The sequence below is a fragment of the Netta rufina genome (genome assembly GCF_964035555.1).
Source record: "Netta rufina genome assembly, chromosome: 11".
In the NCBI taxonomy this organism is placed as follows: domain Eukaryota; kingdom Metazoa; phylum Chordata; class Aves; order Anseriformes; family Anatidae; genus Netta; species Netta rufina.
Window position 1 is genome coordinate 5,937,154 of NC_140134.1, and position 144,179 is coordinate 6,081,332.

General features: G+C 37.5%; 5 protein-coding genes across 8 annotated transcripts; 1 reads left to right on the forward strand and 4 right to left on the reverse strand.

Moving 5' to 3' along the window:
• Positions 1 to 13,393: 13,393 nt before the first annotated feature.
• Positions 13,394 to 56,116, reverse strand: LRRC49 (leucine rich repeat containing 49; the record flags this gene model as incomplete). Its single annotated transcript, XM_084293291.1, has 17 exons — positions 56,048 to 56,116; positions 55,487 to 55,549; positions 54,835 to 54,922; positions 53,958 to 54,149; positions 52,348 to 52,447; positions 51,432 to 51,635; positions 50,068 to 50,134; positions 42,687 to 42,830; positions 40,653 to 40,714; positions 34,502 to 34,649; positions 27,218 to 27,301; positions 23,934 to 24,085; positions 20,349 to 20,586; positions 18,971 to 19,156; positions 16,697 to 16,806; positions 15,509 to 15,662; positions 13,394 to 13,600 (listed from the first exon to the last, which is right to left on the reverse strand). Exons 1-17 carry the CDS (start codon positions 56,099 to 56,101, stop codon positions 13,394 to 13,396), a joined length of 2,253 nt encoding a protein of 750 aa, XP_084149417.1. The 5' UTR covers positions 56,102 to 56,116.
• A 5,501-nt stretch (positions 56,117 to 61,617) lies between these two features.
• LARP6 (La ribonucleoprotein 6, translational regulator) lies at positions 61,618 to 63,239 on the forward strand (the record flags this gene model as incomplete). Its single annotated transcript, XM_084293183.1, has 2 exons — positions 61,618 to 61,766; positions 62,166 to 63,239. The coding sequence occupies exons 1-2, from the start codon at positions 61,725 to 61,727 to the stop codon at positions 63,237 to 63,239; spliced, it is 1,116 nt and encodes a 371-aa protein (XP_084149309.1). The 5' UTR covers positions 61,618 to 61,724.
• A 2,070-nt stretch (positions 63,240 to 65,309) lies between these two features.
• On the reverse strand, positions 65,310 to 73,958 carry MAPDA (N6-Methyl-AMP deaminase). 3 transcript variants are annotated; one of them, XM_084293704.1, is made up of 10 exons: positions 73,897 to 73,958; positions 72,125 to 72,255; positions 71,628 to 71,688; positions 70,765 to 70,852; positions 70,113 to 70,194; positions 69,104 to 69,230; positions 68,309 to 68,389; positions 67,248 to 67,386; positions 66,804 to 66,904; positions 65,310 to 66,269 (listed from the first exon to the last, which is right to left on the reverse strand). In XM_084293704.1, the coding sequence occupies exons 2-10, from the start codon at positions 72,211 to 72,213 to the stop codon at positions 66,078 to 66,080; spliced, it is 960 nt and encodes a 319-aa protein (XP_084149830.1). In that variant the 5' UTR covers positions 72,214 to 72,255; positions 73,897 to 73,958; the 3' UTR covers positions 65,310 to 66,077. The 3 variants fall into 3 exon arrangements, with proteins under 3 accessions (XP_084149830.1, XP_084149829.1, XP_084149828.1); XM_084293703.1 differs by having other exon boundaries at positions 73,830 to 73,949; XM_084293702.1 differs by lacking the exon at positions 73,897 to 73,958 and adding an exon at positions 73,210 to 73,373.
• A 13-nt stretch (positions 73,959 to 73,971) lies between these two features.
• Positions 73,972 to 78,535, reverse strand: TM2D3 (TM2 domain containing 3; the record flags this gene model as incomplete). Of its 2 annotated transcripts, none has more annotated exons than XM_084293318.1 (6): positions 73,972 to 74,365; positions 75,538 to 75,613; positions 76,185 to 76,359; positions 76,946 to 77,103; positions 77,872 to 77,970; positions 78,432 to 78,535. In XM_084293318.1, 6 exons carry the CDS (start codon positions 78,514 to 78,516, stop codon positions 74,200 to 74,202), a joined length of 759 nt encoding a protein of 252 aa, XP_084149444.1. In that variant the 3' UTR covers positions 73,972 to 74,199. The 2 variants fall into 2 exon arrangements, with proteins under 2 accessions (XP_084149444.1, XP_084149445.1); XM_084293319.1 differs by having other exon boundaries at positions 77,872 to 77,967; positions 78,432 to 78,516.
• Positions 78,536 to 79,792: 1,257 nt separating this feature from the next.
• TARS3 (threonyl-tRNA synthetase 3) lies at positions 79,793 to 92,496 on the reverse strand. Its single transcript, XM_084293655.1, has 19 exons — positions 92,244 to 92,496; positions 91,853 to 91,942; positions 90,834 to 91,018; positions 90,377 to 90,500; positions 89,105 to 89,226; positions 88,129 to 88,246; positions 87,414 to 87,478; positions 86,986 to 87,064; positions 85,961 to 86,107; positions 85,690 to 85,788; positions 85,169 to 85,335; positions 84,488 to 84,650; positions 83,689 to 83,826; positions 83,381 to 83,458; positions 83,179 to 83,279; positions 82,574 to 82,678; positions 81,723 to 81,795; positions 80,896 to 81,010; positions 79,793 to 80,772 (listed from the first exon to the last, which is right to left on the reverse strand). Exons 1-19 carry the CDS (start codon positions 92,487 to 92,489, stop codon positions 80,624 to 80,626), a joined length of 2,364 nt encoding a protein of 787 aa, XP_084149781.1. The 5' UTR covers positions 92,490 to 92,496; the 3' UTR covers positions 79,793 to 80,623.
• Positions 92,497 to 144,179: the final 51,683 nt, after the last annotated feature.

Genomic DNA, 144,179 nt, shown 5'->3' on the forward strand with positions numbered 1-144,179 from the left:
AGACGAGTGATTTTTGAACTAGAACTGGGGGGGTATATTATCTTAGATGACATCCTGTAGCTTTTTAGAAATGATCTGCCACCTTTCCAACAAAGGCAGCAAATGGGAATAAGCTGCTGTCCCAACAGAACAATTCATGTAGCTTGAATTTCTCTCAAGCTTATCTGCTCTAACACAGAATAGTTCTGTGAAAAAGTTATTCAAGAAACATATTAACCTTTTGATGGCAGTGAGCAAATAACTGCTCCCTCTAGAAAAAATAAAAAAATAAAAGATGACTAGCACCACAGAAATGTATGAACATTTGCACTACTACTGGCTTTCATAAGACTTGATGTTGGGAATGTTTCTGGCAGAGTAGGAAGACAGACATCGTACAAAAAAGATTATCAACACTGCTCAGAAAGTATCTGTAAAGGGTTCTCTTAGGTTTGAAGCTCAGGCCTACCTTTTCTGCACTGAGACAGGAATTTGTATGATTCAGCAACACTTTACAATTTCATAAAGTGATTACTAATAGTTCTTCGAGTGAATAAAGTAGTAGAAAATACTCACAAGAGACCTAAATCACTAACCCGACACACGGCAGAGGCATCCTGTTTTAATACAGTCTGCAAAAAGCCGCCTTCTGGAATGAATTGGGAGAGCAACCAAAGAGAACAGTTAAAGAATGTTATGAGAAAAAGATGAACATTCATTGAGGTTGGGGTGCACATATTTCCCACTGAAAATTACGGAGACCTGCCAAGCTGTACAGGTCTGAAATCAAAATTGCAGCCCTTGCTCACAACTCACTCTTTCTTGTGTCTAGCCCACTATTTCACTCAATTGCAGTGCCACAGGCATTCCCCAGGTTCACAGCCCGATGTACCAGAAGCAGCTGATTTGCCTAATATCCCACATCCAAGGAGGCCTTCTAAAAAGCTTATTTCTTAACTTCAGATTATTGTCATGGTCCCTCCCAGTTTCATAGCTTGCACTCCTCCACTTTTGCCACTCTTCCAATCTTCTTCCCCTTCCCAAAACAATATCAAAGAGGTGAAACCAGGTAGACCTAAACTACAGATTTTGAGCTGGTTTGCTCCTGATCTCCATTCCAGGAAAAAATAAATAAATCCCTAGTTCCTTCATCTGCATGTGATCAAAGGTGAGCATAACCTTCCAGATGCACTGCAAGCATCCAAGGCCTTTCCAAGTACCTCTTGGGAACAATGATAATATTTGCTACTAATGCAGGTACTTTGATCTGGAAGCAGATGCAAATTCTCCATGAATCCCAGTAATTTAAGGTGTATTTCACTTCTGTTTGCTTTGTCCTGGTCAAGTAAAAGAGAGCAAACACATACCCACAGCATACAGCTACAGCCCCACATCCAGCCTTTGATTTGTGACAACATTATAGTACAGGAATCAACAGTTCAACTGTCCTAAAATAAGACTTCAGTTAAGCCAAGTAAAACCACTAAAAATTTCCAAAAAGCAGCTTGAATTTTCTGAACACTATTTGTGAAATTTCTGCCACCCAATTCACAGCTTAAGGTTACATACACTTAACTTCAACACACTTCAGTTCAAAGCTTCCCTCCTTCAAAAAAACAAACAAACAAAACCAAACCAAACCAAAACAAAAAATCTTATTGGCCTGCGGTAAACAAACTACACACAAGAGATATATCTGCTCAGTTCTGCTGTGTACAATTAAATGGTATTCTTGGCTTGTAGTAGATCACCCTCGTAAGACACAGTTTGATGTAGCCAAATTATGATCCCAATATTCCTGGCAGATTCCTGCCAGACAGATGTCATACCTTCAAGCTCTAATGTGAAGAGAGATTTCACACAATGCTAGAATGAAGGAAAGCCAAAAAGCATCTGAGATTATGATAGTTTAGCCTAAAACTAAAAAAAAAATAAAATAATAATAATAAAAAAAAAAAGATAAACAGTTACACTCACTGAGTTAATCTCCAGAATGATCTGTACATCCTTATGAAAAAAGTACACCTTACAGAAGACCTAGCCTTGACCATATAACAAAACTGTCTTTTGAATGGTAAAGGAAATAATTCCTTTAGAGCTTTGTCCTAAATAGGTGAAAATTCTTGGATGAAATTTTGAAATAATTTTTAATTGAGCTGGTGAAGGCAACATTCCAAGAACATAAAGTTTTCCAAGATTTTTAGCTACATTGTAAACTGCCATAAAAAATAAAATACTGCACGACCAAAAGCCAAGCACTTGGCAATCCTGTTCTAGATTTCCAAATGCTTCTGATTAGGAATCACTGAACTGATTGCATTTTGAAACAAAAGTGGGATAAAAATGAAAATCCCAAATGTGTATGAAAGAACACAAAGCCAAGGACTCCTCTACATCAGCAAACATTTCAAATAAATGTTAAATATTCAGCACATAAGCACACAAATACCTACTTACAGTGCATTTTATTTATTGTAAATTCCTCTCATTCTATAGACACAGTGAGCAATAAGGAAAGAGGCATGAATCCTCCCTAGAACATAAAACAGACTAATTTAAAAATGAATGTACAAAATCCAGGCAATCCTTGACCTGTGACTGTTACAGGTGAAAGTGCTAGTTAATTAAGTTTTCATTCGTGGCTGCCAAGTACACCTCCCTTTGCAAGGGGACAGTGCCAGGAGGAAAAGAATAAAGAAAAAATCAATCCAATTGAACCTACATGTGCTAGAACTATTTCACTTCACATTGTTAGGTGTCCCTACCCCAAGGCTTTATTCTTCTTGGCCACTAGAGTCCCTCTGTATGATAGGGAAAAGGAAAAAAGTTGCATGTGCCTGCCTTCTGTTGGACAAAGCACTGAAGTTACAAGCAGCACTGACAATATTTCCCTTAAATAACAGAATACACTGGAGCTTGAAAATAAAGCATAGGGAATGTGAAAGCCCCCAAAGGGGAGGATAGCAAGTGAAATAAATAATCTGGCTTCCCATAACAATTCTCACACCTCTAGAAATACATGAGGCTGCCTTGCTCTCCATAGCTGCCTAACACTTAACATACACTGCAGATGAGATGCACAACACCTGTCTGCCTTAACACCTTTGTTAGCTCATTACTAGATATCTAATACAAGCATTTTTATTGTGCTTTGCTGTTGCTAAGATTTAGGCCATCAGGGATGATCCTCTCCAAAGCACTGCTTTTTATCTTATGACCTTATTTAAATATCATTTTGGATAAGTTTGATGAACACCTTTTATGATTCCAGGTATCTCAGGAATAAAAAATGAGAGCAAGTCAGTAGTGAGTCAACACATATATCTCAATATTCCTTAATATGAGAAGCTTCACAACTGAAACTCATCTGTTATGCTGGAAGACCTCAAATACATTCATGAATCCCATACTGAGATAGCATTGTTGGAATATCACTTTGTTCCTGCACCACAACAACACTTGTCAAAGTGAGGAATTAGTGGAAGATGGGAAAATAAATGATTAATTATAGATAGACAACATATGTTGATCAAATCCAGAAACTGCCCTGAGCACACCTACATCAATTAAATTATTTCTCTGGTACAGCTACTCAGGCCTCTAATCCCTGAGAGTAAGCCTACAGCTGGCATCATCAAGCAAAGGAAAAATTCAGTACCAACAAAGAAAAAGCAAATCATCAATACAATTTTCTCAGAATACCTTTTGTTGTGGTTCCTTTTTTCATCTCTTCTCCACCCAGCAATGACATCAAGACTCACACAAGTTAAAAATTTGGAACAACAAAGCTGAAGTCTCCTAAGCATCTCTGAAGTCATTTTTAACCAATGTAACCCCTGTGTCTACAGATGCAGAACACTTAATTTTTCTTTCATTTCAAACTTAAAATAATGTGAATAGCACTCTGGAGAATATACAAAAAAATCTTTTCAATAATTTGGAAAATACCGGTACTGGTATTATCTGCAAATGACTTACTTCCTTTGTAGTTGCCCAGCAACAATTATGTATGAGAGAGCAGCTGCCTTGCAACCTATCAGCTCACCACCAGAGAGATGGGGCAACTTCAGAAAGAAATTTATGGCAAAACAGCGAATACAACACAGGCGTTCCTACCTTGTCACCCAGCACTTTTAATATACTTTGGAACACACTTTTTTATTCCCATCTGTATATTCTTGTAGTGACCCAAGTGAAGAAACAGTTAGCTACTACCTATATGTACCCTAATTCACATTCTCCTCCTTGATCCACCAGGAAAGTGACCATGCCATTGTGCTTTCTTTGGCAATATATGTATTCCAAAATCACAAAGGACAGAACCTGTGTGCCAGACCTTGGGGCCATTTCCAAGTGACAAAAGTACCTACTGGTCTAGATTTCACTGAAGTCTAGCATGATTCGAAATATACACCTCATGTTAAAAATCCGGAACACCGAAATTTTAACCAAAATCAAAGTCAGCAGATGCTTGTTAATTACGAGGTGAGCTGTTACCACCATGTAAGAAAACATTGGTTTTATTTGTACAAAAGGGATGCATACAACAGCTGGTAGTGACACAACACTTCTGCAGGCATTGACATCTGGATGAACACCTAAATTACCTTTGTAGAAGAGGCAAAAAAATAACAAAGTGCTTTACAGAGAAGGACACCTAAAACAAATCAAATGTTTCACACTGCAGAATTGTCTGTTTTCTTTCAACTACTGCAGAATCTGTCTGACTAACTGAGGCATGGATGTTATCATCATAGATATAAAATATTAGGTTAGAATAACTCACACCTTGCATACAAGGCCACGAGAGAAAATCCAGTCTCTCAAATCAGTGGGAATGTTGCAACAACTTCAACAGAATCATGATTTCCTCTCACACTAGTTAACCAGTTTAGATACTGCTGTTTTGATTATGGACCCTAAATAAGAATATAAGTCAGTTGAAATACCTTTTAGGATCTCCAGGAGCCTGCCAGCTTGCATTTAAATCCTGCATCTGAAAAAGACGTATGAAAATGTCATATGAAAACATTCAGTGTATGAAAACACTGAAATAATACAAAATAATTAAAACTTCATAAACAACTCCATGGATCACGGAAACTGCTAGTCCTCTATAAATTCAATCTACAAATATAATGAATAGAGTTTGGATTCTACTCACAGCATCTTTAATATTAAGTGTAGTTCACAGCTGCAGCGGAGGACAGAAAGGTGGAGACCTACATCACTCACTTTTCCATTAGGAAACAAAACACATCTTCGTTAACCAATCAATTTCCATTTTTATTTCCACCCTTATTTCGCCTGCTTGTGACTTCGGGTGCTTACTAATGTTTAGGAATGTTCTAGTACTCAAAAAAGTACTCCACTTTGCATTTCATCATCAAGGATTAATTAGCATATTTCAGAGACATTCGTTATAAGTAGGAGATTCAATTGCTCACGTTAAGAGCATATCATAATTTACAGTAATAAATGAAAACAATTTATCAGTAAGAATGCCTTTGACTTCAAATGCTTGGAACAATTCAAGTGTAACTCTGGTTACATCACAATTTGTCTTGGACAATACACTCATTACAATTAAACCCACAAGTATGGGTTTCAAAATAAGATTAAAAAAGGATCCGATTCAAAGTAATAAACTTAAGCTTAATTAATATAGTCTTTAACCTTATGCCTCTTGTTTCAGGCCAAAAATGAAAGGTGTTTCTAGCTATCGTGAGTCCTAGTCTAGGAAAATCCTAATGAAAAACGGAACTATTCACATACGCGATTAAGAACTAAGCATGTTCTTAAGTGCTTAGCTGTATAATGGCAATATGCAATAGATGGAGTTCAACATCAATAATTATATTTTGACAATTCACATAGGAAAATGGCTATAAATTTCCAGATTTATGCACAATAGTAAATACTGAGTATCTTGTTTTAAAAAGCAAGAGGGAATAAAAATAAGCATTTTGCTTTGCTGATTACTTCTTAATCTAGACACATATCCTCAGGATAATGAAGGACTCAGCTGTAGTAAACCAATTAGCATTTTTATAACTGTGGAATGCACAGTATACATTTCTGCTCATGTAGTCATCATTTAGATAATTACTCATGACAAAAAAAAAAAAAAAAAAAAAAAAAGAAATTAAACCTCTGAAGACATGTTGAAAAAAATGAAATATAGCCTTTTAGTTGTTCAGCGCTGTCTTGGTTTTGACTGGAATAGAGTTAATGTTCTCTGTAGAGGCTCCTATAATGGTGTTTTGGATTTTTGATGAAAACAGTGGTAACAACACACCAACATTTCAGTTGTTGCTGAGCAGCGAGCCAAGGCCTTTCCTGCTCCTGGGGCTGCCCTGCCAGCGAGGGCCCTGGGGGTGCCCCAGCAGCCAAGAGGGGACAGATCCAGGACAAACCCAAAGGGATGGCCCACAGCACACAGCATCCTGCTCTGCAATACAACAGAGATGGGAAAGAAGGGGGGACACTCGGAGGGATGGTGTTTGTCTTCCCAAACACGTGTAACTATTACACCTGGTGGACCCTGCTTTCCTGGAAATGGTTAAACACCTGCCTGCTGTTGGCATGTAGCGAATGAATTCTGATTTTGTTCTGCTTGCACACACAGCTTTTGCTTTACCTAGTAAACTGTCTCCATCTCAACCCACAAATTTTCTCACTTTTACTTGTCTGATTCTCTCCCCCATGGCACACGGGGAGAGTGAGTGAGCAGCTGTGTGGGGCTGAGCTGCCTGCTAGGGTTAAACCACAACAATTGCACTGTCAAAAAATTATTAGGTTTGGTCATTTGGTTGTTTTAAACCAAGAGACTGACACAACATCACATAGAAACTTTCATGTTCATGTCTTCAAGGGAATGGTTATGTCTGTTGCTATGTCTTTATATATTCCAACTGCTATGTGTTCATGCAGTCTCCAACACACAAAAATCTTTTTAACAAGTGTTCTCCACACTACTTGTATTTGGTCTTTAATCCAACTGCATTTATCACAACGTGCCTTTCCCTTCAATATTTTCTCAGATGTTCTCTTCTCTAAACTGAGAAGTCAGCCCACACTCTCTTAGATTGTAAAACTTAATGTTTACATTTTATTACAGTTAACATCTTCGGAATTTAAGTAACATTTCACTACACTTGCACAAAAGCTTCACAGTCAAATGACACTGACACCTTTAACATACTTTATTCAGGATATGACAGTTGGAGGAAAACTAATATTGCATTTTCAGCACTGAGTTAGGAAGTGGAAGAAAGCTATTCTCTATGCTCTCTGTTTCTTTCATAACTCTTCAGTGTTATTTCTTTACTTCATTAGAAAAAATAGGTCACTGGAACCTAATGCAAACAGCCTGCAAACGTGCTACACACCCATATACAACACAAACTGCATGCACTGTCTCCCAATTTAATTTCTAAGTGTACCGTACTAGCTAATCAATTTTTTATTACTGGAAAGTAATGGCTTCCCTACATACAGCTATGATTTCCTTCACTAAGTGTAAATTATTTCAATACCACCGCTCCTCGCAAAACTGCGTAAGGTGTCTAGACGATGTGTGCTAGTAATGCAAATGTCAAATTCACAGTCCCCATTTCTCCACCACTGTAGTTTGAATTAACTTTACAATCTCTTGTCTAATGGTATACTATAAACAGATGGAAACCATATGTGATTCCAGGCTATCTTCTCCCATGCTTAAGCATTAAATGTTCAATACTATATATAAATGCATCAAGTTTTTGTCACCTTGATTCTTTAGTTATCATTCTCACTCCTTTGAAAAGGTTAGTGCTGCTTGTGTTATCCATGTCTAGTATTCCAGAAAGAATAAACTTGTCTGTGGTCTGGTTCATGTAAAATTCTAGACCTGTTAGGTATAAAATGAAATACTGCTAACAGCAGCATTTCAACTTTTGATTGTCTAATGTGGGCATCCCAAAGTGAAAGGAATAGCTTGTTTCAAACCAGAAGTGACACATTTATGGATGTAGCATTATACTAGATAATAAAACTTCCAATAATACATTATAACCATGTATTAGACAGACTGACACACATGCCTGATATAGTGAGAATAAAGATCACATACAAGATTTTCCCTTAGTATGGAGGCATCTGCCTCATGAGGGAGACGGCAACTAGAGGTGGGATTAAGCATTGCAATCCTGTTAACCAACAGTTTGTAGCACCAAGAAACCTCAACTTGCTAGCTTTGTCACAATATTTTATACTGTTAAATCAACGAGCAATCACGAAGCCATTGGTTTATATCTTCCAAAAAGTTGGAAAAAAAAAAATGTATAAAGTCTTCCTCAAAGTCTGGAATATAGGGGCTGCTTTTTACAAACACATTTAATAGGGATGTGGATATTTCACAGAATCACAGAATTTCTAGGTTGGAAGAGACCTCAAGGTCATCGAGTCCAACCTCCAACCTAACGCTAACAGCCCTCCACTAAACCATATCCCTAAGCTCTACATCTAAACGTCTTTTGAAGACCTCCAGGGATGGTGACTCCACCACTTCCCTGGGCAGCCTGTTCCAATGTCTAACAACCCTTTCAGTGAAGAAGTTCTTCCTAACATCTAACCTAAAACTCCCCTGGTTCAACTTAAGCCCATTCCCCCTCGTCCTGTCACCAGGCACGTGGGAGAACAGACCAACCCCCACCTCGCTAATTTCTAACAGTGGATTTGGTATAAATATTCTAACCTGCAGTTTTCTGCTTTCCTATGCTCAGTGTACTTTTGTCAATCAAGTATGTTTCCGCTTGCAACACAGCCATCCATCTATAACTGAAAAAAAAAAAGTACAATACATACACAAGTATGGCATATGAAGTCCAGTACACAGCTTGTAGACAAAGGCTGTTTTCAGCACAGTAAGAGAGAAGAGTTTCTCCAGATAAGCTTATCTTTTTTCCCCCCGATAGTAGAAGCCTAGCAAAGCTGGCCAACAACACTGAATCCTCAGATTGTATAAACAGCCCTATAGATTTCATTTTAGCTCAGGAACAAGACAATTCAGCCCTGAAGTGATGTCTGTAGTTATATGTAAGCAAATACTAACTAGTCTTTTGTAAGAATGCCTCAGGTGTGTGTAACCTACACTCTCCATGTTCTAGTGTACAAAACCAGCTTATATTCACTTCTGAATAAAAACAATTTTATCACACCATAGAGCAAAGTGATAGCTATTCTCCTCTTTTCCCACTCCTTGCGTGTAACAAAGCACCAAGTCTTACAAATCCCCAGAAGACTGATGGCACCACTTTGAACTAAAGAGGAAATTTCACTGAAATTGAACTTCAAGTTTGTGTGATTTGGGAACAGACATATTCATGTAGCCTGTAGAACCTCAACAAATTGCAGTCACTGTGATTTTGAATATGACTGCCAACCTCTCAATCTACATTACATCTTTGTGCATGTTGCTTAATATGAAATAGCAAGCATTTGCTTCAGCTTCTTTAAATAAACTAGATAAACAAAAGCAGTTAATTGTGTTGTTACTATGATAAATAACAGTACCAGAAAGCATCAATGTTAGTCATTTTTACAGCTGACAGCTCTGATAAGAAAAAAATCGTCCTAAATTTACAGACTGTAAGCATAAAATTGTGGACTCACTAATGCTTGCGCAACTGCCTAACTTAATTTGCAGATGATCAGTGTTTAAACAGGTTAATCTTATTATCACTGATATTATTAGAGGTTACATGATAAAAGTATGGCTCTTTGTAGCAGTGTAACAAGATGATTGACTTTTTTTTTTTTTTTTTTTAATCACAGATCTACCCAGACCAGAAAACAAAGTTTTCAGTTATTCTAGGACTCATGTTTAACGCTTGGCCCTAGCCAGTAAAGCAGTTCTACTTTACTGGGATCTGAGAAAATCTCTTCTCAGCACCTTTTCTTCCACAAAACTGACAGGATCAGTTTTTGTTTTGCACCAAGTGAATGACATCTGCCTTTGTTCCACTGTGGCGGCTTATCTGCAGCTACGTTACTTTTTCAGACCCTATACCAAAAAAAAGTGTATGAAATATATCTCTTCATCACTCTACTTACTAAAGGCCAAATTTCAGCTGCAGAACAAAAAATGACTCAGGATGACATAATGGGGCCTTCACACATGACAAAGCTAAGCCAAAACTGAGTAAAAGAATGATACATCATTATCTGCCCTTGGTTGAAAACAGAGGAAATTTGTCTTAGAAAAAAAAAGAAAGTTTATAAATAATCCAAAACATAAAGGAAAAGTTTTCAAAAAGATTTATAAGTCAGAATTGTATCTTTTCAACCCTTAAGATGATTTCTAATTAACATGAGTAGTTTTTACAATTATTCCTCCTGGCTTGTACACGAAGTCAGGTCACGTGAGGGGATCACAAGGATCCATTTTCAATGTGATATCCATGAAATATTGAAGACATCCACATTTGGATTTATGCAGTATTTAGAGGCTTTGGAAGCAAGAAAACAGCTGTTCTCATGCTGGAAATTTTTATTAAAAGGTCACCAGCTTTTAAGTCAATGGCTATTTTACCTCCTCAGTTTGTACCTGTTACCATGGCAAGTTTATATATGTGGTATTTAAGTTTCAGATTCTGTAGAAATCTGCTGATCACACCATCTTTGTAGGTATTCTGAAATTCTCTAATAAGCAACTACAGTTATCGCACAAATCTGTATGAATAAGTTTGATACACAAACTATATATAGCATGCTACAAATTTTAAAATCACCTGCTGTTTAGAATTCTATGTACTCTTAGGTCTAATACCACTTCAGCCCCTCATTCACTTCTTTCCTTAAAAAATTCAGAAAAATTGTGAAGATTTTTGTCCCTACTGGTTCTATGCAACAGAAAGTATGCAGCCCAATATTATTTTCTTCATTTATAATAGTTGCCAACCTACCCTCCATTGATTTAAACAATCCTGTCACAAAAAAAAGCTGCTAGTAGAGAAAAAAGTCCCAACTGGCAGCATTCACACTCTACTGTGAACACCGAGTGCTCTAAGGAGATGTTCATACAATTCACAGTTGATACCCTCTTACTTATTTCACTCAGTTGTTTTCATGATCCTACCTAAAAGCCTCCAATCAGGATTATACTTCTAAAGGCTCAGTATCAAGTCTGGCTTTACTCTGGATTTTCCCATGGACAACTTCCTGTTCTTCTAGACCTATCCACCCTTCTTAAAACATTTTTCCAGCGTTTTATTGCTGCTGAATGTGATTCAAAAGGGGCCCATCTGCTCTGGCTACATCAGGAGAGTTTTGCACTTTCACACAGCTGCTGAGGTTTTTGTCCCCATGTAGAAGCTGGAATTGCTCTACCCGCCCCCTTGCACAGAAATGATGTAAAGGAACTGATGGATCCAAAAAACTATTGCAAGATCATCTGTATACTGACTGTATTACTATACTGCAAACTCTCTCACATATGCGCCATTTTTTGTGGAGACTTAATGTGCTCCCTTAATAAAATGCAGCATAAAACTTGACAGAGCTATTTTCCAATGGAAAAAAATAAAGCAATCCTATCAAATGCATTCATCTTATTAGAAATTCCATTAAACTGCTCAAAAAGCCTGGAGGGGTGATTGTTTCTATTAAATTCTATCGGCTGCCTGCTGGACCAGTTTCTTTAGGACTTTCAACATTTCATTAAATTTAAGTGATTTAACCTCCATTCAATTCTGTAAATACTGAAAAACAGTTATCTGCAAGTATGCTTTTGAAGATTACATTTACCATAAGCCAAACCAAGAGTATTTGAAAGTTACGTTTAACAGTATGCATGCCATTGTTAACCTGTAACATGCTCTGCAAATGGATTCCTTCTGACAAATTAGATACAGCAGCTTGACCCAAATGCAAATTGAACATATTCCAAGATAGCTGTGACCTGACTCCTGCTATTGACTCTAGGCTCCTTTCAGGACATAGAAGCCTATAGAACTGAATTTACTCCTCTGCTTTGCCAGGCAGTCTTATCCACATGGAATGGAAAAATAACATTCATTTTGAGCTATATAAATCCTTACAACATGTTTGCTTTGGTTTATGAACACTTATTTTCTATAAATGAGCTTCAGTCAATTTAGACCAATTTGAATCGAGTAAAAGAATAACGAAGGTTTTGGATTCTTTTACTTAAGAAACAATGAAACTCAAAGCTTCCATTTAAATGGAACGACTTTCTACCCACATTTAAACACTAGCTACGGGAATTGGCTGGACTTCCCAATAGTTTCTAAATTCAATTTCTGGGCAGAAGCTAGTAAGGTGTTTCTAGTATACTTCACTGGACTACAGAATGTTTATATCCATTTACTGTTGATTTTGAGGGCAGGCTGAGTCTCATCTCTTCATGCAGCATTAAGGAGAAGACTTTTCTTTGCATATAGTACTTCTTTAAAGTATCTGTGAAGGGCAAAAGTGAAGAATTTGTTTTTATTGATAACAGTCTAATTCTCACAGCCACAGAAACAAAACAGGTGCCAGTGATTACAAATAACATTCATCAGTTTCCTTACCAAATTGAATGCATACATTTTAGCTCATTTGACCTTAATTCAAACCCACCCACCCCATTAAGCACTTAATATTCAATAAACAAGTACTATTAATAAATTATAAAAGAATAAAAATAAAGCTTAAATAGGTATACCCTAAAATCCTTTTTTTTGTATAACAATTCACACAAACTAACAGCAATAAAAGTAATGAAAAAAAACTCAAATCAAGTTTGGGCAATTTGTTCAATTGAGAAATAGGTTCGTTAAATGTTGATGTACTGAGAACTGTCATGGAATTGATCTGAAAATGTGTTCCATCATCTGACAAATTAAATCATATAAAATATTCATCAAGCTCAGGGTATAAAAACAATAATTTATTACTTTTTGATCATAAAAAATCTGCTACTATTCGTGTTTTGTTTTGTGTTTTTTTCTTAAACAGCAGGAAATAGTCAAAAAGTTGACAATCAGGAAGTGTTCAATAAAAAAAGGCAAACAAATTGTAAATTTATTCCTTATCAATGGTATAGCACTACAGAAGCAAGGGTAGCAGGAAAAAAAAAAAAAACACAAACTTAGTGACACATGGCATAATCACCAAGTTATTTCTATTCAGTCTCTTCATTGTAGCCAGGAAATCACTGTTAAAGTTTTATGCAGGTCAACTTTTAATTGAACACTATCAAGAAAGCTAAGATGACAGAGTTAATTAAGATTTAAAGATAACACTTTTGGGGGCTAAAAAAAAATAAATTATTCCATACAGACAGTAATTTTATATTCTATCATTTTAAATTTGTGAAATATCATACAATAAATACTGAAACCAAAAGCCTGCACAACAACAGGCCTTGACTCTATTGTTTTTGATCAGCAATCCTCTGTAAGCAGAGTTTCATGTAGGAATTTTTATTGCGTATTTCTATCACTGCATCTCTGACAAGTTCAATGAACATTTGAGGCCAGAGCTTCTGCAAGGACTCATTTTTCATATGGATGTCCGCAGCTTCTTTCACTAAGTTCTCCACATATGTTTGGCAAAATGTTTTTCTTTCCTTGATTTCCTGCATGGGAGAAATCATTTATTACAAGTTGTATAAGAGAAAGGAAGAAAAGGTTAAACAAGATCAAACACAAAAAACATCCACAGAAGCTTAATGAATTAAAAAAAAAACAAAAATAAACAAAACAAACAAAAAAAACGGTGATTAACTTGGGAAGAGCAACACTGTTCTCTGATTGTTTTATACTGCACAACAACCCAGGGTCTCCTTAAGCTTATGTGACAATCTTATTGTATTAATAATATTCATACTACTGTTGATTAATTAATTTATCCAAAAATCAACTTTTAAGTAGTTGTATAAGTACCTTTTAGCAGCATTACAATTTTATGCATTTTTGCCTTCTGGGACAGCAGTGAAAAGTTTACAGAAGTTTCTAAGCACCAGACTTCCTTTCCCTTCCCAACTTTTATTGATTACATCACAATAGTTGGAAAGCATATATTTATCCACCTGACCTAATCAGAACCAAGCATATTGTCACACAGAAAAGTAAGCCAGTATGTAGCATCCCTTTCATAGTTTTCCTGATGGGCTCTGGCAAGTGCATTATTCCTAAAATGTACTAAATATTAGGTACTGAAGTAACCCAAAGCTTTAAAAATAATTTCATAATAAAAATAAATGAAACACACTTCATGAAACTACTGGCTCTGCGTTTTAGTCAATATGCATTAATCCCTGTTTCTGTAGTGTTTCTATAAAGTGCCCTAATAAGCTTAAACAGATATATTGCTGCTAAATATCGAGCTACTTTAATTTATGGGACTAGTAAAATGTTAGGTCATGCTTTGGGCCATCAAAATAGTGTGGTTTTTTTTTGTTTGTTTGTTTTAAATGAGTGATAAAGCAAAAAAATAAAAAAAAAAAAAAAAGCTTTCCGGCTGTTTTACCAGAAACAAAACAAAACAAACAAACAAAATATTTATCAATGAACATAACCTGTCATATTTAGCAAGAAAATGATTCAACCACATTTACTACGTCAGTTTACTGGTAACTTAAGTTTGCTAAGTTTACTTACCTGGCAGCATTTATCAAATTAGTTTACTGCTAATTTACACACACACTGACACTCTTTTCAATGTTATGTATCCGAGATAATAAAACTACAATGCAATAACTGAATTCAGTGTTTACTAAACTTGATTAAATTTCTGGCACCAGAGGCTTTATATATTTAAATTAAAAAAAAAAAGAGCAAATGATGGGACAAATATGAGAAGCAGGATGCACACAACTATAACTCATGATTGCTCAGAAAGGAGATAGTGGTTGAAAGAAGCATGATCTCCCTGGAAACAATTTCCCTCTGACCAAGCAGAAGATGTAGATTAGGAACATAAATTGAAACAAGAGTGACTGATGCACTTGTCTGAAACAAACCAGCTTGCACATTAATTAAAGTGAATACATTTTCTATATATTTCCCTCCCTGTAACTCATTTAAAAGCTAGGGAACTTCTTTATTGCTAGACGCTGTGCTCTTTCAAGTCTTGTCTGAAGGCATTTTTCACCAATTCATTTTGGGACATACTTTCCAACTTCCATAAAAAAGTTCCTAACGTGCAATTCTTTGAAAAACAAATACGTGTCCACTTCTGATATTTCACTAAGGTATGCACATTTCATTACCAATGTAATGCTTTCAGGTAAGAATGTATTTTTATCAGATTGTGGTAATGCTCAGGAACCACTTCTTTAAAGACACAAACCGACCATTTTATAGTTCTCTAGAAGAGATTAGTTAAATGAAATGTTTGATCATACATGTAAATATGGTAAGCAGTGTTATTTTAAAACCATCATTCTAAATAGCACAACTGAAATTTGATATACAAATTCCATGAGTAGTAGTCAAATACATATATAATAGAGGAAGGAATTATTTTATAATGACATACTTACCTCAAGCTTTTCCATATGAACATTCTTTGCTGTATAATTCAACATTGCTCGAGCTGTGCTTTCTCCTCCAGCTCTTCTGTTATCACTACTTTCCTCAATTCCAACTCCAGATTTCTTTCCCTTTCCCTCCAGCAGATCATTGAATTGCTTCATCCTGTAGAAAGAAAATAGAGATTTACAGTTTTAATCATTGGATTTATTATTGTTTTTAAGTGCAGATGTTTCTAGTGACGATGAGATTTTTTTTTCCCCCTCTTCTCCCTTTGATCCTATCATTTATGAGCTTTCAAGTTTATTGCATCCTCAAGTTACTCAAAATATACAGATGACTCTAAAAAGTCCTCAGTTAATTCACTTCCATACAACTGACATTTTGACATGTATCATATTTCACATCCTAAATAGGAATCCTTGCAGCTTAATTTTTAGTAAGTACCTATAGAAAACTAAAAAGTTTTTAAGCAACTTTTTTCTTCCAGCATCAACCCATAAATCTGTTAACTGTTATAGTCATCCACTTTGAAATAACCGCAAAAAAAAGCGTCTTCGTTGCGAAACCACATAAATCCTCACCAATATCAGCACAACTGGAGAATTAAACATGCAGTGAATTTGTGTGCATGTTCCTATCATCTTTCTTTGGAGACTTCATACAACCTCTTGAAACATCTGTCTTCATGAATCAGGAAGTGCAGTACTCAGGACACCTATCTTTCCTAAGTTATTTGTGGAATTTGTGTCTTTTTACCTACAAAGAATTTATCATGACAGTGTGGAAAAGAATTAAAACAATACATTCCAGACAAATTCCAGTTCAGTTCATTTTGCTTACGTACAGTTTCTCTGAAATTGCAACAGGATAGTACTTAGAACAAAACGAAGTTGTATCTGCTATAAGAGCATATTACTGAAGTGACAAGGTTTCATTCAGAGAGAAATCACATTTCAGTCTTAAGAAATCTATAGTTTAACAGAGCTCTTCAAGCTGAAGCAACAGAACTAGACTTTCTGGAAAGAAAAAAAAAGGAACTCAATGTTCAGAAATTTTAACAGAGAAATAAAACAAGCTAAACAAGAAAGCTTCATTCTCTTAGAAATACCTTTTGCCATTTCAGTCAGTGACTGTATTATTCAAAAAAAATAACAAAGCCTCTGTATTCCTTCCTATATCTTAAGAACTAATTTTACCTAGATTCTCCAAAGAATGAGAGCATACGATAATGCGGCAGCTCAGAAGATGCTACATATGCCAGAATGCCAAAGAGTCTTTCCGCCATTACAGTATCATTCTGAGTAACCTGTGAGGAAAAATAAAATTGAGAGAAAAAGAGAAGTTAGAGAATTGGCACATTCGTATTTCATACATGCATTCAGAATTAACTGCAATGTTATACAAGGCACCACATGAAGATACATGCCAGGCATACCTTCAAAACTAGATTTGCTTCTACTAATACTTTAAATATACTGAAATTTATGGTCTTTGATTTTGGCAGCATCACAGAAAAGATTTATTTTTAAAAAGTATGTATATATTTATATATATAAAAATAATAGCAAATAAAAGAGATAAATGGCAGCGTTTCTCAAGCCCACAAAGTTTACCTTACTCCACTGTACTTCTCTAAGTGTGATCCATATTGTTGTGTCAGAATTACACCAAAGACGTCCCTTTAACATACTTTCAATGGCTGAAAGCTTTTCATAATTAATTTTACACATTTCTGTTTGGATAAAGCATGTTGAAGGTTTTGTTGTTTGGTTGATTTTTGTTACTGCTTTTTGTTTGCCTTACCTAGTAAATTCTAGAGACCATAGCCTGTGTTTCTTCTGTCCTGAGGGCCAAATTATAAACTAATTGAACTGCCAAAAGTTTGTTGGCAAAATTTCTAGATCCCTGGATTTCCATTGACTACTCAAGGAATCTTTATGATCACTTAAATCTGACATGGACACCACAGTCCAACTAAATTCATTCAATGATTTATTCACTTCTGGATCAAATTTAATTTCTGTACATCTTAAGATATTTTTGGCAAGCAACCCATTTTCAAATAAGCTTCAATAATCACAATACTTACTAAGAATTTTCAAATATTTGCATAATACAGAACAAAAAAAAATGTGAATAAAATGAAATTGATTCAAATTAATGTAATGTTATCATATTCCTGTTTAAAGTTTATAGATGATAAAACAAATCCTTGGCCTGACATATACTGCAACACCAAAAGGCAAGGAGAAATTCAATACAGAAAACATAGTTCAGGAAATCAGACATTAATTCAGTTTTGTTTTCACAGTGATTAGTTTTGCTCATTGTCACTTAAAATTAAATAAATCTTATTCAGTTGTCTAAGAGTAGAAGACCTTGCTAAACAGTCTACTAACAGTAGCAAGGTCTAAAACAGAGTGCAGAACACAGTGAGGGAATCAAAGGGCATTACAGACAGAAACATGTCTGCCAGAGAAATACGTGATTTTTATTTATTTAAGTTAGGAGAAGCACAAAGTCAAGGTCAACAGAAACGCTAATACTAAATTCACTCTTGAGCTCATAGAAATTTATGTTCTCTATCTTACTGCAGTACATGCTTTACTCCACTACTCACAAAAAGATTGTAACAGTAATACCACATCACTGTCAGCCCATTACACATGCCTCTTTCCAAGTTCAATATGGTAGGAAAACAGGCATCAACTCAATCACTGTAATGTATCTGTTAACACTGCATGCCGTAGCACTTGGTATAGAGAATTTTGTGAAGTTTAGTAACTTCAAACCTTGACAGCTTTTTTTTTTGATTACTCCAAGATTACTACCACTAGGAAAACTTCAAACAGCACGTCTCAGAGAACTCTTCTTAAAAACTAATGGTCTTGTATAAAGCAAAAGGGAAAAAAAATCTGTTTGGCAGACACTTTTCTTCAGTATACTTAAAGAAAAGTTGATTTTTGCTATATTACATAACACTGGAAAAATAGAAGTAATACACCATAAGCTACTAGATAGTCTGTCAAAAGCACATTTCTGCACTTGTATTCAATGTTAACACTGTAATCCTTTTGAATATAGCATAATAGAATAGTGCTTCTTAAAAATCAAAAGTAAAACCTAACAGTTCTTTAATTTTTTGAAAGCATATTCCAAAATCATAATAAAAAGTTTTCCCCTTAGGTGTATCTGTCACTCAGGTGGAAGTTTGAACTACTGTTTGCTATTGAAAGCATCTGAAACAATACCACATTTTAATGAAAAACAAAGCATTTTCTCTGCTTTTCTGATTGTAACACAGTGCAGTTACTTAACTGTACAATATGTGATAGTGCACTTTTTTCCGTAATATTGAAATGACCCTGTCATCATTCTGCTCATTCTACTAGTGACTCACTTGCATTTTTAAAAACAATGCTAACTTATCTTGTAAGACCAGTAGTAAGAAAGAAGCAACAATGCCTTACCTCAATTCCATTTATCTTCTGCAGATTAAGATGGTTCAGCCTAAACAGAACGTAGTATTTCCACAAAGTAAAATTGACGACTGGATTTCCCTGAGGATCAACTGTTAACTGTTCCATGCGATGCACCTGGGCTAATGCATTGAATTGCTGCAGTGTCACAAGATTTGTCTCCTTAAACTTCAGGTGCTTTAAAAAAAAAAAAGTCCAAAGCACAGTAAATTTAGTAAGGAAATCACTAATGAGTGAACATAATGATTCCTACTCTGTTCAACACAAATCACTTTCAAACTTTAAGTCTTCAGGTCTGACTACACAATTGAGCTCACTTCATTTATAGTCTGTGGGGAGAAAAACCATCAATGTATCAACTAAACCATGTATTACATATATTTTAAAATGTCAACTTTACAACCCCCCAAGCAATTTATAAACCCTTTAGTAACAGCGCTATCATTTTCATGTTACAATAAGAGCGGTACTGCTTGAGAAAGATTTATTTCAATTCTGCAAACAAATGCAACGTTCATGCAAAAATCAGTACAGTATTTTAAATATTCCGTTTCTGACTGTGACAAGCTGGCATTAAAGTCTGCTGTTTCTTTGAACAGTGCCATATAGCAGTGTCCCTATGAGCATGGTAAATTCATGTACACAGCAGCACACTGGGGGTAAGAGGAAAAATTGATGGTGAAGATAAAGAAATCTAGCTGAGATTCTGCTATCCCTAACAAGTTTCTGAATGAAACAATAAGTTCCCCACAAACTCATTTATCTCAATGAAACCATTATATAGTATTATACTTAAAAAGAAGTAGGGAGCTAAGCAGGCATATCATCTGACTGACAAGTTCATTTATGTATGCCATCATTACTTTATTATTTGCTTCAAAGCTAAAGATTTACTTGTCCAAGAAAAAAAATGAACTAAAAGGTTCTCATTATGTTGTTTTGCTTCATCAGGAAGTGAAAAATTCCAAGAGTTGTACTGATTTAACCAGCCTTTGAATTTTACCTCTCTCTTCTACCCTATCAGCTATTTGTTCTTTGAACTCACAATACAAACAAAAGTCTCCTGATACTATTGATCTCTAATATTGTAGAAAAACAATACCGTGTTTCTACATCAGTTTTTCTTAAAGAATCAGATAGGTCAACTATGGGAAATAATTACTAGTCTGAAAAGAAAACAACCATTCTGTTCGAGAATCTGTCTTGTATTTAAGAAGTGTCAAATTAAACAAAACATTATAGGATAAAACTCATGTAGTTCACGGAAGTATCTATTTACAAACAGTTGAGGGTGACTGCCAAACTAAGGTTCTGTTGCAAAATAAATAGTCCACAGCTGTTCACACAGATGACATTGAGCCATTCTTACCACGGAATTAGGAAATTTTAACTTCAGTTTTGTTAACACTTGAACTATTTCATCAAATTCCATGAACATAAAAGAGACTGTGACAACAGATCCAGCTGTTTGAACACTCCAGTTTCGATCCAGGCACTCCAGTGCTCCAGAACCATACAAGTAAAGAGTGTCTCCTTCCACTTCCACCAAATGAGAATCAAGAACAGACAAGCCTTGTACAGCACTGCTTAATATTGTATCAAGAGACCTGTGGAGGACATAAAAATGCAGTAATGTAAGTTAGATTATTTCACAGCAGTAAAACCATTTCTACTGAACGATGGTCCTTTCATTTACTAAAATCTGACCTGTCAAATATGGTTGCCAGCATTCATTCATTTTCACTACCCAGTCTGGTTCAAAAATGTTAAGGGCTAGAAAACCCTCTTTTCATCAAGTAATATTACAGCAGCTCTACTGCTTCAGCAGAAAGATTTGGTGTGATAGGGTTGGAGAGCTCAAAAAATGTCATTCATTTTTAATAACATGCTTAAAGATTTTACCTCAGAATGTTAACTTGTTTTAGCTATCTAAAATCAACTTCAACCTATGTTACTTATCTAAGCAAAGTCACCTTCAGATTCTGTTCTCTATATAAACTGTAAAAGTTACAACATGATGAAGCACAGCAGGATCCAGCCCGTTAAGATCAGGCAGTTATTAAAACCAACCAAGGATAAAGCTATTCACAGCGCTGAACAATTACTTGCATTCTTAACAACAGCATCACTTCTTAGTTAAAACCTTTATGTCACACTACCAGGATTCATTAGTCTGCTTAGAGATGAAAATAATCTTGTTATCCTTGTTTAATCTTTAATTAATAAGGATTATTATACATTTATTTTAAAATAACGTTAGCATCCCGATTCAGAAGATTGCTTTTTAATTTAAACAATAGATGCAGGTATTCTCAGCTCTCATCTCATTGTATCTGACTTCCACAGAATACATTCAGATGAGCAGACCAGCTGAAAGAATGCGCACAAAGAATTCAAGATGAGCACAAACTACTGGTTTAGAAAGCTGTGTAGTGATTTTATTACAGTTTATTGTAGTGTTTTATTTTATTAATACATATATTTATGTATTTTGCTTTTTTTGACTATTAGTGATCACTCAGCAAATGTTTTCTTGACAATACCTTCCAGAAATTCACCCTTGACTGGAAATGGTTATTTGGGAGCCCATTAATTCACACATGATGATATAATTACTTATCCATGCTGACTTTCACCTGTCATTGTATTGTTTAGTTGCTCATGTTCTAAGTGTTCCAAAATTCTTTACTACTATATAGCACATTAGTAGATCCATGTCAATTTTAACCTACCAGGAGTAAAACAGCATCATGGGCTACATGGCAAAAAGACAACAATGTTGTCTAAGCCTTCTTTACTTTAACACTCATTGCTATGTCTTCATTTATCTCTTTAAACTAATCTCAATCGTTGATAAAGGTTAGTATCACACTTTTATTTCTCTATGCTTTCATGAAAAAGAAAAAATTCCAAACCTACCTCTCCAATTCAGAACACAGAATGTACTGCAAATTGCATAAGAGTATTATATGTGCAAATAAAACACATTGTTTATGTTGTTAAAAATTTGTGGGGGTTGATTTTATTTTATTTTTTTTAATTTTCAAAAGTAACTACTTTGACTTCCAAAATGCATTCTACAAATCAAACTACAAAAGCTTCCACAAGAACCTAGAAACTGATGTTATGCATTATGTTTTATTACTAAGGAACCTGCTTTGGCAGGGGACCTAGACCCGATGATCTTTCAAGGTCCCTTCCAACTCCTTCAATTCTGTGATTTTAGATTTGACAGAAGTCATAACATTCAGTCAGGAAACTACTTGGAATATACCAACTTTAGTCACTGTATCCAGCATAAGCAAAGACAGCTTTGCAGCAAGATCTGTCCTATAACTCCATGGAAAGAGCCTTAATATTTTACTTTAAAGCATGATTTCTCAAGCAATGAAAATCTGTTCATTAACAGATTAATGCTCCAGCTACCGTAGTTATATTGTCTTAATCAGAGGAAATGATTACTAACTGTGTAATTAAACTGTGAAGAAGGCAAAAAAGCAGAGACTCTGCATATGGCTGGGGGGAAAGCTTCAGAAACAAAAAGAACAGGAAGGACTATAGCAGTTTAAAAATGTCAAGAAAAAAAGTTTCTGAAAGATGCTGCACTTGAGCGTAGATAAAAGCCAGATCTAGTCAATAGTAGATTGAACCTCAGATTGATTCTGTCTGTGAAAGAGAGACTTCCTGCCTGCACTTGATGTTTCCCATTTTGATCAGACACGGCAGGAATCTGTACTTGATATTAAGTTTCTGCAGACTATTTTTCAGACTTTCGCCTGAGCTTACCAAGTTGAAAATGTGTTAGTTCAGTTTTAGCAAATGCAAGATAAACTTAATCCACTAAGTTCTGCATTTAGTTTTTCAATTATGTGGAGTGCCAGATAGCTAGCTACCTTTCAGATGCAAAGTAGTAAACCAATGAGTGTATCACAAAAATAATACAATTAGAACACTGACCGTATTGATAAACACATTAGATAGTCAGTGCATTTAAGGGTTTTAAGTAACTGAAGAAAAAAAATTTAAAAATTATCATCTAGACTGAAGATTCAGACGGATTAATTTAACCTTTGTCAAAGACCAAATTATTATACTTTTAATAGAAATCAAACAGCAATCATAAATTGGGGTAACCAGTGTCAATTTGAAATTTCATTTAAATATACATACCTATTGATATCATTAGATGTATCTCTATCTCAAACAGATATACTTATTGATTTCAAGTGTGAATTATACATGCATACAGTTTTCCAGAGGTCTAGTTAGACAAAAATCCCCCCATGGTAAGGATTTAATTCCTTAAATAGAAACTTAAAGAAACACCAATGTTACTTTGAAACTTCTAAGTTTAAGAAGTAAAAATAAAATGTAACTTTTTTTTTTTTAAGCTAACAATACAGATATCATCTCAGGCAACATCAAGGGAAAAATAAAACTAAGCCTATGTTAAAGCACTGTTTTCGCTAAAATAGCAAGGGTATTTGAAGAAAGCAGTCCAGGAGATCTTGCTGTTCAAACTGAGAACATAAATTCAAGACTCAGTTTACAAAACCTCTTCATATACACTGAAATTACAATTGTTGGCAATAAAGGTAAAAGTCTAAACTATCAAGGGAATGGATGGCCTTAAGCAGGCTCAAGAATTCATACTAAAGATTTCTTGTAAACATGAAAACCTCCCTTATTTAGCAAAATCACAAAAATTTAGTGCTAACTTCTTTAGTAACGTGTAGCTAGCTAAGTCTATATTACTTACTATGGTGAAACCTGTTGACTATTAATAAACTAAAAATCATTTCAGGATGATTTTGCATATATTAATTTTGTAATTACTTTACAAAATTCATGCTGCAAAAGATGTTTTACTTTTTGATCATGAAACAGCAAGATCTCAGAGCTGATAACATGAACGTAAGACACGAACTGAAAGAATTATTTCTGAATAAAATACCTGCTTTCTTCAGGAAACACATATGCAGTACTGCCATTGATCTGACAGGGTTCATTATCTTTATCTTGGTTTAAAGAAGCCTCAAGAGCTGTTCGATTCTGCTGTATCTCCCACTGGCGAGCAATATTGCAAATTGTTAACCGTTTCTTTTCCTGAAACAAAAGTCATAGTAAATTATGACACCGCAGTATCAACTCACTTGTTTGATCCGACAGAAATATGTTGCTTAATCGAAACGTAGTTAATATTTTAAACTGAAGAAAGAAGTACTGGTTCACATTAAAACCAACGTGTCAGTCTAGCACTATTCTGTGTAACTGCAAGGGAATAACATTTTCACAAAATTTGCAGTAACAGAAACAAGTAACAATAAAGACGTAAGTTGTATAAGAGTAAGTTTTAACTAGTTGATTTGATTAACCACACAAGTCTGTTTTTGACTATCTGGAGCTGCTTGTACTACACCTCCACAGAACAGGGTAAATTGATGCAAAACACGCAGCTGTATTACAGTCTCCTTTTTCAAATAGAAAAAAAGGATACTTATTTGATATGCCTATGGAGAAAGGCAGCAGACGAGAGTAAGTCTGATTTTATGGTTTGAAATTAACACCTTCTGATATATTAAGCTTGACCTATACTCTCTAAGCTCCTAAATTTAATCTATAAAAGCAACATGGGACTGGTAACATCATGCTGTTACGTAATTCCTTTCACATTAGGCAAATTGTAGACATCGCTGTACTTGAATTCACTAAGAACATTCCTCACAATGCTGGCCTATGTTAGAGGTGGGAAGTGTAAAGCTTTACAAATGAACATCTTCCTTTAAAAAAGGGAAAAATTAACGAAATACAAGTGAGCATTTTATAATCTGTGACCACGCAGCCTAGGTATTTCCTTAAAATTAATATTAAGATTTGCAAATTAAGAGCAACTAAACAGAAATGTTTGACAATAAAATACTTAATACAAACATGTAAATCTTTCATGCTGTAAACTACTGTACTCATTAAAGAATAAATATCAAGATCTGTTTCAGTGATTGATAATGCAGAGACAAATCCACTAGACTTCCAATTATGATAAAAAATCATGTCCATAATAGCTTGTAACAATGACACAAAATACATGGAAACTGCTTTAACATTTTTCTTCTTCTAAAAGTATTTTATTTTAAAGAGTTAAAAATTCTGCTGTTTCATAATCAGTTTGCCTAAAGAGTCATTATGTTATCTGGTTATGTAACACCATGTGTCCCACAAAAATACACGTCAGTAACGGAAAGGTTCCCTACCACAAGAAGAGGAAGTTGAAATGTCAGGATTTTCTTTTAGTCACATTAGGTAAATTCTGTATAAGAGGGTGAGGGTCTCCTAATGAAGTCAACCACTGTACAGCTAATTACTTGCTAGAAAATGAATGCTTATGATGTCATCTACACTGCAGATAGTTACAAAAGTTTGGAGGAAAGTGACAACCACTGACATTCCAGAATAAGATTCTCTAGATATTTTCTTCAGAAATAACTACGATTAAAATCCTATACCTGGAGATTTTTGCCACTGGATATTATATCTATTATCAGATCTGTTCCATTCACTTCAAATGTGTGAAACAGGGAAGAAAAAAGAAAACAAACAAAAAAAAAAACACACACGAACACATGAACATATTTACTACGAAAAAAGATAAATGACCTCACTGAATCACGCAAAATATACTGCCATTTGACATTTATGCCACTTAACTATTTGAAGATGAGAAGAAACCTCAATTAAACAACAAAACCTTCATTTTAAAGTTGAAAACAGAGTAAAGGCACTGTAAGTGATTTTGTTTTTTCCCTGTAAAGGAAGTTTCCATTGGCAAAATGCACTGAGTAATCTATGCCACCAAGGCAAACAATCCCTTTACTACAAGGAAACATTACATCAGTGGTTAAGAACATGAACTACAAACACACACAAACTTTCTTTCAGTCCAGTTAGTTTTTCAAAAGCGTAAAGCAACATCATGTATAAATATTATTTACTCGTTTCCCATTTCTTTGTGTTACTGAGACCTGGCACCAAAACTTCAAACCCAAGTAGACTTTAAATTTATCAGTATCTTACATTAAAAGCACTGCTTTTAAAAAAAAAAAAAAAAAAAAAAAAAAAGTATTTCTAAGACTGTTTTGTTGCATTTTTAGTTTTTGTTTTTTCTTTCGTAAAGCAAAAGAATCAAAATATTCTTGAATGCAAACATACATTCTTGTGCAGTACACATGGAATTCTTTTTTCCATTCATACATTTGGCTCTTTTTAACAAACAGCCTTTGATCTGTCATTAACATTCTGTTTGTACCTAATTCTGAAAATTAAAAGGTACATTTGCTACACTTCTTCATACAGCCTCTTGCAACTGCTTTCAGTCTAACTCACTTGATGAAATATGCTTTTACCTAGACTATTTAGTAATATGGATACATGATTTATTTTTTTTCAGTTTGCCAAATTAGAAGAGATTTTTTTATAATCATTACTGGACGACAAAGAAGTTTAAAAAGGCACTCCTATTAAATGAAAAAAATGATTTGGAAAAACACATTCACAGAATAAAGAGAATGTTGATATTCTTATATCCTTGAACGCTGGTCTCCTACTAGCAGTGTTGGTCATTTAGTCACTGGCCTGTAAGAGTATTCTGGAGTGTGCCTCTGTCTCCCCTGTTGGAGCTATTCCATCTCATACGTAAAGGCATTAACCAGGCCTGTCAGTACGGTACAGAAGTGTTCCTCTGAAAAAAGAAGACAGCTGGAGTCTAGCTGTTGCTCTGATAACTGCTTAGCTCTTTCCACAGAGAGGAATAACTTCAACAGGACAGAATGAAGGAAACACTACTTCAGAAAACCCTTTATGTCAGCACTCACCTGCTGGAGAAGACCAAGTTCAAGGAATCTGAAATAACTGCAAAGTCTCTTGGTTTTACTTTACCTCTAGATTTGAGAAAATGAAGTTTGCCATCCTTTTACATACGTTAGCACATGCACGTGCAATTGTGGTTTTTTTGTTTGTTTGTTTTTAGTTTTGTTTTTGGTAAAGGGTAACTTGAATAGTTCACTGAAGAGTTTCAGATGTAGAGTGAACTGTTTAAGCTGTAAAAAAAGTTTTAAGAGATACAGATACATTGGGAGAACTAAGAAATACGGCAAAAATATTAAGTTATAGAATATTAATGTAAACTAGTTTACAGTAGATTTATCTAATTTTAGTTAGGCTTAGAACAGCCATAGAAAATACCTTAATCAAGCTTTGTTTATGACTTTCACGTTTCCTTTCTTCTTCTTTCCTTGCTGCAACAGATGCCATGCGTCTTTCTTCTTCCTGGAAGAAAAAAATTGATAAATTTATAAATGTATGAATTTACCAGGTTCTGAAAAGCATTATTAATTAATACTAATTATTAATGTATGTCTTTGTGTTGGTGATTTGAATACAAATTTAATGTTTATATTATTGTACTATTTTAATATTAAATGTTTTAATATTTAAATAATAAAAATCATATTTACAAATAAATCAAGAAATATAAAAGAAATTACTCAAATAGAAACGTTGAACACAAAGCTATTTAAAAAAATATTTTACAGGTCTTTGAAAAACGTAAAGCACATGATCTGTAAAACAAGTAAAACATTTTAAAACATGACAATCCATTATATTCTTTGTATTTTTTGAGTAGTTCCTCTAATTAGTAGGTTTTTTCACATAAGAAAATAAACAGAGATAGTGAGCTGATTTCCATTTATACCTAAATCATGATCTAAAATTGTTCTCAAGTTCTGTTAAAGACTGAGGAAAAGTTATCCTTTGGAAGCAGAATGCAATGATAAAAGATACAAAGTTAGTTAGCTACAGTATACAAATGTTATTTCTTGTCAAAATTATTACCTATTCATGTTCAAGAAGAAAGCCATTTATTCCTAAATAATGACAGTCAAGTAAGTGAAGATGTTTAGTTCTCCTGGTATAGCAATTTACTTCTGCAATATAGCCATATTAGGTTGAATGCTCCCTGTTTACAGCAGTTGAAACATTCTCACAGCACAGTATTTTTAGAACATGTTTTTTCCAAGTAACAAAAGAAATGTTCACTATGAAGTAAAAAGCGTAGAGTTCTTCCAACACAAATATTTAGGAAGCATACTTGAACTTATTTTGATTTACTTCATATGCCATCTGGGTGTTTGTATTAAAGTACCTTCCAAGAACATACACAAAGTGTTTTGGTTTCCCTCAAAATAGAAAGCTCCTATCCTAGACTTTTCACTTCCACTTTCCAGAAAGTTATGTGTTAAGAGCTTGAACAAACAAAAGTGAACAGAAAACATCATAAACCATTAAGACATATTGATATTGATACAAATAAAACATACTATGCTTACAGAACTGTAAGAACCCCTAAGCACAGGGATAAAAGCCTACTAGAAGATTCAAAAGGGAACCTGACACTTAGCATTACTACTACATTTTAAGAAAATAATTTCCAAAGTGTAACTAGTCAGGGAAATATAGCAGGTGTACACTTATCTGCATACAACCTCCTGAAGACCAATGATGCACCACAAATTTCAACATCAATCATAAAGGTAACTAAAAAACTGCACAACTGTTGGCAGCCAAGGGTCTGGTGCCATAGAATTATCAAATAATTCAAGGAAGAAGGGACCTTGGGAATTCACTCCTCTGTGTTCCTACTTAAATAACGATCAACAATAATTTAAAAAAAATACACCTGTGCAGATATACAAGGCTTTATAGACCCCAGTACAACAGAATATCACATAACAAAGCCCAATACCTGAAAAGGAAGGTTTAGGGTGAGGCTGAGAAAATCATTAATAAAAATCATGTAGGCATATGCCACGAGCATGCATGTATAATTAATAGCACACAATAAAAATACTGCGTCAAGATATGAGGCAGAATGTTAAGAATGATAAACATGATTCTCATGACAGCTATTTATCTCATTTATGCATTAAAGTAAGTTAGCATTTACTTCAAAAAAATTTAAAAAAAATCTTAAGTCTTAACAGGCTTAAGTCTTAAAGGTCTTATTTATTAGTGATACTATTCAGTAGAAAAGTGGGTTAAAGTTGATTTTTAGCTTTCTATTTAAGCATCTTCATTTGATGTTGCATTTTCGCTTTTAACATGGCTTCCTAAAGACAAGTTTGTTTTTTTTCCCTCTCACCAAACTCAGTGTCTTCATTTTCTCTAACAGCTTTTGAACACACTGAACACATTAAAATACCTTAAAGTACGTTTAGAGGTCTCAAATTATGCTGGTTTCGTTGTTGTTTTTGTTGTTTTTTCCCTGAAAGGTTGATTATATAAAAGTGGTATATAGAAAGAACAGAAATGTAAACTAGTTTTCTCACCTAGGGAGAGAGCGCAGAAGTTATCTGTTCTATTTGGCAGAAAGCAGGTGGCCAGGCTTCATATCCTCAGCTCCAAACTAAGGGAAATATTGTTCTTTCACACTAAAGAATGTGAGAGTTACCAAATAAAGTGATACTGATCTGTAAGAAATGAGCCTGTCTCCTTTCAGGACAACTTTTTTCCTTCAGGTTCTCAGAAAAACATCCACAAACTTCCCTACTACAGTTTTCTCACAGCCTCCACAAATATTCCTTCTCACCCTACCTTCCATCTCAAAGTCTCTGCCTAACCCAGCCCGAAATCAATACGTTATGACACTATCTGCCTTACATGGGGATCTACTGACAACATTCAAGTGGGTCCCGTACTTTTCCTTACACACTGCCTCAATGCAAAGAAAGAAATGAACTAACACAAACGCTGTTCCAACAGGAGTCAGACTTTTTGCCTTGATCAAGAGTTGATCCTATCACAGGCCTTTAAAAAATACTACTTCTGTCACATACTTTTACAAAAGAAATGAGCTTTGTCTAAAACAACAACAGCAAGAACAACCCAGTTCTACTAAGGATTCATAAAGGCCGAATGACAGAGGAAACGTGAAGGTCAAGGGTCAAATCCACTTTTTAGCCGAATTAAGTCTGTATACATTTCTTGATTCCCTGTGCACAATATGTGCAACTAAGGTTGAAGAAACAAACAAAACACAGAAAACCAAACAAACCCCAGAAAGCTGTAAAACAAAGCCTTTAATAATGCCACAATGCAGATCTATCATCCTCTCTTCTCTTTTAGCTCCAGCATTTGAGATTCTTTCCATCTCCATTTTTGTCTCTCCTCATTATTCTGCCACTATTGCCCACAACTTTGTGAACTTTCAACAATCCCAGATGAACTAAAGCGATTTTAAATCCTATCTTCCATGTCTTCTCTTTTTTCAGTGTTCAAAAGAAATGGTTAGGCTAACAATAAAGGATATCGTGAAATTGTTAAAGGGCTGCTGACAGGTCTGTCATCCACTCAAAATGGTCCAAAATCATTTTGCACTCTTTGCTAAATTAAATACTAATTCCAGATTGTTAGGAACCACTACTGATACAGGATTTCCAGTACACCTTTGATAAACATAAATCCCAGCTGGAGGGGTGCAAATAAGCATACTGGGCATTTGTGGAAGAAGTCAAGTTTCCTGCTGTAGTAGCCTGCCAGGAAAGGGTCATCACACCAAGGAGTCTGCTGATACTATGGCCATGGAAGAAAACAAACCTCTAAGCTCCACAGTGGACAAGGGAGGATGCTTTTCCTGAAGGCCAGAGTGCCAGACCATTACAAACAGACATGGATGTTCTCTTTCACACTGCAATCTTCTCCATTTATTAGTTCTCCACTTGCCATTAAAGAACTTACTAAATGGCTAGGAAGATGGCTTCTTCCTTCTTCATCCACACACCCAGCTAGTCCCTAAGCAGAAGTCTCACTTTCTGCAGTGCATAAACATTAACGAGATTCTGAGACTGCAGGTTTACATTTTCAGAGCGAAGCTACAGCAGTGACAGAACGAGCAAATAAAAAGGCACATTAAAGCTATTATTACCCTCATAGCATTTTCCATCAGAGCTGTAAGTCTGTAGCTTTGGCATAGTGAGAGCTCCCCCTGCTGCCACATGAGCTCTACCACAAGTATAACACAGATTTTGGCCAAACTTCTCATTGTGCAACCAGGCTTTCAAGAGGTAACATCCAGCAAGACCTGAGACAGATCCTGAACAGAGTACACGTTCTTCCTCACTACTGTTTTGCTATTATCCGAACAAGTTCATCCCACCAAATGATGCCATTTAAGTCACAGGAGAGAAAGGTACATTAGCACACAATGAATGCAGGATTATATTGCTACTCTACAGCTACTTTGAAATTATTCTAATAATTTTACTATAGATTAGAAGTAGTTGTAGTATACATGATATAAACTACTGTAGCTAATTAAAAAAAGAGAGAGAAAATATGAAGAGTGGTCTGGAACACACGTTTAAGCTTTCAGGGCAGAAAAAAAAACAAACTACTACACTTAAAAAAAAATCTGCTTATACTCACAGTAGGCAGACTTTTTTTGTTGTTGTTACATATACCACATAGTTTATTTTTAAAAGAAGAACAAAGAGTACGAATGTAAGTTATATTTCTACCAGAAACTTCCTACAGAAAAAAACACAAAATTTCTGACTATTCTTTAAGTGATATATGACAATGAAATATATGTTGTTTTATTATTATTATTATTTTTAGTATTAGGTTCTCATATTTTCCTCAAGACCTTACTTAAAGGATAGGATTACAATCCACAAAAACGAATAAGAAACAACAAGTTACAGAAGCATCTTGTTTTAAAAGGAAAGAAATTCAATTTTTAGGTGGATACTGATTTATCAAAGTTTGCAAAAGCTAAAGATTCCCATTAAGTTGATGTTTTAGATATCTAATATAAAGTGGATACACTTTTTCAGCTGGAAATCATCTTCTATTGTAGACAACAGATACGTATTTACAGTTTTACAGTAAGTTTTTTCATATATATGCAAAGCCCAAACTTGTTACAGGTGACTAAGCCCCACTGATATCAGTAACAATGATTCTTTGGGTTCATGCCTCAGTGGTTTAATAGCTTAAAATTTGTGTTTAGTAACAAGATAGCAAGCGAAAACACCAATTTCCTCATGGGAAGATTAATAAGATGTCATAATATGATACAATCCCCTGAATAAAAGCAAATCTGCTCCAATTTAATAAATACTATAACAATTACAATCCAAAAATATTGTGTTGCAAGTACAGAGTCTTTGATATTTGCAGCAGCTATGTGCATCTTAACAGCTCCTATGGCAGTTAACACCAGACTTTTTCCTCTGATGTATCCCTTTCTCCAGAGAATCTCTAAAAAACGCCTGGCACCAAAGAGTGTGCATCTTCCAGAAAACCAGTACGAATAAAGCTTCAAAGTCTTTTACAAACTTTAGAATAAACCATAAAGGATATTTTCTTCATTAAAATAGTTTTCTTAGCCCAGTGAAGCCAGCAAGTAAAAGAAAAGTTAAAGCTAAAAGCAGAATAACAATTGCATAAACCTATTTTCTCAACTGGAAGAGCTTCTGAAACCATTAGTGAAGAATCCCAGTCAGACAGAACACACATCCTAGTCCAGCTCCCAGTTCTTTGCAAAACAAAGCAATGAATGCTCAAGTTAGAAATGGTCTGGATGCACTTCAGGCTAATGGATAAGAGATCCTCTACATGTATTTGCTTAGGTATATTAAGCAAGTAAAAGCATATACCCAATACTGTACTTCTACTTCCCCATCAAGTTACATTTGTCCCTATGGCTGACATTACTAGACAGAATAGCTGGATTTGGCATTGCCAACTCTCTAATTTTATCACAAACCTCATGATACTTGTTAGTTTTCTTAAAAAAAAAAACGTTTCTTAAGTCATATGATTATCTGGGTAACACAGTTTTTATGGGAAAAAATCATACAGACCCCTCTACAAGAAGGAAAGGTTTAAAAACAGGTTTTCAAGGCTCAAAAACCAGAAGGCAAATAAAAAGAATGCAAAACACATTCTTTTTACAACTAGTTTTATGAGCAGCACAACTAGTGAAGCCTGGTTTTCTATGGCTTTTTGTCTTGTGGGTTGATCCTCTTATGTTTAATAAGGTGTGAACTCAGATTAAGCTTTTCCCAAGGCTGTGCATTTCAAATAAATTTTTCCCCTACAGATCCCATAGTGTCTAAAAAGGGATTAGAGCTCTTTCTACAGTTTTTCCATCACAGAGTTCTACCAGGATCTGTCTCTTCTCAATAAGGAAGAGAAGAAGAAAAGACATTTTCTTTACGTGACTCAAGTTGCTGGAATAATACTGCAAAAACACTCTTTTGAAAAGCAAAGCAATTAGGCAGTATAAACTCACAAAAGAGAAAAACTACCCACAGAATACCTGGGAACAAATAGTATTTTAGATACTGATAGTAAAATTCTAATAGCCCAACGTACTTTATTACTAAAATTCATGTTTTCCTCATACATGTGATATTTTACATCTTAATTGACTCTCTTCTATACTCGGTGGATTGGCTGCAGGACAACAGGATAGATGCCAAAACAATAGGTGCAATTTATAATGCAGTACAGCCTTCGTACAAAGCAAATAAGCATTTAAAACAAGGAATATTAACAGCACTTGGTCAAGAAAAACAACACTAATACTGTTACTTGGTAAGTATGGTACATTTGTTATAGAATCAGAGTCATTTGGGTTGGAAAAGATCATCAAGTCCAACCATCAATCTGACCCTGCAGAGTCCCATCACTAAACCACGTGCCTTAGTGACATTATCTTCCTGTTGTTCAGATTTATCCCGTAAGATGACTGTGGTACATATCACTTAAGTAGACACAGAAAAATTAGCATTACTATTCCCAGATGAAGAAACAACATAGATGACTTAATGGCATGGCCTTCCTGACAATTTCCCTTCATCCTCTACCTTGCTGCATATTTTCCAGAAGTCTGTAATAAGTTGCCTGCACGGCCTCTCTTCCTTATCAGTGTTACTTGAAATGGACCACCAGATTCAGACATTAAAGGAGAGAGTAGGTTAGGCAAAGAATGCAGAAATGCAGACAAACACAGAAACAGTGTGATCACCAAGTTTCCTTAGGGTAGCAGACCAAAAATAATAGAAATAATGTCAGTTTTAGCGTAAACAGACTCATGCTTTGGAAGGAACACCCTGTTCCTCCTCAGCTATACAGCAAACCAGTTAAGAACCTGTTGAGAGAGTGCTAACAAAAAGCTTTGCAGTTTCTCATGTCACTCAGCACCTGTATCACATGGTTTTTACTAAGTAAAAGAGTTTGATTATTTAAAAATAAATATCTTTTAAACGAAATAAAGGAGTGGACCCTTATATAATAGTGCACGAAAGGAAAAAGGTTAAAGTTTTAAATATTAGCATGTCTATGTACAATTCAATTCCATACTAAATAAGTAACTTTTTTCCTCCATAGACACATAAAACCCTACATTATACTCCTAAATTTGAGGAACTAGCAAGTCTGATGAAAATAGAAATTTCTTACTGTGATTCTCTTCATATCTAGCTGTCGAAGCTGCATCATATGATGGAGAACAGTGTGTTTGTACCATGACTCCTGAGCTATTGGATTGCCATCAAGGGTGATATCTGACAAAGATGAGGAATCAGCAAGGCACAGAATATCCTCAAAACTGTAACCAAAAAAGTTTAAAGTTTTAATGCCATACAGTATGAATAACAAAGAGATGGAATATTTTATTTAAGGATAGAATACTAATGTCTACCTGTACTAAAAAAAAACACACATCATATTGCACATAAATCAAATTAAAAGTAGCAACAGGTGCTGCTGTTTTAATCTCTCCACATACAGATAAGAAGAGATTCAGAATAAGCACTTGTTAGCTAAAAGAATATAGGTTCAGCTAAAAATAATAAAATAGGATGTCTATCAACTCATATTCCAAAAATAATACACATATTAGTCACCAAAACCAGCATGAAGACCACAGAAAATGTAAGATGAAAAAAAAAAAATTAAAAAAAAAAAAAAAAGATTCTGGGTGTTTGTGGCATCATCAAATACTGGAAGAAAAACTATAAAACCATCATATCATCTTTAAAATAGATCTATTCTTCTGAGTTCAGTATACAAATATGAGTGAGTTGGATTTTAAGACATTTGATTTGGTTTCCTGACAAAAATAACTGGCCTGTGCAAAATGTATTTAGAGACATACAGCTTGTATCCTGTTCCCTTTACTGAAGATGAAAGGTGTGAAGAAGGCATCTGACCCAGATAAACAGTGCTGTTAAACAACAGATAATTACTGAACTTGCAAGAGAAACTAAACAGTCATACAAGTATTAATCCCCAACACCTTTTAGCAAAATGATTACAGTGCACAAATAACTGTAAACAGAAAGTACAAAGCAGTTGTGCTCAGCACTTCTGAGTATGACATTTAAAAAAATCTGAGAATGACAAATCAATGATGATTACAAAATACGCACTAAGATCATTTTACTAGATGAACAAATGTTTTAAGTTCTGAATTAATAAACTGTTTCTGAACTGGAAAATACAGAATTAGCATCCAAGTATTTTTTAAAAAGCTATCTTACTGATTGCATCAACTGATTATAGTTCTCACCACTCTTGGTAGCAGGAAAATTCCTCCACTAATACTTGGAAGTGCACCAAACCTTAAGAATACCCTGAATTCAGACTCAGAAATATATGCAGTAAAAATTTTCATATTAGGGACTGCTGATGAATAAAATGTCAACTGTCATTGGTATCACTCAACTTTCCAACAAACGCCCATACAATAATTTGCTGAGGACTAATATTCAGCCACAAAGGGCTTGAGATTTACAAAAATACCAGATTTTAAGTGACATGTCCCTAAAAGTTTCTAGGGGTTAGATAAAACATATATATTTTTAATGTGGAAACAAAGTGGGAAAATAATTTAGAAAACAAAACCAAAAAAGCCACCCAACTATCAAATGCCAATCAGTCTCAAGCTGCTGAAATAAAGGCCTGGATGTTTTAAGGACCTGGACACCAACAGAAGCTCGCATGAGTAAATAAAACAACCCAATAAATGTTTCAAAAACAAACAAAACCCCAAACATGGTACAGCATACAAGTAACTTCTACATGATGTATTCAATGGATGAAAGAGAAAAATGGCAATGAAGCCTAAAGTACTACTATCATTCTGTTTGGTGTGTTAAAACAACATGAAGACTAATGGAAAATGAACTATGCGCAGCTTCTGGTGAAGGCACTTAGCAAATCTGAACAATTGGCTGTTTTGTACCTGGGGTTTAAAAGAAAAGTCTGATTATCATCTTTCATTTTTTATTTTTGTGTGATCTTATTTCCTTTCCATAAAACAGCTTGTTTAACCACTTTTTTGGAGGATCGTGCTGACATACTATTTAAAATACCTATTCAATACACCAAAGCTAGATGATGATTTTCCCAACTGACACATCACAGTAGTTAGTAAAGCTAACTCAGACATCTTAGAAGAAAGAATAACTGAATTCCTGTTGGAATTCATCTACCCAACTGCAGCAACCACCTCTCCTTTCCCTTTCCTTCTTCCTTCCTGGAAGGATTTACCTCTGGAATAATGGCAGTTTCAGCAACAGAAGATAAAAGAGAATTTAGGCTACCTTAGTAAAGTGTTTTTAAAGTGTTTTTTTGGTGTTTTCAGTTTCACCAAATGGATCAGCTTGAGCATGCACACAAGATATGAGAGTACCACAGCCAGTTCTCCCCTCTGTCAGAGAGGACACGTGCCCATTCTCCCAGCCCCATGTTAGAACGTGGCTTGGACTAAGCAGCAGGGTCTTCTGCTGTATGCTGCTGTGTGCTCAACCTCCCCCAGTGTGTGTTCATGTCCACACATTTAGTAGGCATGAATAGGACAGAAACACTGGCCTCCTGGTAGAGCTTGCTTACTGAGGAAGACAGATGCTCTGTACATTTACATCAATGACTTCTTCAAACCACGTTCTGCAAAGTGGAACAGCTCTGGAGAAGGAAGGCAACGTGCTCACTGCGGTCCGGGAGAACTCTCGGAGGAAACTGCATGTTCAAAAACATTCAGTCAAAGAGAAACTGGGCTGTCCCATGTTTCTAATCACTAAGCTACTGATGAAAACAGACATCACCACGGTTAACCTTTCCTTCCTGTATTGCTTTCATTCACATGTATAACAACCTATTTAGAAATTTTCATTCCACTGAGGAAAATATTTTTTTCTTGTTTTGATTAGACTAAGAACATTCCTTCTCCCAGGTTTCCAATTCAGTAACCGATTGAAGAAAAACAATTACATGTCCTTTGAGCTGGTACCTAACTTGTTCCATATGGCTAGACAACCTTCTTTACTAAATTAAAAAAACAACAGAACACTGACGTGGAGAGCTGTGTGACAGTGAAAACATGTTTTGTTTCTAAGATTTCAAAAAATAGCCTTTTCTAGCTTCACATTTAAGAAATGTGAGCAGTAACAACTCTTTCTGAATCTCAGTGGCACACTTTCCCTGAAGTATACAGCTTCTGTATTCTCGTCCCAGTACCACAGGAGAAATTCAAAGGGTTTTCTCTCTTCTTCATAACTAGTTCCAGAGATATGTATTATCATCACACAAAGTATGAAAGCCTTGAATTGTAACAACTAAATTCTTTTGTGATGAAGACAGAAATGGGACGGCTTTTGTTTCAGGTCTGATTCAACTTCTGCAGCATTTTGTCTGGAGAACAAGCCTTACAAAGAGCGGCTCAAGGAGCTGGGCTTGTTCAGCCTGGAGAAAAGGAGGCTCAGGGGCGACCTTATTGCTCTCTACAGGTACCTTAAAGGAGGCTGTAGCGAGGTGGGGGTTGGTCTGTTCTCCCACGTGCCTGGTGACAGGACGAGGGGGAATGGGCTAAAGTTGCACCAGGGGAGGCTTAGGTTGGATGTAAGGAAGAACTTCTTTACTGAAAGGGTTGTGAGGCACTGGAACAGGCTGCCCAGGGAAGTGGTGGAGTCACCATCCCTGGAGGTCTTCAAAAGACGTTTAGATGTAGAGCTTAGGGATATGGTTTAGTGGAGGACTGGTTAGTGTTAGGTCAGAGGCTGGACTAGATGATCTTGGAGGTCTCTTCCAGCATGGGTGATTCTATGATTACCCTACTAACACATCCATTATTAACTAAAAGCTCAGCAGCATTCTGAGGCCTCGTCTGAAGCAGGATAGGGGAAAAAGTGACAAAACTCATGACAGACACAGGACTTTAATACTGAAATTTTTAAGAAGGCATTTCTGAATCGTTTATTGCAATTTTAATTCATGTCAGTATGTACTGATGTAAGACTCAAGAATTCTTCCTACCAAAAACAGGAAGCAGTAAACCTTTATATAAGAGCATTACCTAAAAAATGCTACTTTTAATATTTTAATGAACCAGTAATATAAACATATACAGGTTTTGGCAATGTACTCTGCTACGTTTCAATTTGCAGATTTCCTCTACATACCAATATACAAATCAGAATTTGTATAACTAATTGATTGCCTAAAAGAAAGAAAAATATAAGAAAATATATGCATTATATATAAATATAAAAAATAATTGTAAAATTACTATATGGTCTATGGTAAATGCAGGTGAGTGAGTAAAAAAAAAAAAATACCCTAAACCATTTTAAAAGTGGTGTAGTAAGGGTCAGATGTAGCACAGCCATTTACTAGTATTATGGTTGCACGTAACATCTTCAGTCTGTTCAAACAGTGCATCAAGCCAAGTATCACACACAGATGGGTCAAGAACGTACTACCATGTTTAAACATTTACCTGTTAGGAGACATATCTACTGCATAACTAAAATTGAGGGAGCAATGAGATTTTTTGGGTTTTGCTACTGCCGAATTTGATGGAATGTCATTTCTACGAAAACATAAGCCAAATCTAGTAATTTTTTTTATTATTTTAATAATAAAATAATGATAATGACTGGTAAATAAGAAGTTAAGCTGATCCATTCACCTAGCTACTTACACATGTATGTAGATTTTATAACCATGTCTTCATTGGACATTAAGATTTTTATACCTATTCTAACTACAAATTAAAACCAAATTAGATATTTGCACAAGTGTTTGAGTTAAGTGTTTCTACGTTACCTGAAAGCTAAAACTAGATCTATCAACAGTTCAATTGAAGCGCCAGTGAATAAATGATAGGATACTAGCAAGATACTGATGACATGAATTTAAAGAAATCTAATTTAAAAATGAACAAAAAGAGTAAAACATTTTTCCTTCCTTGAATACTGCAAAAATACCAGTGTGAGAAAGCTACACAAATTAAACCAAGTATATGAAAATATACAGAAATTCCACTGACTGCAGTGATGCTCCCAGATGGCAAAGGAGCCAACTACTGCAGTCCCCTTGTTGTTCTTGCCAGGCTAAGACATATTTATTTATTTATTTAAAAAAAAAAAAAAAAAAAAAAAAACAAACAGAAACAGAAGGCATGTTCCTAGTCCAGAAATTATATAAGTGAAGCAAAATACCAACCCCTTTACTTTATATTTCATGTTCGAAATTGCCATAATAAAGAGTAGCAGATAGATTAAGGGAAGAGTATATTAACCATTTCTGCAGTTCATCTCCAGGTTTTTTTTTGAATGCTTAATACCCATGAGCATTCAGGGAGATCCACTGCATTGGTACTTTAAGGAACATAGACAAGTAGGTTGGAATTGTCTGCAAAATGCACCATACAGGTCAGTTTAAAATATTCAAATAGCTATTACAATTAAAGCTTATATTAAGTCTAACATCTTACAGAGAAAATAGGTACCACAAGAACGTTATTTTCAGTAATGAGAATGCCAGGCATCTTTCCTGATCTCAAATTAAATTGATTCTAAGCAACAAAGAAAGATGAAGATGATTAAGGAATAAAGGTAAACACATGATAAACTGAAGATAATGTAGGCACATTTGATTTTATTATTTTTAATATTGGCACCAGTAGAAACGCTGACTTCAAAAACAAACAAACAAATATAAAAATAAACATTGTAGACTAACTTGCTTATTTATACCAAAATGCACTTAGTTACTAGAAATAACAGAAACCCTGCATTGAAAGTTGAGCTGTTCTGTTTCTGCCTTCTGGTTTGAAAAGTGAACAGACAGGAATGTACCTTTCACACTCAATTAATATATGTACAAGTAAAATACAAGCATGATATAATCTTATCCTCACAAGCAGAATCTGACCCAGCCATTTGTGTAACTCCATAAATACAGTGATTTTATGATATATATAATATGCCTTGTGCAACACCATGCCTTCTGCCTTATCAAAAATTTAGTTAAGCAGTAAAACAACATATTAAAAAATCTATTTTTAGTTTTCAGCATCATCAGGAAGAATACAATCATTTTTGAATTAAAAATGCAAGTTTTGTGGTAGAATCCCCATAGCGCAACATTTAAATGCAAAGGGTTAAAAGAATTTATGCTTAAAGTAGAAAATACATAATGGCTTGATTATGCTATCTGATATGTTTAAAAACAGCATCTGCATTCATAGCGTTTAAATTTTAATGAAATACAGCTATAAGAGGATACTTTAATTTACTGATAAGAAATGAACTGCTCTTCCCCTTACCTAGATATATTGTTGAAGCTGAGGAACAGACGCTGGAGATGGGGCAAAGTATCCACATCTTTCTAGAAGGAAAGACAGAGGCATAAATTCAGCAGCTGAAGGATAACATCTTTTGAACCTTTCTACTTTGCCTGATGAAACACTTTCATTTCTATCTACTATAACCTTGCTGCAACATTGATTTCTGTTGAACGTGCAGATCCATTTCTCCCTAATGCAGACTGCAAGGGAGTGTTTCAGTGCAGATATATACCCTGCAGAACAAGCTGCATCACTTGCAAAGCAAATGATGTTAAAGGAAAGAGGATGAGGCTGCTGCTGGTTTCTGAACAGGCTTTTGGGAAAGAAGCCAAGGTGCTGTCTCAGCATTTAACTGCAGGATAAATACACTTAAAAAAAAGAAGTGGCCATGTTGTAGTGAGGTTTTTGAAGTGCAAAACTGCAGTGCAATCAGCACCACCTAACAACAGCAGCTGCTCTGGCAGAGAATGATCTGAAGGACTGTCACATTTGCAATTGAATTTTATAAGAAGGAACAAGTTTTCAGGAAGAGTTACTGAATTCAATGTATGCCACAACAGAACTTAGTAGAAAACCTTCAAATACTTCAAGATATTAGTAAGATGAAACTTCAAAGTAATATCACAATTTATTTTTGAAATAAAAACCCGTAATAGCCAGACAGCACAGTTTGTAGTGATCCATGCAAATTCCAACTGCGCACCAAACCCTTCGGTTTTAAATGTGCATCTCCTTATCCTACTAAGGAGTATGCTCCAGCTTGCAACTAGTGGACATAAAACCATTACTTAAGGCACACGGGAATGGCATGGGGCTCACTCACTACCTTGATTTTAGCCACAAATAAAATCGACAGCCCTCCCTTTAACTTGTGAAATGTCTACATAGCATTCCATCCAATTAAAAAGAAAAAACAAAAGCAAAACAGAAACAACCACCCACAAACCACAACACACAACCAAAACACCATTCTATTACAATTTATCCCAGGTAACAAACAATTTTACATTATACACAAAACAAAGTACATCCCTGAACAGAACATCTTCTGAAACACTGTCTCCAGCCAGGAAAGAATAAAACACTGAGATATAAGAACACAGTCCAAGCCTGTAACCCACTAATTTCACTGTCAGGGAGAGCTAACTCTGCATTTGTGAGAGAGGAGGTAAGTAGAAAACATGAACTACACATTAGAGAGGGTGAGAAGGCAGCAGCTACGAGCAAGGAAGAATATCTCAGTAATATAAATGGTGTGGGAGGGAGGTACAGTGGGTGAGTTAGAAATTAGCAGAAATTTCTCGTTCTGGAAGTGTAAAAAAAATAAATAAATTTAACATATGTATGGCAAGTAGCAAAAATTTGAGCAAGTGTTAGCTCAGCAGCAATAGAAGACCAAGTACTTATATAATTGAGGGCCTGAAAAAATGCATCTAGTTAAATGTAGAAAATCTACTTAAAAAGTGCTTGTTGAAATAATCTAATTGCCATACCTGAACTATACATCATAAAATGCTGAATGAAAAACTTTATCCTTTAAAGCATAAAGGATTTTATAACGCTAACTTGGAGCTTTACTTGGGACATTTTACTTCAGTATTTTCTCTACTTTTGACACAGACATATACATAAAGAGATGAAGTTTCAGATGGTCTGACTGCTTAGCTGAGCTACAGAAATTATGAACAGAGGATATGTTTCTGGGGGCAAACTTGTATGGAAGAGTCTCTAAATGTTTATGTTAGAACCACAAAGCATCAGAAGCTTTTGCCCCGGGAAACTATTGTGGGCTACCAAGATTTCTACCAATACAAGCCAAATTTACACAAAGTAACATAAAAACAAAGTATTTTTACCTTCATGTTGTAAAATTGAGTACTGAGGAAAAAATAACAAAAAGAGTATGGGAAAATGCAAGACTTGACAAATCTGAAATGCTGATGTTTTCAACAAGTTCTAGTAATAATGCACTCCTGGAAGGGATGAAAGAAGATAAGAGGTTTTGTTCCTTACTATGGCAGAGACTTGATTATGACGAAGGTTGAGCTCTGTGAGAGAATCCAGTCCATTAAGATTTTCTACAATGGAGAGTAGGTTTCTGGCAAGGTTTAATACTCTCAGTTCACTCAAATGGTTGATGTTTTCTATTTTAGTAATCTGTAAAAGAAGTATAATTATAAACATGCATACTGCGTTTTATATAAATATAAAATGGATATATGTAGTGCATACATTTTTAAACATATACAGACAAAACCAAGCAACTTAATAACGTGCTTATGTATTTTTCTAAACCTTGATAATAACGTCACAAATTATTGAAAACAAGCTACAGTCTGCTGGCGCTTGACTACTAGTATTCACAACAGTAGTATCTTTCTAACCATACAGCCCTGCTGGACTCAGCAAAGCATGTTAAAAAAAATTAGACAAGAAAGCAGCGGCATCCTTCATTTAGATATATGGCATGTTTGTCTGACAGTCCCCAACAGTTTTTGCCAACTCATGGCTTCAAACAAACAGACTGAACTACAAAGAACAGGCAGCTGGCCTGTTTTTATTCTTAACAACTTATTTTGAAGATACAGGTGCCATCAAATAAGAGAAAACACACATCAAATAACAGTGGCTACTACCCTTTACTTTTAATTTTGGCTTCTGGAGATGCAAGTGTGTTTTACAAAGACATTAATTATTGTTCTGTTTATACAAGCTGACTTTTTTTCCTGCTGCTTGTATTTCTCAGAGTAATCGACTTAGAGATAAATATCTGGATCGAGATGACTAAGTTATCTGGGATCTGTTGTCCTGAACCTATCCATTCATTTATGCAGGACTTGCATACAGTAATGCATCATGGAGATGATAAACCATTGCCACTGCACAGGAGGATACTCACATCATCTTCCTATTGTAACCCACGTTATAAGGCAGGAAGAAGGCAGCAGGTTTCCTGTGGAAAAGACTCTGGCCTTCCACAAGGTGTGGCAGTGCATCTAAGGGTAGAGTACATAAAGCTACCAACAGTGGTGAATTCCCTTTTGATTACAACGATCAGCTGCTCTACCTGCAGGACCACCAGAAGCTGCTTTCAGCAACACCCAGTACTCAGGCATGCTATTCTTCTGCAAAGCTGCCAACAGCTATTAGGTGCAGGCAAGCAGGAGAGAGCCTGGTGGCATACCCCTTCCCAGTGATAATGGGCCTCCTGAGGATATGGACCACCACAGCTCTGCCATGCCAGCTTCCTGAAAATGCATAGCAGCTCCTGGAATGGGAGAATAGCTAACACAACTGTTATCTAACAGTTTCAAAACACAATGCTGCTGACAATTTTCATACACGTATGTGTGCATGTATGTATACACACACACACGAGTATGACTTGAATATGTTGCTATATAACGTATTAACACAATTTTTCCCATAATAAGTATGTAAAAGTAGATAGGAAAAACAATGAAATACCAGTAAATCACTTTTTGATTGAACTGCTAATTTAACTATTAGGCATTGTTTGTGTATATTACATGCAGAAAATAAAAATGAGCAGAACACAAAAATACTAAACCTAAAGGAACAAAAGACATTATTGTCTGGAACAATGTATTTAGTATGAAAGACTTGTAAAAGCAAAGCCAAGAGCAGATGGTTAGCATGAAGAGCACAGACCTCTGCAGATGTCTGTTTAGCTACAATTGCAGCATGTCAGTATGCAGAATATTAATCTTGGCATTTTGCTATTACAAAGAATGATTTCATCAGCAACTTAGAGAGATAATGTTAATCACTTCATTCAGTTTTAAAACTAACTCTATAGGATTTTCTCTATTTTTAATCACACATGCGTGCATGAAAACACACCCCGTGTCATTACACTGTATGTATTGGGTAGCAAGCATCATCACCTCTTTTTAGATGTGATTATTATTAAAAATTTGTTTTTAAAATATATGAAAAATCCTTTTTGGTAAATAGTTTTCTATTAATTATAACTGAGGACTATTATTAGCTATTTTAGTTGCTTTTTCAATTATGTAAACTTCAAAGAGTTGTAAACATTGAACACTATTCCGTTTGTTCTCATTTGCTTGTATGCTTGAATACTTAGCTATGAAATGCATTCATTTCAGAAGAGATTGTTATGCAGCACATAATTACTCATCAGTAACTGCACAAGTTTCATCTTTTAATGTGTATTTTTGAGGATTATTCAGAGCAAGCCTATTTCTGGGGAAAAAAAAAATAAAAAAATCAAGTTGCCTTTTTTCCCCGTCCCCTTTTTCCTTAACTTATATCCTTGAACTTTTGGCAATTAAAATAATTAAAAAAGAAAAACAAATTTATTTATTTATTTATTAAGTATTAAAGAACAAATATTCTAGATACATTTAGTCAAGCTCTGACTTCATTACAACTTAGAAAATTTTAATCAGAGTAACTTAATGGAAGACAGCATAAAGTCCATGTTAAATCTACCTAAAATAAAGGTTTTAAAAGCATTTCCATGGAACGCATACCATTCATACTATTCACCTCGACAGAAATGATCACTAGCCACCAGTGTTCTTTCCAAAGACTATTTATAGTACTTGGAAACACAGTATTTTAAAATTAAATGTTTATTTAGAAATCACATAGTAGTAGTGTCTTCAGCATACCGTGCCTACAACTGCGGGCAGCCTCTGAATCACGCATGTATACACGAACACCATGATACCATAGAGTTCACATTAGTGTGTTGATAATCAAAGTAATGGAGTATCTGTACAGAAATTTAAGAAGACTCTAAGATACTGCATCTTAGTTTTTACCAGGCAGTATAAAAATTAATAGCCTTATTAAATCATGTAAGAAAATTGGCAGAGAACAATAATATGATATTCACATTTTGTCCTTTTTGTAAGGCGTAGAGACAATAAATGCAATGTTTCATTACACACTACCCTGATTTTAATTTTTTTTTTTTTTTATTTTAGGACTTTATTTCAGATATTTATTATGTGAAAGGATTTTCTTATAGAAGCAATGCCTTTAAAGACTAGATTTGAGAAATAAGTCACACAAGGTAAAGCATTAAGCATTGTGGAATGCTTCATCTCAGAGTTTTAAAGCACATCCAGTTCTCATTGAATTTCTCACTTGGCAGCAGCACAGCCTTGAAGTTCAGACCAAACCTATTAGCCAAAATATCCTGCACACAAATAAATCAAAGTATTTTCCAAGACGTTTTCCTCTTTCTGCTTCTCCTCACCTCTAATCTCCTGAAGACACTGCAGTCTTAGAAGTTTAACGATCTGCATTCCATCTATGGGATTGACTTAACATCCAAAAAGAGGGAGAGGAGAAGTGGACTAAGAATAAAACAAAAATCTGGCTTCCCTCTTAACTGTTACTACTCCGTAAATATCAACAAGAAATCTTGTCTAGATAGACTCTAACACCTTCTGAAGAGCCTGTCTCTCTCCCATTGTCTATAAAAAAGCTGCTGCTATTACAATCACTGACTTTGTTAATTTATCTCAAATACTCTGTATGCAAGCAACATTCAGCTAATACTCTAATGTGATGAAGACTGCTCAGCAGATATCCCCTTAACAGAACTGTCTTCAGTTCAGCAAAAACTGTTGTGCCCCCATCTTCTGTTAACTTACACACGGCAACCTCAAAAGGCAAAAACCCAGTCAAGGTAGAGCTACTATATATATATTAATACATAGACAAAAACGCTGTAAAACAGACTACCATTTGAGTACCTATATAAACATGACCCTCAGATGACAACGGTGTAAAAATAAAAGACAAATCAACAAACTTGAAGAAAACTCAACCATGTTACTTCTCAAAAAATGAATCACAAATACTTGTTCTAAAAAAATGATTTGTGAAGAACTTTTACTGTCCAGCAGTAGCATAACAGAAGAATAGAAGCAATCAGAGAATACTGCACAGGAAATGCTCTGAAGGCCAACAGATTTGCTGCCTAGTTCCATCCAACGTGTGGGATTTATGAATATCAAAACCACAAAAACACTTCTATCCTAACCTCGAACACTGAGTGCCTTTCAATGAGGACAGTAATGGGATGTTGATTCAACGCACTGCATCATAGTTCCATGGCAGTTTTCATTCATACAACAGAGAGGCTTTTTGTGGCTTTACAGGGAATAGTTTTACAATACGTAATTATCTGTAACTTTACTAGCATCCTCAAAAGAGTTCCTCTTCTTTCTTTTTTTTTTTTTTTTTCCTTCTTCCATTTCCCCTATCACTACAAAGGGAAAACAGAAAACAAAGATAGCGAATTCAGCCTGAAGTAACACTAGCCACAGAATCAGAGAAGTCAGCTGAGGTCAGAAGCAACCCGTGGTGCCAGCCTGCCCGACACAAGAACCACCACAGCAGGATGTGCAGGACCACCCCCAGTCAGGTTTAGGCTGACTTCACAGATGGAGATGCCACGAACTGTCTGGGCAACCTTCTCCTCTGTTTGGCCCCGATGGAAATATTTTTCTTAAAGTTTGAGCAAATTTCCTGTCCTTCAGTTTGTGACCTATGACTCGTCCTTTTGCTGGACACCACCGAGATAGGTCTGGCTCCACCTTGCTCCCCCCCTCGCAGCAGGTGATTATACACATGGCCACAGAACTCCCTGGGCCTTCTTTTCTCCAGGTACAGCCATCTCGGCTCTCTCAGCCTCTCCTCAGATGCTCCAGTCCCCTCAAAACATTTGCAACTCTTTGCTAGAACCACTCCATCAAGTGCACACCTGTCTTGCACCGGGTAGCCCAGCAGCTCAGAGATGCCTCACCAGCTCCGTGCAGAAAGGAAGGATCAGGATGAGGAAGGCTCAGGATCACCTCCCTCAGCCTGCTGCCAATACTCTTCCGAATAAGGCCCATGGTGCTGCTGGTCCCCCGGGTTCCCTGCTACAGAGCTGCCTCTCAGCTTGTGAGCCGCCAGCATGTACTGGTGCAGGGGTTTAGGACTCCCCAAGTGCAGGACTTTGCATTTCCCTTTCTTGAATTTCATAGGACTTCTCTCAGCCCATTTCTCCGGCTTGTCGAGATCCCACTGAATGCTGGCACAATCATCTCCTGTATAAAGCTCTCCTTCCAGGTTTGTATCATCTTCAAATTTGCACTCTGTGCCACTTCACCCATGTCATCAAGGAAGGTGTTAAAAATCTTCGCCCAGTATCAACCTCTAGAGTTGACTGCATCTCACCGTCCATCCATCTAGCCCAAAATATCATCATTTTGTCTGTCAACATGTGATGGGAGACACTGTCAAATGTCATCATGCTGATCAGGCATCATCTCCCCTAGGTGAATCCATGCTGACTACTTCTTGTCACTTGCTCTCCCTTAGCACATTTTGTAAACGGTTTCCAGAACTACTTTTTCCATCCCTTTCCTAGGAATAGAGATGAGGCTGACTCATTTCATAGCGTCTAACATATCCCATTTGCATTTAATCTCCTTTCAGGACAATTACAATCTACACAACAATTTTCTCATTACATAGACAACATTTAGGAATAAAAACACATCCAAATTTTAGTTTATTGATAGCTTTCTTAAAAAAATATATATATATATATTTCTTCCTGGAGAGTTCAGCATCAAAATTCCCTTTACATATTAACTACAATGACAGTTCTTATAACACAACTAGTTCTGCATTTATTTAAAATTGTGTTTTTGTATTTCTGAAGAGATCAAAAATAAATGCAAAAACAACTATGAAAAGCTGAGCACTGCCTTCTGCAGTATGTATTTTGCATTGTGGCCCAATGACATCACATAAAATCCTAAAAATATTCCCGGCAATAAGCTACACATGTATCACAAAGATAACTTACCTTTTCTAGAAAACAACCTTAAAGTTTTGTGCTCGATTGAGAACGTTTCCCATGCATATAACATGAAATAATTTCTCACATTTGTAAGAAGCAGTTTGAATGTAAAATGAAGGCAAGTGTACCATAAAAATATCTGCAAGCGTAAGAAATAACGTTGCTGTCTTCTCAGTCATGCTCTAAGTAATTCATAGTGTGTTTCACAGCTATAGGAAGTGCTAGAGTAACAGAAACTGCAGCCCAGAGGAAATCCCACATTCACACAGCACATACACATATCCATACTATTCCAGACACTTTTTTATGGCAGAAGTGATTTATACTTTTCCATGGTTATGAGAAAAGAAGACAAGTGATGCACACTGCAGAAGCATCATTAGACCTACTTGGAATGAAGATCATTCCAATAAGGGAAAACTGCTGCCCATAACTGACTCCAAATCGTAAAACTCTGTGGGAATTGGGTACAGCATAATGCCACAAGCAATTTAAGAAAACAGATTTATGAACAGCTTGTTAATATAACATAAATCGTATTTTCTATTATATTTCGTTTTGACAGACAAGTGTGATATTCTGTTTCCACACTGTTGATTCTCGTTACTCCCTCCCGAATTAAAGAAAAAAGTTGTGTACATTGGCAAGAGGATGTTATATCAGCAGAGCACCGATCAGAATCCACCATATTAACTCCGTGTCAACACTTCATTTTTAATTCCACTGATCTGTTGTTTAAATGCAATGTTCTGGAATACGTCTTTTGATGTTCCCAAATACAGTTCTGCAGCTGAAGCAGGTTTGAGAAATTTTATATGTAGAAATATAATATAAGACAGAAGGTTGCCATAATAAAAGGTCCTACAAATCTTAATAATGTTAAACAACAGAGACCCTCCATTTGTTATTAAATAAACAAAAAAATAAAACCAGACTTAAAAACAAGGAACTAGTATAGTGGAGCATTATGTCTCAAACTCATTTCTTTCTTCATCATGCCTTCAAAATGAGTTAATATGTATGGCAGACTAGTGTTTTACAATACAAATTGTTCAACTAGTGGAAAAATAATGTTGTTAATAGAGTGTTAATATCAAAACTTGCATAACTAAACTGGAAAGGAACAGGAAGGTAGCTAATTAATGGAAGAGAAGTTCTAAGTCTTCATTTAGAGACAACACAACAATCAATGGGAACTTAAATTCTTCTATGACTTCTGTTCTATTTTAACTGCAGTGTAACTATCTATGCTAGATGACTACTCTGTAGGTGTGAGCAAGTGCTGCTATACTTAGCTTATTCAGCATTTCAGAAGATGTAATTTTCCTGAAGTAAAATGCAGAAAGTACAAGAGTCGATATAAAAAAATCAAAGTAACATCATACCACCTTTTAGTAATTTACTGATTTCTGTGACCTCAAAAGCTGGAAAAAATTGCTCTTGGTTGCCTTTCAAAAAGCAATAGTTTAACAAAGGACACTGGAAATACATTATGTCTACACAATTAACTTAAATAATCAACTTATTGCACTGTACCTGATTTCCATGAAGGTCTAAAACATCAAGATTTTTTAGGTTCTCCAGATTTGAGATCTTCTTTATTCTGAAACATTTAAATGATGACAAATTATTTCTTACATTAGATTAAATGTATCTTTCATTGTCCACCTAACAAAAACCTAGACAGCCGATAGGAATGGAAGAACAACAGACCTTTCACCCACTCAAAATGAATAAATGAATGAGTACGCCTTAAACTATAACATTCCTCTCTGACTATCAGTAATGCAGTAGTAGCAACATGCCCTTCACTCCTCTAGAAAAATGAAAGGGGATGGAAGATTTGTACCACTAGAAAAAGTCAACATACAACCTATGCAAATATCTAAACAAGAAACACTATTATTGACAAAACTATATTCCCAAACCTGTTTAAAGCACGCTATAGTGACAAAGCATTTAAGAATTTGTTAGAAGAACTGAGAATAAAAATCTGAAAGCCATTGCTCCTTTCTAGACAATACAGATTTCAAAATTTGGCATAATTTCTTCTCCATCTTGACCATCTTAACACTGTTCTGTCCTGTCCTGCTTTCTCAGATGACAAACCTAGGTTATGTCAGCAGCACCATCTACTGGCTGATTACATTAAATATCACATATATCATGCATGTGCTTCAAGATTTAAAGATCATATACAGATAAAGCTGAAAATAAAGTCTTTGGTAGCAGCTATGCCTGACTTGAAATCATTTACACATCTCCTTACATCTATCTCCAAACAATACCGCTATGTAAGTGAACTACACAGTACATTGTAGATACAATTTGAAAAATTAGTCCTTAATGCAACTTGGAATTATCAGCCCAAACCCCAACTGTTCACTATAAACAGAATTATTATCTACAGATGAGATTTCTCATATAAAAGGCACGACCTCAAGTAAAATACTGCACTACTACATGTTAACCAAATTCTGCAATTAGTGTTTTATTGGTAAGAGGGGAAAAAAAAAAAATCCTCAAAACCCATGTCTGTTTTAAATTTTTACTCCCCTCACTCTCAGGCTGCAAGTTTAGACTTGCCAATGTGCTTCAAGTAGTGCAATAACTGTGCACAGTTATTCCTCCAACATCACAGGTAGTTGCCAGTGAAGTAGAAAACCCAAGCTGGGGTTTCAGCATCAATTAAAACACTCCAGAAGAAACAGCTGAACTCCACTTCTCAGAAAAAAATCTACATCACAAGGACAGCAACCCAAAGAAGCCAGTTAAGACAAGTCTCATTGGTCTCACAGCCAACATCCCAATCTGAAAACCCTAGAACGGCTGCGGTGATAGATCACAGATACTGCGCCTTAAAGAAACAGGCTGCTTAAGATGAGTTTAGTTATTTTTACCTGTTCTTCCCCAACAAAAGGACTCTTAAGGATCTTAGAGTTGAAAGACCACTTATTTCCTCTATCTGGTTATCGTATAAATCTAAGAAAACAAGATGGTGTAGATTTGAGATGTTTTGGATCCGGGTTATGAAGTTATGTTGAAAATTCAGGAGGCGAAGATGATCTTCCCCATCGATAATTGGGCACACTGTCAGCTTTTGCCTGGAACAAAGAACAAAACACTATAAAAGTAACAAATCTATAACCCACCTTCTATTCCCCCACACCAGCTGAACTGAGGAAAGTGTGTTAACTTAAGATAGTATTAAGGTGTTCAGTTTTGCTAGTTAAACAAGTGTGGAATAAGGAAGTAACTGGCTACTGTTGAAAAAAAAAATAGTATGAAAATATAGCAGAAGAGCTTTCAAAAATTTCTTGAAGCCTGTCTTCCTAGAGATTTGCTTGTTATATAGCAATTACATCAAGATTTCATGTTGGACCACACTAAAATTTGAACAGATACAGCATACCAATGCTTTAGTCAGATGCCACGTAAGCAATCCATTTAGATCAGAATTCAAAGTGTATCATATCTATCTACTTTTTCTTTTGCTTATACAACTTGACATTTGACCTATAAATACATGGAACAGTAAGTGTTGATGTGAAAAGTAAAAAATGAAACTTCTAAACTACCTCCTCAGTTTAAAATGAAAACCTTAACTGCTTCAGGTAACTGCTGTATGGATGTATTCAGCACTCTGAACTTTTACTACAAGGAGACTCATACAGAATTGCCCAATGAGACACAGTCTCTCCCTCAAAAACAAAACGAAAAACAACCAACCAACCAGAAATCACCAGAATACTCATCATTTGAGATCACTACACAAGAGCAGCAAGCTACAGCGCACGTGCTCTGAAACCTTCTCACCTTTCAAGGGTCAGTCTATCAGAGTTCAGTATTTTTTCTTCAGCAGTACGTTGCAATATAGGAAATGTTATTGATGAACTGCTCCCAAAATTTGTGTTTTCTGTCAGAAAATCATTAAGAGAACATATGAGCTACTACTCTGCCAAATCATTTCATTAACTACAGAAAATAAAAGCAGAACTGTATTTCTTATTACAAAAATAATTATGCAATATATCACAGTGCATTCTGCCTGCATTCAGAACTCTGGGTATCAGTTGCCTTTCCTGTCATTTTTAGCTTACAGGTACATCCCTCTACCTCCTCTTGCAAACTTATGTCCATTTGGCTTGTTTGGGACAGACTTTTTCTGAAAATAATTTGTTGTAAGCAGACAGCTTGTAGATGTTTTTGGTTTGATTAGAATTACCCAATGCTGTCTTAAAATAAGATTGCATACTAGTGTCACAATTTCAAAACCTGACCTTAAAGAAGATAATATCTATATTAAGATGAATTTTAAAGACACAGATCAAGTAGATGTTGATCAAACTAAAAACTAAAGCATCAAAACATTAAAAGAGTCCCACGGAGCCAGAAAAAAATGCGAATTCTTTCAAAGGCAAGTGCATATAGTACCTAGTAATAATTGCTATTATACTTGACTACATTATCAAGGAAGAAACAGTTAACCCTTTAAAACATATTTACAAAACTAACCAACTTGATTCATTTTGTTAATATAAGGGGAAAGGGAAAATAACTAAAGATAACTCAAAAATAAATCAGCAGTGTAGTCACAAATTTTGGCTTATTACAAAACAATCAATTGAAAAATACTGGTCAAAAATAGATCATTGTGCTTGTACACCATCACAAAAACATGGGCTCATCTTTGACATGTTCGCCATTTTTATTTTTTTAACAAATCAAATATTTTAATGGGAAAAACGTATATTCTTCACTAAGCAAAGTTAAATTTCTTTACTACTATAGAAAGCAAGTTCCACGATGTTTGAAACATGCCAATAGAAAAAAAAATAGCTAAATAAAACAATTTGTTGATGTTTAATTTGATTTAGAACCCTCTCAGTGGTCCTGTCTACCTTTTTATTACTAGCTACTCAGCAAAACAGAATATAACAAGCAGTATTCTCTATGTATCCTTCAAAGTGAAAATAATTGCTAGGGAAAATAAAATCATTAAGAATGAAAATAAACAATTAACATTGTTGCCCCTGAGTTCTGTCTCAAGTTTTAAAGCCAATAAACGTAAGGAAAAAAAGGACTTAACAGTGACTTTTTTCTTTTAATGTCATCCTCCTAAAGATATACAGAAAAGATTCTTATCACTGTCCTTTTGTTCCAGAAGGATATATAGTCATTTAAATGTAGGCTTTTTATATTATACCTTGAAAGCTATTTCTAGCAGTTTCCTAACAATTGTCTATTGACCTCTCTCAATCCTCTAAGGAAACAGTAGACAACATTTCCTGTTTAATTATACAATCTGACAGCCAAAAAAAAAACAAACATCTTACAGGTCATAACTTTTCAGTTAGATACCATTTAAATAGTAATAATAACGATAAGTAAAAAAAAAAAAACTAGTGACAATGATACACTGTTACCTGAAGCCTGTGAACTAATACCCTGACTGTTTTGTCGCGATCTGGATTTTGTATGTATAGATGACTCCACAAATCCTGATAGAGAACCTGTATTTTGCTTCAACTCCAAACCAGAAAGTTCAGTCAGAGTGGATGTCACTGGAAGATAGAGCTGCTTATTACGCACCAAAGGACTTAATACTCTGGGGTCTCCTGAGGGGGAACAAAACAAAATTGCAGAGCTTAAGTTTACTCCACAATAAAATACATTGCCCTAATAAGAGCCCTAATAATCAACCCACTCCTGAACGTCAGTCATTATTTACTGGAATAAAGTGCCTCAGATACCTCAGTGCCATTATAATTAAACTGACCTCCTGTCCTAACCCATCCCTGTTGGCATATGACAGGCAAGCAGCAGCAGTATAGCAAGAAGTGTTACATGTCAAAGCTCTTCCAAGGTTTGCCTTTTACCAGTGATAGCACCACGTATCTTGCTTTTCAAAGCAAGAAGCACACAATAGGAAAACTCTCTCTTCAGATTAGGTTGCAATCCTAGAAACTAATTTTGTCTCTCTTTATATATAAGTGTTAAACATCCAATTGCAGGTTATGGTACAGAATTGTGTGGCTTCAGAGGGCGTAAGACCATGGCTTTGTAAGTAGTAGAAAGGATGTTCTTCCATAGACAGAAAGAGGACAAAAAACAGAGAAAAAAGATCTGTGCTAGGCAACAGAGCGATGGGAGCTTCAGGTTATGATATAGTCAGGAAAAATTATCACATATGAAAGAGAATCACATCACACAGTCTGTCTTTACTATCTTGTTAATAAAAAAAATGAGATTAAGGACACAAAACAAACAAAAAAACAACAAACAAACCCTATTGAATATCACCTTGCCTTCCTGAATAGTTTTTTTCCAGATCATGCTGCAGAAGTCTATTGTGGAAAGATGACTGCTCTTTATTTATCCTGAATTCAAACTGTAACAAAACGTGTAAAACAAAGGTTGAAGTCTTCAAATGCAAGAAGCGTCTTTACACAGACAAACACAACCTTACAAGCAAATACAGTTCTCAGGTCACCCTGGGAATGCTTCAAAAAATAAATCTGCTCTGTATTTATGAAGAGCATTCATTCTAATAAGATATGATCACTTAGAATTTGCTTTTGGAAACCAAAATGAAAACATGAACGTTACCAACTCATTCTTCTACAACTGATTAAGGAGGGAGGGAAAAAAACAAAAAACAAAAAAACACTACCCAATAGGACTATTGCAATTAAGGGAAGGAAAAAAGTAGAGATGGAATCATAAGAATGTATATTAAATTTGTGGCAGGCTATGGTACATCCTAGTGTCTTTACACATCTTCACTAGAATGAAATGCATCTTGAAAAGGGTATCAGATACAATGGGCAATACATTACAAATCAACATATTTGTACCGAAAAGACAATTCCTAACTGAAAGCGTACAAATGTGGCTATACCATAAAAGCACGTTATTTAATGTAGCTATTGAAGTAAAAGAAAATAGTAATTACTGGTTTGTTTTTATCAGGGATTGAGGCGGTCTGGATAACCAGCTGAAGACCACAGTTATTAACCTGCAAATTGGAAGAAGATAAAAAGGGAACATTTGTCAAAAACATGCAGCAATACAAGAAGATTAACGAATATGTTTCTCCCTCAAAAACGGTACCTTCAGCGCTACAACCGGACAATAAGAGGAACTACCTTTCCAAATTATTATGAGGAATATTATTTTGCCATAGCGTTAAATAACACTAAGTCACGCTGGGCTTTGTAAAAGCCAGAAGGGTGACTTTAACGGGGATGCTTTGTTGGGAAGGAAACAACACAAAGGCGTGCATACACACACGAGACCGCCCCGGCATTGTCCGTGACCCTGTCTGAGGGGTCTGCGCGCCACAGCGCGCCCCTCACCCGCCTCAAGCACCGGACCCAGCGGCTCCCCCGCCGCCGCCCCCAGCCCCGAGCCGGGCACCCCGCGGGGACGGGCTCCCTGCCCCCGGGGGCTCCGCGCCCTCAGCCCCGACACCGCCGCCCCCCTCACCACCCGCCCCCTCCGCGGCGGCACCCACCGTGCCGGGCGCGGCCCGCGAGCCCCTGGCGGCCCGGCCCTTGCTGGGCACCATGGCGGCCGCCGCCCCTCGCGGAGATGGCTCCGCAGTCACCGCGGCAACCGCCGCTTCCGGCCCGCCGCGGGCGCTGAGGGGAGGGGAAGGGAGGGGAGGGGAGGCGGGCGGCTCCCTGAGGCGCGGCCCTTTTTGGGAACGACAAAATGCGGGGATGTTGGGTTAGGAGCCCTCTGCCAACACGGCGTGTGCCGTGAGACAGCTGTGAGAGCTCACAGGGCTGTGACCCTAGCTGGGTGTCGGGACGTGGGGTCTCGCTCACCGCCGGTACTCCCGGCTGTGGGTTCTCCCCGTCCCCAGCACTGACTCACCTCTGTGGGTACCTGAGCGTTATAGGTCGCTGCTGTGCTAAAAATAAATAAATTAAAAAAAAAAAAAATTGGTCAGGTAGTTTCAGTGATGGTCACGTCAACACAGCGTCTGGAATGGCGTCAGTCTTCACCCACCCCAGTTACCTCGGTATCTCTACCACGTTTATTTGTGCCAGGGGACGGGGATAGGGCTGCTCAGAAAACCGGTGAAGCATCAGCGAGGTCGTGGGCAGGCAGGAAAACAGGTCTGAGTTGAACAGATCAGGATGTCCCCAGCCCCGGCAGGAGGAACCGCAAGATGAACGGGGCCCTTCTGGTTAGCCGGGGCATGGCCCGGTTCCCCATTGCGCTCAGGGAGGCAGGCAGCTGCCTGGCCTCAAACACAAACCCAGAGCCACGACCCCTGCACCCGCTCTCTCCTAGAAGGTGTTTGTGTGTCTTTTCGGCTCCCGCTGCGATCCGTAGCATGACGATGCCCTACCCAAGCCTCAGAACAAAATGCAGAGAGCAGAGGTTTGGCTCGCGAGGCGGGTAAGCGTATTTCATAAACAAAATATTTCATCCCTTAAGGCATGTTAAAAATAAGCCAAAGCCACAGCGGCAGGGCGGTTGTTTCGTTATGCTTGATGCCAGCGGCTCTGACTCACGGGGCCTGTTTGTCACGATGAGAGCTGGCCCCTGCATGCAAGCTGACCTTTTGCCAGTCCGAATTTTTCAGAAGAAAATGTTGGAGCCATACGGTGGGGCACAACTGAGATGCACGCCACAGCCAAACAGCAAGCGGGGAGGTGTCGTACAGACCCTACCTCCATTTAGCAGGAAGAAACATCTTCCCTGGCGGGGGAATGAGTGTTTACACGGACATCTGGAACGATTTAGAGTTTAGTCCACGTTACCCCAGCAGCGGAAACGCTGACATCCAGCGGAACAGCCTCAACTTCAAAGTCAAGGCCGTGTTTCAGAACAGGGGGCTGTGCACCAGAGCAGCGCCCCGGGGGGCGCAGTCCCTGCTTCACCCCGCGCTCCCTCACACAACCGAGAGCCCCGGGCCCCGCTCCCCGCTCCGGGGCGGGCAGGGGCCGGCCGGCAGCCGGGGGCGGGGAGCGGAGCGGAGCGGAGCGGGGCGGGGGGGCGGCAGCAGCCGTGGCAGCGGCGGCTCCGCGGCGCTCAGCGGCCATGGCCCAGCCGCGGCCGGGCGGCGGCCCCGAGGCGGCAGCGGGCGGCGGGGGCTGCAGCGAGGAGGACGCGGGGCGCTGCGGGGCCAGGTGAGCCCGGCGGGGCCGGGAAGGGCCGGGGGGAGCTGGGGGGGTCGGGGGGGGCCTCTCCCCGCCGCTTGCCGCGGCTGATGCAACGGCGGCGGGCGCGGGGAGCCGGTATGGATGCCCAGGCATGCAGGGCTTCTGTGCCAGGACGTCGCAGGGAGGTAAATAACGCTGTTTGTAGGGCTGCTTGTAGGTCCCCTCCTGCTCTGTGCTAGAGCTGCAGGTGTAGGGCAGTCACGCACAGATTCAGGTACTGTAACGGGAAACGCAGTGCTCTGTGCTAAAAGCAGCTGTTCCTAATCAGTTCCCTAACTTCACATCCTCGTGTTTACTCAGCATGAGCTGCCATGCATTATTTTAATTCACAGAGGTGTAGCTGGGGATGGGGGATTTTACTCAGTTGCCCAGGTTGTCAGCTACGTCCTACGTACCTAGCAGGGGAGCAGAAAGTGGTTTTGGTGTGCACGCTTGCTTTGCACTTACGAAGTGGTGTGATTCTTGCTAAAACTAGCACACAGCACTGTGGACAGGCTGTTCTAAAGAGTTCGTATAGCATTAAAACTGGATATAACTGTAAGGCCACTGTAATAACAGTATTAACATTAAAACATCACTATTAAATTTTAGCATAAGCTTGTTCTGTAGGTGTAAGAGCATTTAGCCCTGACATACACTAAGAAAGGTATGGGTATTTCTTCAAGCTTTGTAACACATAAGAGGTAACTCTTACATGCCACTTAATTAATCCTCTACAGTAGGCATTATCTTCAAAAATGTTTGCAGACAATGCTGATCTATAGCTAGCTCTTGTGGAGGTGCCCTTTTTGTAAATGGCCTCTTCCTGATCCAGGAAAGGCCAGAGATAATGCAATGGACAGAACTGCAAAGGCTCTACCACAAGAGTAGGTGAGTGAAGTTCACACACGCTTCTGCCATTTGCACGTAACCTTAGCTAAGGATTAAGTTTGGGAACGTGGTATCTGCTGGGACGTGATTTACCCATGCATTTACAAAAATTGTCAGGGCTGCTCCAAAGCCTTTGAGAGTGAGCCATTGCAGTCAGGCTAAGCTAAGAGATGTTAGATATTTTTTTTTTTTCTCAGATTCTAGGCTTTATAACCTGAAAAATGAAAGCAAATTCCTCACAGTCAAGACACTACAGTTCTTGGTGAAGTCTCCCAGTATTTTTAACATTCGGTCCTCACCCCTTTAGCTGCCAGGCACTTCAGAAAAATCTTCTGAGTGTTTATAAGAAACTAGTTGCTCTCCTGTGCATAAAGTCAAATTATTCTTGCCCAACTTAAATTTCTTTTGCATACAGCCAGAATCCGGAAGAATCTGACCTTCAAAAGTGGATGTTTTTTATGGTGACGTCTGTCAAAAATAAAATGTTCTTCAATAGACATTGAGATTTAATGATTGATGCTGCCACCTGTCCCATGAGTAGGCACCTGATATTGTATGCACTGGATTCTGTTAAAAGAGTTCCACTGCCTTGAGTGATTGCACTATTGGAACATCAGCATAATGCTGCTTGGTATATTACCACATAGCGCTTGTTAATACAATACCGTATTCTTTTCAAGACACAGCAAAAGCTTGACCAAATGTAACGCTCCATCTGACTTAATATATTGTTTGTGAGTTTTTATATAAAATATATATTAAAGTTCTGAGTCCATGCAGATATCTTGATTTTCTTGTATGAGTAACAGCCAGATGAGTCTCAGCATTACACAGTTGTTTTCAGTTCTATCCTAAGTTTTGACAAGTTTATCTTCCACAAAGCCCTAAATAAATAAGTAAATGAAAGCTGTGACTAACTATTAGGCACCTTTTTCTCAGTATTGCCTGATACTGATTCATAAACTTTGTATTAATTTGGGAATTGATGCCTTGGAGGTACTACCACTTGTTTATTACTGTGAGTTAATATGGAGCAAATTACACATTTCTGCAATTGCAGGAGGTGAAACTCCCAGTACAGCACTTAATGAGGGCTGCTGTGAAATTTTGTGAAAGCTGAACTACTTGCTAAATACAGAAACGGTGTATAGTTCTGACTGACCAATATTTAACATTTTAGAGAGGTGAAATGAGATGTTTCATCCTGATTCAGTGTTAACACTGTAAGAATGGAACTGATGCAGTTCATTTTTTTCCCAAAGCATGATGCTCCATTTTCTTTCCATCTGAACCTTCCACATACCTGCCAATACCTGCTAATAAAACCTCTAAAATTTGTAAGCTCCATTTAAGGCAAGCTTTTAGCAGAGCATGGCTATGTTAAAATGTTGACATTCTAAATTTCTTGTGCACATGCTAGCTCTGAACCAGTAGTGAATGGACAATGAGAGGTAGTGAGGTAGAGAATATCTGCAATGAAAAATAAATACTTAACCTTGTTTTTCTTCTGTCTAAAATCAGCACCCACAGCATGCCATTAAACATTTTTTTACTATCTTAATAAATGTATCTGTTATCCTCATCTTCCAGCATTTTCAAAGAACTGAAATTCATAGTTTTTTTTGGTTTTGCTGTCTCACTCTTGTCATTTCTTGGAACCATACCCCATTAAGTGCCCAAAGAGATTTTAACAAGGATATTTCTAGAAGGCAAGGCGATTCAGTAGCCTTCACCCACGCACAGGGTTACCCTTGGAGGACCCTACTACAATGCCTGCTCCCTCTTGTTTAATGATTTCAGAAGCTCTGCAAAAAGTGCTTATAAAAAAATGCGTGACTTTTCCTTTTTGTTGCTGAGGTATGTACACAGGAGACCATACAAACACCAATTACATCATTTATCGGATCTAGGGAGAATAGTACATTTTTCTGAACAGAAACTTCTGTGATGGTCCCAAAGCAAAACTTGGCTGCCAACAGCTAAAAAACAAAGAACAAAACAAACAAACAAAAATGGCCCTGCTTTAAGATAGATTTGTGCATCATAGTTCTTATAGCAACATCTGTAGCTGTGGGTGAACTGCTTGCCTCAGTGCTGGATGACAGAGTTTAAATGGTCATTTGTATTCCAGCAACAAACACACTGCTGTAACTGAATGTGGCAAAAAGTTTGGCTCAATTCCCTGGTTGCAAGGTCTTTTTCAGGCTAGGCATCTCAGCAGTGCTCCACTTTGCACATACCTAGGTAATGGGATGGGAGGGGGAGACAGGAAAGGTAAATGACATTTTAGCAACCTGCACGTGTGTGTGCACGTACAGCTCTTCTGAGGTATGGTACGTGAGCTGCTACTGCACCAAAAGTCCTTACTCTGGGACCTGCAAAGAGCTTCAGTCCATGCATAAACTGCCAGTGAAGTTACCCTGTCAACATGGAAGTTGTCTGTAAGAACTGCAATGGTCCTGTTGCTCTGCCCTACTCTCTGCGTACTGGCTTCTGGTACCAAATGCATTCATGCAGTGCAGATGTTTGAGAAAATACCATTGCATCAATTTGGAATATTAATTCTCTGTTATGTGATACTTACTCATGAAGCACAGAAATGTTAACGTGATCAAATTGACAAATGAACCACTGTCACTGGGGGACCTTTGTGTAGCGCTAAGCTCTTGTGCACCTGCATGTCTGTTTTGGGGTAGGATGGGAGTTGGCAGCGTTTTCAAGGCATTAGTACACATCTCATTGTTCTACACTGAGCTCAGCTTTTGGAAGGAGCTCAGGATTCCTTATGCTGACTGGAAAGTATCATCAGGAGCTGGCCTCCTGCCTCAGCTGGATAGGGCTATACCTATTTAGTGCCTACATACGAAAGAAGCTGGAATCAACATTATGGCTATGTTTTTTTCATTTTCAGATTTTTTTTTATTTATTTTTTTTTTTTACTCTACTAATATGAGATGAAGCTTTGGTAATCCAATTATTTGGCTGTTTTCCAGTGGTGGGGAAAATGATGATGACTGTGACCAGAACTGGAAACCACCAGACAATGACCTGATCCAGAAGTTAATAGCACAGATTGAATATTACTTCTCAGATGAGAACCTTGAGAAAGATGCCTTCCTTCTCAAGCATGTGAGGAGAAACAAGATGGGCTATGTCAGTGTTAAACTCCTCACTTCTTTTAAGAAGGTAAGTTAACTCATTTAAACTTTAAGTCCTTTGTGTAAGCCTGACAAATCTTAAAGGGAAAAAAAAATAAAGGTATGAAAATAACTTACTTTATAGAGGCAGTTCCATAGTCCTTATCTGCTCTCTGAGGGGCTGATGCAGTTTTGATGTGATGGTTACTTTAAGCTATGCATGAGTAACTAAGTAATGCTGGCAGTTACTTTCTTGTCTCTGAGAAGGGAAGGCAGATTTGACCTTTGCAAAAGTATGGTGATACTAAAAACAGAGTAGTAAAAGATATCTATCAACCAACCTCACAAAATTTGTGGACTGGAGCCTGCACCCGCCTTGGCTTTCTTTAAGATGTTTATGTTGGTTCCATCAGTTGTACTGCTTAACCTATCTATGTTCATCTTCAAGGTGAAACACCTTACCCGTGACTGGAGAACCACAGCCTATGCACTGAAGTACTCAGAAACTCTTGAGCTCAATGATGATAACAGAAAGGTTAGAAGAAATACTCCAGTTCCGGTGTTTCCCGGTGAAAACCTTCCTACCAGAATGTTGCTCGTGTATGATATCCACATGATTTCTGAACTGCAGGGTCTTAACAAACAACAAGAAAATGGATGTATGCAAGAGAAGGTAATGGAGCATCTCCTCAAAGCCTTTGTAACTTTTGGCGTAATTTCATCGGTTCGGATTCTCAAGCCTGGTAGGGATCTGCCACCTGATATCAGGAGGTTCAGCAATCAGTACACCCAGGTGGGAACACAGGTATGTGCAATTATAGAATTTGAAGAAGTAGATGCTGCTGTACGTGCTCATGACTTCATGTGTGCTGAAAAGAAAGAGACTGGCATGAAAGTTGTCCTAATAGGCATGAAACCTCCAAAGAAAAAAGTTCCTAAAGACAAGAACCACGATGAGGACACCAGCAAGAATTTTAAGAAGGTTAAATCTCTTAACAAGAGAGTTGAGGAGCTTCAGTTTGTTGGTGATGAATCTTCAGCAAATAGCTCTTCTGACCCAGAGAGTAATCCTGCATCACCACTGTCAGGACGTAAAAGTACTGCAACAAGTACTACAAATAAGTTGAGTCCTGTCATTCACCCAAACAACCATTTGAGTCCTAATGTGTCACCCAGATCAAGTCCTTGGAATAGTCCATCTTCACTAAGAAAAGTAACCAAAAAGTCGCCACTGGCTGAAGACGGCAAACTTAATCCAAGTACTAGCCCTGAAATTCCAAGGAAATGTACAGATTATTCTTCAGATAGCAGTATCACTCCCTCTGGTAGCCCCTGGGTACAGAGAAGAAAAGCTCAAACTGTAACGCAAGAGAAGAGTCCAGGCACTAGCCCCATGCTAGCTCGGAAAATACAAAATGCAGATGGTCTACCTGTAGGGGTGCTGCGGCTGCCTAAAGGTCCTGATGGCACTAAAGGATTCCACAGCGGATGTGAAAGAAGGAAAGCCATGAAGAATGAATAAATCATTATTTCAAAATAATTCCACAAGTCAGCCAACAGCTTTTGTTCAAGCCTGGTGAAAGACTGTCACTTGAGTGACTGAGTTAAGTCAGTATTTAATTTTTAAATATTTTATATTTATACGGAGACTTTATCATTTGTACATTTGTATTTTCACTTCAAGGAATAGTTGATGTTGGAAGGCATCTCTGGAGACTGTCCAGTGCACCTCTTGTGCTGAGGCATGGTCAGCTACAGCAGGTCAGTTAGCACCATGTCCAGTTGGGTTTTGAGTACCTGTAAGGATAGAGACGCCCCAGCCTCTGTGGGCAACCTGTTCCAGTGTTCAAACACAGACAAAATAAAAAAAAACATTTCCTTATGTTCAGGTAGAATTTCCCACATTTCAGTTTTTACCCTTTTTCCTTTTACTAGGCTGCACTGAAAAGAGCCTGGCTATATCTTCTTTATTCCTTCCCATCAGATACTTAAATACACTGATGAGATCCACCCTGAGCCTTCTCCAATCTAAACAGCCCCAGCTCTCTCCCCTTCCAGTATGAGATGCTCCAATCTCTTAATCATCTTATGCACTTACCTAATACAGTACCCTTATCCACATTATTTCTATTAGTGTGAAATGGCTAAATACTGAAACAGGCATCTAAAATCATTAATATAATTACATTATTTGCAAACCTGAGGAGCAGGATGTAAATGCTTACTGTTTAGCTGTTGTATTATGATAAGCTGCCATATGTTACCAGTCAAATCATAAGGAACATACGTTTTGAAGACTTTCTGGGTTTGTCTGAAAAGAAACAGAGAAACCTGCTACAGTAAGCAGTTGCTCTCTGCTTGCATATATCTCCAGAGAGTTGTTCAATAGGACCAAAATGTTTATTTTCCTGTGATGTGAGTAAAGACTCTGAGCATTGAAGACTGTTCTGTGTTATCTCATGTAATCAGATGGAAATAAACTAAATATTAACTCAGTCTAAATCTATTTCTTTTACTTCAAAAGTAAGCTTATCTATACCATATGAAATTCTAAAAGTAGTTACTCAGAATTTACACTGCATTCAACAAGTAGTGTTTTCTGCCCTATTACTTAAGTGGTGATACTTCAGTCTATGTCAGTTATGCAATACTGTAACACTAAAACAGCAGTATCTCACTAACACTGATTATCTCACTTAACTCTGGAATTAACAAATAGGCTCAGCAAGAAATGCTTAAATTAAAATTACTATTATTCTATATGAAGCCAAAGAGATACCTCTGCATTTTTAGCTCAGAAAGTTCCACTTCTGAAAAATAGCCCAGTGATATTAAGGAAGTAAGGTTTTAGTTTCTGATGTATAACTTGTGCACTGTGCATGACAAAGGTCTAATCCAATGGCAATTCGTTATCCCAAACCTCAATATCCTTTCCAACTTGGATTTCTGCTCTAAGCGTGTTCTGCAGTGTCAGTAATTGTAGTAACGCACAGAAACCTATGTACAGAAATCCACCAATTCTGCATGTAGCCACCCAAACACATTTCTGTTCTTTTCCTTTCACTTCACAGAACAGAATCCTCTGAGTTGTCTCCTGACTTCCATTACTGGCAGAGACAGTATAAATACTGTTATATGCAAGAGGTTTTTTTTTTGGCCTTGGTCTTTTTTGTTAAATCAGCACCACATCTGCAAGTATCTCAGCAACAGGTAAGTACATGTAGCCTTCAGAAGAGTGATTCCCTAACTCCGTATTACATACAACAGCCTTGTTTCACTGTATATCCAGAACACTGTACCTTTTCTTGGGATACTTCCTACACTAACCAGGAATATATAGCATTATATACCATTGCGTGCTGTTGTTAATATCTACTTCGATATCTCGGTATAAAATAGATATACAGATGCATACAGACACACAGCAAAACCTTCCACTACCTGAACTAACGAGCACCCTCTGCTGTCAGAACAAAAACGGTGCCACAGGGAAGAGCAAGACTGCCTGGGAGCTCACAAAGTCCTGCAGCAGGTTACACACACTTCTGTCACACAGACACGCAGGCACATTTGAATTAGTTTTGAAAACATGCAGGTTCAAAGTATTTTTATTACCCTTTACAAGAAACAAATAGAAATTCTAAAAAGTATTTCAAGAATTAGACCATTTGCCCCAAGGATGTCACAATTTTCTGAGGCTTTGTCTAACTACTATCCATACTGACTGCACCGGTGGGCAAAACCTCATATAGCAGACAAGCCACAGCAGGTTTCAGTTATACATATACTGCAATAAAAGCAAATGCAATGTTAAATTCCCTTGAGACAAATGTTTAATTCTCCCTGAGGTTGTTTGTTTTCACACGCAATCAATTGCTTAAAACTTCTGCTTAAAAACAATACAAAAAACAAATCCACACACCACGTATCGAAACTGCCTGGCATAATGTTACCAACAGATAGCCTTTAAACCCTAACAACCATGCCTTTACTTTATTCTGAGTCTTAAATGTTTCTGGTACAACGACATATTCCAATTAACTTTTGTTGTTATTATGCTTTGAATGTCATGTCAAATGGATATAAAACACCTGATGAGACATTTGGGACTTTCATCACTAATTGAGGGCTCTTCCCAACTATGAAAGGACACTTACTTCTGTCCTCACTAACAAAGGATCCATGTCTGTGTTCTTTTTGCAAAGGCATGATTTATGGAACGGATTTCTAAGCCTGAAGTCTGAAAAAAGCCAAAGCCAGGGATTTCTCTTTTTTTTTTTTTTTTAAAAAAAAAAAAGAAAAAAAAAAGAAAAAAAAAAGAAAAGGTTATTAACTAAGCTAAATTAGAACAACAGCTTGATTAACCAAACAGAGTTGGCTTCAATTTACACCACTGTTCCCTTAGTTTTGATTTGACTTCACTTGAAGCAAAGATGTAGTTGATTGATTCATAGGAAAGATCCCACATCTGCGATCGAGTCAGATTAAATGTTTTTGCAACCAGCTCGTATTCTTGCGATAGATCTGTTGCAAATACGCCTTTATCATCGGTCTAGAGTTGAAATGAAACAAACAAACAAAAAGATCAAATTAGTTTTTCTACATCAAGAAGGGTTTTGCCCACACATTACAAACCCGCTTCGCCTTGGTATTTTGACACTGCCCTCCAGTTCTTTCAATCATTGGTTATTATTTCATATGTTATTTGCCCTATTTTCACTCAAAATCATTCAACATAATTAATACCCACGTAAGCACAAGCTTAAAAGCAAGTGTTGGACCAATATGTTTAAGTGAAGTCTATCAGTAAGTGACCAACAGTTAAGATGGTCACTGAGTATATTGCTGATCTTATTATTAAATTTTCCCTATATGGATCAATATTAAGAACTTCCATTTGTACTAGAAGCATTTCTCAAACAGAACATTATGACTTGCTGTAAGCAGATTATTTGCTGCCGCAACTCAAATTTTTAGTAAGCTCTGAGCCAGAAAAGGAGATATACTTCTCCAGTTTCACACCAGTTTTGCTCTTGGTATAAATGCATGGTTAAAATAAAAAAAAAAAAAAAAAAAAAAAAATTACACAGAGCACTGCAGGGTGGCCCATGTTGTACCAGTATGCAAAATGGTGTTTCTCACAGGAAGGTACTGTCTGAGTTTTGATGTTTGACGTCATGCAAAGTTCTAAGGCAAAAAAAAGAAACAAGGATATATGTCAGAAGAAATTATAGGTTTTTGACACACTAATAGACTTGCTTCTATCCCTAAATGAAAATTAAAATTAACTATTGTTGTTATAGTTGTTGTTTCCTTTTCATTTGAGACATCATTTGCCACCACAAATACATCAAAAATGCAAGTGTCACCAGTATACTTGCACAGGTAATTCTCTCACATGCACTGCCACGTTAATTGTTTCCTAAGTCGAAGCTAATCAAAGACAAATCGGAATTACTTAGATCGGCAGTAAGCATGATATTTTGAAGTCCAGAGATTACCAAGTAATTTCTTAATGTTTTTTTCTTACCAATCGGTATATGATTCTGTCTAACAAGCGGCACTAATTCTTCTGCACCAGTTGTTGCAGAGTTGAGAAATGTTCCATGTCCAATTCTGTCAGGAGGCAGGCCCAGGAGAACCTTAGTCTCCTCTTCTTGATTTGGAATCTAGTGAGGATATATTTTACATTCTGTCAATGCAGCATAACATAGCATATTAAATAACTACAACCGAGTCGAAGTTCTATTTTCAAAGCATATCTGATTTAAAGGAAAGTGTTAATCAGAGTAAACATATGCATTGCTACCCTCTAAAGAAAGAAAAAGTGCATGAAAGTGACTCCCAAGGTTGAATTATAAAACAAAGAAGCCATCACCAAGCCTGTTGGAGTTTAAGAAGCGTTTGGACTGTGCACTTAGTCACATGGTCTGAACTTCTGGGTTGACCTGTGTGGTGCCCGGAGTTGGGCTCGATGATCCTTGTGGGTCCCTTCCAACTCGGCATATTCTATGGTTCTATAATTTTAAAAGGGTATATAGCAGAAAATCACTATTTGAAAATCTGAAGTACCTACATTTGGAGGCCTCAAACTGCATATATAGATATAAAGAGATGTGTGACAACATATATCATGTCTAATTTTCTGAAGAAATTAAAATGCTTTCAGTGTTTATCAGCCTCAGAGTAAATTTTAGCCACCGATTCACCACATTGTATGGAGAAGTTCAACTCCTTCTACTGATATAAACAGAACAAACAGGAAAGTAAAAATTTTACTCATAAAACTGCATGACTTTTACTGTACATGCCTTCTAATAAAATACTAGGAAAAGAACATGGAATCTCCTGGAGTATTTCTAATTTTCAAATTCACACCTGCCTCCACTCCACTAGGTATAACACAGTAAGAAACAGTTCTCGTTCACAAATGATTGTTGAAGATTTGTTTTCTTTTGTCAAAAATGCCCCAAACTAGGGGGCACCAGTTTTTCATGAAAAGTTCAAAACCCACACAAGTTCATGTTAGCTTCATCACTTTTTTTTTTTTAAATAGGAATAACAGAGAATTAAAATAGATAAAACTTTTACCTCTGAAAGATGTAATGCTAGCTTTAGACCTGCTTTTTTTGCTTCTAAGAGGGGTTCCAAAAAATCTTGACCACGTCCTGCCTTGAAGACAAAAACACATCATCATTCTACATCTTGTTCTACAGAACTCCTCTAGTTATATGATTTTAAAGCCTAGCAACGTGAAAAAAATAATTCAAATACAGCTACATGGAATTATTTTTGTTTTGTTGTTATTCCATTTTTGATTGCACCACATCAGATAACGTTCTGCTATATGGGCACAATTTAGTCCAATTGGCCAAACATCAGTAATTCAGATGATGCCCACCAGTGAGTGCTAAGTCAACTGTCTTCATTTTGACACTGGTTCCATAACTGCCACCTATAGCTATTTCATTTCAATTTGACAGCTATCCTCAAATTTTTTTTTTTTTTTTTGCTTGTTTAATACCCAAAGAGCATATGTTGCATCTAAACAAAGTTTATACTAATGTCAACTTGAAATAGTATTTCATTTGCCTCAACACAGTCAATCTGCAGCTACAATTTACTAACAGACACTTGCCAGATAAATGCTGCTTTTCACTGGCTCTTTTTTCAGTGTTAAAAATCTACAAATCCTTTGTTTAGGGATTCTTTCTCCCATACAGCAACAGGGATTAACCTGGTATCAGAACTATGAGCGAGTCAATCAAACTAGTAACAAACATATGACAAAAACTTAAAAGAACGAAGCATTTTTGGAACTGCTTGCTGTTACACAATATTAAATATTTATCTTTAAGGACAGATCAAAACAAAACAAAAACTTACAGTTGGATCACCACTGAGATCAAGTCCTACTACAACTCCATCAGTGGAAAGAAGGAATTCTTCAGCAAGCTTAACAGTCTGCTTAGCAACTGCTGGGCCACCTCTTCTGTTTATTGCTATTAATAATCTAGGAGATAAGCGTAGATGTCCGGTAAAATACAGGTTAGAGTGTAAAGAGACCAACACATCTCATACCAATAAGAATGGCACTTCACTTCCTTCATGGTTGATTACAGAGAATATTTATACAGAAACTATTCATGAAGGCACCAAAGTGCAGAGGGATATCGATCAGATCAAGACATGACCCTGTGAAATGCAGCAGCCATGGTGAGAGGGAGGGCAGGGAACAACACATTGCTCTTTTGCAGCCTGCAGCATCAGGTGAGCAACCTCTCAGAAAGGCACACAGGAAAAATGAAAAATCTTCAGCTTACACAAATAAATCTGCTTGCTTGCTACTGAAAAAATAAGAGAGCCATGCAGATTCCTTGCCCATAAGCAACCACTGACATCTTCTAAAACCTTTCTGTTCATTTTAACTACCCCTCCTTTACTGCAGGTTGCTTGTGCAGCTAATCCAACAAAAATCTTGCAATGAACGTAGGCCCTGAAAAAGACTATTTAATGCAATTTCCTTCAAAAGCACGGCTCCTGAAAACATTGCAGAGAATGGACAGTGTTAGAACTGAAAAGTTGCATTCACTTTTATTCTCTATAAGTAAAAAGAAAGCTTTTTTTTTTTTTTAAAAAAAAAAAAAAGAAAACACACAGGTTTCCATATCAATTATCTGTTTCCATTCCATTTTACAGGTGACTTTCTGTAAAAAAGCTTTTATTAGTCAAACTGTATGCTAATAAAAATTATATATACAGAAATCAATAAAATTTATCTAGTTTAGACACTATTTTCTTTTCTATACTGATTTGTAAACCTCTCTGCAAACCATGACCGAGTATCAGACTAAACAAAACCTTGAAACAGAGGCACTCTGTGTACTTTATTTACCTTACATCTATATCCAAGCCTTCTTCTTTACACTGCTTTATACCCTCAAGTATAGTTTCAACATACATCCTTTTGGTCATACCTACAAACACATGTACACATTTGGAATCAACATTTTTGAATTAATTTTATTATGCTGCAGATCCAACTCTCTAGTTTCAGTTTGCATCTTTTATTTTACTCCATAGTTTTCTAATTTACATAGTCCTAATTCAATTTCGAAACACAGTTTAACTTGGAACATATATTTGGATTAAGCCTCCTCCTAAGGATCTAGGAAAATAACTTATTATGAATCAAAATGTAGCAATAGGACTTCTCTTGTGCATTTCTGTTAAACTGTATACAAAAGAAAATAAAAGGTGGAGAAATAGAATAAAATATATTAGCTATTAAACATATTAGCACACTCAGATGTCACAGTGAAGTGAATAACCCAAATTCTTGGATAATGGAATTATAACCAACAAGTTTTCGTCCCTGAAAATCTAATAGCGAAGTAACATGTTTTTACTTCACTAAATCTTTGCTTTCATATTTAAAATATTTTTTCTTGAACCAACTGAATTTGACTTGCCTTGTTAATAGCAGAATCTTAACTAAGTCTTATAGTACTTCAGATTTAAAAATTAAAAGCTAGAACAGACTATACCTGTGGAGTTTTCTTCTCTAGGAGTGCTCCTTAATTCCAGATACTTGACACCATCATTAGCAAATTCTTTAATAACATCTTTAGTTATCTGAGTAAGAAACAGTGTATTCAACATGGTGAAAGTAACCTTTATAATTGTTTATATTCTCTTTTACAACAGAAGGACCTACTTATCTTTTGGTGTGAAACACTTTCAAGTTCAAAAGTTCAGGCCCCATGTGTTTCCAGCACTCTCTGTCCCTGAAAATACTACACATGATAGGTACCTTCGGTTCCCTCACAGACACTAGAGAGAGTTATAACAAATGAGAATTTTCATGTCTGAACAAGAACACTCCTCAGCTGGCACACTCCTAACCCCTCTCACAGCTACTGCATCTTTCTCAAAGTTTAACAGGCTGCCTAGAATTCCTTTTACAGGAGGAAAAAAGAAGACACTACACCACTTTTTTCTCTGTTGTGATCCCACAACCACTCTTTCTGTCAATATTGCAATCCATGGTAAACATCCTAGTTACGTAGTCTTGGTATATAACAAGCCAAAGAAGATGAAGGAAAGTATGGTAAATCAAAGCTTTGTTAACGATGAGCAGACATCACATTTTTACGACACTAGCCGTCTAACCATCTGAGTGGTAATAATGACCACCATACTGGAAGCTCACTGCTTTTAAAAAATATCAAACTGAAAGGTTATACACAATCCTGCATTTCAAAACTAATGTGTCTTACACTAGTAAATTTGACTTCCAATTGAAGGCAACAATGTTGACACTGTTACTTGGAATCCATTGTTGTTAAACCAAACAATTTTGACTTCGCATATTGCTTGTTTGTTTGAAGCTAAGTTTTAATTAGCTTACCAGTAAAATATCTTCAGCCCTAGTGGTAATCTGATAGATGATCTGAAACATCTGAAAACATCTAAAATAAAAAGTTAAAAAATAAACATTGAATAGAAAAATGAGTATTCATAGAAAAAAAAAATACACCTATATCTTGAAAACATACTCAGTGTTCAGTTAACCAACTTGTAGCTTAAATTACATGTTGAATTTTCCTTCAAAGGACGATCAAGACAATCTTAAGAGCAATTTTTGATTGTAGAAGGTAACAGTATTTTAGCAAGAGAAAGTACTGACATGAGATTTACATTTTGTTCACAAATGTGTTTGTAAAAAGTGATCTAAAGTCACCTCTTAGATAGATACAACCAGAAAAAAATTGAACAGATCTTACCGTAATACAACTCCAATACATATTTTCTGCAGTCAGTATACAAGGCCATACAGTTCTGTTTTCAACTGAATTAAAAGACACTTGGTAAACGTTCATCTCTTACACACACATATCTACTCACTCATCTAAGGTTCTTTTCTTCCCTTTGTCGATCATAGTCATTCCATTCTGGATCTGAAGGTATGGTTTCTGGGCCATGAGTTTCTTCATTGTGGCAGAACTGATACAGCCATTCAAATGCGCATGAAGTTCCTAGGCGGGGAAATACATTATGGATTTGTTTCTTTTAAGTGAAAAGGATGGCTTCTACATCTTGTTTGCGTTAGCGTTCTTGTATCTTACATTACTGTTTCACTCCAAGTTGGAAAATAACAATTATCTCCACGTTTGGCTAACAACTGCTTCCTCTCACTTTCACGTGCACAAGTACAACTAGGACTGTCATATTGTCACTTGGAGGGCTGTTGTTAGCACTGATCTCACCAGGTGCACAGCTAGCTTAGGAAAGAGCTCTCCAGCTAACTGGAGCTAATCTGCTCAACTATTATTTTTTTTTTCTCAATATTTTGAAGCCTTAACTCATGCCAGAAATCCAGCAAGATGCGGTCTCAACCCATTAATGGCACCTGGACTAATTGCCCTCCACTGCCCAAGACTGATTTCTGCCTGACTTTCTCTTGTCAGCCTGACTGACGGATCCAAACCCCAGACCCTCAACTGCATCCCTCACTTGTTCTCTGCTCCTCCTTATGGTCTCTGGGCACCTGATGTACCCAGAGTTCCCCAGTGCCCTCCCAACTTGTTCCAAACCCGTCTGCCCCATTACACACACCCACCCGGCATCCTGCCCTTCTCAGGGGGGTAAGAACTTGGTGAAACGTTTCCCCAAGGTTTGGAATGGCAAGCATGTCGAAAATCTAACTCTTTCAAGTTTCAATTCTGGCTTTTTCAAGATATGACATTTCAGATGGCTGAAGGCAGGCACCGAGCGGTTCAGCCCCGGCGCAGCCCCAGCAGCGCCCTGACGGGGAGGCGCGGCTGCGGCCGATAGCGGGGCGCCCCCGGCGCTGAGGCCTTATCGCCCCAGAAGGAACCGGCGAAACTCGGAGGGCGTGAGGGAAGGAAAGGCTCTCGGGGCCCGGGGCAGCAGGGAAGGGCTGCCCGGTGAGGGACCCCACCCGCCGCCCCCCGGGGCCCGGCGCTCACCACTTTGGGCAGCTCGCGGTAGAAGCGCAGCTCCCGCTCCCGCTCCCGCTCCCCGGCGGCCGCCATGGCAGCGCGGTGCCCGGGGGCGGTGTCAGGGCGGCCGCCCGCCCCCGGCAGGAGGCGAGTCCCCAAGAACGAGGCGGAGGCGAGGAGCCGCGGCGGCCGCACTTTATTCCCCACACAAGCGACAAGAGGCGGCGGAGGGCCGGGAGCACCCCACAGCCCCGGCCCTGCCCCTGGTACCGGGCCCCCAGCGCGGCGCTAGGGGCCCGAACTGCAGTACATGGTTATATCCCCCCCCCCCCCCCCTTAATTGTTTTTGTAATTAACTTGCAGGTTTGCTAGCACAAGGATAACAGTACCTTTCGCTCGAGCCCAACCTAAATACAGTCATCTTGACATAATCCTAAAAGGTATCTTAATTAGTTCATATTTAGATCTTAGTTTAATCTAATCCTATAGCCCCACAGTCTTCAGTCAACAAGTCACTAAGCCAATGTCTTGCTATGCCCCAAAACAGAGATGAAGATCACAAAACATGGTGCTCTACAGACTGCTAGAGAACCTTAGGCAAATAAATTACCCTTCCACAAATACAAAAAAATATATATATTACTGACATGTTTAAGGAAGTCAAACTCAGAGATACAACATGAAGTAAACAACTCGATATCCAAGGTAGCTTACATCTGGTTTGATGCTTGACAGACCATCCAAGCTCCATAGTGCAGAATCCAGCTAGCTGTTCAACTTTTTTCATAGAAAAATAACATGTCCATAAAAGAAAGGAAATGAATGTCAGCTTAGTGATCCACTCTTTTATTTTACCTTAGTAAAGGCAAACTAAGTACAGATACTGTACGTTAAAATATATGCACATAAAAAGAACAGCTGTTCTTTGTTCTAACTCAACGGCACAAATTTCTACGTTCTTCTCCTTGGAGCCTTTTCCCAGCAATTACTCCTCTCTGAAACACGCTGCATCTACATTTAAATGTAAAGAGAACCATCTGCAGGTCCCACATAGCCCACACCAATGAGTAGCACATCAATGAGTGTCCATATTCCGAGTCCACCAAAGCTGAAGAGTTTTCCCAGACCTTCCCGCCACTGGCCCAAATAGAAACGATCGGCTCCAAATCCACCAAGGGTGATGCTATAGGAACGAAAACAGGGTTTAATGATTTTTAGCTGAACTCAATTTTTGTGATACACTTTTTTCTCTGTACTTTTTTCTGTTGCACCTTTCCGATCAGCCTGCAAACTGATGATAGTTTTGTTTTACATTGTGCAAGAAACTTATTTTTTTGTACAAAAAGAGATGAATCACTGAATAAGCTTTTGGATAAAAAAGCATTCTTAACCAATTACTATTATCCAGAGACTTAAGTTTGTCATTCATGACAAGCAATAACAACCAAAATTCTCAAACAAAAATCTGTCTCTCTACTTTTCTAACCTGGCAGAAACTTAAAAAACAAACAAACAAGCTACAGAAACACAGAACCAAATGGTGCACTCGGCCCCATGCAGTATTCATGCAGCTTTTAATTTCTCCAGCTGGTGGTAGAGTTAACAGCTGTTGCTATAAAGGAAAGTGTGTTAGATCACATTCTTAATCAGAGTGTTATTATATCTTTGTCTTGGGAAATACACGCTCTTACTACCTAATTTATCATTTCTGAAGTACTAAAACTTAATGAAAAAGGTAGTATGACCAAAGAACTTCATTTACTTTCAAATCATTACTGTAGTGCTCTAGTGGCTTAATACATCAAAAATCACCTAAACAGCTTATTTCAAAACTGCTACACTGGTCTCTTCCCTAATAATTTAAAAATGCAACGATCTTTCCTTTTAAAACATTTCTAGCTGTAACACTTTGTAAGGAAGTCTTAAGTGTAATTATATTAACAAATGTAATATTACAAAGGGGTGGAAATATCTGAAGTGTACAGAATTTTCTGAGCATTTATACCTCATTTGACACCATACAGAATAAAAGAACTCACTACTCAGAAAAAAAGAATCATTTGTGAAGCCTAAGAAGCATTTGCACGTGCACTGGAGAAAGTACATTTGATCCAGAAACAGGATAAAAAAAAGTTTTCTTTCAAGCTCTACTTCCTTAAGACAGCAACTATTGTAAATGAAATCTACTGGCATCATATGCCTCCAAACCCTAAACCAGACTATATTATGTATGGGATACTCAGTACACCATTAAGAACACCCACTGAGCAGAAAAGCAGACTGAAGATTTTATACACAGTATGTTTATAACAATACACATTTAAACTTTTAAGTTCTCTAAAAGTTCTTTTGTACCTTAGTGCCAAGGCAGTAGACCACTTATAACCTCCAGTCCAGTTGCAATAGAGCATCTTTGGAAAGACTCGATTACCTAAACATTAGAAAACATTCAAACCTTAATGCAACATACAGAGATCACATAATGAGCAAGAACGTGACATGTGAAGCAAAAGCTTACTGTATTTTTCTAACAGGAGCCTAAAAGGGTTGACACTAATTGAAACAAGCACTGTTAAAAATGCCTATACTCCACAGTCCTCTGTTCCATCAATCTTTCTCTCACACCAGAGAACATGCAAGATAATTGAACAAATAAACAGGAAACATTTAACTACCTGGGGGAAATCAGCATGACATTTTTAATTGTCCTGCTGAGACACTTGAAATGGCTTCTATTAATGTTGTCCAAATTAGTTTGATTCATAGAAGTGGACAAAAATAAAATAGACCTATTTTCTCTCATGTGAAGGTATACAATCAGTCATAAAAAACAACGTTTACAATTAGGTGTCACTTTTAAAAGGAAGAATTAAAATGTAACCATAGAAAAAATAGACCAAGCTACTGTAACTGCTATAAACAACCACTGTGTTGACCTGCTATAAAAATGTTAAAACATTTTAGAAAACAAATTTTACAAAATCTTCTTTAGCCTGCCTTACCTAAACAATGAATGTGATCCAGCACCGTACAAGTGGCATTGTATCGCTGTCGTGGACAAGAAACCGTCATGCAGTTTGTAGAATTGGTACATACATAATCTGTTGTTGCAAGCTGCCAGCAAAACTGGCACGTCATGTTAATTGTAAAGTTCTCCTGCTCATGGTTATTCTGATCCTACAGAAGGACAATATTATCACTTCATTAATAATACAAAAAGGTCAGCATTCAATATCAAATGGCATTTCATAGACAGACATTTTGGGCAAAATGGCAGTTACTCGCTCTTTACTACCTCCGTGTTCCACAGAAAATCAACATGAGAAAGCTGACAAAGAGGTATTCAGCACAGTTTTAGTATTATTGCTTCCTCTAATCTAACCAAAGCTGCAGACAAATAGCTTGTTCTCACTTGCTCTGTCTCATCCTCAAGATCAGTTTGTACCTTTGATTTAGCCTCTGCATTCTCAAAACGGTTCAGTTTTTATTGGTCAGTAAGCTCATTTTACTCAGTCATGTGGCTGCATGGCAAAAACATCCAATGCAAGAAACACAACCCAGAGAAGGGGAGATCTGCCTCTCCACCAGCAGCCTGTAGTTGAATCAGATTAAATGTATTTCAAAACTATGAACCTGCCTATGTAAGAATCCAGCAACCCCTTTAAAAAATAATAATTTTTTAAGAGGTATTTACATGTATGACAACTTGCCACACTTGAATTAAATTACTGAAAATTGTGTTTAAATGTAATAGGTTACTTACAACACAATGAACATGTGGCTTGACTTTGCAATCAAAAGTGGCTGGCTTCCCATACACACAAGAATAGTTTGTGTTACACGTCATACAGTCTGGTGGCAATCTACTGCAAAGTCCATTACTAGGACAATTACTCACATAAGATGGAATTTCTGTACTTTCTGAAAGGTAAAATACATTAATAAAATTAAAAAAATAAATAAAAATATAGTCTCTTTACATACACACACGCATATACGCACTGACGCTGTGCACAAGGTTTTCCTTACGATACAGTGAACAGAATACAAGTTATCCACGGAACACAGCAGAGCAACCTGCAAGGATCCTGACAAGCTCTGTGCAGGACAGCGCAGCAACACCGTACGATACAATACCAGAATGGTGCTTAACATGGGTTAACACAGAGTGCCTTTCAGCCTGTAATCCTCAGCAGAAATAATCAGTTTTGGCATAGAAACAGGTCCCTTTGGTTCAGGACTAAACTAACAGCTTGCTCTTTGTATGTGTTCATACAATCACCTCTTAATTTGTTATCTGGCTGAAACACTGTTACCTAGATGTGCTCTTCAATGGTTTACAAAAACTGTAGTTACATTGGATGAGGAACAGTAACAACTTCTTGCAGAATGTGCAAGTCTTTCAAGAACTTCTACCATCCAAAGTGAATGTAGAACACACGACGGTGTAACTGTTCATATAAAATATTATAGGTAGAAAATGGTCAATCTAATTATATCATCCGAATTAGTTGTTAATGACATTTAAAAGTAATTCTTGATGTGTTAACACTAAATGTCTTTAATTCATGTGAAAGCTTGCACAGGTTTCTCAGGCAGAATCCAAGAACTTTAGCACTGGACTCCAGACTCAGATGAAGAAGGCCCACAGAAGGAAAAAAAAAAAAACACAATATCATAACATTGTACCTGTCGTCTTAAAATTGGGAGTATTTGTACTTGTTGAAGTAAGACTCTTTGCAAATGCAGACTGGGGCTGTGAATGCTTTGTGGTCATCAAAGATCCTGCTAAAAAAAAAAAAAATAAAAATGATATTTTTAGAATGACATCCGTCAGAAACAGTTTGATTCCAGCACACAGGTTCCATAACACAATGCAAAACATAAGGACAATGACAACACGTAAGAATACGGTTTCCTATTTTACAGCTCACAGGACATTCACGTTCAGACGAGCACTGGAGCCGATTCTCCCCCTTGGCCGAGCCGCGTTCTTTCAGCCCAGCCCCATCCCCCGGCACCACACACACCGCACACACCGCCCAGCGCCTGCCTCACGCTGCCCTGAGGCGCACCGAGCCTGCCCTGGCGCAGTACCGGGGAACGAAGCCTTCTCCCCCTCACCCCTCACGGCAGGTACCGCCGCCCTGCCCCGCTGCCCCCCGCTTCCCCCCCCGGTTCCCCCCGGGAGGCCACCGCACTCTTCCCGGCTCGCCCCGGGGGCAAGGCGGTGCCGGGGCCAGGCTCACCGCGGCCGGCGAGGCCGTAGAGCTGCGCCACCAGGAGCGCCAGGCCGCCGAGCCGCCGCAGGGCGCGCACCGCCAGCGCCGCCATCTTGTCTGCGCCGCCTCCCCTCACGGCCCGGCCCTGCCCGCCGCGGGGCGGGGACGGGGCGAGGCCGAGGCGGGAGCGGCGGCGGCTGAGGGGGCAGCGAGGCCGCCCGAGAGCCCCCCCGGCACCGCGGCTGTGAGGGGGATGAGCTCGGAGGGGCAGCGGGGCGCTGGGGGGCTGTGCCCGACCGTGGTACGAGACTGGAGCAAATGGCACAGGGAGGGGGCAGCACCGCAGGCAGCCGCAGTTGACCGTGGCCTCAAAGTAGCAGCCCGGCCTCGGAGTCTGGGAAAGGGGTCAAAAAAAACATCACAGGAAGAAGCTGCTGACCAAAAGTGGGCCCGCAGGACCAAAAATAAATAAATAAATAAATAAATAAATAAATAACAAAGATTTCACTCAGTCTGTTACCAGCTCCACCATCTCCCCCTCGCAGAGGGCACAGGAAGGGCATTAAAAATAAAAGAGCAGCTTCTTTTTTACTAACCCTTCTTTCAGTACTACACTCTTTCCAAATTTTATTCATCAAGATCCTGATGATGAAACTGCCTCTTTCCCCTCCCTTTGCCTGCCTGTGCTTTTCTCTCCCCCTGTCACCCTGCAGAACACGGATTTATCACCCCCTTTAAGTTACAACCTTCACTGACCTCTGCCACTGCTGCAGTGCCTCTGAAAGCTGAGATGCCTACCACATCAATAAACCTGTGCTAAGAGGGCTTTTATTTAAAAACCCCAGAAAATCACTTTAGAAACAAAAGAAAAAAGAAAAAGGTTTTAATTCTCGAGTTTAAACACATCTTACTTTATGTATGGTAAACAAAACCTGAGATTTTACACCCAAAAATATATTGTTAAAAACAGTACCCCACATTATGGAGTTGAACCGAAAGCTTTCCCAGCACTTCTTCCTTCGATTTTTTTTTCTTAAAGTTGGTGATAATCAGTTGGCAAAAACTGACTCAGAAGACTAACACCATACCAAAAATAGGCCCATTGAACATAAGTCTGCACAAGTGGCAGGCAAAAGGGAAACAGTAGATTTGTATCTGTAAGAGATCTGTGTATCAAACTACCTTCTGTTTCATTTCAGTGATATGGGAATCATTAACTGCAGTTGTATACTTCCCATCACTGAGTAATACTGAGCAAGATCTCAGCCTTGTTGCCAAGAAAGGGCATATAAAAGTGAAAAAAATCATGGTTAAAACTCAGTTCTAAAAAAAAGACTCCATTGGTTGCACCACTAACTTTAAGTCATTTATAAGCATAAACAATTAAGTCAGATAAATATAATCAATTTATATTCCATCATACTTAAAATGGAAACAATGAACATTATGTCACCCGTACCTTTTTAGTACTCAGTATCCCAAGCAAGCACAGCAATAAATTACATACAAAGGTTTTCTGAAGGTGAATTTAGTGTTTGTTTGTTTTTTTTTTCTTTCTTGTTTTTAAGGAGCCAAACCAACAGCAAACACAGGCAAAAATAAAGCACTTTGCACACACAGATAGAGTGGTTAATTCAACTTCATTCTTGGCAATCACATTTATAGCAAACAGCCCACCAGTTCATTCAGTGCCTTCTTTCACTGAGATTTTCAACAGAGATGCAGAGATTTTCAGCAGAGAAGCTATTTTCCTCCTACTCCAAAAATACATATTTGACATAATTTGGAGTTAGAAAAAAAGTGAAACCCAAGGGTGAAGCTTTGGATTTCAGGCCACATCAGTTAGGCAACTGCTATGTGACTGAGGTAGTTCAGCAGCAGTAGCAGCAGCCAGTACATTTCCCTGCCTCCTGTTGCTTGAATTAGTGCACCTCTGATTCATTTACACAGTCAAATCAACATATTTTAACAGAAGTGTAAGACTTCTTTAAGAAAAACCTCTGCAACTAGCTCAAATTGGAATCCCACAGCATTGTTAAGAATTACCAGTTGTGTTTATACTCTCATGCTATTTTTCAAGCACCAACATTGCTACGTTTCCTTGTTTTGTGCACCCATTAGCTGCAAATTCTTTCAGATGAGCATTACTGCTGCAAAGGAGGAAAGCAACACTATTTCACATGGGCAGCTAATATATATATATTTTCCTAACAGCAACGTTAGAATTCTTCTTCTGCATTTGGAATATGTGAATTCTTGAATTTCTTGAGTTTTTCAATAGCAGAAGATACCGAAATTTCTCCATGAACCTTGTTGTCTCTTGTTCTCACATTGACAGCATTATTTGCTTTCTCCTTTTCTCCAACCACTGCAAAACACATTAAAAACAATATTAAACTGACAACTTACTTTACAAAGTAAAGTCTAAGCAAACTCTATACTCAACATTAAAACTTAAATGATATTCAGAAACATAAGATACTGAAGTTACCTAAGATAAAGTTATATTGAGCCAGCTGTGCATTTCTAATTTTCTTGTTTAACGTGCAGCTCTGATCTAGATCCACATCTGACATAAATCCTGCTTCAAAAAACTCACTGCACACCTAAAAAAAATAAAATTACTTTAACATTAGTGTATATTCTACAACATGATCTTGTACATACTCTAATCCTTCCAATAAATCACAGAAGTGCATAATTTTGCTGTTATGAACAGTTGTTTTAATGAAGTCAATTACATTTTTTGAAGAAAACTGCACACACCCTTAAGGGCGTGACAAGACCTCAAGGCTTAACCATTCCTTGTTAGAAGAAATACAATATAATACCCATATCAAACATCTGCTAATCTCCTCAGGTAGTTACACTGCTGAATGCCAAAAATGTATACTGAGTCACAGAAAGAAGAAAAGGAGAAAGGTGAAGGAAGAAAACCATTTATGCTTGCACTAAAAGAAAAAGGGGGAGGAGGGGCAAGTAGAAAATAACTCTGCTCAAATGTAATGTAGTCAAGAGTATAGACACTAGGAATATATCTACATTAAGCAGATATTTTGTTATAGAACTATTTGTTAGAATGTAAAGAATGTAGCACAGAGTATTTTTTCCCATAACTAGTTATGAATTATGTAACAGTAACCGAACTCCAAATATTTAGTTATATTTCCCTTTCTCAGGTTGAAGCAAGTACCCTCTAGGGTACAGAAAAATTCACCCCCAAATGACTTCCATATTATTAAAGCATTCACTCTTTGTTCTAGGACAGCTATTTAAGGAGCTATTAAAATTGCTTGCTACAAAAGGCTCTACTCTCACCTGCCGTGCATACTCCTCAGAAGCAGGTCCCACAGGCACAACCATGACCTGCCGTGGAGACAGCCAGAACGGCCTAGCAAGCATGACAAAAAAATATCAATGTCTATTTTACATTTTCATTCATATCCACAGAAATGTTCCCCAATATTACTTTTCTTATTTCATCAAAATATTTATTCAAGTTAAGGATGTTGTATAAAGTTACCTTCATAATTGCCAATTCATATCAAATAGCAAATAAATTGATTCCAGTGAAATGACATAGGCAGAACTTTGACCTTCTGTTCACTTTTTGATTTCACAATTTTAAACAAAATTCCAAATTTTCACATAATTTTCACTTTTATTTTTTATATAACTTTATAGTGCTAGGTGGACAGTCTCTGTGTTTGAAAGTGAGAATTCACTCTTCCTTAATCATTCGATCCATTAATGAAGAGAGAGCTTTAGAGCTAAATCAAGATGAAGTAGAACAACTTACTAATGAAAAAATTCCTTGGCATATCTAGGCTAATTTATGCCTGTATAAGTAACTACCTTACATATACTTAGCATTTTCCCAGTACAACAGTATGGCTTCTGAGGACAAAGGAACAAGTAAAATGCAAAACCAAACATGTGCAATTGCAATTGTTATCTCATAAAACTGAATTTCTAACCATGAGCTATTAATAGAACAATACACAATTCTGACCATAAAATTAGACTCCTTTTCTTGTTACCTTCCCTAATTTTGAGAAAACCTGAGGGAAATCGTTCTGCATTATTATAATTTATGGGACATTAGGGAGGATCTAAATTTTCTAGCAATGCTGTTAAACATTTCTTAAAACTGCATTTGTGCCACATACCATTTCCCTCCATAATTTTCTGCTAGAATAGCTATCATCCTCTCCACAGATCCCAGAATAGCTCTGTGAATGATCACTGGTCTTTTCTTATCGTCGCCATCTTTACTGAAAAAGAATAAGCAAAATTCAAAAACATACTTCTCTTAGATCATGCACACACAATCCTAATTCTTTTGATTCTACTACTCATGGAAAAAGAAAGCTAGTGATTTATACTATGCAAAACTTGCCATTTTCATTAATAACATACTTCAAGTGACCTAGGCTTCTAAAGGAATACTCAATAATCACAGTGACTTAAATAATCATGCCTGTAGCTACTGGCATGGGTTCCTAAGTTTTAAAAGAAGACACAATTACTAGGCCGAAAGTGAGTACTGAGCGATACGATCAGTTGTCTTGATAACTGGTAGACAAGACAGATCATCAAATTTTCCTAAAACCAATGGCATTTACAATTAAAGTGAGCTATCGTTACACCACTATACTGTGAAAAAACGTTCAAGTTCATGATTTAGTCCTCTCACAGATGTTTCCCCTAATAAACCACACAGGGTACTTAGATGCAGACAATTAGGTTGAAGATAAGTAGCTTAACCACTCACCCAACATAAGTAAGATTAAATCGAATGGGTAGTTGGAAGTCAAGCTGGATAGTAGCGCATTGATGGTATCTGCCAATAGCATCTTTAATTTTAATATCAATCTGTGAAACAAATTAACACAGTTACCTGATGCAGTTTGTCTACGTGTTGTCTGTATTCTTGTCCATCCCCCAGAGTCGTATTAAAATACTGATTCACTAACCTTAGGACCATAAAATGCTCCGTCTCCTGGATTCAACGTCCACGGTGCTGCAAAGTTATTCAAGCTGTTTTGAAGTTGCTAATCATAAAAATGAAAGATTTATTAAACAAACAAACAAAACAAATAACACCACACTGCCTACATGTTTTATAGTTTTCCAACATGCATTTCTATTAAGTACAATATTCAGCATCTGATTTATACCAATTCATTGTCCAACACGAAAACTTAAATATCTACTTCTATCCACTTTTGCAAACATTAATATTAAATGATGTTTTGTTTTTGTTTTTTAAAGTATTAATTACCTTTTCAGCATGATCCCAAATCTCTAAATCTCCTAGATATTTTTCTGGTCTTGTTGAAAGATGCAGTTGAAAGGTAAAGCCAAAGACAGCATAAACTGACTTCAGGAAATCAAGACAGCCCTTAATTTCCTCTTCAATCTTAAATGTAAGCAAAATAAAGTAGTTCAAAATTAAAATGCAGAAAAAAACTTTTATTTACATTTATGTACATTAATATATAATTGGATTTGCTGAATTCTGCATAATCAGAGTAAGAAGCTACTGAATAAAAATGATCACATATGAAAATTACATCCTACAAACCAAATCAAAGTAAGAGAAAACTGAGGTACTTCGGTTTGAAAGCAGGCACAGGGAAGTATTATTTTTATTAGGCTCAGCCTTCCAGAGACAAATTATATGATCTGGGATTTCACTGAGAATTAAATACTTATTCAACAATTTATTGAACAATTGCCATACTATGACAAGTAAAACATGATCAGCAGCTGTTTTGTTTTTGGAAGCAGGGCAGAAGATGAGGGAAGGAGAAGATTTTACATTTTGTGTTTTTATTTGCCCAATATGTATTTCTCAAGGGAAAAAAAAAATATTATATATATATATATGATTAAGAAGGAAACACCTAAACCTAACAAAAATATCAAATGCAGCATTATGTTATAAAACAGAAATGATTCAACTGGAGTGAAAATACTTAGGGAGTCTTTGGTGAATTTGGGAGATACTTTGGGGATTTTTACTCTTTTATGTCTATCTCTGTTGGAGAGGTGGGATAACTTGTTTGTTTTGTTTTTACCTGCTCTATTGTGCAAAAGATGTGAGCATCATCTTGTTGGAAGCGCCTTACACGAGTCAAGCCACTTAAAGTCCCAGAAAGTTCATTTCGATGAAGAACTCCAAAATCCGCAAGTCTAAGAGGCATTTCCCTCCATGACCGTGGGCGATGGGCAAACATCAAGCTAGAAGGAACACAACAGAGCCTTGCTTTTACCTTTCTTAAAGAAGACTTAAGACAATGCAGAAACTAATGATCAATATATATAGTATTTGCACTTTTTAGCATTTATTCATTCAGGTTATCCTCATCAAAAAAGACAGGCAAATGGAGAAAGCAAGGTACTTTGAAAGTCTTGCTAAAGACCACCTAGAAAAAAAAGTGAGAATAAAATCACAACTTGTTCATCTATACCTGCTTTTGACACACTATATCCCATGTCTCTCTCTAACCAACATAATTTTTATTTGCTACCGGTACAAACTAGTATCATCACACACACACTTAGCTCATTTCGTATAGACCTTCCTACAATAATTTTATTTGGTGACACTGTCAGGGAGCTCTCTGGACTTCCTAGTTGCTTAGTAATCTACTGCATACACAGGTAACAACATGTATTGATGCTCCATTTGATTTCCCCTCAGCCCCACAAGGGATAAACCCAGTGAAGTAAGAAGGTTTTCAAATCAAAGTACTAACCAGTGTCCTGGACAGTTCATCGGTTTAAGGGCAAAAGTTTCCTTCTCTATCTCAAAAGAGAACATATTTTCACTGTAGTGCTGCCAGTGCCCAGAAGCTTCCCAGAGTTTACTGTTGAAGATATTTGGAGATACAACTTCAGTAAAATTACGCCTACGATATTCCTCCTATAAAACAAATAGAACATTTAAAAGATGATAGAGCTTTCTACAAGCAAAAAGTAGATTAAAGAAATCAGGCATATTTAACTGTTTTCTTTAGATGGCTGTTTACTGGAAAAGTAAATGACTACTGCACATGTAGGTTTCACACATCTGGAAAAAGCACATTAGGTAAGAATGCTTTCCTATGTCCTGTTTCTGAAAAATGTTTGAGCTGTAAAATCTTAGGGATAATCTGGCGTATGTTTACATACATAGATGCATCTCTTTCCGAGGACAGCTCAGTGTTATGAACAGCTTATCACTTAAGATGAACAATCAGCATTTAACTTGTTTGAAATTAAATCTGTATATACTTACTCGTATGAAATCTGTGAGTGTGTTATAAAGAAAGGCACCCCTGGGGAGGAAAAAGCAACTTCCAGGACTCAAGTCGTGAAAGAAGAAGAGTTCTTGGTCCTATGTGAAAACAAAACAGAGTTCTGTAACACTTTAGATATATCTCCAGTAGTTAACTGCAGAAAATGACTATTTCACACACTGAGACTTTATTCACAAAAATGAAAGATTACAGCAGCAAGATGATTTCTAGTAGTTTACAAACTCTCAGCAACAGAAATAAACAGTGTACCTTTCCAATTTTCCTATGATCCCGGTTTTTAGCTTCTTCTTGGAATTTTTCCCATTCCTTCATCATTTTATTATCAGGGAAGGATATTCCATAAATTCTCTGCAGAGTTTCCATGTCAGCTTTTCCTTCCCAATACGTAGAGGAATTCTGATGGACAAAACCCATCATTTAAGATATGCAATATATTATCTCAGCAAGAGGAAGAATAAACACTAATGCACTCAAATGCTACGCTTTTTAACTTGGGAAGAGAATTATATGCAGTCAACCAGCAGATATTTATATTAGAGATACTTCCAATGCCTTTTAGTCAGCATACCTAATGCAGAAAGCATGAACAAGAGTCACTGGTCAGGTCATACTCATTCTACTTAGATATCATATTTTAACTAGCATCATGTCATGTTTTATTATCTAACATTTTATCTTCTAAAAAAAATGACACAAAAGCCAGCACTTATGTTCAAAACATAATCCAAAAGGGGAATATGAACGACAAAATGAAAAGAACTCTCTCACAGTTACATCCTAGCTGTCTGACAGTCCAACACCAAACCCCTGTAACTCACGAGTTCCATAGACTTGAGTTAGAAAGCCAGCAGCAGCAAATATGATGAATGTTCCCAGGAGGTCCGTCTAACAACACTACCAAAATTAGCATTTGCAAGTAATTGAAACTACATACTTCCTGCCAGCACTGCCATTTTTAAACAGCAGCACTTAACAGCCTGCCAGTGCCCACTTTGCCTCCTGTACCTGAAAGACTCCATCTTACAAGGTCAAAATACTATTCATTTAATTTTATATTGATTTTATTTTATATTGATTTATCATGAAAATATGATGGTGCTGAAGATACTAACAGCCATAAAGCACTGCCACATTAGCTTTGCCACATTTTCAGATTAAGCAAAGAAAACAATACAAAAGGATATTGGCATAATCACTTCAGGAAAAATATATAAATAAATCAACTGACCAAATTACTGTAGTTAAGATTTTAAACATGACTAATTGAAACTTACCTTAAATATTTTAAGGGCCTTAATTTTTCCAGTGTGTCTCACATGTGGACCCCTGCAGAGATCGATCAGTGGACCACATCTATACATCAAAAGAATTTGTTTATTTCAAAACAGTCCAACGTTTGAAAATGCAGTCACTAATGACATCCAGTGATTCAATTTCAGTGGTAACTTATTTTAATCTTTTTATTGCTAAGGCAAGCAGTGAGAGGCAGATTTGCTATTTGCCCACCAGTGGAGACCTGATCTGTTCTAGCAGAGAAGGAAACTATTTAAATTTATGTAAATAAGAATATTATTTGTAAAGTCCTAATTATGCAAGTATAGAAATTGAAAAAGATAAAACAATTTATTCTCCTCTCAATTTAAATGCAATATACTTAGTGGTATAAATTTTTTCTAATACCTTTTTAATTTATTTTGTTTACCTGTATACTGTGGTAGTCGGTGTGTTCACCTTCTCATTAAGTATACGACACTTAAACTTGTTATACTGTGTGGGGAAACATAAGAAGTCAGGAACAACATTATAACAGCTACTAGAGCTCTATTCTAAAATTATGTATTAATAAAGCAAACACATCAGTAAAAGACCATCACAACTAAAAAGTCGCCTAATCACATACATATATGCAAACATTCAACATCCTTTCAGAAGAGTTATTAAAAAAGGGCAAAGAGACCAAATATCTTAATTGCCCTGACAGCATGTTACACATGGGAATTAGCACCTGAACAACTCAAAGCACTTCTGAGAGTCAATTAAAACACAGTACAGTGAGACTGGTAATATTCACCCTACAAAAATGGAGGACTATGTACCAAAGCTTTCTTTTGATTCATCTCTGCAAGATAACCAGAATGAACGTACTCCTTTTGAGTATAAATCACTCTACAATCTAATTGAGCTTAAGGTGTGTTTGTTTGTTTGTTTGTTTGTTTTTTCAACAATAAATTGTTTTATTATTGCTTGAAAACCTCCTGAACACTTGAGAAGAATAGGAGAAGGGCAAAAGAATGCTACAGTTTTAATTCGTTTCACCAGAGAGGTAGTATTCTGATGAGTTAGTCAAATGCAGTATTTATAAAAGTTACATTTTAAAATATCGTTGTACCAGAATCACAGCTACTCCGAACATTTACCTTAAACATGTCTAATAGGATCTCCTTTTTGACTTCCAGCCTTTCAAAAGCCTGTTTCTCTTTTATGATGTTTTTACAGCGGTTCTCTAGTGCTGGGAATTCAGTACTGGATACACCTCTAAACAAACAGAGGAAGGCAAAACAAATACAAGTTAATTATTTTGATATCCTCATCATACAAGCGACCACTTTCCAGTGGTCTCATTTGAAAAACTGGGGGTATGTTGTCATTCGCCACAATATTGTCTTAGCTTCTTATAATTAACTGTACTTTTAGACACTAGCCTCCAAAACACAAACAGTATCACCCTGAACTATCTCACTGAAATCAACCCAAAATAGTCTTTGACTTGTTTAAATGTCTGGAAGACCATTTAGGTTCAAGTATATATGATTTAAGGGAAGAAAAAAAAGGCTAAGCCCTACTGAAAGAGCTAGTTTATCAGCTGATGCAGATTTAGCATTCTCCCTGACTACAGGGAGATAAACCAGGAAAAAACAGAATTGTAAAGCTGCACACAAGGATTAGACAAGCAGTAAACACCAATATGAGATACGTGCGTACGTGCCATTTCTACAAGTGCCTATGTCACATTTAAACCCAAATCACATGGTTCTTCAAGGAAGCTGTCTCTCATAAGCTTGAGGAAGTTTTAGTCACACACTCTACATTTTTTTCACAGAGCACTCAACAACTGCAAGTCTTAAGGAGCAGGTGTCTGAACACTGCTCTTGAATTTAAATATATACACAAACATACAGATCTGTACACTGTCTCTCCCTCTATACACCACACACCCCTGTACCACGAAAAGGGCTAACCTGTCCATTTTAAATCATACTAGAAACATGTGATTTTACTTTTAATATGCAGAAACATTATGGAGTAAAAAAAAAAAAAAAACAAAAAAAAAAAAACAACAACTTTAGTACAGAGCTTCAATACTGAGTTTTAAAGTTCTTAGTGATTTTTTACCTATCCTCAATGTACATGTCATAGTAAAATCCATTCTCGATTGGTGGTCCGTAGCACAAGCAGCCCCCATAATAACCTTCCATGGCCTCTCCAAGAATATGAGCGCTTGAATGCCAATAAACCTGCAAATAAAATCAGATGATCATGGGGTCATTGGCACTATATTGTTAAAAACAAAAACCAAAACAGAAGCATGGCTGCAGACAGGAAAAACACTGGAATCAATGCTATTTAAATTCTGTGAGAATTACACTAATTTTTCTGTTCTCGTTTTTAAGTATGCTAAATGTTTATTAGACATTTATTAGTGTAATAATTTCTACTTCAACCATACACTGGCAGCTGTTGCATTAAAACCCCATCTTATTTCAGACTGAAACATGATTATACCTCTATACAACTCAGTCACTGTACTAAATGTATTTTATTCATTTACAAGTTATTTTCTGGTCAGTTAAGTCTATGCAGTATTAACCACATCCAAAGCAATATAGCCAATTATGTTGCTGCTGTTTACATACAATGTGTTTATTGACAAGACTGTAAACCACATTATGTGTAATGTCAAAAGATGGGAGTCAAAAACTCCATAGATCAGTAACTGTCTTATGCTCTAACTCCCTACGAATTCAGAGCACTTAATAGCCTTAAAGACTCATAAAATGCCTTGAGTAAACTTAATCATATGAATAATTTTTTGATGAAATGAAGTCTAATTATAGTGCATTAAGATAAGCACAGGGTAGCATCTGAAACCCACAAAAAATCCTGGGCATGTCACTAAGCATATTTGTAATTTAATTGACCAAGATACTCCTACTTAAGTTTCTAATAAACACTGCCAAACCATGGACGTATACATTTCATTTATGACTCAAATGGGATATTGGACAATTTTTAGAAAACTCTGAGACAACCTCAATGTTGCCTTCAGTGTCTGATCTTCAAAAACACTCAAACCAGGGAATGCGCATCTCTAACTATTTCAAGTTAGCAGACAGATCTAGATATTATGTACAAAACCTGAATTTCAGTTGAGAAATAACCTATTTATGTACAAGAGAAAAGAAACGAACAGTAAGATTTGTTTCACCTACAGATTACAAGTAATTTATATTTAATCATCTTTACCAAATCATGGCAAACATTACTTCAATAGTTTTTTGGATATTTTTAATTCAAGATTTAAAAACCATAACACTGCAACCAATTTCAAGTCACTAACTGTTTTTCACTTGATTAAAAGAGTAAGTGTTTACAATGTTTACATACAGCTTGTGCTTCTTCATTATCAAACATCAGCAGCTCCAGAGTACAATCTCCCTCCAGTGGACGATCCAGGTCCCACAGTTCACCATTCACTTTGGCTATGACTGCATTTGAAGCCAACCCTTGACTAAAGAACACAAATGAGGACAAAATGTTTAGGTTCAAATTTGCAAAAACTGTTATGCTTCTAAACCTTACAAGACCCCACCCAAGTCTTGAAGCACCTAAATGTCTTGAATTTTTTTTTATTTTTTATTTTTAACATTTTGCTACTCTTAAAGCATAAACATTTCAAGACTTGAGATTTCGTTCAACTATTTTCAGTGCTGGAGATATACTCTGAAGTTTCTGCAGTTAGCCAGTAACTCACAAACCTTTACACATCTCTTAATTTCTAGCAGTCTCACTAATTGTCGTGTTTCTCACACCAAAAGCACAACTCATTCAACCCGCAAGTTACCTGATTCCTACAGCTAATTGGTATGGTGTGGTTTTCCATGATTCCCCTTCCACCGTCTTTCCATCTGTCAAAATAACTTTGATGGGTTTGCTCTGGTTGGCTGCTCTGTAAGCTAGCAAAGCATCATGTTCTTTCTTCAGTGTTTCATAAAGCTTCAGTCTGTCTTCTATGAAGCTTGGCTCATGCTGTAGTTATAACAAATAAATGAAATCACATACAGTAGTCAAAAATTACTTGCTAGAGAAATTGAACAAAGCGGTCCACAGTCCCAATAAATTCTTAGAGGTTCCAGCTGAGACCAGAATTCAATGTACTAGAATTTACACAAACATGCAGCAAAGCGTTTGTAAGTAACTATACAGAGGATAGTCACATCCAGCTTGCTGTTTTATAGCGACTTTCCAATATTCCAATGCACCTTCATCCATCTGGGCCTAAATGGCCTTCTTTGTAAGCTTGACCTCAAAGGGAAGCCCATATTCCTGCACGAGTTTTTTCTGGTTGACAACACGGGAAGTTTGGGTCATTCCAACGAGACCTCACTTGTGCCAGTCCTTGCAGAGCATCAACTCCAAGTAACTTGGGATAGTTCAGGGGAAGTTTCCATTAATGTAATAAACATTTCACACATTTCACAATTAATCTAGCATAAAGTGAATTAAGATCTATCAAACTACAGCTACTGCTGCCAACATCCTCTTTCAGTCAGTCACTGTGCACACTGTTTAACAATTTGAGAAACGCCGCTCTCTTTAGGAAGCACGGGATCCTGACCTTTTTTTCCCAGAAGCCCACATACTGTTGTTACATAAAAAGTAGAGATCTAGGGATGCACGATGAGGTTTGAAGGTAATACATTTCTTTTCAATACACAAGCTGTAGAAAGACTTCTTCCCAAAACCTGGGATTTCAAAATACAGCAAAATATTTCAGATTTCAACCTCTTACCTGAGCCTAGCCAAATACTCCTCCTTTAATTATGAGATATTATTTAATAATAATAATAATAAACCACTTACATCACTCCTGCATCCACTGACTTCATTTTCCTTCTCCTCTTCCTCTTTATTTTGATTCAGTGCAACAGGCGGACTTCCACTGGAGACTTTCTAAAAACAATAACATTGAGTACACCACTGTGCTTTTGAGCCTTTCCGGAGCAATCCCTGAAGCACAACAACCCCGGTGCGCCCAGCAGCAGGCCCCAAAGCCCCTTCCAGCCCGCGAGGGGCCCTGCCCGAGCACTCGGGGATGCCACTCGGAGCACACCACGAAGGCTGCGACCCCCTGAGGGGCTGGGCGCTGAGGGGCCGCCCCCCAACACCCCGTTCTCACCATTCCTCCCTCACCCTTCACCCTCCACCCCCGGTGCTCCCGGCCCGGCCCGGCCAAGCGCGCCCCGAGCGCTACCTCGCCGCCAGCCGGGAGCTCCGCCGGCGCTGCCCTGGCCAGCTCGGCCGCCAGGCTGCGGCGCAGGTGGAGCAGGCGGTACCGCAGCTTCTCGTTCTCGGCCCTCAGCCGCTCCACCTCGGGGCTGCAACCGGCGGCCGAGCGCGGCGCCCCCGGCTCCTTCAGGCGGCCGACCTCCGCCGCCAGCCAGCGCAGCTCCTGCTCCTGCCGCCACAGCCGCCGCGCCGCCGCCTCGGCCGCCGCCATCTTGCGCGGCGGGACCCGGCTGCTGCCGCCTCCCCGCCCCGCAACGCCCCACACGGGCGGGCTCGGCCCGGCCCCCGGAGCTGCCCTGAGGTGGTCAAATAAAATAACCGGTGCCAGAGGTTATTGCGGGGGGATGCTTCCTGTTTAAGGCCAATTCTGGTGAACGTTCTATGAGCGTTGTTTTTGGCGTGTACAGTGTCAGAATAAATTAGGCGGTCTGAAGCAAGCAGCATCCTTACCTAAGCTGCAAAACCTGGGACCTTGGCACCAAGGTGAATCATCTGAAGAGCCTTGAGTCCTGTGTGGCTGGGACTGAGGGCTTGGACAGACTGTGCATCTGCTGCACGTTCAGTCAGGCTCGCGGCTTCGTTTACATGTCATCGCAGTTAAATCCCTCAGTTCACTGACCCTGGGAAAAACAACAGTTGTTCACCACAAATCTTCTATTTCACAGTGGATTTCCACGTATCTTTTTGTCCCAATTACTCATTTGTCACCTTCAATTTCTCTGGTTTCCTCCCTTAACTGTACTTCATTCCCATTTCTCTCTTTTCAGTTTCTCAACACATACTTTCACACTTCTGTCATTATATGGTCACCAGATTTTGCAAAGTATGATTTTTTCTTGGAATTCTGGTAATTACCAAATCAGAATGTTAGCATTTTACTCTCCAGTTTACAAAACTGGAGTAACTACACAGCACGTAAGGAGGGAGATTCACGTTTCACTTACTGAACTAACAGAAAAGCTTCCCGCCTTAAGCTGTAGTGGCTGAGGAGGCTGATTAATAAGGTGCTAGCATACCTGGAGCTACAGGATTCTTCAGGATCTTTTTACCTGCTGAGATATGACAGTATTAATATTAGAAGAACTACTGAGAACAAGATGGGGAAAAAAATAGCATGAGGTTTGATTGAGAACATGAAGAGAATGGGCTTTAGTATTTGCACTAACCTTATGGAGGTTCGAAAATCAAAGGGAATTTTAGGAATTAAGCTCATAAAAGAGCACTTACTTTAAGAGGTTGCCTAGAAGATGTTCCAGACAGGTTGGCTACTTCTCTGCCTACTGCATATTGCCCACACACAGCTAGCTGTACTACGTGGCTACTAGTTAAGAACTCAGATGCCTTTCACCACTTAACTTCTCCCCAAGTGGGTCATCTACAGTGTGGTGTGTGATACCCTGCACTGCATAGGTAGCTCTACCAGAGTAGATTCCAGATGATTACAGGGTCAATGACAATCCCATTGCTGCAGTCAATAAGCCATAATATTTTATACGGGCGCCATTAAAATAAAACGCAGTTCCACTCCTTAGTCCAGACAATATCACATATGAGGCTTGTTATATCTACAACCAACCACAGGGTGACAAACAATGTTTCCAAACAATTGCGTGAAGCCTGGCTAACTGATTGTTTGGCTGGTGATACACACAATAAAATTCCTAAACGATGAAGTGGTCAATGGTCAACTTTAATGCTGACTGATAAACACTAGAAACTTCAGAAGCAGAAGCAGCCTGACAGGAAGATGCAATGGTTGCTTCTTATGACTGTGAGGACAGAAAACATTATAAACCTTATTTTCCTAAAAGATTTGCCAAACGTTCTTGTTTGCTGCACAATAGGTAAAGTACCCTTAAGGAATACTGCAGGTAAAGCTGTACAAGTGAGGATATGGTTGCATTATGCGCTGGAAGTAACGAAAATAGAAAAACTAAACTGAGAAATGGGAGGAGGCAGGAGGTATTCGTAGCTTTTCTAGACAGAAAATTTATGTTGACAGAAACTATGAAAACAAGACCAAAAAGTCCATGTATTAAGCAGCATTTGCGTAAGGAAGCTTATGTAACGTGATCCTCAGTAAATGATTATCAGTGGCAGAACACCTCCACAAGGACTGCAGTAATCACCACTGTTAAACCTGGTTCATGAAATAGATGCTATTACCATGCTTTATTTTGCTTCAACACAGTTAAGAGTTATAAACATACAAAAATGTTGCTATTCTTAACAGTGGCATATATTGATCTTCCTTAAAACAAACAAAAAAGTCCTATTCTGTAGTCTTTCTTTTTCTTATCTTTCAGATATAGGCTTGCACTATATTTACAGAATCATGTTTTATAAATGTATAATTCTTGCATTATAAAGTTAATATTTTATGAAAGAGCAAGAAGTGGAGGGCACATACTGTGATTTGGGTATGGTCTCTGAGGAATACAAAATTGAAGTGTACAGAAGACACTGTCATGTAGCAGCTTGTATAGATTATTTCAGTTTGATCAGCTCTCTTCTTGAACGAATTACGTTTTGCAAAGGGATATCTTTGAAGATCAGTTACAGAATTAAAAAGTAACAGTAACTAAGCAATTCTCAGTCTCATCATTACGGTTCAGAAGCTGTTAACAGTTGTAAAGGGCTAATTAGTGTAATGTAATCCTCTTAGGAGGCTGCAGGCACTGAGCTAGATTTCTTTATAATTTGTATGTAGGCCTTCTTTATTCCATTAGAATTACAATAATTACAGACGGCAGTATGTATTTGCATTCTATCCATCCACATTATATTTATTTTGCATACTGAAGACTGCATAAAAATGCAGGGGTAGCATTTTGTATTAGTATTTAAATACCAAAATGTTTGGAAGAACAGCCAAATCTTGGTTTTATAACTGTACAAAATACACCAAAAGAGAAAATGAAAATAGGAATAAGTGGCTTTCTGAAATCCCAAGCAATCAGAGAGAGAAAATACTGGAGGAGCTGGATGTGAACAAAGTGCTGTCATATTTGGTTTACAAGAGAGTCTTTTCCTTGGAGGAATACAAAGACATTTGGTCTCAGGAGAGCTACAAGAAGAGAACTGAATATTTTTTAGATAAACTCTCTTTAAAAGGCCCAAGTGCTTTCTCTGCTTTTTGTTCCGTTTTGGAGGAGGTCTGTCCTAACTTGCTGACATGCTTTCTCCTTGGCTATGAAGGTAAGGTCACTGTCTGCTCTGAAATGCTTAAGTGTATATTGGTAATGTCTTGGAATCCTTTGACACTAATAGTTATCTGCTATAATTAGTGTTTACTTTCTCTCTTGCACTAAACAAGGGAGCGTATTTGTTCTCTGTATGGTTTGTATAAAAGCGAAAATAATGCAAAGGAAAATTTATTAAACAAATAGATGTTATTGTTATTGAACATTGTTGTTGAACATTTAAACTGAGAGCAAAATGCTGTGTATTAACATTGCTGCTATTAATGAATAAATAGGGAAAAGGATTCCTAAATAGGAACTGACAAGGCTTAGCCGAGAAATATAACGTTGTTTTAGTTTCCTTTCAATTTCTATAATATTTAAAAACAGACAATTTTGGTAGTGAGTGATCTCTTTCACATTTTTCTTGTGAGTTGTATTATTTTTTATGCCTGTCTACATAAACACTTGCATGAAAAAGATTGCATTATTAAATATCAACAATACAATTGAAGTTAATCAAAATGTTATTTGGACATCAGGAATTATTCATGCATATTTGAGAAAAAATGTTTTGCCAGCTGTTAACAATGATAATGCGAAAAAAAAAAAGTGCAGTGTCTACGTTTATATCCTAGTGACCTATTTCTTTTTTTTTTTTTTTTTTATGTCTATTATATTCCAAATTTGAACCTTTCAAGTCATTTAGAATTTTCTCAGTAATGATAACAGGGTTGTGTTCAAAGACTGTGCATAGAATTTCTTTTTAGAATTTATTTAAAATATTGTCTTTAACAATCCATTCAGTAACATGTTTAAACATCATGCTATTTATAAATAAAAAAATAAGGCTGAGTAACATAAGGATTTTCACAAAATAAGTTAGAAAAAAATAAATCTAAAACCATTTTAACCTTTAAAATAGTCTGGGTTGTGTCTTGAAAATTTGATTACCTTTTAAATTGACAGATAGAGATCCAACTGCTCTAGAAGGCAACAGACATTTTACCATAATTTACTTATGAACAGGTGTCCACTTAGTGTATCTCTTCAAGATCAATTTATGGCACAGTTTTATGCAGTCACACGCAAATGAAAGCATCAAGGGAGATTCTCAAATGTTCTCGTGCATATTAATAAGTTTAGATTGCACTTCACGGCTAACTTCCAGTTTTGAAAAGGCTGCTTAGGGTGTTTTCACACAATCTTTTTTTGAAAAAGCATTCAGATCTAAATGCAAGGGTTTGTAAATATGCTATAAAACCAAGTCTTTGAGAACACATATTTTCAAGTTTTGCTTTCTCTAAAGTAACTGTAAGGACAGTGCAGGGAGATTTTTCTTTATACCACCTGAACATTTTATGCAGGAGCCTGTCGCAGAACAGACTTAAATCTTCCAGTGGGTACAAGGTTTGGGGATGAACGCTGTTCCAGAGGGTGGCCTCTGCAGCTGGGTGCAAGTCAAGGACTCTGTGTCCCTGACACCATCATATCAGATACAGAGAAAAAAAAGGACAAAGCCAATGCTGCACATTTCTAAAAGAGTAAAGGATACTGTTGGAACAGTGTCCCCAATCCATTCTGTCTGTCTGTGCCTTGTGTAGGCAGAAAAATGCCTCAGGCTGCCTTAGCTCATCCACTATTACTCTCTTTCCTCCTTCCCCTCCTCCACTAGCATAAATAAATGTGCAAAGCTAATTTTAGAATCTGTTATTTCTAATAATCTACAAGATAGTGGGAAAAAAAAAAGCTATATATTCACATTATTTCATGCACATAATCTGTTTAAATTCACACATGCATATATTGCAGATTCAATTAAATGCATTGCGGATTTTCATGCACTGTGGATTTTTACAGATTGATTTTTAATAAACCCTGTTATAAGCTACAGAGGAAGGTATGACGAAAAAGAGCATTGTTTATTATTTCCATTAAAATAATTATCTTCTCTACCCTATAAAAGCTGATTGATAAGACAAAGGAATCAAAATGGAAGGAATACTCTCTGGTTCAGATGTATGGTCACAAGTTGCCGTGCCTGAGCTAGGTTAACTGGCTTCAACACCCAGCTAATACCCAGCTGTGTGCCATCCTGTCCACCATGTGTGTTAGAGACTCTTTATTTCAGGCTGGCTGAGCACACACAATAGGATCAATCTGCATTATTGATCAAATGCATCTACAGCAGGGAGCAGTTTCTGTTTTCTGAACCTGCCCCTGTTGGCAGATATGGGTATTTTGATGTTTCCATTGTCTTCATGCCCTACAGAAAGAACCATTTGGCAGGTGGTGGAGATGTGGCATAGTTCCAAGAGGTCACTCCAAGAGGTTTCTGGACTAATGTAGTTCCCTGCAAAAACTGTAAACTGTGCTGGTGAAATGTGACCAGTGAATGATGTACTGCAACACAGTTGATTTAGCACCACTTTCATCTCCTTTGCCTCACTATTTCAAAGAATTACACCCACAGTAATTTAAAGGGTATTACAGCGGTATTTATTCTTCAGGACACTGGTGACTTAACCATTCTACTCTTCTCTTATAAAATTCTCATTGCAATGTAAAGCACAGCTTGTAGTGACACCACAGGGAAAAATATTTGGTTGTTACGTGTCCACTTGGTACAGCAGGAAATCAATTCTTTGTTGGTCAGGCAGGAGTTTATGTGGAGTAACAATTTCAAATTTATTTACAAAATTCCTATATATTAACTCTGACCTGTACTTCTCAAGGCTATTGAAAATATGAATATGGAAAAAACGCTATCTATAAAAGCTCAAAAGAAATTATGTTTGCCAAAAACTGCCACGTACCTAAATGCAGCATCAGAGATAGCACCACATCAAGCAGTAGGTGTTTGTTTGAACTATGTAGCAGCTATTAGAGAACTGTCTTTATTGTTATCCAGACCGTAGGCATAGCCGTTTCCCAGCGTTATCAGAGCAAACAAAACTGAGGGCTGTATCAGAGATGGAACTGCATGAAACCTGTGAGATGAGTGACCAAGAAGGAAGCCCTTCTGCTGAGGAACAACTGAGTCGATCGTTCAACAACTACAGGTTAAAATTATTGATGTCATGATGTTTTTAATGATCGCAGTATTTCCTGTCGCTCATTTCCATGTATGTGCAGTACACCACCAATGCTTTCAAGAAGTTTCCATCTGCATTCACTTTTACTTAGCATCTGTAAACTATGATGCTATTTTGTAAGTTATTGGCTTTTGATGAATACTGGGGGTCACCTAATGTCTTTACTATGAGTATTCAGCAGTGATGTCCTGTATTGATGACACTGCTAGTTTTCAGTGTTTGAGGACCATGTAGATGCACAGAAGTATATTTGACTTGAAAAGGAACTTGCTTGAAACGTGAGAGACAACCTAAGTTAATAGCAGAGTTCCTGTTACTTTGATTTAAGAGGAACAGTAACTGAGAGAGACCTATTTAAGAACATCGTGTAACTTGATAAATGCTGGATAGCAGGCATTAACTCCTTACTTCAGAGAATCTAACCTAAAAAGACAACACATAAAACTTTGGAAAGTACCAAAATGTTGTATTTTATGCAGATAGCATTCAGTTCAGGCAATTGCAGTCATGTGTTTGGAGTCGTGCTTTGCTTAATTCAATGAGGAATCTAGCTGACAGTGGACTAAAGCTCTCAATAGTTCACCATGAAGAAATACTTGAGATAATTGGCATATGTCCAGCCAAGCCAGAATCATGCATACTAAGGAAAATGCTTGAAAAGTAATTAAAAGCTGTATTGCTGTTTTGATGCGTCAGTAGCATATAAATGGTGAATTTAGAAGCCTTAGTACCTTTGCATGTCTAGCTTAGTTTTGTTCAGTTTCAGCTGGGGACTGGGTTACGCTACCTTGTAGAAGCGTGGTAAAATTTAATGACTGTGAAGTGATGGAAAAAAATGTGTTGGTAAGAGAGAAATTCATCTTGAGTAGCAGAGAAACATGGAATGGCAGTAGAATATAAAAATACTTGATTCTATACATTATGGGCCCAAATTGTACAGTGTGGGCCAATCTATAGCCCCCGTTGAAAGCCCAGCCAAAGTTCCTTTTTCCAAGTAAGTATTCACAAAATTTCCAGGAGTCTTGCAGTCAGTTGTAATCTGAATATGTACCGTTTGGCTTTAAATGGGTTAGTGCTATATCACTGGTTCTGTAACATCACAAGACAATTCACTTACAGAAACAAACCAATTAAGAAGTTCCTGGAGCTAAAGAATCACATTAGGGAGGAAGTAGACAAATACCAAAGCTTTCCTGAAGCCAACCTATGCTGGAAATACTTAATAGCACTAAAAAAAAAACAACATCCAGATACCATAACACATGACACTATCAGTATTTGCAGACAGACAGGTAATCTCACTAGGAAGTTATTACATACATTCCACCTGATAAGAAAGCATATGGTGTATCCAGCCTGTGTATACCCTGGAAGAAGAGATGCTGGGGCTATACTCTCATGGAATTATAGAGTCACAGAATCATACAATATCCCGAGTTGGAAGGGACCCACAGGGATCATCAGGTCCAACACCTGGCTCCACAAAGGACAACCCAAAAACCAAATCTTATGTCTGATAGTGTTGTCCAAATGCTCCCTGAACTGCTACAGGATTGGTGCTGTGACCACTGCCCTGGGGAGCCTGTCCCAGTGCCTGACCACCTCTGGGTGCAGACCCTTTCCCTAACCCCCAGCCTGACCCTCCCCTGTCCCAGCTCCATGCCATGCCCTTGGGTCCTGTCGCTTCACTTGCAAACCCAGACCTCAATGAGAAGACAAACTGGCATGTAATAGTGCACAATTTACTTTAACATCATTGTGCAGGGAAAAAAATACACATTGATACAGTTTAAAAAAAAAATCCAAGTCTTTCCACACTTCCTGCTGTATGCTGACACTCGTGTCCTCTATCCAAGGGAAATATATAATAGGTAACTGGCTTATGCTATTTTTTTCATAAGGACCAAACTTGTGTCAGAAAACCTTATACAATCAACATAGTATTTGTGTGGATGAGAGTCTCAAGTGCTTGTAGCAAATAGTGAAAAATGACAACCACACTTTTGAAACAAACAATACAGCTGGAAGCAAAATAAATGTTCCACCTGCATATAACTTGCCTACAGTCACACACTACAGAACACAGCAGCAGGCTCCCTGTCAACAGGGCAACCAGCTGGAGGCAGAAGGTCCCATCCATAAAAACAACAGTGCATCAGCTATGGTGTATTACAGACAACTGGAAAACGTAGCAATAGTTAGAAAAAAAAAGAGATGAGAACAGAGAAAACGGAAAATAGCTTCATTGTCCTTTTCCCAATGTTTGTAAGTACGCTCAGTAATTTGTAGGATATTTTTTTCCCATGACTGACAAATGTCAGGTATAGATGCTCTGAGAACAGGAATTTCCTGTCTCTGAAGCAAAAGGTAAAATTCTAGATGATGTTAATGGAGGCCTCACGGTGAGCTATGGTACTTCAGTGACATGGCTAATAATGCATGTTACACAGTTACATAGCACTGGTAAGGCTGTGGGTTTATTACAGAAGTTCTGAGGGCTTTATCACTGCAGAACAGATGGTATATATAATTATTTTACATGGCTGGGAACAATAAAATCATATCATTCCTAAACATTAAGATGATCCTGTCAGTTAAGAGTTATGGAACTATAGCCACTACACAGCTTAGTAGCATACGCTGGGCAAAAAGGAGAAAAAAACACTAAAGGTGCAAAAAGTGTGTGGATTCACACTTTTTTTTTTTTTTAAGGCCCTACTAAGGGTACCCTGCTTTACTTCACAGTTTGCCCCATGAGACAGCTCCACATTTCTTATGAATACAGTAAAATTGTGATCTTTAACAGAAGTGAAACTAGGTGAGTTTGGGTTTTGCATATAGTGATTTGGTCTAGGATGTCACAGGACAAGCACCCTATCCATAAACACTGTCAGAGAGATGCCCAACAGAAATACCATAGTGTGTGTGCTCTGCAAATCAGTGTTAATGGGATGCTCTTGGCCTGGTTTTGGATCTTGTCTGTACCTTCTTTCCCAGAATATCCTTTCTAAAAAGGACAATCACTACCAAGCAAAACGATGGACTTGTAGGTTGGGTCAGTAATTGCCTGAAAATTACTTCAAAATAATCAGTACTGCTTTCAAAACTCTTTTGCTGCTCTGCTTTATCCCTGAACAAATATCCATCACTGGATATTTGATGCTGACCCTGTGAAAATCGTCCAGATCACATAGAAGAAAATAGTAAATTATTTTTTCAGGCTTTCTGTTTTCTTCTCCTGTTCAACAAGTTTTTATTCTTTTACTTATTGAGGTTCAAGTTCTGAAGCAGAGAACTCTGAGCTGCATTAGTAATACATTTGTGTGTTACTTTCTCATGTATTAAGAAAAGATTCTGTGACAATGCCTGTCAAAGAAATTATCAGAATAAGTAGTATCCATACTGTGAAAATCAGCTGCCATTTTTCCAATTGCTGTTACACAAGCCACTTACTTCACACTGCAAACAACAAGAGATTTTTCATGCAGCTTGTCCATTTTAATGTAAATGTGTTATATTTGTGTTCATACATGCTTTACAGTAAGTGCATGTAATTAGTTTTTTCTTGAAGTCAGCTTTATGGATTTCTTTTTTATGTTTAAAATTTTGGACTGGCCCAGTTCTGCCGTAGAATATGCCTTTCTGAAATCTGTTGGAGTTGTATTTTAAAGCTTTTGAATCAGTTTTCACCATTTGAAACCCAGCATTTTGCATTGTGGAAACAAACAAACAAACAAACAAACAAACAAAAACCACTTAGATTTGCTGCTAATTAAGTCCTATTAGAAGGGAGACAGCCACTATTTTTTAACCAGTAAAAACTAATAGACACAAGTTGCTTAAACATAATCTTTTCAAGAAGAAGTGCAGAGCGAAGCCCCAGCCCCAGAGTTTAATAATTTATTTGGATAGGACAATTTTACAATTCATTTGGATAGCTATATGTTGGCTTCTGACATTGCTGAACATCATTATTAATTTGGGAATCACAATATCTATGGCATTTTGACATGTGTTATATGTTCCTTAAGAAACTTGGTAAGAGCACCAGGAGCACAATCCAAAAAAATTAAATTTATGCCTTAATCTCAGTGCTGGTGAAGCAGAAGACCCAAATACCTGTCAAGGCACTTTACTTTAGCTGTCACGAAAGAATTACATGTATTTTTCTGTAAAATGGCAATCTGGCATATAAATGTAAGTTTCTATTTACATTTTTTAAATGTCATCATATAAAGATCAGTTTGTATCACGTATGTTAGACTCAAAATACATAGTGGATGTATCTTAAGTTTAGGGGTGTAATAAATAAGTACAACTTTTTGTTTTCTAAAAATAATTAACAATTGTAGTTACAAAAAATAAATTCACAGTAAGAGGGAATGATTGAGAAGGTGTTGCAGTACCAGAAATGTTGGATTTAAAACTGCCAGACATTTTTCCTAGTATCTCCTGTCCTTGCCAATCAAAATCATAGGATTCCAAAACTCTGCCTGAGTAGAAGCTTGGTAAGCTTGGTGCACAAGCCAGGGAAACAAGTAGCGTTGTAATATTTAGTGTTGCGAGGTTATCAGGTTAAGTTATTTATCTATTAAGAGTAGAAAGCTGTTTTCTGCACCAGAATAATAGTAAAATCAAGCAACTATGCAGCATTTGACAGTTAATACTGAAAAAATAAGGTACCAGTCTCTGATAAAGTCCTGTTCAATTTGGCCACTAGGTAGCACTACATAACAGTTGTTAAAAGTACCTTTGCTACCTCCTGGAAATCATTGCTGTGAATGATGATGTAGAACTGTAACATTATAACATTATTATAACATTATCATTATTACAACATGATAACGTGATTTGTTTGTCTCATCTTCCTAAGCATGTCATATTAAAAAAAAAAAAAAAGAAAAAGGATACATATAAGAGATTTTAATGATTTCAATCTCCTAATATCACTTAATGAGTTTCTTTTTTATGTTCCTGACCAACCAATGCAAATGCAACGATGATTTTCAAAGGCTTTGAGACAAATACTGCCTTTAGGTCACTGCATGTGGTCAACAGAATTCTCTTTTGGAGTTTGTGTTCCTCAGACAGGGACAAGGGGCTACCAAGCACAACTCAGTGCCAAATAAAGAATCAATTTGGAGATGTGATAATTTTCACACTTCATGAATTTGGAGATGATTTGTCACTGACTAGGAAACATAGCCTCTTTGCCGTATTCGAATGACAACAGTAAGTGCAGGGTAGTGTTAATTCAAGCCCCTGAAGTCCAAACCAAATCAAAACCAGTCACCATTTAAACGTTCAGGTTTTATCTGTTTTACTAACTGCTGCTGGTATATTCACTCACTTCAAACAGATTATATATTGTTCCCTTTTTGCATGCATATATCGCACTAAATCCTATCTCCACAGACTTTCTACCCCTGATTTACATAGTTCATGCACTAAACTGCTGTATTGTGTCTCATCTTGTCACGGGGCTGTGTGCTGTTAAAATTCCTTTACTCTAAAATACTTCTTCTATGCCTGATGATTCCTTCGGCAAAGACATTCAGGCTCTTCCTAGAAGTTAGACTCCTTAAGTTTCTTCTTCTGAACTGGTGAAACCTCATGTAACTGATCACAGGAAGGGGTCTTTGTAAGCTGGGCCTCAAATCACATGAGAGGCAAAGGCCATAGGACCGGTTCCTACACATCAAGTCTGAGATATGTGGGCACACATCTCTGTAGCACCCTGTATACAGACCAGTGCTGAATACCTTGGTCCCCAGCACCATATCCACGCCCCCTCCCAGATCTTCATCCATGGGAGCATAGTGGCATTACAGAGAAAAGTCTTAAGTGGAACTCTGCAAGGGATTGATTCCGCTTAACAAACTCAAAAATTATTTGTAAAAAGGTGTTAGCAGTGAGGTGGAAAGTTTGCTGAGGATACAAATTTAATCAGTGTAGTATGAGGGCTGAGTGCCCGGAACTGTAGATGGGCCTTGTAAGACTAAGTGACTGGGTAACAAAATGGCAGAGGAAATTTAGCGTAGATAAATGTGAAATGATGTATGTGGGCAAAAGTGTTCTTGGCTTTATGAATAAAGTGATGAGCTCTGAGCTGAATGTTACCACTCAGAAAGGAAAGTTTGGGATTATGACAGATAGCTCCATAAAAACACCAACTCAGTGCATGGCAGCAGTTCAAAAATGCCAATATTTGGAACTGTTAGGAAAGGAGAAAAGAACAAAACAGAAAATATGATTATGCCAATGTATAACACTGAAGTTTGCTCTCATCTGGAATACTGTGTGCTGTTCTGGTGCTTCCATCTCAAAAAGGTTATATTAGATCTGGAAAAAGTTCAGAGAGGTGCAACAATAATGATCAGACATGATCAGACATGGGAGTGAATGGCTTCCTTATGAAAAATAATTGAGCAGGTTGGAACTTTTTTCTTTCAGAAAAGAAACAGCTTACGGAAGGAGATAAAAAATGCAAAAAGGAGAGGGTGAGAATTAATGACTGAAGGTGCAAGTATAAGAAAATGTGTTCGAGTAGGGTACACTGAAGAGGGCAGCACCCTCAGCTTCTGGGTGTCCAAGGAGCTGTTAGGTCCTGCCCAGTTGTGCTTTGCCCAGTGGCATGGCAGGGTGAAAAAAAAAGAGAATATGGCTTCACTGCTGGATCCTCTTTGTCAAGCTTCCTCTTCTTCTTGTGGTGAAAAGCAAAACCAGGCTGGCAATGGCCGTAGGGCATTGACAAGGAGATCCTCCAAACTGAAGGGACCTTAGATGCTCCATTGTTCATTCATATTTTATGAGTAAGTAATTTGTAAGGTGAATGAAATGAACCACCACTGAACAGGCAGTTCAGAGTAACCAGAGGCTGCATCTAAAGACAGACATGAAGGCCAGTGTAGATGAACATGTACCAGAATGTACCAGCTAGCACTTTACAAAAACATACTTTTAAAACCTAGTAAATACAAGTTTGTGCTGTATCAGGCAGAATTGACATCTTGCTGTGATTCATTAACTTCTTAATATTTAAACAAATGTGCTGGGAATCTAAAATATAACCATTTCTAATGAGATGCCTTGAAGTATAAACAGAAATTTCATCTCTGAAATCCAAAAAAGATTGTCTTCAAACATGATTGGAATTTATCACCTGTAATCATCTTTCCACTGCCGATGTAGCAACAGTTGTGTAGAAATGTAAAGCAGAATTCCAGTCGGCACTTAGAGCACTCAATGCCATGCACTGCTTCTCAAAGCAGGACTGATTGTACCCCATATTCTGTACTGACCAATTCGGTATGGGCAAATTTGCTCCCTTTATTCTCAAAGTAGACTTTCAGGCTTAAATGATACTACTCTCCTTCCTTTCCTCTCCCAAACTCCTATGTTATATCTGGGGAATGAAGCAGGGTGGATAGGTGCAAACCACCTTCCTCACGTGTTTCTGTAAAATAGCAACTAGAAAAGGAGAAAGGGAGAAATGGAGCCTGGTGGTCTTATTTTCTCTATCTCATGTTTTTCTGTTTCACAGGGTTACTGAGAGAATTAGTTATTCCTCAAATGAGCTTCTAAGGATATGCTTTGTATGGAAATATAGAGCTCCTTCATGAATGGTCATGATTTTCTTCACATCTGAATGATCAGGAAGTGGTTTAGGAATAGAAAACAAATCCTGCTGTCCTGATGAAATTTATGTGGAAAGAACCTCTATGAGAAAATCCCTGTGGATTATGAGCTTCCTCATAGAGGCTGTTCTTCAAGAGAAGATGCACTGAGCCAATGTAATCAAGGATCAAGAAAAGTAGGAACAGACATTTCTTGCCAGCAATTACTGAAACAAAACCTTCACTGATTTCCAAATATCTTCTACTTGGCATGACCAAGTCATTGCTAGTATAACTACTGCGAGGGTGCCATCCCAAATATTGCATGCATCTTAAGTGCAAACACTTTTATTTTATTTATTTTTTTTAAATTGGTAGCTAATGTAGCAGGTAATAAGCATATGGAAAAGATTTTATTCCCACAATGACTGATCCCAAATGTTTATTGAGGTAAATGAGCATTAGATTCTTATGAACTAGAGGACTGCACTGTTGTTCCTCCTTACCACCTGGTATTTTATAACATGCATCTACAATAAAAATTAGCTTTGACATACCTAACAACTGTTGCCAGTTAGCTTGTGGCTTTTGGAATCACAGCAGTCAGGTCAAGGTCAACTCACCCGGTAGCATTGGCTTATTTGACAGGAAGATGCTAATCTATGCTTGGAACCTGAAACAGTTGAGCTATGGCTACAGTCAGCAGTAGAAAGAAGTGTGAAAGTGAAATGAAGGATGAGAAGAAAAAAGCAAATAAAGATGTCAAAACAAGTGTCTTCCCAAGTCGTTTTGAAGATTTCCATTTTAAAATACCTTAAAAAATAGTTTACTGTCTGCTATTTGAATTCCTCGCAACTGTTGGCACATTAGCAGTTATCAGATACTGTATTTAATTGTATTACACATACAGTATGTCATAATAAAGACAAAACTTTCCTTAATAGCCCTCTCAGCTCAGAGTAATAATCTGTATGTATATATATGTATACATATAGATACAGATTTATATATCTCATATGATGTATACATCTTATATAACTTATATAACTTATATAACATTTGTATAACTTATACAACCTATATAAGTTGTCACCTCTGCAAACTGTTAACTGCTACATAAAATGTAAAATAAGACAAGTTCTAATGTATTATAGATAACTAAAAGACAGTTCTAACTATAGTGTCAATTGCTTATGTAAGCTAAATACACTTATACAGAGTTTTTACAAATTTTCCATAAAAGATACCAACTATGGTAACTATTACCATAGTAATGCTTTATGCATGCTTTCTGGGACAATATCCTGTGTCTCAAAATACCTAAAACCTAGTTATCTATACTCTCTGAGTTCTGCTTGTAACAAAACCAGAAAAAGGACAAAGGTAGCTTTTAGCCTTGAGACTTTTTTTTTTCTGATGTCTGAATTTCCCTAATTTCAAGCTTCTACAGTTAATCAGTGCAGCCTCAGATTACTCTGACTTTCAGCTGCTCTTGGCTAGGAATTCCTAAAAGGTTGTTCGTTCCATCAGAAGAACTCAGAGCACAGCATTAATCCAGCTAAATGCCATATTGTGGAAACTGTGATGGGTCTCCTGTATGCATATTAAGCCATCTCTTCGCTATACAGACAGCTGGGGTTTTTCTTTTTTCTTTTTTTTTTTTTTTTTGGTTTTGTTTTTAGTTTTGTTTCTTGGTTTGTTCATTTTTGTTTGCATTAAGTAGGCTTTCCGGGTGCACATTTCATTGTCATAGTGGCCCAAATACAGACTAGGGAATTGGGCTTTACAGTTGCTTGTACGTCCATCCATCTGTCCATCCCTCCCTTCCTCCATTCACCCAGCCAGCCAGCCACCCAAATGTCTGATCACTGTATTAGCATGAACCTCATATCATGATTGTGATCTTATTGATAGGATTAGAGAGGAATCTCTCACAGCATCACAGACTGGTTGAGGCTGGAAAGGAGCTCAGGAGGCCCTCCAGCCCAACCCCTGCCTAAGCAGGGCACCCAGTGCACCCTGCCCAGGACCCTGCCCAGGTGGCTTTCAAATACAGCCAAGGAGGAGACTCCATGGCCTCTCTGGGCAACCTGTGCTTGGGCTGTGTGGTCACCCTCACAGTAAAAAAGTGTTTCCTGATTTTCAGATGGTCCCTCCACTGTTTCACTTCATGCCTGTTGCCTCTTGTCCTGTCACTGTCACCCAGCACCACTGCAAAGGGCCTGGCTCTGCCTTCTTTACACCAAAACTAGAGCACCTGGTATTCTTAGGCAGTCTCCCATACAAGAGACTGAGGCTTGCAGGCTACAGGTTCATCCTTCACACCCTTATTTGCATCAGTAATCCTCAGTAATTGCATCATTTATTGACATGAGTAAGGCTTTGGGAGAACAGTCCTAGGACAATAACATTTAAGTTTTGGTGTTTTATTAAAGAGGTTAGCATCAAATGTACCACTTGCATTTCAAATGTCTTACACTTTACTAGAGTGATGCTGTTACTCATTTTGACTGCTTGAGTTAGACTGGAGAGTAGGAAAACACACAAGGTAAGTAACAGAGAATGTAGATTGAATGTTTAGAATAGTCATACCAAGAATCCCTTTTCACTTTCTTTCTGAGAAAAAAAAAAAAAAAAAGGAGTTTGAAAGAACAGAGAACTGAGCAATTAACCATATTTTAATTCTTTTATCAAAATCAGAGGACACTTGTAGAACTCATTGCCACCATCCATGATGAAAATCAGCAATTATAATGAAATTCAGAACTGTTTATTTTATTTTATTTTATTTTATTTTATTTTATTTTATTTTATTTTATTTTATTTTATTTATTTATTTTGTATGGATAATATACACATCTCTAATCTCACTAACAGTAGCTTTAGTCACCCTGCCAATTGCAAACCCAAGTCTAACAAATGAGACTCTTGGAAAGATTTACTACAGGCATTTATGGCACGACCCTAACTAGAATCCAAGGAGGAGGCAGCTGTGGCCACACCTCTCCAGTGCACCAGCTAGGCTGCTCTGCACCATCTGCATGGCTTTAACAGAAGATTAAAAACAAAACCAAAAAAAAAAGTAGATAAAAAATTACAGCATATGAATGAGCATAGCCTACATCATATTTGACAAACTATCCCTTCTGGATCACCTATCAAATTTTAGAATGTGGTGAATCCTTGTACACTGGTTCTGACTTCTAGCAAGATTTATGTTCCAGCTGTGCCAACTAGTCTTGTGGCTTTAGTAAGATACAACTGATAAGCTGTTCCAGGAAAGGTTTGGTCCTTTCTGTGCACTAGTTACTATCTCTTCCTTTATTCTCAAGGCTGCTTTCTCAACTCCAAATAAAAGGATTTATAAAATAGATGTATTGGAAGTGTCTAAATATTTCTTAAATTTGCTGTGTTTCTGGAAACCATCAATGTGATTTTGCATAGAAAATAAAATAAAAAATACTTTGACTTTAATACTACATTACATTAAAAAAAAAAAAGAAAAAAAAAGAAAAAAACACAAGAATTAGATTAGTTATTTAATGTTCAAAATTAAACACTTTTAGTCCTAATGTTACTGAATAATAGTGGTTTTTTATGATTTAAATACCACAGAATATCTTAAATATGTTTTCTGATAGATCTGGGGCAACAAATCCCTCCTGGACATTTATCTCTGAAATTACATTGAGAGGAATAAACAGCTGTCGGGAATATAAATGCTAACTCATCAGAATGCTGACTCAGTGCTGTGGAAATCAAAATACGTTCATACACTGCAGAGGTAACATGTCATTCTCAAACTAGTCTTTTTTTTTTTTTTCCTGTTGGACAACCATACAACCATTAACCAGTTGAATTAAAAAGCTGGAACAAAACTAGGAGGAGAAAGCAAATTAAAAATAACAGAAATCCTGGGGTCCTTGAACAGACCTGCCATGCAACTGAAGAACAGTCACCATCATAGCCAGGATTTGTTAAACTGTCACTTTTAGTGGTAACAAATTTATTATATAAAAAAAAAATTATTCTATTAACAAGGATTATCTCAATAATCATTATGTGATTAAAGGCCTACTTCTGCTTTCCTGGTAATTAATATAATTTATTGCTTTTGTGGAAGCAGGATTTAGCAACGAAAGAAGGCCAGATTTATGTGAAGAATCTTGGTAGACATTTGTCTGATTTCTCCATTAAATATGATTTGAATGTTAGTGCTTTTTCTACTAAGATTTCTTAAGTGTGGAAATTTGTTGCAGGAGAAGATGACTGTATTTTACTAAAATAGCTGATGTTCTGTCAGGAGATGTGAAAAGTTTTTTTTTCTTTTTAAACAAGTTTTCTTTTGGTAATGAATCGTCTTAGGGAAATAATTGCTTTCTAGGCATTATTTCAGGACTTTTTATCCAGACTAAATTTATTTTTGATAGCTTCTATCAAGTATTTTGACTTCAGTTGAAGCTGCCTACACTCCGTGACAAAGATTTTGGCTCCGTCTGGAGTTTTGCCCAAGCAAGTAATGATCTGGACTCACAATATGTTTTCTGGTCGACCAAATTTCCTTGTATTTAATGCATTTCTTGCAGGATAGTCCTAAATTGCATATTCATATGAATGTATGTGCCTATATTCATAAACCATTTCTAGAGCTGGTGATTTTCCCTTTTATATTTCTTTACTGATTTGCATCTAACTCTTGTGCCAGACACATCCCTTGCAGAATTCAACCTATATTTTATAAAGGGACAAGTGCCTAGTCCTCTGGATATATACTGTGCAATAGGTTCTGCAGCAATGTTGCAAATGAAGAATCTGCTTTTCAAAAGCATGACCTTGGGCATTACTCAGCAATGATGGCTGTCAAAGGGAAAGAGCAAGGGAGAGCAAGAAAATTTATTTTGAAATATGACATTAAAGCTAAAGAATCTTTCCTGTGGAAAAAACAACCTCTGCCAAAGAGAATCTAAAACCAGAAAATCTAAAGCACCTCATATAATGAAATCCTTCTGAGGGTAAAAGATGATAGAATGCAAGTTTATTGCTTAGAAAAATTGAAATATTCAGAAAAACATACTGAAGCATAGAAACATAGACTTCCATTTTAATTTTCTAACCTCAAGCTTAATTCCTTTATTCATTGCAACTCTTGAAGCAATCAAGATTTCTCAAGCTGGAATCTTTCTAGGCAGCAGAATTTCTCTGCTGGGCTCCCTGATCCTGTGGCATCTTTGTCATGACTAAGTTATCATACAGTTTCACAAGGCAGCCCCAGGTTCTGCAGAATCCAATCTAGAGGCATTGCATTATTGCCCTAGGTAAAGTAGTCTTGTTTTATAAACTGAGTGGAATTTGCCCTGTACTGTCATGTTAGGCCTTCTAGTTTCAAACCATCCAGCTGTTACTAATTTGTTATGTAGCTAGTATTGCTTTGTGCTGTATGATCTATGAGCAGCCAGCTTTCTGCATATTTTTATACACCAACATGCTTAATAACCTATAACATTATAAAATCTTAATGCAGATAATATAGAACAAGACTGGAGCTTGGACCTACTTGAGATTTACCATAGCTTATTGCTTTTGGTTTGAAAAATTACATAGTCAAGCAAATAAGCAAATTTCTGTATTTACTCCTTGGACATATTTTGATAAAAATCTGTGAAGCAACTTTTAATTACTTTACAATAACTACCATAATTTAAACTTTAGACTTGTTCATAGCCATTTGTCTAAAAATAAATAAATAAATAATTTGGTACCTCACTCCATATTCCTTTTTTTTTTTTTTCCTTGAAGTAATCTTACATGAGAAGCTTATAAGGATCATTTCCTAATTATACTCAGAGATACAGTATCTGTGATCTTTCCTCCTAAACTTTCTGGCCTACAAAAGATTTGTTGGTTTGGAAAGATGGTTATCTTGCCCAGATTTGGCATCAAGATGGTTATCTTGCCCAGATTTTGGCATCTTCCACATTTGGCATCAAGATCAGCACAGACAGAAAGAATCTGAAGCAATTTAACCTCTTGCTCTAATTCCAACTTCTGTTGAACAGCCTTTCTTCAGCTGTTCTGCTTCCAAATTAGCTTAGGATTTCTTATGTCCTAGTAGTTCTAATCCTTCTAGTTAGGGACATGTTATCCATGTGGCAGCTCCAGGGCAAGATTTTCACCTTAACCACATACAATCTTTCTGCAGAATTCAGAAAAAAATAATGGGTTTATTTGGTTTTGTATGTTCATTTTGTATTAGCAGCTTCAATTTCATTGATGCTGTAACTATGGATGTGATTGTGGATTATTTCTGAAATAGAATTTTTACCTCGAGTAGTCCTGCTAAATAAAACTTGGCCCAGATTAGACCCCTGACTTCAGGTTCTGTGGTTTAGCTTTCTTGTTTGTGTTAACAGTAAGTTTTGGATTTGCTACTGATCTCAGTGGGACTTCGAAAGACTTCTTTTCTTAGGGCCCTGATTGGATTATGTGGTTCACTTCCATATTTTTTCTTTTTCTTGACTTTTTCCTGGTCCTTTAAGTCACTTCTTGAAAGAGTGTAGGCACAGAATACCTGATTCAAGAGCATAACATTTTCCAGGTTTCCTAATCCTTCTCTTGTGATATTTCTGTCACAAATTTCATGTTCTCTACATCAAGTTTATTCCCTACGTCTTTTGCAACCTAGTCTCTCTTGGGAACATATACCTGGGGGAATTTTACCCTGTACAAGAGCAATTAATGACCCTGCTTAGTCTCTACTTCTGGCAATTCTGTATGGGATGCTAGAGTATGCAGTAATGAAGCTCAACTAGGTATGGTTGGAGCCATGTGATATTTCTGTATGACAAGAATAAAAATAAAGCAGTTATTTGGGATCAGTTCCTCAGGCAAATCTGGTGCCTTAGAACTTTACTTTAAAAGTGATTTGTCTTTAAACCCAATGAATTCTTTAAATAGAAAATAGGGTTGATCCGTAGCTAAGGTCTGACACTAAATTCTCTGTGATAGCTCTTTTTATATCCAGCAAACAGAACTCCTTTTTAAATCAATGTAAACTCTCTGAGTAATAGGAATTTTAATAGTGCCAGTGCCGCAGGATAATAAAAACCTGGCACAGAGACATTGCTGTCATGGAGAAATGTTAGGTTGTTGCATTAACTAATAACAATAGATGAATTAATCAGTTTGGTTGTTTTTCTTTGCTGCTAGCCTGGTAGACTGTGATTAAGTTCTCTATTGCTGTCCAGGTTAACGGTTTTATTTTTGTCTTATTTTCTTATATGCCTATTTTTCTTTTGCAAATACAGTCCCCCTTCTGTACATTGGTCTCCATAGACATCCTCCCATAAGTGTTAACACTTATGATAAAGAGCGGTGTCAGAACAGCCAGTCTCCCTTGGGAGGCATTTGCTCGTTCTTCCTATTTGGATCACTTAAAATCTTCAAAGACCAGCTGTACCTGAGTATTCATGTTCTTTCAGGACCATGTGTTCCCCTTCTGCGTAAAACCCATGCAAGGGGGACGCTTACAAAAAAAATCTCACTGCAAATTATTGCTGCATGCTCCTTCTTTAAGGGATAAAGGATAAGGCACAATCAGGAACATATTATTTTAATCAACCCATGGAAGACATAAGAAATCCTAAAGGATACTTAAACAATAATGGGTACCTCTTTCTCTTGCCTTTCTCCAGCCTTCCCCAAAGTAATGATAACTACTGTCTGCGAATAATCCACTCTATACAGATAAGCAGAAGTATAGGCAGCTCTTTTAGTTATCTGTTGTTACACACAGCATGCAGACACATGATGGTTACCTGACAAAGGCAAAGTAGATGGCACAGACATCTACCTCACTCTGTAGCATTTGAAACATACTCTGAGCATGACTTTTGCCCATTTACTTGCCCTACTCTATACCAGGAAACAAGCTATCATTATTAGTACAGACAAAAATAAAGATAATAAGCGGTCAGCAGGCACAAGAAGATAATCTAAATTCCATTTCCAAGTTGCCTGATTTCCTGGGATTGTTCATCCCTTCAATAATGTTTCTCTACATGAATTTCCTTATAATTTTCCCAGTAATATTACTGAAACACAAGTGAGCAGATGCGTAAGCCTTCTACAAACAAATATGAAAAGAGGAAAATTATCTTTATAAACCACTTGTAAACCTTGTTTGTATAAGCAGATCTTAATTACATGAGCAGTTTCCATTTCTTTATTCATAAGGTTGTGGAAAATAAGTATGTGCAAGCCAGGTGATGGAATTCCTCTTTTATCTGGGTTGACAAGGGTGCATAAAAAATAATTATACATACTACAGTAATTGTCAGTCTCTGGTAAATACAATGAAGTTATAGGATGAAAGAATACTATGTGGGGAGCGGGGAGTTTGCCTTTTCTAGCGGTTAGCCAAGCAGTCAAATGCACGACACAATTTATGAACAGCTTCAGGGTTGCTACTAATCAAATGGGAGACTCTGCATAGGTGATGAAAAAAGAATTTAGCTGTTCTGAGATTGTATCCAATGGACTGCAAAGAAAGATTTAGCTTATGATATTGAAGGAGGAAGCATTGCAGTGAAAGCACATCAAAAGCAGCAACGAACTCTGAAAATGTCTCAGGATATTTCGATGTTGGGCCTGTAGAAGAAGTTATGAGGACATCTACAGAGATTTTATATAGGCAATTTCCATATCTTCAAGTTCATGTCAGCCAAAAAATATGCAAAGAACAAATAGGTGAGTTCATGGTCTCTTAATATAAGATAACAGAAAATACTGCCTTCTTGTGTCACCTAGTGAAGGCCATTTGAGTTCAAAGGGCAAATAGCTGTTTGCTAGAATAAAGCTTGCTAATGAGATTCAGAGCAACACAGACTGAGACAAAAGGTGGTAAGTGTATGTACTGTAGATCAGAAGGAAAAGAAGTGGAAACATTTTAAAGCAGTGTTATATACCAGAGCAGAAATGTCTGTCTTCGGTGCATGTTAGATGTATTAACAGATAAATGTTACTTGTACAGTAATATGACAATGTGCATGAGAGGAAAGAAATGCCTTTCAACTGAGATTTTTTTCTACCATAAAAGACCTATGGCAAAGAAAATGGAAATTAAATCTTAAAATTTCATGAAGATTCAGATATAACTTAGAGCCAACTCTCCAAGAAATTCATCAGTCTTGAATTTGGTGTTATTCACCATGATACTCCTTCAGTGAGGCTGATATCAATTTGGAGATGACAGGAAAGGGAATGAGATTCTATGCATTATATTTAATTTAATCATATTCACTTGGGTTCTTAGCTATGACCTTGAATTTGGTCATATTTGTAATATAAATCACCATAAAGAAGCTAAGCTGCTGCAGCATCAGATTTGTCCTGAGTTGTCAGATTTCTCCAAGTAGGAGGAAGAGTAACTAAGAAATTACATTGGTATTATCCCAATTTTAAATTCATCAAAATAATAAAATTCCTTACAACCAGAACAGTATCGGGATGTTTATACATAACCATTTTCCTCACATAGTGAATCAAATGCAATGTAACCTACCCTAATCTTCAGCTTCAGGTTCACAGGAATCCTCCTGGCAAACTGTTGCAAAGCTTATGATTTACCGATGCTCTCACAGTGATGTGCACAGATTGCCAGACCGAATGTGTTTTGCAGCGACTACTTGCAAGTGTTGGTGTTTTGGTTTTGTTCCTAAAATCACTATAATCTCTGTCTTCTTCAGGGATCCATGCACCTTCTTTAAGTGTCAGTGTACTCTGACACACTTTGAACCTGTCAATGCCACAAAAGGGTGTTTTCAGCCACAGTGAGGTCACTTACAGTACAGGAAACATCATCACTTTTGGCTACATGAGCAGACATTAAGCTTGATTTAATTATTTCCATTCGAATATTCACCACTATTTATTTTTTTTCTGGTGTTTGGTATAAATACTTTATTAATTCTATTTTTTTTTGTCACTAAGTTCCAGGCAAAGTTCTGGAGGAAGAATATCCCTCTGGACTCGTGTGAGCCAGCTGACTTTCTTCAGCAAAATGTGCTGAGCTTCTGTAGCACTTCTACCTCTCACTTGAGAGTGACAACAGTGTGTATGCTCTAGAGCAGCTTGGACAGTGGGTATACAGATAAGTGCAGTGGGTTTGTGAGTGCCCTTGTTCATTATCCATTGAGTCTTCTTTTTGTGTTTTTCTTTTCAAAACTCAGCAGTGGTGCAGATGGTTCTAAGGAAGTTTGCATTACTGCAATAAAACGAACAGATTTGCAGAGATAGACAGGATGCCAGAACAGACCTCTATTATGAGTCTGTTAGTTAATCTCCAAAATTTGTCCTTTTAATATTATAGAGGAATTTTTACAGGATTAAAAGAAGGTTTATTTATCTAAAAATAACATAATAATAGTAATAATAATAAAAACAAGAACTTTATTTTAATTATTTGTTGCATCCTGTCTTGTTGCTCCAAAGATTGAAGAGCCAATGAACAGCTCCCCAAAAACACAGTGCTGAGTAAGAACCATCCAGAGTTTCATAACTGTTTGCATGCTCTTAGCGTGCAGATGGTGGGTGAATTGCTCGGTTGGCAAGACAGCAAGTGAGCTCTCAAACCTTCTATTGTATCATGAGAAAAAGAGGTTGTAGGTTATATTGAGAAGAGTATTTGCACTGTAACTGTTACAGAGTGTATGCTGGCACTGTAGCAGTGCAGATCACAGCTTGATAGACCTTGGGACAGATACTATCCAGGTCAGCTCCAGGAAAACACTCACTATAAACATTGCTTCCAACACTCACCAAAATGTATTGACTAAATAATTCTGCCAGACCGTTACATGGTATAAAATGATGACTTCAGTAGGGCCTTGTTATTTTGTGCCAGCTGAGTACAACTGACCCAGAAAGGGTCTTGCTTATTCTTTGGATACTCCGAGTAAAATTGTAAAGTAATAAGAGGCAAGCAAAGAACAACAACAGAATTCTTGTTCAGAGTTCAAGGACAGAATGTTAAAGAATAACTTCATTTAATATATTTTGCTGATTCATTTTTGGAGTATGTTAGAAAGTAGAAATATTTGGATATTAAAGAGTAGTAATGCAATGACCGATATTAAGTTAGAGGAATAGAATATTGTGCATCGTGTATCTTGTGTATTGTAAATATTTCAGCTACTCTAATGTCTAAAAAAAAAAAGAGAGAGAGAGAGAGAGAGAGAGAAGCTGAACTGATCAGAAAAACAGCCAAATAAACTGCAATAACAGCAAAAGATGGTATAAGTCTATTCACCTTTCCAGACAAAATCTTAGTAGTGCATTATTTACTTTACCTTATTTTTTTGCTTAAAAACAAACAAGAACAACAACAACAAAAAAAGAACAGAAACCAACGAAAGAACAGCAACAAACAAACAAACACCTTTGTGCTCTGTGTTAAGGCAGTAATAGTAAGTTGCTTGATTCTCCCCTCTCTCCTCTGTGCTATTAATGCGTTTTTTCCAGGCTGTAAGGCATTATGCAATTTCATAGCGTAACATCACGAGTGCCATAAAGGCAATTTTATTTTTATACTGGGGCAATTAAAAAAGAATTGGTCTACTCACAGCAAGTTTGGAGCCAGATCAGCTATGCCAAAAGTAGCAATAACTGCAGCATAGAAGAGAAGATAGAATTGATTGTGTCTTCTCTGAGGAAGAGGACAGAAAATTGCTTATTTGTTACAAAAATCGAGTTTGTAGCAAGACTGTTGATCTGCACATGAATTTTCATCGTTTATAAAGAACTTATTGGAGGCTGGAAAAGTTTTGGCACCAGTTAGTAAAAAAACATAAGAGGATTCAAAATCCCCTATGTAGCCAAAGTAGAAGTAGAAAAAATATACATGATATCCAAAGATACCTGTGTCTGTAATGAACAGCTCAATTCCTTATTTTGTATTAGATGGTCTTGAAGGAAACTATAGAGAAAAAATATTTTATGTACTTAACCCCACAACCGTGAAAGAATGCAATCCAGTTGTTAATTATTTAAATGACGTATTTAAAATCTTTACCACATTGTTTTATTGAAAAAAAAATATTATATTTATTTGTACCAATATTTTCAAAGATGAACAAGAATGTGGGATACCCACCCACAAATATTATATATTGTCTGAAGATACACTCTCAGAAATGGAAGCATTTTTTAAACTTTGAAGGGTTTCTTGAAGCTGATATTTATTATTATGCACACACACTTAATGCGAGGGCTTTATCTCCCTGGAATGTTACTAATGCTACCTCTGATGTGTTCTTAAAATTAAAAATGCAGTAACTAAAATATTAAATCTTGCAAATTCATAACAGTATGAATAACTTTTGCTCTACAAAAGAGTCCTATTAGATTTTCAATAATTTTAAATATACAAACTGTAACCCACTACTTTATTTTGAATCTAACCCAATGCCTCCCATAGGGAGACTAGGCTGTGGTATGAGCTAATTACTGATGAAAGCGTTACACTGCCTTGTTCTTAGCTACTCTGCAGCTGATGGGAACTCCCAAAGCACAACTGTCTCAGCAGTGTGCTCTAAGTTGCAGCCAGTCTGTCTCCCAACAGCCGACTCCCCACCTATAAACCCAAGGCATGGGACAAGATTTGATCACACACTGGCATTCATCTCCACCTTCTTGGGGTCTGTCTATCTGTCTGCTATATGCATCACTGTGCTGGTATAAAAAAACCGTCACGAGTCTTAGGAAACAATCCTTCAGCCTGTGGTCAAGATGGTTCTCTCATCCGGTGTTGTCCCAGATCCTCAAAAATGTTTCCCACAGCATCAAGATTTAGTTAGTTTATCTTTCACCACCTTTTCAATTCTTAATTGCCACTTGCTAGGCCTACTACTGGTATCTTAAGGTTTATGGATCTATCAGGATTTTACAACAGACGGGAACATAACAACAATATAATCACTTGGGAAGATCTGCAATCTTTACCAAAATTTCATGTAGGTTTCCTTACATGGGAATTACAGGAACATTTGATATATATTAACATTGATAAATATTGAATTCTTAGAGGTTTAAAACCATAATTTAAAGCCTGAACCATTAATCTATGTTTTAAAAGCCTTGTTTATCACTATTTTATCATTCATGCTCTCTTTTTCATTTTTTTTTTTTAATTTTGTCTTTTATTCAGGCTGGACAATGAAACGAGTAGCTTGCAGTCCTTTAGGTTTTATCTGTTTTTATTTATTTCCACTTCTCTCTGTCTCAGACAAGAGTAATACTTGACTTACTAACTCTTCTGGGTTGAAATCGTTTGAGTAAAGTTTGTAAAAAAAAAAAACCTGCTTAAAATCAGGCTTAATGTGATTTAAAAACCATTATATGATCGGCATAAACAATATCCTCCATTGATCTTCACTAACCGTTTTGTGTTCTTTTCATTGTAGATTACTGTATACTTGCCTCTAATTATAGTAAATCCTATTACATTAATTCTCATTGTAGTGGTAATCTGATTAAAATAGTATAGTGTAAAAGTCACACAGATTGTAAATAGAATGGCTTCTTTCCACAAAGTGAAAAATGGGTTTCATATGTGTAGTAGTGCACAAATATACAACTAGACATATAAAAGAGCCTTCAACTAGCATTGTGAATGATTTCAATGTATTCCTGTAACACTCAGCTGGCCTTCAGGCTTTACAGTCTCATGGATGTGGAAACACTTCCATTAGGATTTAATCAAAGATATTAATGAAACTATATAAAGGTCTAAATTGTTATGACTTTACAGAATGTGGCATGCATATATTTTGGCACAAGAAGCTCCTTAAATTTTAGTACTCCTCTCTCTCATTTTGATTTATTTATCCTGATGTGTACAGCTAGCACGCACAGAACTCACTATTCAAATTTAAAGATGTAAGGGAAATGTAGAGAGGTATTATTTATAGACAATTGGGCAGAGTCTTACAAATCGGTCCTCATTCCCAAGTTTTTCACAGAGGGTCTATAACATCTACCACAATAGTTCAGAAATACAACTTTTCCTCAATCTCCCAATATTTTACATTTTTGTTTTTCAGAATTCCACACCAGGGAACGATCATTATTGCCTGCTTTTCACAATTTTCTCTTCTCTTTTAAGCATTGTGTGCTCTGAGGCTTCCCCATCAGGCATATCATCTAAAAATGAAAGCTATTAGCAACTACATCCCAGAATGATAGCAAGGTCTGGTCACACCTCACCTCAGAGTTACATACTCTCTCAGTTCTAACAATATGCAGTTAGCAAGACTAATTAATTAGATCTTTGTGTACTGAAGTTGTGATGTGCTGCAGATGGTAATATATTTCTTAGAATCTTTTATGGGAAGTGATGTTACTTACGCTTCTTTTTCTGTTGCATCTCACATTGAAATTGTGTGCTTGGTGTTTTCTTCCCTCCAGTAGTTTTCTACATGAATAATCTGTATCAGAGAGCAGTAATGGAATTCATGCATATGCTTATCTTTTTCTACATTAAGCTTATTTTATCCTGTGACAGGGTCAAGTTTGTCAGGCATAATGTGATATTTGGATAATCTTGACTTAAGGTGTTTTTCTTTTTTTAAAAGTAAAATCTTAGAATTACGAGTTTGCAAGAAATGGGTAAATGTAAAAGTAATGTAGGGTGTAGCAGTACAGGTCCACTTTCTTCTAGCCAGAATTCTTGGCTTTAGTAGTATTCTTATTTTTGCAGTAACCTGAAATTTGATAGTAATAGGGTAAAGAAGCTACACATCAGAGCCCGCAGAACAGCACTAACACCATTCATACAGGAATCCATTACTAAATAGTCCTGGCTACAGTGAAATGGGGATATCTGCTTGTTTGCAAGTTTCTTGTAAAAATGTCAATAGCTTATTCTAGATAGTCCTTTATTATTGATAAGCCACAGTTAAATATTTTTTTTTTTCCTGTGAGGATGTTCTTCTGAGAAAACACAGTGAACATTGAACATTCTTTCTTCCAAGCAAAATTATTTACCTATTTTTATTTTGGCAGATCAAATGAATGACCAGGATAAACTCTTTCAGAAGATTTAAGTTAATTCAAAATGACTGTGTCAGTTTATTACCATATCCATGTGGACACATATTTTTCTGTCATCAGTCAAGCTAGCCTGTCATAAAAACACTTCAGAGAAATGTGAAAGCTTCCTCTGTTGTAGTTGATCAATTGAGCAGTAAAAAGTGAGAAGAAAATTCAAGATTTTTTTTGTTTTGTTTTTACAGTGATACTGCATGTATCTTTATAGATCTTCATGTAACATGCAGTTAAGTATGGAAGAAACAGTAACAGACCAGAAAAAGGCTTTGCATTATATATAATAAATACATCAAAAAAGGGTATAGAAGAGCTCTAGTAGATCATAGGAAAAAAAAAAAAAAAAGTCACAGAATCACATATTGTAAACGCATAAATTGGAAACACAGAAACACACAAACACTGTTTTCTTACTTTTGAGGAGGAAAAAAATAACTGCTGGAGTACCTTATCTGACATACCTGTAGATTCTAAGGAACTCTTGCCTTTGACAAGTATGATCCTTTTATTTGTTTTCCTGGAATAAAAAATGGGACATGTGAAGCTTACACATGACATTGAAATGGCAAGAAAGTCTGTTTCAGAAGCTGTCTTTACTGAAGTATCTGCATTAATGCTGCTAATTAAAAGAAATCTTCATTAATATTATGATTTTAATTGACTAACTGTAAAAAATAACAGAATACACTGCTATTAAAAAAGTAATGATGCAAAAGAATCCTATTAGTAAACAGGAGATCAGTAATCTACTGTCATGTTTTAATGTCAGTGTTGTATCAGTCTCTGGAATTTCACAGTGACACTCTACCAATTAAACTGTGTAATAAGAGGTTCTCCAATCATATGAAATGCGACAGGAGCACAGAATATGACTAGCATGTCTCAAGACTTTTTTAATTAGTCATTACAGTAGAAATCAGCAAGGGGAATGGGTATATTCTAAGAAAAAACATAATGTTAATTCTTCAGTCTATACAGTAGCACAGTATTAAGAAACAAAGAATGAACAATGTAATGTTATGAAAAATCTTTGTTTTATGCAGAGTAAAGGTTAAGACTATTCTAAAATGCAAATAAAATATTCTAGTTAATATGCCATAAAGCAGCAACAAGTTTATTTGATGTCTGCTTTAGCTCTAAAACAGTTTTGACAGACTAAAAAATGAATGCACCCGAGAGGTTAAAATTTACTATTAAGACCTAATCTACCCTCAAAAGTTGCTGATGTGGCCATTATATTACCAATGACAATGCTGTTTATTCTTGTAAGATATTTATCTATCAATTTATTTTTGCCAGACAGTGTAGTTTATGCCGGTTTGCTGGAAAAATAAGCTAAATCAGTAAAAATGAATATTTTTGCTTGTTTGCCAGAACAGCTATACCAGTTAAAGATATGGTTTCTTCTTCCTCACATTATTGAAAAAAAAAAAAAAAAACAAAAAAAAAACTGAAAATAAATAAATAAATATACATATATATATATATATATATATATATATATCAAGCGTACCCTAAATTTTCAAAAGTGCATTTCTGTAATGTCTCTAGAGAGTCTTTTGAGTCAGACCTTAATTTCTCCACCTCCTGTGAGTTTAGTCAAGACTGAGTGACGCAGGTGAGAGTTTGGAAAGGATGACAGCTAGTGACAACTGGCACTACGAGCTTACTTAAATCACATATAGAATCAGCAGAAGTAGATAATATGTAAAATCTTGCTTTGCGCTATCTGAAATCTCATATATGTTCTAACAATACTAAGACTGAAAAAGATGATAGACGAAGCTTTGAATGAAGATCGCATTAGGTAGCCCACCATTACACTCCCTTGTTCTTAGTGCTCTGCAGCTGGTAGGAGCTGCCAATGCACAGCTGTCTCAGTGGCATCCTCTAAGTTGCAGCCATTCTGTCTCTCACTGTTGACAACAGCCCACTCCCCAACGCGTGGGCCAAAATTCGATAGCACATACTGGCATTAATCTCCACCTTCTTGGGGCCTGCCCATCTATCTGCTATACACATCATCATGCTAGTATAAACAGACTATTATGAGTGGAATGTGGGGCAGCCACACATCTATTCAAGTGTACCACTCATACTAATATTGTAACTCGTAACTGAAAGAGCAGCCTGTTCTTCCAGAGCCAAGAAGTGCATTGGAAGGTCATACCAGGGACCGACTTCAGAAGAAAAAGGGGTGTTGACGATTGCAAGTAATAGATGTATTATAGAGTTTGTTCTAAGGTAAAGTCTACAGTTAAATTACCTAAGCTAATAGAATTAAGAAATTATTATGTCTCTGTGTGATTTTGTACTGAAAACAAAACAAAAAAAAACAACCAACAAACATGCTATGAATCATCTATGTTAACCTGAAGTAATTAAATTGGACTTGAATTGTGTTTTGAATGTATGCTAGGTTCAAAAAAATGTAAGCAGCTTTCATCTTTCTGTAGTGAAGGAGAGTGTATCTCATCAGACAGAATGAGTTTGCAAAGACAACAGCAAATATGACCAGACTGCCTCTGTTGCAGGGATATCTGCTGCATAAATTGTGGCCTTAACTCAGCTAATGGGTCCACACAGGCCTCAGAGGTAACAGTGGGATGTCTGGACGCTTACCCTAATCTGGAAGTGTCTGACTGACTCCTGTTAAAAATAGGCTCTCCATCTGAAAGGCAAGAAAAGCAGGACTGTTTTACTTTTTCACCTATACAAAAGATACGTGCTTAAAATACGATGTTCTTAAAGGAGATATATAATGGAGTAGCACTAAGAAAGAACAGGTCTGAGAGAATCAGAAATAATTGCAATTAAAGCTAGAGGATAACATTTCTTTATTACATTTTTTCTCTGCAACATATATGAAGAGCTACTGTTGATATATAAAGCATACAAAAGTTAATGTTAGTACCAGGTTAACAGTATAATCACTGAAAACTATAGAGCTAAATCTGAAATAGCAGTAATTATTTTGCTAATTTAAAATGAATTAGGAAGTCCTATTGAATTAAGAGTAGAAATCACTAACCAGACTTCAAAATGTTGAATAAAGATCTGAATATGCAGCCAGGTTCCATTTTAAGTCTTTATGCAAAGCATTGTTGGCACATTTCTTAACACCTTTGTATATAGACGCTTAAAATAAATTTATGTCCCAAATCTGCCACTATAAAAATGGGAAAAGCAATGTTTGGGGACTCTCAAAGCTTACCTGCTTCTCCCTGTTTAATCAGCTTTCAAATAAACTTTGCTTCCCTTGTATCCTTGGATTCTCTTATCTAAAAAAAATTCTACCACTACAAATGGATGAAGAGTAGATTTTTATCTTAAAAGTTTCAATATGAGATAATGATAATATATATTTTTCTGAGAGATATAACGTTTACATTGAATTGTGATGTTCAAAACAAAACAGTCTCATCCTTTTAGTCAGCGTTTCCTAGCATTTCAAGGTGTAAAAGATTTTCTCAATAGGACTGCACAAGTGTAAATGACTATTTCAATTATAATGTAGCTAACATTCTGCTAATGATGGTGAGAGTAAAATCCAGCCCACACTCATTCTCTCATTGTGTGGGCAGCAAGCCTTTTTTCAGTGAAGTAATGACTGGATGCACAGCAGGAGAAAACAATGTGTTGTTTTTATATGTTTTTTTTTTTTTTATTTTAAGGCAAAAAATTATCTCCATGGGTTTTCAAACAGATTTGATGTTCTGTCTGTAGAAGATAGTGTAGTACTAGAATTGTTCAAAGACAAAAATTAATTCCTCCTCTTTAACCTTCCTAACCATTTCAGGTTAACCATCCCCCCTTGTTTTTAGTGCTTGATCTCTCAAAAGACAAAGAAACCCATGAGTAGAATCTCGTGTGTTGTAGATGTGCAGGCGGCCATTCAACTGGCATTTGAATTTTTAATATAAATTAAATATTTAATTAAACATACAATTTCAGGACATTTGTACACATCTCATTTCTACACTGAAAATGCAAAGCTGTCCATATCATTAACTACAGTCATACAATTCTTATCATATGTTTCTAATTCAAATCTGATGTGTTTACAAGTAATATATTTACCTTCCCTGTACTTGCCTACTGTAGTCTTCAGATATATATTACGTTAAAAAAATAATCAAGGTGACAATGTTCACAGTATTTTTCCTAGCTGATGGTGCTTGCTTGGGACATTACTCTGAGTAAGTATTACAATTCATATTTATTACATATTATATTATAGCATCTTAATGAAAGTTGTCACTTCATCATGGATTTGCTCCTATCTGCAATTTGCAGAATATCTACATCTACATACTTAAGCAGTGCTGGAACAGCCAAAATATCTCAGCTAGTATTAGAGGACCTTAATTTTACCCTGGTCACAAATAGTTTTGGAGGAACTAACATAACTTTCTGCATTAAAACACTCAGCTACTATTTCTTCACATAAATATCAGAACACCTACAGAACAGTTTAGAAAAAGTTTGACCTGTTTTAGTGGGTTTTCCATATTACTTTAGATTGACAGCATTTCAAATGTGAGTTAAGGATACCTTGAAGCTTCCTGCCAAAGCACAGTTATTCACCAGCTATTTCTAGTCAAAATATTTTCAACTGCTCTTGATCAACAGGTCAGCCTTCTGCCCTTCACTTCAGGGATGTCTGCACTGAGATGGGTCTCTCTGATCATATTTTGAATGAATTCCAAAAGCACTTGTCAAAAGTGGGATCTCCTACAGCTCTTAATGGAGAACTGGAGGAGTAGGGCAAATAACAGATGAAAGCTGTAATAATTGTCACACATAAGACCATTACACAGTTATGCTTTCAGTGATTTTTGCTGAAGTACCCAGAAGGTGGGTAGCCCTGTAAAAAACATTTGATTCCTACATGTATCTGGTTTTCAAACACACTTCAGTTTTCCTCATGTGGGAAAAAAATGTCAGGAGGGGAGGTTTGTCCTCTCTTTCCTGTGGGCTCAGCAGGCTCTTTATAGGTGACTTCACAACCCTATCCCTTAGGGGTCTTGCTGCAGCAGGGAGCTGCACTCCAGCCACCTCACGCTGCGCCTTTTCCTGAAGGCTTGGTTGGAGGTGTTGCTCCTGCTGCTTCCCTGTCCTGCCAGCCCAGAGCGGCCAGCTGCCTCCATGCCGTGCCTCTCCTCACCCTCACCCTCACCTCACCCTCACCTCACCTCACCTCACCCTCATCCTCACCTCACCTTCATCCTCACCTCACCTTCATCCTCACCTTCACCCTCACCTCACCTTCATCTTTGCCTTCATCTCACCTCCATCCTCACCTCATCTCACCTTCATCTTCACCTCACCCTCACTTCACCTTCACCTCATCTCACCTTCATCCTCACCTCACCTTCATCTTCACCTCACCTTCACCTCACCTCCATCCTCACCTCATCTCACCTCCATCCTCACCTCACCTTCATCTTCCCCTCACCTCACCTCACCCTCACCTTCCCCTCCCCTCCCCTCACACCCCTACCTCTCCCCTTTCCCCTCGCCGCCCCCACAGGGCCGCCCGTGCTGGCTGTGAGGCGTCTCCCTCCCTCCCTGCGTCCCCTCGGTGGCCGCCAGCCTGGAGCCACAATGATGTCGGCCGGGAGGCGAGGAGGAGAATAACACGGGGCTGCCCCGGGGCGCTGCGAGGCCGGGCTGCGGCATGGCGCCCCGCTGATGGCGGAGGGCACGGGCACGGGCAGGGCCAGCCCAGGTGGCCGCGCCGGGAGGAGCGGGCCTAGCGGGGAACGGGCGCAGGTGAGGGGGCGAAGCGAGGGAGGGAGCGCGGCCGGGGCAGGCGGAGGAGGAGAGCGGCGTGGGCCCGGGGGGAGGGCAGAGCGCGGCGGGGGGCGGAGGAGAAGCGTCAGCTGGGGGCAGAGAGAGAGGGAGTGCGGCAGGAGGAGGAGGAGGAGGAGGAGGAGGAGGAGGAGAGCGTGAGCTGGGGGGGCAGAGAGAGAGGGAGCGCGGCAGGAGGAGGAGAGGAGGAGGAGGAGGGGAAGGAGCGCGACGCAGGGACGGCAGATGCCTGGAAATAAAAATTTGATGATTGCATGCAGCGGCTGGAGAGACTCTGTCGGTGGCGGCGGCGGGGACGAGGCAGGGACAGGGGGGGCGACGGCAAAATGAAGTATCAGAAATACCTGACCGTCTTGCAGATGGCCATAGGGGTGACCGCCTCCAACAGGGGCAGTCTGATGCCCTTAAAGAGGAAGCTGTGGTGAGTAGGCACAAAGCGGCACTGCGGGCCGGGCCGGGCCGGGCCGGGCCGAGCGGGCGGGGGCTGCCCCCTCAGCACCGGGGCCGGGGCCGGGAGCTCGGGGCCGGGACCCGCTGCGGGCCCGGGGCCGCCGGCGGCATCCCCGCGGCTCCGCGCTGCGAGGCCGTCGCCTCAGGAGCTGTCCGCGCCTCGCGCCCGCAGCCGCCCGCCCGCTGCCCCGCTCCCCGCCGGGGGCCCGGCGGCCGGGCCGGACCCGGCTTCGGCCCCGGGGGCCGCTGAGGCGCCGAGGGGCGGCCGGGGGGCTGAGGGGGGGGCGCTGAGCCGGTTCTTGTGGTGGGATCAACGGCGAGCAGCGAGAAAGAAGGTGTAATGGTGTCCTGGGGGAGAGCGGGGCACGGCGGGCAGGAGGTGCCCGGGCACCCGGAGCAGGGCTGAGGCGCCGCCGGGGCAACATCGCCAGGAGGAAATCCGCGAACTTGTCAAGTCAGGGTGTCTGGGGGGAAAATGCCAAGGAAGAATCTGTACACCCAGGATTTGTTGTCCACAAAAGGCTGGGAGCGACATTTTAGGAGGCGATGCTCATGTTGTGGTTTTCTTGCACTGGACTTAAAGGTTCCTAGTGAAGGAAAGTGAAGTGTCATAGGAGGGTAGGTCACCCTGCTTCAGAATAGGTAACTCGGCAGCAGAAACACTCACATCGGCGGTTGCAACAAATATGGGCATTGCCTTAACTGCAGGACGTGTCTTGTCCTCGCTCTCCCTGTATCCATACACACGATCAGCTAGCATTCACAATGTCAAGGAAATGCAGCACTTGAAGAAACACTGGGCACCTAATAAGCTCTGCCGTAAATCCCAAATCTTGCTCAAGGACTTGCCGAAAAAAGCAGTTTGGCAAATCTGTTCGTACTAACTGTAATGTACAAATGTAGTCCTAGACAAAAATCTGTTGACATGCTGAAAAGTTTTGTTACATTTAATCAAATCAAAAGGTTTTACAGCGTATGCAGTGGCTTGATTTTGATTATGTAAGTTACATAAAGTGCCCCTACCGTACCTATTGTATTTTCCCCAAACGCTTTCCTTGTCTGTGTGCAGCAGCATGTTTCATATATCGATATATTACTTCTTCTGCAAGTCTAATTATGAGTAATATGATGCTAACGCTTCTTCTGTTTTATATTTCCCGTGTCTCCTTGGAAATTTTTTCTTTGCTGACTTGTTCAAGTGAAGCTATTTATATTTGCGTATGTTTAAAGTCTGAAAGGACGTTATTCAACTTCTATTTAATGTCTTCAGTTGTAGTTAGATCAGCTCTGTGTTGCCTAGTTTCACAGCAAAATTAATGTGCTTTTTGAGGGAAAGCAAAACAAGAGAGTGGATTCCCACTAATACGTACTATAAGCATTGCATTTCATAACATTTCTAACTTGTCTGAATGTTGCTGCAATGCTATGTCTTACGAAGATTTAGTTGACTAAGAGCGTTAGGCAAAAATAAGATTATTTCTTTTCTTCATTTTAGGGAGATGTATAAATTATTTAAGATTTGAAAGCATGTCTCTGGGATATTCTTATTAATAGGTGGCATGATAATATGTAGTCACTTTTCCTTGGAGAACTTTAATAGCATTAGGCATTATCTTTGTGGATAGAATTTCTGCTCATGTATGAAATGCTATTCTGTGATGCATTTAGAGAAAGGCTTAAGGATACTTTGTCATGTAAATTTTTTTTAAGCTTAGTCTGTATCAAATCACCCATTAAGAAAAAGCAGATATTTGAGTGAAGAGCATATTAATACTAAAATCAATGCAATATTTGTGTATATTTCCATCATAGAAAACAAGAGTGTATTCCAGGACTGGCTCTTTGGGAATCTCCAAGGTGCATAAAGAAAATGTATAAATCAACTCATTTTATAATCAAAGGATGCTGTTTTTTGTTTCTTTTTACTTAGTAACAGAACAACAACAGCAACAAAACAAACAGCATTTCGTTTAACCAGTCAGCTTCACAAGTTCTCTGAGGTTTTAATACAATTGAAAGTGGAAGCAAAAGACATAATTTAATAAAAAAAGGGTTAAAATACTCATCTTTTTGTTGGTTGAGATAATCCACCTGAATCCTATCCTACTGAATGAAAATGAAAAAGGTACCAGCAATGGTTCATTCTTTATAGAGCATCTGTCACTCCAATTTTCTCCTGCTTTCCCTCCCAAAATCTAAGTTCTGTTTGTGGTGCTTGAAAGCAGAGGTGCGAATGAAAGCCAAAAAGATGGACGCTGGTATCTCATGGTGGATTAATTGTAAGTTGGTATAAAGTAGCTGGGTGTAAAAGAGAGAGCTGGCCAGAATAGAAGAAAGCTGTGCCACAGGCACGCAGTGAAGAGTGGTGGAGATGGGAACTTGCCTGTGCTTACTGTGGAGCTTGATTGTTTTATGAGAGGGTTTAGTTGAGACTGGAGAGTTTTGGACTTGGTGATGAAGGAAGTTGCTGGAGTCCCAGACTGCTGATTCAGACCTTTTCCTGCATTTATGAGGCATTGTAATCTAATACATAGGAACCTAAATGAGATGAGTAGGATGTTCTTAGCAGCCTTGCTGGGAGGGCTGTATCTGGATACAAAAACCACTGTCATGATGCTGCCAGTTAGCAGAGTCTATCAAGGCAATAAACTGTCTTTGTTCAGAGCAGGAACCTCCTTCCAGGTCAGGGCTGAGGCAACACGAGAAACTTGCAGTATTTGTGTCTGTGATTAACTTCTTTCTGGACAGAAGGTGTTTTTTTTTTTTTTTTTTTAAATTTATTTATATATATTTTTTTGAGGTTGTACAGTAATGCTGCTTTGGAGCACTACCTTTATTTCCCCCGGAGTAGAGTATTATCTGGTGCAGTATGTTTAAATAGTTGTGAGCGGTACGTAATTAGTAGTTTTCTTCTGAATCTCTAATTTCCACTGTGAAATGGGTTGTTTTATGGAGTTTTTCAAATTGTAAAACCTTCATACTAGCACCGTGCCCTAGCTAGACTGGTTATTGCAGAAACAAAATTAAGAATTCGGTATGTGGTAACTCACACCTTGAAAACTGTGTGACCGTTTCTTTCACCTTGGTAAGACAATGCAGGATTTTATTGGTCAACATCTGCTGATGGCTTTTATTATTATTATTTTATTATTAGTTTTTAAGGGTGAGTGCAGCATGGATTACTGCATTTGCTAATTAACTTAAGAAAAACTAATTGCTGTCCTGGGAGCAGCTTAAAACACTAAATGGACATCAATATTTACTGGAATCCCAATATCTGCAACCTGAATTCTTTTAGAATATGAAATGATAAATCATGTAGTTAAGGGGAACTATACAAATGCACCACAATTTCCTGCTACACTGAAAATAATGTTTCTCTCCTAAAGGGAGGAGGAACGGGGGGGAAAAAAAACAACCAACCAACCAACCAAAAAATAGCAGGGCATCTTCTGGCAACTCTAATAATTCCCATTAATATTCTCATGTTTCTTACAGCATTTGCCTCTGCGTTGAAAGGTCTCCTCTGCTTGGGCCGCTCCCTCTGCTGCCCTTGGCACAAAGGAAAATGGAATCATGAAATAAGGCAAAAAGCTCAGTTGCTGGTGTGTTTTCTTTACAAAAAATATGATGGAAGTGGCTGAGGCTATTCCATGGTTGCATTTGCCTTATCTTTTAAGAATGGTTGGTGGTTGACTGGGGTAATCTGGAGGTTGCAGAGAAGAATGCGGAAGCAGTGCGCTACAGAATTTGAATTTTGCTTGATCTTATTGGTGCTATTGCTAAGGGAATGTGTGGTGAAGAAGCCTGGATGTTAATGATAGCTGCTTCTTGTAAGATATTCCATGGGCACGTTTATTTTCAAGCAGATGAATAAACACACTTGAAATCAGTGAAGAGTAAGCCGCCTGTCTGGAATTAAGCACTGCTCTAAAAGTGTTGTTGACTCAGGGTCTTTGTGTTCAGGCTGGGGACTGGGCTTCAAAGTTCAGGCTGCTGCTGAAGGATGCCTGCTTTATCATTAGGACTATCCCTAGGGAGAAAAGTGTCACTTCTAAAGAGAATCATATTCAGAATATCAAATTAAGGAAAAAATCACCTCATCATAAGAGAAATAAAGCAGCAAAGATTCAGTATCTTGGGTGTCTCTACAGAAGTATGTGGAAAAAATAGAGATCGCCAGAATGGCTGTTACCCATCTTTGATTACTGGTTCTGTTAATATTTGCTCAAAATGGGAATAATGGTCTCAGTTTAGCACATTGTAAGGATGTATCCATGTTGTAAATTGACTGACACCGTTTTCTGATGAAGGCAGGATGCTGTCTTCTGTGCAGATACCATCTGGAGGTATCTGCAGATACACAAGAATTATGTGTAGTAGGTGACTGTTCAGTGATGCTAGCCATTGCTTCATATTAGGCGCTTTTTTTTTTTTTTTTTTTTTTTTTCCCCCCCCAAACAAATACTGAGTGACTGTTAGGTCTTGCAGGCAGATCAGTGGGAGCGTTTTCAGCTTCTCCAGCCTTTTGATGGAGCCAGGAGGCACACTGGTCACCTTCAGCTGAGCGTGGCTGACATCCTCGCTGTCGTCCTGGGGAAGCCTGTCTTCTAACAGGAGGGCACAAACCCAGGCGTTTTACACACCTCTCAGCTGAGATGTAACTTCTAGAGATACAAGTTTCAAGGAGGTTTCAGACTCACACATTGTGTGACCATCTGTAGTAACCCTTTGCCACAAGCACCTCAGTGCTCTTTACTAAGATGGGTAGGCTACTTGCAGGATGTGAAAACTGGTAGTTATGTCACTGCAAGGCTTGTTGAGGATATATCGTTGTCAAAGATTTGTCCTCCCTGCCTTAGCTATAGCATTAATACTACACTCAGAAAACAAATACAGAAGATATTTCATTTCAAGACATTTAATTATATAAGTAGTCTTCTATAATAAGACTTCTTATAGAGTTCAGAACTCTAAATCACTAAATATTAAGAGAATTTTCTGCATTTTTAAAACCTCTTGAGTTTAACTGCTCTCTGTAAAATAACGTTAGTTTAGCCATTTAAGCCAAAGTCTAGCTGTAGAAAAAAAAAGTTAGGTGATATTGAAGCTTGTTATAAATTGTAATTGTGTGCAAGTAGCATAGAAGTACCTTTTTAAACAATAAAAACTATGCTATTTTACATACATTCCACCTAATTACATTACAGTGTGTATTAAGTCATTAGCTGTTGATGTGATGGTGTACTTCGAAGAAGCTGTTGCCTAGTACTTTGTTAGGCTAGCATGTTTATCAGTGGGACACAAATGCTGAAAGTATATTAAGGTTCTTGCTTATTTTACCAACTAGAGGAATAATTCAGAGTCACAGTTATGTAATCTGATAGCTGATCAGGCACCAGCAAGGTCAATGACACCATTTGAAGTGTTGTGGATAACAAACAAGGGCCTCTGGCTCAGAGGTGGGATTTACAGATTTATCCAATTTTACTCGAATAAAATTTCCAGAAATTAGTGAACTGAGGTGCCTTAATTTAGGAGTCCCCAGACAAGCCACGTTATAAAGCTGTTATGTTTCCAGGATATTGAACACATTCTTCAATGCGCAGAGACAGCACGTTTCAAAGCAGGCATCCAGAACTGCTCACACCTTTCTGAGATCTGGATGCTATATTCAACTTTTTAAAAGTGTAGGCTGCTTTGAAGATCTTATTCTTAAGCTTTGATTGCCTTGAGTTAGTTGATGAGATGCAGACATTTTAAAAGGGCTCTTAGAAATCTTCCTGCCTTCACCTGTGATAATTCCTCTGTACCCCTGTACTACAGCCAGTGACTTAACAACTCACTCAGAAATTTTGTCTTAATTAAACCAGACCAAAAAATGGAGATAGGACGCAATCAGATGTGTCAACTTCTTAAGTAAGTTAATTTAATTTAATTTTAGCTAGAGGTCCAGATGCTAGAACTGTAGTATTGCATGGTAGTTTCAGTGTACATTAAAAAACAAAACAAACAAACAAACAAACAAAAAAACCATGAAAAACCAAACTTGGTTTCTCTAGTTACAATGGAAATGTTGAGAACACAAAGCAAGATTGAAAAGTAAGAAGAATTAAAAAATCTGTTTATCAGATTTATGTGAAATTTAGTTTCAAGTCAAACTCCAACACCCTTTTTCAGGAATTTGGACTCACTAAAACTAACATTCCAACATTCCTGTTTATATTACAACTTCATAGAGTTCATTTTGAGGTCTTATTCCTATTGGGATTTTCCAGTAGCTGAAACTGCTGCTGCAGTGCTGTACCCGTGTTACTGCAGTTCCTGAGGGTTTTGTAGCTCCATCCAGTGTTCCGAGAGGGCGGGCGACATGGATCCAAGGCTGCCTCAGATCTGTCAGTGCTTCTCTGAACTAGAGGATTAGCGGAGGCGCAGAAGTTGATATTTAATTTCTTTATATTTGTCCCAAAATTGCTTCATCAGCCATAGAGTCAAAAAAGCATCCTTCTGTACATGTGGATGCCTTACTTCGTTTAAGCAGCATATAGTGCAAAGCTTCCAGATTCCCGCTGGTGATATTGATTAGGTTTTTCTTTAGTCAGTTAAATATTGCTTTATTTACTTGTGAAAGACACAGTGAAGTCAGGGATTTTATAAAATAAATAAATAAATAAATAAAATAACGAAGGCAATCTTTGAACTGTGATATTCCTTCCCGCAAAATAATACTTTGAAGTTATATGTGATTTTTAAAGCAGGATTTGGAACCACAGAAGCTAGTAAGTAATCTCCATCATTTATTCTCCAGCTGAACAAAATGATGGATGGATTCTAGAGGCAGCAAATTTTGCTCATCTCTTGCAGTTTTTTCAAGTGGTTTTTAAGAATGGAGCTCCCAAGTGGAAGGGCCTTCAAAATACGTCATTAGTTTAGTTCTTTGTACAAACTACATCACTTGGACTAGCCTGTTATTTTTAAATGTTTGTCTTTCACATGTCGTTTTTCCTAGTTCTTCTTATTTTTTAAAGTCTTATTAGTATGAGAAAACATTAAAAGACTTAAAATTTAAAGACACAGATGTACATTTACAGGCAAGGCCTGAAAACAAGGGGTTGGAAAAATAAATAAAAATTAAGAAAAGTCCAGTGCAGCTTACAGTTGTTCAAGAGCTTTTCTATTAAATTTAAGGAAGAAAGTCATTAGTCTAACATGCTAAGCATTTAATTGGACAGAGGTGAACATCAAGACGTAATGACCAAGTGATAAGTACTGAAATAGGCAACCCTCAGAGGTTTTCTGAAGAGAGACTAAGTCCAGACCTAGCTGAAGTGGATCTCTTTGTGGGCTCCGAGGTCTGTGTTTGGCATGGAGTCGGAAGCTGTATGGGTATGTACATCTGGGTTAACTTTACCAGAAGTGTTTGCAGAGATCTGTAAGGTGTCCGAAAGATACATTCATGCAACTGAAATATACCATCTCTGTGAGTGTCACTCTTGGTCTGCGAACAAGAGTTGCAACTGAGCAACCGTCTCTCTTTGGAAATTTGTCCTAGTAATTCTTTAAGACATATTAGCAGGGAATCCGTAGCATTTTTTTTAGTTCCTGTGGACAATTACAGTACAGTAGTAGCCAGGCATCTTTCTCACAATCCAATCCACATGTAATTATACCAAAAAGCTGGTGTAGTTTGAGCAAGAAATTTATATACGTCTGAATGTAATAGTTACGTAATGATTTAGAAAATACTACATGTCTTTGCAGTTGCAAGCCCAGGAGTAAATTAACCCAAGGAGAAAAATGTGTAAAGCAAGTTACTGTACTATCAAGGGAACTGATAGCAAGCTGTGTGTGTGTATGTGTGCCTGTGTAAAAACCAGAAAACTTAGCCATATGAAAACAAAATCTCAATTTGGTATCACAGTAATTTAATGAAAATGAAGGTCTTTATAAATTGAATAAGAAATTTTAAAAGCTCAAGATGAAGCAGACCTCACATAGACCTCAGAGTCCCCATGACCATGCAAGTGTATTCAGCCTGTAGTTTTTGTATTTTGTACTTTGGATTTTTTCTTTTGTGTTATTGCAGCCCGCTCTATGCAAAGGCCTTTTCTGGTGATGTGCATATGGAAAGACATTTCCACCTCTCTTCATCGTTTGGAAACACACTTATGTGCATACCAAAGCCATTAATTCCAAGTAAAAACAAAAACAAAAAAATATACTTAAATGTTTTTTTGGGTCAGATAAACCCACTGATCTGCAGTCCTAATTCCTGGGAAATGTAAAATATACATATACAGATAAATGTGTGTGTACGCACACAAGCACACATTAATTTTTGTGGCCTCTTATGTCTGCAGTTGAGAAATTATCCCAAAAAGACAATCTGCTCAGTAAGACTTTGCCTTTTTCAGGTGTGCATATTTGCTGAAATAAAGCATTCCTAGTGTGGTGTCAGACCGACCAGAGACTGTTTTGTGTTTAAAATACCAACCTTTCAAAACTTAGTACATTTAGTTAATCGTTAACCCCACTTACTTTTACTCACTGACAACTTCCAACAAGCTCCTTGAAATATGGATTACTTACTCAAAATATTTCAGTTATGGACTCCCTTAGGACTATATTTAGACTACTAATGTGACGAAATACCTTATAAGCTGCATTTCCTTAATATATTACCTCTATGGCTTTAATAGATCTTTTTCATTTTGTTATCGTTCATCATTATTCATTACTAGCGCAGCTGAAGTACCATTAGCACTCAAACTGGAAAAGCTCAAAAGTCAAATTCTGCCAGGCTCCTGCTGATTTAACTGACAGACTATCAACATGTATCACAGAACTCAGTTTTCCACCGAACTAATAGGGAAAAATATTCGTTTTGTTTTTTTCAAAATGTATTTCTCTGTAGTCTGTTTTTTTTTGATACTTCTTACATTTTTACAGAAAATGTACAGATGCCTAAACCTGCAAGCAGTGTAATGGGAGCTAGGTTTCTACGTGCTGATTGAAAACTAAAGTTTGGACTGAGACCCTTGTTTGTGTAACATGACCATATGTTTATTCTCTTGTACATTTTTTACTTTAAGCAAAAGTATTAATTGCAAATGCATATTAAAATAGAAATAAAATTATAATTTTTGTCTGATATGTGGCTCTTTTTGTTTGGCAGGGTAACTCCATCTTCCGAAAATCCCAATGGTGCTACCTGTAGTGTAAGTCAGGGAAAGCCTTCTTTAAGAAGAATAAAAGGGAGAATACACAGAAGCAAAAGTCTTGATAGCATTGATTTCTGTGAATTCACTGTAAGTACCTTGTATTTTATATTTATTCTATCTGGGAATCTTCCTAATAAAGCAGGTATCCCTCTTGAATTAGGTTTATCTGTTTGTTAGAATCAGAAAATGTATTGTGATGTTATAATGATGTTATAGTTACAGTCCTACCCTGGCAATTGTAAGAAAAGTGGTATTGGTTATATAATGAGTGATGCATACCTACATTTTTGTTCTTGACTGAATGTTAGTTAAATATTTTGATTTTGGATTTTAATATTGCCTCTTGCATAATATGCGTGAACTAACTGGAAAAGGAATAAAATGAGATGAAAAATGAGATACGTTTTCATAATCTATTTTCAAACTTAGAATGTTGAAGTTGCATTCACAATGAAATAGATTATTTTTTAAGGAAATCCTCAGAATTATTTGGATCGTGTGACTATAGTAGAGTACTAGAAAAAGAAATAAATGTATATACCTTATGTGTGTTTATATCACTTAAAAGCTAATATCACAAATGATACTTAAGCAGTATTGGTGTATACTTACTTGCTTCTCTTTGGTCATGGTTCAAATGTATTTGTTTTATATTTTAAGAAAATTTATAGTGATCATGGTTTCAAAGATTTTGTATAGATTATGCTTTAGAGATTTAACAGAATTCAGAGAAAAAAATGCTCAATAGGGGCAAACGTAACTTTTAATTAAGGAGGTGTTTACATCCTAATGACGAAAGAAAAGAAAATGTTAATATGGATGGAGATGGGACATAGGGGTAGCTTTCTTGCTATTTATACTGTTTACGATACATTAGAGTTAGTCCTAAAAAGTCATGGTATGTTTTCAGAAATTCTTTGCTGCAACACCAAAAATAAGTTACACCTCTCAAAAGACTCAGGAAAATTTGGTCGAAACAAATTATACTCTGACAAACTAATGTACTGTAGTTAAGAAACAGTAAAATAATGGTAAAGAATATATTAAATTATAAACCCATTATTAGAAATGAGAATGAAAGAGGCAGATAGGAGATATGTGCTATCTCTGTGACGTACAAATCAATAGTAATGTGGAGAGACATTGTGCTGTGTGGCACGGTAATAAAAATAATATAATTAAAATGTTCATATGTAATTTGGGGAATTAGCTTTATCTAAACCAACAGAAAGAACTGAGTATGTGCAGCTTTTTTTGTTGTTAAAAATGATGCTAATAGTTTGAAAAACAGTATACTTTCTCAGAACTGTTTTGCTTCTAATTACAAAGTCTTGTAGAGCTATCTCTGGGACAAAGACCTTGCTGTTTGTTGTTTAAGGAAATAATGAAATCAGTAGCAAGGATTTGTGATTGAAAGGGTTGTGTAGTGTCCAGATACTTGTAGCATGCAGGTGCTGAAAAGCCAGGTCTCTTTGCAGGGGAAACGTGTCCGTGAGGCTGTGTGTGCTGTCAGCAGCTAGCACTGCTTGATTTAGAGTGCTTTGGTGAGTCCTGTTGTCACAGAAGTGATGTTGGTGTAATCGTTACCTTACTGAAGGGTAAAAATTATCTTTGGGAATGAGATTGCTGAAACAATAATTTTAGCTTGTGCTATATGGGTCTTCATCTGTGTGGTCTCCTATTAAGGAGTTTTATCTAGATCTCTACTCTTGGGGCCTTCAAAGAAAAAGAGATCATAGCCAACGGTAAAAAGAACATCTTGCATGCCATAGAACCTTTGCAGAAGAGATTTGAGACACATAATAATGGATCATGTCTGTATCTGAGGCATACAAATATTTAGAGTAAGTACATCTATATCTATGACATTCATCTATTAATAGCAAGGTATTGATAATTATGCTCACAAAAGGAAGACCGTTGTTTATTCTGAGGTTTCATGTTAAAGGACGATATGAGTTTAAATAGCTAAATGTGGAAATCAGACTTATAAATATGGACTTTCTTGCTGCTACATAATTAATTCAGAATTACACTGAAATATTTTGTAATATTGTATAATGATACTTTTATTGTTTTAAAATTGTGATTAAAATAGATCTAAAGAAGTAATCGAGGGAATTAGTGTGCCTAAATCTTTCCAAAGTGCTCCCAGAACTGAATGTTTTTTATGGTCTGTATCTTTTTCTAGTAAGAAGGCTCAGGCAATGGCATATAGAATAAAACTGAAAAGAAAAGATTTAGCAGAAGCAATAAATTATTTTACAAAAAGGGAAAGAGCTTTTTAAAGCATTCTCTTTAGAACTCTTCTTTGTTGTAGTGTATTGTTTTTATCCACAACAAAAATGAGAGGTTTCATATTTTCAAGATGTATGTGATTTATATGCTGACAAACTCCAAGTAATTGGAGGATCCAGTGAACTGTTGTTTTTCTTCATTGTACACTGAGATTAGGACCTATTAATAAGTCTGACTGTTAGAGAATTTCCATGTCTATATGTATCCCAAAGTGATCTTGTTGATAAACCTTTTGTTCCTTATCTATAAGCAAATTCTCACTGAGGACAAATCCTGACATCAGGAAGGCCTAAAAACAAAACAAAAAAAGTTTTATGCTTCATTTTCTCCAGGCATGAAGAGATGTGTCCCCAGTGGGAAAGATCTGGATTTCCATGCAATATGTACATATGAAAATGCAGGACCCCAAAACCCTGTATTTCCTACTTTCCTGTGACTTCAGCAGTGGCAGTGGACAAGTTGTGAGAGCAGCATTGAGCTGGGAGGTTCATTAAAACCAGTTTTTCTTTACAAGGGAAAAGATAACCAGAGAAGAGCCTATTGTATGTGTAAGATCTCGGCAGAGGCCAAAGAGTGCCTGGGAGGGAATACCGGGGGTTTCACGGGGTTGTCTGAGACGAGGTGGTGCTGCCACGTTCTTAGTTTCCCACACCGTGTCTGAAATTAGTGGCAATAATGGCTTTGTTATACCTGTGCCTTATAATATGGATGACACACCAGGATGCTGGAGGGGTCTTTGCCTATGAAACCTCTTTATAGGACAACCTGCCACTACAATGGCTTATTGTGGGCCACGGGTATTTGTGGGAGACTGCCACAGCACATGGCTGCTGGCTGGTGCTTGGCGTACCTGTGTTATCATCCAACAGCTGCCTCTGGTGTGCTATCCTTAACATCCTGTTAGGAGGCATAAATTCTTCCTGCTGACAAGTGGTGGGAGTCTGCAGGATTGCTGACGAAGATCTGGGTTTTATTTCTCGTGATATGTCTGCTGTCTGAAGGGGGTGATCCTGGGGTTTGTAACAGCCGTGCCTCTCACTACCATTTTGCTAAGACAGCAAGCAGGAAGATAAAGCAGTGAGGTAATGATAAGCCACAGAGTGATGGGGCAGCTGCTCCTTTAAAATGTGTATCTGTCTTGGATTTCTTCACCCTTTTCTTTATTCTCTCCATGTATTACTGCTACCACTTGGTCTGAGGTTCGTGCCTGGTTTCCACAATCTAAATAAAACCTGTTTAATTGTCCTTCAGTTCTTCAAGAAGTATCACCATGCTACGCTTCCCCAGATGTTAGTCTCTGAAACACTCAGTGTTAGTTGCACATATCAAAAATGAGTGATTTTTGTTGAGTATTGGTGAAGAGTTATCTGCAACCCAGAAATGTTGCATAACTCCTATTCCACACTGCAGAAGGCTTTGAACTAGAGAAAGAATAGGATTATCAGCTCTCAGAGAGAGGTGTGAAATGCATCTTACCTTGTAGAATGAGCTTGTCACACAGATGTTCATTACATCCGTTTTTAAATGTTCATTACACTGAAACAACCTGGCTTTGCACAAGCTACCTGCTGTAGCAGTAGCACTTCAGAGTCCAATTGGTCAGCAGGGATTTTGTCGTACTTGGCATTGTGTGTGCACACACCAAGTATTTCCTCCCACAGACGTCCTGGTCAGTTAACAACAGCACGTGCGGTGTGGCTCACCTCTGGCTGCGTGAATGCATGAAGGTGAATGGTCGCTGGCCTTACGACAGGTGTTGTATGTGGCTCACAGTGTTACAAACCATGGCCACCCCTACAACGTGCAGACACAGGGAAACTGTTCCCTCCTTTCCCTGTGAGACGGTGCTGACGTTTTGTGGGGATGCCAGCGAGGGAGACTTTGCTGAAACATTTATAAGGAGCTCATTTCCTGAACCTTAGAAGAGAGAGCGCCTGGCATATCTTCTTTCTCATTTTTAGTAGGGTAACTTCTTGATCAGACTGGAGGAATGACCAAAATCCTCCTCTTAAGCATGCTGTTTGTTTAAGCGAATACAGACATTACATTTTCCTGCTACAATCAGCCCTTGTGGAAGAAGGAACTCTTCTTGGAAATCAGAGCACTGCAGTTATTTACAATATGAACAAGCCCAGCTCTGCATATTTTCTGGAGGCAGCTGATGCTAGCCTGCTCTCAATAAATATGCACACAGCAGGTTTTCAGTCAAGCTACAGCCAGAGTCAGGCAGATAATTCCCAGTGTCCACCTGCAGCAGGGGTTGAAGTCCAAGGAAGAATTCTGCAAAGTGCTGGAGAAGGGCTGAGTCTTGCTTTCATTTTCCCATTCTTTTTCTGGTCTTAACCTTTTTTAGATGTGTTGCTTTTTCTCTTCTCATCATGTACTGACAATAAAGTGAAATTGGCTCAGCTCATTTATACCGGCACTTCAGAGGTCAGGGGATGTCAGCATGCAAAATACAGAGGTAACTCAGGAGGGTAGGGTAGGAGACTACTCAAAAGAGAAGAGGGAGGCCACTAAGCACTCAGGGCAGCTGAATACAGCACTGGGGAATGCATGACTAAATGGAAGTGGCAATAAAGGGGGAAATCATCAGAAAGTGAGAATTAGCAAACACGTAATTGCCTTTTTTAGGTAGGGCATGCTGATGTTCACCTCTGCTACTAGTTTTTAGTTGACTGTAAGTTTTAGTAAGCATTGTGCCCCTGAAGGGGTGTGATGTCTCGTGTGCTTTCTTGCAGAGAAGTGTTTCCCTGTGTGCGTGCCTGCTGTTAGCAGGGTGCAGCGGCTGACCCCGCGTGCTCTCCGTGGGGTCCGTGTGCGCAGCACGCCCCGGGTGCCAGGACAGGCACGTGCAGCTGCAGTGGGCTGCCTGTACGGGGCTTTGCTGCTGCTGTTATTGCGAGGAGTTTCACCTTCTTTGTGATTTGCAATGACGTTTTAAGGCTGGTTAGAGGCTTTAGACATTAACTTGCTTGGATGCTTGCGATGACATCCTAATTTCACTTCTCGGGTCCCTTTGGTAGATTTTGAAGGTATGCAGCAGGCTGAAGAATCATGTTGCTGTTTGAAATGTCCTCACCAAGAAATGGAGAATTTGTTGCAGTGATTAGCCAGCCCCATTCCCCCAGCGAAAACATCCAGTGATTAAAACAGGATACTGTGCTATGCTGCTCTGCTAGTTCCTAGAGTGTATTGCTGAGGAAAGCAATCTAATCTGTACTGAAATCATGGATCTATTGCAATTTCTGTTTTATTTAATCTAACCCAAACTCCTCTTCCTTTCGAGTCATCTTATAAATGGCTTTTCAGATGTTAGATATTATTCTGTAGTTTGTTGTGAAATAAAAACATTCTGTTTTTATACTTTTATTTGTCTTGATTTTTCCTGCTGGGTATTTTAATCTGAATATCTATCTGTAAAACTGGTACAATTAAAAATGAATAATAATACAGATGATATGAATCTGAGTTATTTCTTAGGATGGAGACATAAGAACACTGACATTCTTTAAAAAGTCCTGCAGGTATTTTAGTCTTGTTTGTAGATGTGGAAGGAAAAATTCATTAGCACAGCTGGAGTCTTGTAGATGCCCTTAATTTGTTCCTGTTCAGAGAAGTGTGGTTGTTAGGCAGCTGTTTGTGAGGATTAAATCCTCGGTAGTAGCTGAGACTTGCTTCACAATGTTGCTGTTGTAAAAAACAAATCTCATGCAAAAGTGACTCATTTATTAGAATAATAATCTTGTCTATTGACAGATATATGAACACAGCATTGACATTACACAGTAGAGCCAGTTTTAGTCAGTTTGCTTTACCCAAGTTAGTTTAATTGATTAAAAGAAAATTATTTTTTTATGTAACCACCTAACACATTTTACGATTAATGAAATGAAAGTACTTTAAGATTTTCCTTCATGTTTCATTGATAGGTTACACAGAAAAATTGCAGAAATATACATGTTATTTTTAGCATATCTAGTTATTAGTTTAAATAGAGATAAATTCTTTTTAAACTGATCTTGATTGAAGCAACCTTTGAAATACAATACGGACCAAAAGAGAAAATACTGCAGGCTGTAGATCCAAGATTACAACTCCTCTGGGAAAAGAAGGATGCATTTTCAGCATTGTTTACTTCTCTCATTTTGCATTTCATTTAAACACAAATCCAAAGTTTGATACAGGTACTATTCCAAATGTCAAGGCAAATTTTTAGGTCTAAACATCACGCTAAGTGGTACTTATGCAGCCTTATGATTTATCCAAGAATGTTACCCATAACAAGTAATTTAATTGGCTAACTTTTAAATTGTGATTGACCTTGATTTGTGTTTCTGAATTGATTCTGGTTGTTTCATGCTTCTGAGTAAATTCAGCACACCAGTTTAAATCTACCAAGGACAGTAAGTCCATAACAGTCATTATACCAGCAACTGGATTTATGTTTACGTTTAATTAGAAATGTATTTTGATTGAGTACATTTTTAGGTTATTTTTATTTCTTCTGAGGATGGCACCGTGAAACGGGACAGACGGAGCTGTATAGAAATGTTATTTAGCATGTGTTAAATTAATACCTTGTTTATTACCTCAGTGTCATCATAGTTCGTGTATATTGTGAGTGTTGACTCGTCAGGTCTCCCCCTCCTTAAGAAAATGTCAAAAGATATCTAGGCCATCCTGTAGTTTGTCTTTAAATTATATAATAACAGCTCCCTGACATGTGGCTGTATGGGATGCTGGCGTTCTGGTTCCCTTCAGTCCCAATCTAGCAGTGCACAGGCGGTTGCCTTCCAGCAAACCGAGGCCCCAGGCAGTGAGAAGGTCCAAGTGCCTGTCCTTTGGCTAGCACAGGGGGCTCGGGTAGCACAAAGGTGATGGAGAATGGCCATTTTCTCTGGTTTTGGGGTGCATCTGAGAGCTTCCTTTGCGTATTCATTTCTGCTCTGGATTCTGCATGCATCCAAATGAAGATCAACTGGGAATTAAAGCAATTTGATAGGCTGACTCATGGAAAAGAATAACTTTCACATAAATATGCAAAACTTCTCTAGGTGGCTGCTAGTCTGATTTTTTTTTTTTTTTGTCTGAAAATCAGTTTCTTGATTTTCATAGTGATGTTG

Excerpts from the sequence above, each read along its gene's own strand:
- MAPDA (XM_084293702.1), bottom strand. The coding sequence starts at position 73,275 with ATGGCGGCCGCCGGGGAGCGGGAGCGGGAGCGGGAGCTGCGCTTCTAC. Across the intron at positions 70,195-70,764 it reads TAGAGAAGAAAACTCCACAG|GTATGACCAAAAGGATGTAT; the intron begins GTATAGTCTGTT and ends ATGTGTTTGTAG. Across the intron at positions 66,905-67,247 it reads ACAGAATCATATACCGATTG|AACTTTGCATGACGTCAAAC; the intron begins GTAAGAAAAAAA and ends TTTTTGCCTTAG.
- TARS3 (XM_084293655.1), bottom strand. The coding sequence starts at position 92,489 with ATGGCGGCGGCCGAGGCGGCGGCGCGGCGGCTGTGGCGGCAGGAGCAG. Across the intron at positions 87,479-88,128 it reads TCCTATTAGACATGTTTAAG|TATAACAAGTTTAAGTGTCG; the intron begins GTAAATGTTCGG and ends TTCCCCACACAG. Across the intron at positions 85,789-85,960 it reads ATCATAGGAAAATTGGAAAG|GACCAAGAACTCTTCTTCTT; the intron begins GTACACTGTTTA and ends GTTTTCACATAG.